Source organism: Muscardinus avellanarius (genome assembly GCF_963383645.1).
Source record: "Muscardinus avellanarius genome assembly, chromosome: 21".
Classification (NCBI taxonomy): domain Eukaryota; kingdom Metazoa; phylum Chordata; class Mammalia; order Rodentia; family Gliridae; genus Muscardinus; species Muscardinus avellanarius.
The window spans coordinates 10,999,744-11,122,587 of NC_137807.1; the positions used below are offsets into that span (position 1 = coordinate 10,999,744).

The following is a 122,844-nucleotide window of genomic DNA, read 5'->3' on the forward strand; positions in this document are numbered from 1 at the left end:
GCCTCCCAAGCGCGGGGATTACAAGTGTGTGCCACCATACCCGGCTTTGCTTATTTTTAATGATTAATTTTGTGGTGCTCAAGATTGAATCCAGGGCGTTCTACCTCTAAGCTGCACCCCAGCCCTATTTTCTATTTATTTATTTATTTATTTATTTATTTATTTATTTATTTTGGTGGTACTGGGGTTCCTGGAAGCCCTTCTACCTCTGGGCTACACTCCCAGACCCATTTTTATACTTTTTTAAATTTGGAAACAGGGTCTCTTTAAGCCAGCGCGGCTGGCATTGAACCTACGCGATCCTCCCGTCTCCGCCTCCCAAATGCGGGGGTTACAAGGGTGCGCCACCACGCCCGGCTATTTTCTATTTTATTTTGAAACAGGGTGTTACTAAGTCGCTGAGAGCCTGGCTAAATTTCTGAGGCTGGTCTTTAACCTGTGATCCTCCCGTCTCGGCCTCCCATGTACTGTGATTACAGGTGTGTACCACCACGCCTGGCTCAAGCCCAAACTGTTGAGTTTCCAATCGCTGCCTTAGACAAGTCATGATTTATTCCTGGAGGTTGGGCATAAAGATGTCTAAACAAAATCAGGGTGTGATTAGCATGAAGAAGAAAAGGAGTGACAGGTTCTGCTGTCTTGGACAAACTCCCCCAGTGGTGTTCCAAGATGTTCACTGCACCTTTGTTTGAAATAACCAAAATTTTGACCAGGTGTGGTGCCGCATGGGGCCACACACCTGCAAATCCCAGTACTTGGGAGGCGGAGACAGGAGGATCGAAAGTTGAAGGTCAGCCTGTGGCAACTTAGTGAGACTCTGTTTCAAAAATTAAAAGTTAAGCCAAGTGTGGTGGTGCACGCTTGTAATCCCAGTGCTTGGGAGGCTGAGACAGGAGGATCGCACAGGTTCAAAGCCAGCCGCAGCTACTTAGTGAGGCTCTCAGCAACTTAGTGAGACCCTGTTTCCAAATAAAATATGAACTAAGTCTGGGAGTGAAGCCCCAGGGGTAGAAAGCCCCTGGGTTCCATCCCAGTACCACACACACACACAAAAAAAATTTTTTTTAATTAAGAGTTAAAATGGGACTGGAGAGCCCGACGTGGTGGTGCATGCTTGTAATGCCAGCATTCGGGAGGCTGAGACAGGAGGACTGCGATTCACGAACAGCCTCAGCTACTTTGTGAGGCCCTTTGCAACTCAGTGAGACCCTGTTTCAAAAATAAAAGGACTAGCCGGGTGTGGTGGTGCATCCGTGTAATCCCCGTGCTTCGGAGGCGGAGACAGGAGGATCGCACAGGTTTGAAGCTAGCCTGGCTAGAGGCTTAAGAGACCTTATTTCCAAATAAAAAAATATATATATATAAAAATAGGCCTGTAACTGTAGCCCAGAGATAGAAGGATTTCCAAGAACCCCAGTACCACTAAAATAAATAAATAAATAAATAAGGACTAAAAAATAGGGCTGGGGGTGTAGCTCAGAGGAAAAATGCTCCTGGGTTCCATCCCCAGTACCAAAAAAAAAAAAAAACAAAAAGGGAGTGGGGGTGTAGCTCACAGGTGGAACACTCCTGGTTTCAATCCCCTAGTACAATAAATAAATAAATAGAAATAAAAAATAACCAAAATTTAGAAACCATAAGAATATCCACCCAGAGGCGAGAAAGGATAAAAAAGAGAGAAAGAGTAAACAAAATGAGACAGATTCATATTGTAAAACATTCTAAGGAATTGCAAACAAGGAGCTAGATTTATAAATAGATGCATAGAAAAAGCATAATGTTTCGTGTAATCAGGCAGTGATCGGCACTGTTTGATACTGTTTATGTAATTTTGAGATATACATGAAATAATATAAGTTTTCCATCAACACATACATCTTTCTTTAAATTGGCAAAGTTGCACATGAAATTCATAATACTGCCGGGCGTGGCGGCGCACGCTTGTCATCCCCGCGCTTGGGAGGCGGAGACAGGAGGATCGCAGGTTCGAAGCCAGCCGCGCTGGCTTAAGGGACCCTGTTTTCTAATAAAAATATAAAATACGTCTGGGAGTATAGCCCTGAGGGATTCCAGGAACCCCAGTACCACCACCAAAAAAAAAAAAAAAAAAAAAAGAAAAAGAAATTCATAATACTGATTTTTGTCTTTGGCTCTGCGTGTTGGAGAGTAGAAATTGTACCAGGGTAGGAGAAAAGTTGAAAAGAAGACTTTGTAGAGATATACCTGCACTCTTAAGTGTGCCAGGTAAGGTGGTGCACACCTGTAATCTCAGTACTTGGAAGGCTGATACAGGAGGATCCCAGGCTCGAGGGTAGCCTCATCAATTTGGCAAAACTCTCAGCAACTTAATGAGACCCATTTCAAAGTGAAAACAAAACAAACAAACAAACAAACAAACAAACAAAGGGTCGGGGTGTAGCTTGGAGATAGAATGGCCCTGGGTTCAGTTCTCAATACACTCCCCACCACCTACACACACACACACACACACAAAATAAAACAATCAGTGATTCTCTGGCAGAGATGCCCAGAAAAGACTAGACTGTACCACTGTCTTGAGTTGTGTCTTCAAACCCCCACTTTTTCTTTCTAAAACTTTCCTGACCAAGATCCAAGGTATAAAATAAAAATACTGTGGGAAAGTTTAAAGTTAGAATTTAAACTTAGAATTTAAACTTAAATTTTAAACTTAGGGGCTTAGAAGACGAACAGTCTGAAGACTCTTTAGTTGAAGTCCTGCTTCATGTATTCGTTTCATAGTTTAGTTTTTCAACAGTCCCGGGGGTGTTAGATTAGCATTTGATTTTATATAAAAAGGATTAAATTTAAGTTACTTTGAAAAAAAAGAAAAGACTAGAATAATTGATTCAATGCAATTGAATCGCTCTGGGGTACAGGGGAATGCACCCCCCCCCAGGGCACCTTCAACGGTGATGGTCAATTCCGAGGCAGGTTAGGATCTCTTGGCGAGCTTTAAAACATCCTGATGCCTCGTACACATCCCCGACTAATGGAATCAGAGTATCTAGGACAGGAGCCACAAAACAGTATTTTTGCAAATTCCCACGTGATTACAACGTACCGCCAGGTTTGGGCAGCACTACCCGACACGAGGAAAGGATGTATGTGTCTAGGTGCTAGGAATGCTGTCCGGAGACTGCCTTCAGCCAGGCGTGGTAGGGCACATCTGTAATCCCAGTACATAGGAGTCTGAAACAGGAGGTTCACAAATTTAGTCTCAGAAATTTAGCAAGCCGGGCGTGGTGGTGCACGCTTGTAATCCCCGCGCTTGGGAGGTGGAGACAGGAGGATGGCGCAGGTTCAAAGCCAGCCTCAGCTGGCTTAAGAGACCCTGTTTCCAAATAAAATATAAAATAGGTCTGGGAGTGTAGCCCGGAGGTAGAAGGCCCCTGGGTTCCATCCCCAGCACCACAAAAACACAAAACAAAACAAAGAAACTTAGCAATTTCAGGAGGCTTTCAGCAACTTAGTGAGACCTGGGTTTCAAATAAAAAATAAATTAGGGCTGGGAGCGTAGCTCAGAGACAGAACATCTCTATGTCTCCCTGCCTGTGTGGAAGCCCCAGTTTGAAAGCCTGGCAGTCACGTGGGCTCCTCTGACTCACTTTTGTTGTCCATGTTATCAGGTCAAAGATCCCAATGACCGCCGGGCGTGGTGGCGCAGGCTTGTAATCGCTGCGCTTGGGAGGCTGAGACAGGAGGATCACACAGGTTCGAAGCCAGCCTCAGCTACTTAGGGAGGCTCTCAGCAACTTAGTGAGATCTTGTTTCCAAATAAAATATAAAATAGGTCTGGGAGTATAACCTGGAGGTAGAAAGCCTCTGGGTTCCACCCCCAGTACCACACATACACACACACACACAAAAAAAAAAATCCTAGTGACCCAATTCAGTGACACATTCTGAGAATCTCTGCTCTGGGAATTTGAATCCCAGAAGATGGGAGACAGGCAGAGAGCTCATCCTACAGAGATGATACTTGAGTTCCTATGATAAAATCCATGAATCTGACCTGGCTCTTGGTATGTTAAAGACTGATTATTTCTCCTCCTCCTCCTCCCCCTTCTCTTCCTCCTTTTTCTTCCTTCTTCTTCCTCCCTCTCCTCTCCTCTCCTCTTTCCTCCTCCTCCTCCTCCTCCTCCTCCTCCTCTTCTTCTTCTTCTTCTTCTTCTTCTTCTTCTTCTTCTTCTTTTCTCTCTCTCTCTCTCTCTCTCTCTCTCTCTCTCTCTCTTTTTCTGGTACTAGGGAATTGAACTCAGGGGCATTCTACCTCTGAGCTACATCCCACCCCCCCAGCATTTTTTAATTTTCATTTTAAAATTTCAAATCAGGGTCTCACTAAATTGCTAAGTATCTCCCTAAATTGTTAAAGCTGGCCTGAAACCTACTATTCTGTCTCAACCTCCCAAATACTGGGATTGCTGGCATGTACTACCATGCCCAGCTCTCAATTTACCTCTCTTCATTTAGGATATTAGAATTGCTGCCAGGTGTGATGGTACAGGCCTGTAATCTCAGTACTTGGAACGCTGAGATGGGAGGATTGCAGGTTTGAGGCCAGCCTCAGCAAATTAGCAATGTATCAGCAACTTACTGAAACCCTATTTCAAAACAAAAAATAAAGTAGAAAGCAAGCCGAGGTGCCTCACACTTGTAATCCCAGTACTTGGGAGGCTGAGACAGGAGCATCAAAGGTATATAGCCAGCCTCAGGTACTTAGTGAGGCCATCCGCATCTTAGTGAGACCCCGTTTCAAAATAAAGAATACAAAAAATAAGGCTGGGGGGTGTAGCTTGAACATTGAATGCCCCTGGGTTCAATTCCCAATATCACAAAAATAAAATAAAATAAAAGGGATTGTTGAAAAGATAGGATGTGAATCAATGAGGGTGCTGGATTTTCCACTTAAATTATTCTCTCTGATCCTGGATTCCCAGTCTGTTAATATTACTTCAGTGAAAAATGTCATGGTGCAGCCAGGAGTGGCGGTGCACGTGTGTAATCCCAGCATTCTGGAGGCTGAGACCGAAGGATCGTGGTTCGCGGCCAGCCTCAGCTACTTAGTGAGGCCCTTTACAACTCAGTGAGACCTTGTTTCAAAATAAAGAATAAAATATAGGGCTGGGATTGTAGCTTGAAGGTAGAATGCCCCTGGGTTCCATCCTCAGTACCACACACACACACACACACTGTCGGAGCCAGCCAGCAAAAGTACGGGTTCTGAAGAGAGGAGTGAGGATGAAAAGAATTTTATTCAATGAATTTTATTCATAGAATACTTAATTCTCTCATGGAAGGATCGCCAGTATACTCCCGGGTCGATATCTCTACTGACCGATCCCGGGTTTATTACTCTCATCCTATTTATACAGCTCCCGGTCAACCAACCCTCGTGACGTCACCACCTGTGCACGTAATGGTCAAACCAATCAATTCCACCTGAGCTTCTCTCAGACATTGAACTTTCCATGACTCCAAACCTTATTGGCTCTGGGCAAAGGACAGTCAGAAGTATTCGTAAAGGGGAAAACCTTAATGGCTCCCCACAACACACACAAATGTCATGGTGCCCATATGCAGCCATTGGACCCTAGCTGGCTTAGGTATATGGACTGAGTAACGTAAGAATGAACAGTTTGGGTCTGGGGCGAAACAAGAAAATTGGGATCTTGAGTCTGCAAGGGACCAGGTATGTGATTTGGGCCAAGTTTCTCAAATTTTTGTCCTTTTTGTTCATCTGTACAGTGACGACCACAGTTCTCAGCTTAGAGGTTGTTATTCATTCAGTAAAAATTTATTGAATGCTTACTAATCCGCAATCTCCAAGCTGGGAGTTGAAGATATAGAAAAGAAGGGGGAATATTAATCATTCAACTATATAGGATGTTGTAGACAACAGGGAGACCTGTTGGTTTTTTTGTTGTTGTTTTTGGTTTTGCAAGATTAAGTGAGGTCAGGATCTAGATATGGATTATTATTAATATTTCAGAAGGGCACTGGGGGTTGAACCCAGAAGCATTCTACCAGCAAGTTACACCCCCAGCCCTATCTTTAAATTTTTTTTCCTACTAAAACCTTTTATTCTGTTTTTGTTGAGGATTAAGGAAAACAACTCCACCCATAATTCATTGCAAACTGAACTTAATGACACCACCTTATGCTTAAGCCAATTTGGAACAAGGCCAAACTGCATTCTTAGGTCTGTTTAGTTGGTAAATAGCACTTAATCAGTGACCTTTTTCATATAACCTTTAACAAGAACTCCTAAGTGGCATTGATTATGCCCCAGGAGATGAGGGACCGGTGGTCATTCAGGTGAGCACCTCTGAAAAGATTTGTCAGTTTCCTGCCCCGTTCTAGCCAGATTGTTTTAAAAGCCTTGGGAAAAGACTGGGATTCCCCACCAATCTGAGACTGTATTCGAGTTTTTACAACATTCATTGGAAAAAACAAGAATCCCAACATGGCACCCAGTAGACTTCCACAGATGAAGTCATTGACCAAGTGAGCACTGTGCGTAGTTGCAGTGAAAAAGAGGCTCCTTGATGGGGCCTCAAAGGCCAAAGAAAAGGACGTTGCTAAATCCATTACGGAGCCAGGCGTGGTGGCGCACACTTGTAATCCCTGCTCTTGGGAGGCGGAGACAGGAGGATGGCGCAGGTTCGAAGCCAGCCGCGCTGGCTTAAGAGACCCTGTTTCCAAACAAAAATATAAAATAGGTCTGGGAGTGTAGCCCGGAGGTAGAAGGGTTTCCAGGAACCCCAGTACCACACACACACACACACACACAAAATCCATTACAGAAGAGAATGGGCACCTGGCCTCGATAATACGCTCCAACTCCGTGGCATTTCAGTGCCCTGAAGGCCTGGTAAGTGTTTGTGAATTTATCATGATGCCTGTGGTCTTGAAGCAAGGTCTGAACTCCACAGGCAGCCTGGCACCGCTTTAGGCCTTGGCTTGGAGGCCGTGGACCAGTCCTGGTTGCCTGAACCCAGGCAGCTGGCAGGAGGGGAGGGGTGGCTATGTTTCCATGGTGATCCTGAGTGTGGATGGCAGTGGAGGGAGGGTAGGTCCAGCCCTGTGGGACCCGCCCTCTTGGCTGAGCTGCCCCGGCCACTTGAGTGCATGCATTGAGCAGCCTCCAGCTGGGGGACTCAGCAGGGCTCACCACACTTGGGGTTCCAATGCCAGGCTTGCCACTCTGAGTCACAAAATGATGCCCTTGTATTTTTCCCACTTAGGTAAAGTTGGTAAGGGGTTGGTACAGTTGGGTCCCAAGCCCTATGGCAGGAGATGGTGGGATACTCTCAGGTCTGAATCCTCTTCACCTTCCTGATACCCCTCTGCCTAGGCTGAGAGAGGAGGTGGGGAGGGGGATTCTCTGAAGCCAGCCGGCCCCCTCCACAGGCTCCTAGGGGCTCCTGCTCTAAAAGCAGCATACTGAGCCGCCAAGAAGAAGGGGCGCTGGAGGCTGGCCCAGGAACCTAGAAGGAGAGGCTAGAGGACTTCGGGAGCCCCTCTCCAAGCCCTCCACAATCTGAGCATGCTACCAGGTCCCAAATAGCCAAGACTAACAAAGGCAGCTGTGTCTGAGCCCAGCCCTTCCAGAGTGACCCCTGGTCCACCCTCCCCTCTAACTGGACATCCTCTTCTGTCCCAAGTCCCCAGAGAGAAAACAGGCCTGCCGGCTGGTGTGGATAAAAGGAGTTCCAGGAGCCTGGACCGCCCTGGCTGGGGAGCCTCCTGGAATGCATGGGGCAGACCCTGCTCATAGGGACATTTTCAAGCTGTTAGTTGCTGTTTAAAAACAGAAATAAAATTGAAGACTAAAGAAAAAAAAAAAAAAGAACTCAGCTACTTAGTGAGGTCCTTTGCAACTCAGTGAGACCCGGTTTCAAAATAAAGAATAAAAATAGGGCAGGGGCTGTAGCTCGGAGGTAGAATGCCCCTGGGTTCCATCCCCAGACCCGCAAAAAAAAAAAAAAAAAAAAAAAAAAAAAGTAGCGCTGGGGGAATAGTTCGGAGGGAGAAGTTGGGTTCAATTCCCAGTACCATAAATAAACGAATAAACCGGGCGTGGTGGCTCATGCCTGTAATCCCAGCATTTGGGAGGCTGAGACAGAAGGATCACGGGTTCGAGGAGAGCTTCGGCTACTTAGTGAGGGAGGTCCTTGGCAACTCAGTGAGACCCTGTTTCAAAATAAAGAATTAAAAAAAATAGGGCTGGGGGTGTAGCTCGGAGGTAGAATGCCCTTGGGTTCCATCCCCAGAACCATTAAAAATATATATTATAAATCTATATTTGTATATTATAAAATATATATTATAAATATATATTATATATTATAAATATATATGCTAAGCCGGGCGTGGTGGCGCACGCTTGTAATCCCTGAGCTTGGGAGGCTGAGACAAAAGGATCGCACGTTTTCGAAGCCAGCCTCAGCTACTTAGTGAGACCCTGTTTCCAAATAAAATATAAAAAAGGTCTGGGAGTATAGCCCGGAGGTAGAAAGCCTCTGGGTTCCACCCCCAGTACCACCACCAAAAAAAAAAAAAAAAATATATATATATATATATATATATATATATATATATATATACACTAAATTCTTAATTCCTGATATATAGTCTTCGTCGTCCTGTGAGTGTTTGCTGATTAAGGGAGGAGGGCTCGAGTCTCGGCAGGCGCAATGAACCCCGAAGCCCGGCGCGGAGTCCGGGGCACCTGGCAGCGCGGGGGGCGTGGCCGCGCGGCCGGAACTCAAGAGCCGCGGTCCCAGCGGTTTCCGGCCGCCGCCGCGGACGTTTCCGGTGGAGGGACCGCTCCGTGGCACCCGGCGGGGCGGAGGCGGGCGCGAAGGCCCTGCAGCCGCAGCATGGAGGACCACAGCCTGGAGGAGTTCCGCCGGCGCTGGCAGGAGGAGCTGGCGCAAGCCCAGGCCCTGAGGAGGCGGCGACGGCCGGAGGCTGCGGAACGGCGCCCGCGGCGGCCCGACGCGGCTCCCGGGCGCGGCGAGCAGGCCTCGGGGTACCTGGCGCTGGCCCAGGGCCTCCTGGAGGGCGCGGGCCGGCCCCCGGCGGCGCGGGCGACCCGGGCCGAGAGGCAGGACGCGGCCAGTCGCTCCCGCTCCCCTCCGGTCCGCGAGGCCGCGGGGGCCGGGGAGCAGCTGGTGGACCAGCTCATCCGCGACCTGGTGAGTCGCCTTTGCCTTCACCCAGGCCCGGGCCGCCCCGCCCCCAGAACCAACCCTTCCTTCCAGGAGTTGGAAAGTAACTTTTTTCTTCTTCTTCTTTTTTTTTTTTTCCTTACTGGGAATTGAACCCAGGGGCATTTTACTTATCACCACACATTCCCAGCCCTCTCTTATTTTTATTTTGAAACTGGGTCTCACTAGGTTGATGAAAGTCTATTTCCTGAGGCTGTCCTGGAACCTGCGATCCTCCTGTCTCCTGGGATTGCAGGTGTGAGCCACCATGCCCAGTGGAAAGTAACTTCCTCAGGCCACCGACCGGAAAAGAGTAGGCATATACACACCTGTGCATGTGTAGGGTGTCCTCGAAAGCAATCGATTCCAAGGGGCTGTTTCAAACCCCTGATTTGGCAATATCTGCAGACATTAATGGGGGTGATCCACTGTGAGTGTGTGTGTGCAGGTGAGCTGCTGGACATACAGCGGATGAAGGCCAGGGGTGCTCTTGAACATCGTACTCGGAAAAAATTATCTATCCAAAATGTCAGTAAGCATGAGTTTGAGAAATCCCACTCAAAAAGGATGCCTACACTGTGTGTGTGTATGTGGGGGGTACTGGGGATGGAACCCGGGGCATTCTGCCTCCAAGCTACACCCCTAACCCTATTTTCATTTGTTATTTTGAAACAGCCTTACTAAGTTGTAGAGGGCCTCATTAAGTATCTGAGGCTGGCTGCAAACTTGACATCTTCCTGTCTCATCCTTCCAAGTGCTGGGATTTCAAGCATGCACCATCATGTTTGGCTTATTTATTTTGAAACAGGGCCTCACTAAGTTGTAGAGGGCCTCACTAAGTAGCTGAGGGTGGCTGTGAATCTGTAATCCTCCTGTCTTCAGCCTCCTAAGTGCTGGGATTACAAGTGTAAACTACCATGCCCAGCTGATACCTACACTTTTCTTTGTTTTTATTCTTTATTTTGAAACAGGGTCTCACTGAGTTGCAAAGGGCATTATTAAATAGCTGAGGCTGGCTTCGAACCTGTGCAATCCTCCTGTCTCGGCCTCCCAAATGCTGGGATTACAAGTGTGTGCCACCATGCCCGGCTTCACTTTTTAAAAAAGTTGTCTTTGGAGAGGAGGTTAGAGGAAATGGATGGGAAAGAATGTATTCTCTGTACTGTTCTTAATCTTTCTAACTGTGCATGCATTACTTAAAATCTGCAAAAAAAAAGAGGAAAAATCCTTTGGGCAGTATAATTAAAGTGAAGGTTCTTATCTTTTGGAGAACCATGGATTCTTTGGAGAATTAGGAAAGCTGGAGGCTGTCTCATAAAAATAGCCCCCTTCACCAAGTTGACAGCGTCCAGATCACCTGACATGTATCCATGGCTCCCAGGTTAAGAATTGGGAGGGAATAGCAGGCTTTGATCATTTGATTTAAACTAGGCTTAAAGAAAACTTTTTAAGGCTTTCCATCTGGCAATTGTTCCGTTAGTGGTAGTTGTTTCAAGAAATAATGATATATTAGGTTTATTCAGATAACATTAATAGCTTCTAGTTGAATTGTTTTTAACAGTGTCTGGTCCTGTGCTTTAGCTTAATTCTAATACAGCAGTCCTGTGAGATAGGTATTACTCAAAATTTCTTTGATTTGCCTAGGATTATCCAGCTGACAAATTCTAAGAATTGAATTAGAATTGAGGTTTTTGACCTGTAAGTTTTACTAGATAAAACCCGAGTCATAAGAATCACCTGAGGCCTTATTGAAAAACAAGTTCTAGGCTGGGCATGGTGGCGCACATGTGTCATCCCAGCATTCGGGAGGCGGAGACCAGAGGATCGCAGTTCGCAGGCAGCCTCAGCTATTTAGGCCCTTCACAACTCAGTGAGACCCTGTTTCAAAAATAAGACTAAAAACTAGGGCTGGGGGGTGTAGCTCGGAGGTAGAATGCCCCTGGGTTCCATCCCCAGTTCTGACCTGGTGAATCAGTCGCCAGGGGAAGAGGGCCTCAAGTCTGATGCTTAGAATGATTAGATTTGTTTGAGACATTGCTTTCCAGTACGTAGCCTTCTTTGGACCTGAAATCTGTGTTCTCAAGGCTTTCCAGTTGTATGATCTTAGGCATTGGTTCCAAAAATAGTGACTTATGTATGATAAAAAGGCAGGGACCCCGGCCAGGCGTGGTGGCCCACACTTGTAATCCCAGCACTTGGGAGGCTGAGTCAGCAGGATCAAGGTTCATGGCCAGCTTCAGCTGCTTAGGCTGTCTGCAACTCAGACCCTGTTTCAAAATAAGGAATAAAAACTAGGGCTGGAGGCATAGCTTGAAGATAGAATGCGCCTGGGTTCAATCACCAGTAAGTCCCCCCACCCCCCGCCAAAAAAGCAAGAGACCTGTAATCCCAGGACTTGGGAGGCTGAGACAGGAGGATCGCAGGTTTGCTGCCAGCATCAGCAGCTTATAGTGAGGTTCTCCACAATTTAGACCCTGTTTCCAAATAAAAAATAAAATAGAAGCTGGGTGTGGTAATGCATGCTTGTAATCCCAGCATTTGGGAGGCTGAGACAAGAGGATCGCGGTTCGCAGGCAGCCTCAGCTACTTAGGCTCTTTGCAACTCAGTGAGACCCTGGTTCAAAATTGAAAAATAGGGCTGGGGGTGTAGTTCGGCGGTAGAATGCCCCTGGGTTCTATCCCTGGTACTGCATTAAAAAAAAAAAAAATAGGGCTGGGGGTATATCTTGGAGGTAGAATGCCCCTGGATTCAATCCCTCTTCCACCAAAACAAAAACAAACTTTGCAGTCATCAGTAACATTGCTGTAAAATAGTAATTTATGTGTTTGCTTATGTCTTTTGGTGCTGTCCTAAGAGTCCAGACACATTATCTCAGCTCTTCCAGCTGCCCTCTCTAGAGCCCGTTTTGAACCCATTCATAGCGGAGCATTAGGAAAGTAGGTCTGTAAGGGACAGTATCTTTGGTCTGAGAATGGTGGTAATATTCATAGGAAAGGCTCGGATCTCCATGTTAGAAGTTCAAGCCCCAGCGCCCACAGCAGTCGACAGGTAGCGGAAGTGGGAGGAGTGGGCCAGGTGCTGCTGCTCAGTCCTCTTCCCCTAGCTCATCAGGGCTTTCACATACAGACAGATTCATCATAGTTTCGTAATGATTTGTTTCATAGTGCTAACTAACATTAAATACCAAACATGTCAGTTGTATAGGAATTGTCCTTCAAAGCCCTCTTGGTCTTGTTTTCCCACTTCTAAAAGTGTTTTTAATCATACCACGTCAGTGTACAAATCATAACTACACCGCTTCATGTATTGAGAATTTCACATACATGTAAGCAGCACTCAGATGAGCACAGCATCACCAGCTGTCAGGACCACCCTCCACGTGTTCTCTTCCATCTGAGCGTGGCCACTCACCTGACTTCTTTTTTGTATGTGTGTGGCGCTGGGGATCTACCTGCGAGCTCTGCCACCAGCCCAATTTTATTTTTATTTGGAAAGAGGGTCTCACTAGGTTGATGAGAGGCTCACTACTGTGAGACTGTTTTTGAACCTGCAGTCCTCCTGTCTTGGCCTTCCAAGTCCTGGGATTACAAGTGTGCACCTCATGTCTGGCCTTGCCTGACTTATAACACTACGTTTGAGCTACCTGCATGTGAAATCGTAGCATTTACTCTTACCATGTGTGAGTTTTTAGGCATAGCATCATATATAAGATTGATTCCTATGCATGTACCACGTTTTATTTATGCATGCAATTGGTGGTGGGTATGAGAACTAGTTGGTTAAAGTCAGCTTGGGGCTGGGCGTGGTGGTGCACACTTGTTATCCCAGCATTCCGGAGGCTGAAACCAGTGGATCGCAGTTCATGGACAGCCTCAGCTATTTAGCAAGTCCCTTCGCAACTCAGACCCTGTTTCAAAAAATAAGACTACAAAATAGGGCTGAGGGTGTAGCTCAGAAGTACAATTCCCCTGGGTTCAGTCCCCAGTATCTAAAAAAAAAAAAGCCAGGCATGGTGGTTCGCGCTTGTTATCCTAGCATTTGGGAGGCTGAGACAGAAGGATCAAGGTTCGCGGACAGCCTCAGGTACCCAGTGAGGCCCTTTGTAACTTAATAAAGAATTAAAAAATAGGGCTGGGGGCGTAGCTCGGAGGTAGAATGCCCCTGGGTTCCATCCCCAGTACTGAGAAAAAAAAAAGCTTGGGGCTCTCAGGAGTAGTGCTGCTGTGAGCATTTTGCACTTCTTTTGGGACACAAGTCCATGCTTTTCTTAAATGTTTACTAAGGAGTGGAATGGTATCAGCCTTGGTAGATATTGATAGTTTCCCAAATTGGTTGTACTGGCTTCTTTCAATGGAAACTTGAGTGTGTGGAATATAGTATTTTACTTTCTTCTTTACCATAAATAACACCTGAGACGACCCCAGCAGGGTGAGATGATAGTGATAACCTGGAGGCACATGCCGTGGCTGGGCTTGAAAATAGTAGCCACGACCACATCAGCTCAGGGTTGCTGTGTACGAGGTGGGCCCGGTGTTGTAAGGTCTTTAGGTTGTTTTTTTTGCAATGAATTATGTATTTTATGTGGACTTCACTTTTTTCTGCATTAAAAAAAATCTACTCCAAAACTTTGGTGTAAGCCACCATTTATTTAGCTGATTGTTTAGCAGGATGGCAGTTCGGGCTAAATGTGGGTAGGCTTGCTCATGTATCTGAGGTTAGGTGCTGGTCACCTGACAGCTTCCTTCTGGGGGTGGCTCGTGGTTGTGCGTGTGTGTGTGTGTGTGTGTGTGTGTGTGTGATGAGTCTCTTATCATCCACCAGCCTAGGCCATCATGAGCTTTCGCAGCTCTGAGAGCAACAAGAAGCCAAGCCCCAGTATCCAAGTGCTTTTGATGTTGCTGCTTAAGTCATGTTTGTTCTTACCACATTGGCCAAAGCAGATTACAGGGCCAAGCCCTGCTCAGGTGTGGGCTTACCCAAGTGCCTGGGCGCATGGGCAGGTGAGGGGCTGTTGCTGCAAGTCTGTATGACGTCTCTTCCCATTTTTCACTGTTGGTAGCTAGTGCACAAACCTGTCCACATTTTGGATGAAAACACTGCAGAATCTGCCGGGGCTGGGCTTGCCTTTGCCATGTGCCTTCCCAGAAGCCCTTGCATGACCTGTGGTTGACTCAGGAGGAGGAAGATTTAGTTCTCTCGGGACTCCCCAGAAACTGACAGAGACTGACAGTTGACACGGAAGAGAAATAACTGTCCCTCCAGCCTTCAGCAGCTGTTTTCCTAGTGCGTCCTGTTGTATTTTTAGCTGTGCTGCCATCAGACTTCAGTAAATTACTAACCAGAAGTCTAGTTGCCTTTTGTTGGGCAGGTGAACAGCGCTCCCTCGAGGTGTCACCTGGCTGAGTCCAGGCTAGAACCTTCGGTGGGCAAGCACAGCTGAACTGTGAACTGAAAACTTAGAAGTATCTCCTAATCATTCCCGAGGCTTTGAGCGCGCGCTCTCTCTCTCGCGCGCGCGCTCTCTCTCTCTCTCTCTCTCTCTCTCTCTCTCTCTCTCTCTCTCTCTCTCGTGTGTGTGTGTGTGTGTGTGTGTGTGTGCGCGCGCGTATGCGTGTGTGTGTGTGTGGTTGTGTGGTGCTGGGGATTAAACCCAGGCATTCTCTACCATTCAGCTACCTCCCAGCCCTTTTTTGTTTGGGGATAGGATCTTGCTAAGTTTTCAAGGCTGGCCTCAAGCTTGTCATCCTCCTGCTTCAGCCTCCTGCCACTCCTACATAGTGGCACGGAGCTATAATCCAGGTGGATTATTATAATCCAGGAGGATTATAGCTCTGTGCCACTATGCCATAGATTATAAACATAGATTCCCAAACTTTTTGTCTTAATGCCCCCTTTTCAGGAAGAACTTAGTTACCCCCAGGTGCTTCTACTGCTCCCTTATTTTTACCCAGTGGCCCTCAATTGCTTCTGCCCCCCCCAAGGGTCAAAGTTGTGACTTAGGAGCTCATGGTAAGTGATGAGTTGGGAGTACTTTTTTGGCACTTGGTAATACATGGCTAATACAGTGAGAGAAATGACATCCTGCTTGAACTTCGCAGGCAGCAGGCACTGTCACATTAGTCTTGGATCCCCCTTTCCCTTACAGCCCAGGCTCCTTGGAGGTAGGGGGCCACCTGAGTATAATTGCAGGAAGGCCTGTTCATCGTGGTGATTGTGATACCCAGTTGCTTGGTCCCATTTTTAGTCAGCTGGTGTATCCGATCTCTGGAGTGTGAGGCGATAGGCACCCAACTCCAGCTGGCATCTCCTGATTCAAGTAACGGAGAACTCCAGGCGGTGGTGCTTGTGCTGGGGACTTGCATAATGCAGCCGGAACGCTTCCTTCTCTTAGCCCTGTCTTCCTTTTAGGTTTATTCACATTAGGCCGTCCCCTCTTGGGAAAAATGGCTACTCACAACTGCAGCCTCGCATCCCATCAGCTTAGCAGTGTGGGGAAAGAGCGTGGCATCTCTTCTGTTTTATACATCAGAAGTCATGAACCTGAGTTCTTAGTGGTCCACATTTGGTCATGTGACCACCTTTGAGCCAATCTCTGATTTAAATTGTCCAGATTGTATCCAGGGCTCCTGAAGACAAAGGCGGGGCTAAGCACTAACTGGAAATATGTTTTCTGCTCATCCAGCATGCATCTATTTATTGATCAGCCGGGAGCTGGGGAGTCAGCACTGAGCAGAATGTAACAGTGCCATCCTTGGAGCCTCATTTTTCTTTGTTTTTTTTTTTTTCTCTTGTGGTACTGGGGATGGAACCTAGGGGCATTCTACCTCTGAGCTTCACCCCATTGAAACACGGTCTCACTAGGTTGATGAAGACTCTCACTATACGCTGGGGTGTTGTCCTCAATCCCGCCATCCTCCCAGGTACCGGGATGAGGTTCCAGGTCTGTATTCAGGTCAGGGGGCCTGAGTTTGGGTTTTGGCACTTCTGCTGACTAGTCCTCTCCACTGGAGTACCCGGGCAGACTTTCCTTCCTCTTTGCTGCCCTTTCCCTTCCTTTTTACAGCTTGACCCAAATTCCATCTCCTGTGTCCTTCCTTCCTGACCCCTCTAGCACAGATTTCTCCCCTAACTCAAGAGTTCTCATAGTTGTCAGTATCGCACTTTCTCATGAATCGGCAGGTCTGTCTTGGTGTATCTGAAGTGGTCTCTGTGTATATGTAATAGGACAACTTGTAACTTGGGTTACATCTTCTGTGGGGGTTTGTTGGCTTGAGGCAGTGTGAGCTCCCTTCCACAGTACTCTCAGGTGGCTCCTTAGTGTCAGGCAGTGCTCCTAGGCACTGGGGATGCAGCAGCAGCCTGTGCGCTTTTAGAGCGTACATCCTAGGGCGGGAGGTGGACAGTGGGCGAGACATTGCTGGGTAAAGGTCTGGACAAAAGCAGGTAGAGGGGATAGAGTATGTCGGGGAGGGCTGTGTCTTGAGTAGTGCTGTCCCACAGGGCCTTCCTGGGAGGGTGCTTTTTCATAGAAGACCCAAAGGAGGTGAGAGAGAAAGTGTGCAGAGGTGCGTGGAGGGGATCCAGGCCGAGAGCAGCGTGTGCAGCGCTTCTGCAGTGACCAGGGCCTGAGGGGCCACACAGTCCCCAGGGAAGACCTTACCTGTGGTTGAATGTTCTGCTGTGCGCTCGCGCTCTTTCTCTTTCTCTCTCTCTCTCTCTCTCTCTCTCTCTCTCTCTCTCTCTCTCTCTCTCTCTCTCTCTCTCCCCCCTTTTTTTATAGGTACTGAGGATGGAATCCAGAGGCTTTATTCTTTATTTTGAAACAGGGTCTCACTGAGTTGCAAAGGGCTTCACTAAGTAACTCAGGCTCCCTGCGAACTGAGATCCTCCTGTCTCAATCTTCCAAATGCTGGAATTACAAGTGTGTGCCACCACGCCTGGCTGGTGTGCTTAACCAGTTTTGACCGAGGGACCGCATGTTTTGGTTTTACACTGGCCCCCACAAGTTATGTAGCTGATCTAATGGTGGGATTGTGATTGGAGTGACTCTTGAACAAACGAATTTGTCCCCACAAGTAGCACTGCTCTGGACCTGAAGTGCTGACAGGGACCCTCCCCTCCCCACCCCCATCTCCTTGCCAGGTCCTAACCCTCTGGTCCCAGTTCCACTAGGAGGATGATTTGAGACTAGAGGTCCGTCCTGTTTTGCCTGACAGTGGCTTTCTTCCCTACCACACCTGGCCTCATGCCCCAGTCTTGTAGATTGGCTTTTTCTGTTTTGCTCCCTTGCCAGTCTCCAGAGATGGTATAGCAGTTGGTGGTGAATGAGAGAGGTAGAAAACCTATTTCTGTTTAAAAAAAAGACGCTGGGCATGGTGGTGCACACTTGTAATATAGTGAGGCCCTCAGCAACTTAGTGAGGCCTGTTTCAACATAAAAATAAAATAGGGCTAGGGGTGTAGCTTGGAGGTAGAATGCCCCTGGGTTCAAACCTCAACACCAAAAAAAAAAAAAAAAAGAGAAAAAAAAAAGATCTCATGGACATTAATTGTGCATCTGCCATGTGCACAGGGCTGAGCTGTTTAGACTCCGAAGTGTTCCAGCTATCATCTGTGCTGAGTACCTTCTGCTCTTCCTCATGGCTAGGCACGGGCATTAGGTTTATTGTTAAGAGACAAATTGGCTTTTTGTGGACTGCTTGGGAGCTTAACCTCTTTATAGGATTGTTTCTTTGGAGAAATGATTTCTAAGTTCTAAATAGCTGGCTTACTAATGAACTGTGGAATACCTTGGGGGACTATCTGTATTGCCTCTTGTAGTCTGTGTGTTCTGTTTTATATGACGGTGATTTATCTCTATGGAGACCTCAGCTCTTTGAATGGAGTTGCCCTTACACATTTGCTAACAGTGCTTCCTCTCCTCTCCCCCGGTTCCAGGTACGGCCCTGAATTTAGTTAGTGTTTGGAACATAATGATCTTGTGTAAAAAATATGCAGCATGCTTACTGTAGACATATTTAAGAAATTTATTTGTTTTTGTTTTATGGTGCTGAGTTTGAATCCCGGGGTCTCCTACCTCTGAGCTACAACCCCAGACCTATTTTATTATTTATTTTGAAACAGGGTCTCGCTAAGTTGTGGAGAGCATTACTAACTAGCTGAGGCGGGCTGCAAACCCGTGATCCTCCTGGCTCAGCTTCCTAAGTACTGGGATTGCAAACGTGTACCACCATGCCTGCCTATATTTAGGAAATTTAGGAGAATCTAATTTAGAAAATCTCCTGTAACGTCATTACTCAAAGGCTGCTGCTGACCAGATTTTGGTGTACTTCTGAAATTCCTTTTTTCTTTTTCTGTATAAGAATATTTTGATAGTGAGAGCCTGTTTCAAAATAAAAAAATAAAATAAGGCTGGGAGTATAGCTCAGAGGTAGAACGCCCCTGGGTTCAGCCCCCAGATCCCCTCACCATACACACAAAAGGAAAATGTCTTTTGAGACAGAATGGGCGCCCATTTATTTTAAGAGTGTCTCAGACCCCTTCCCTTTCAGTCAACCAGTTTTTTCCTTCTCAAAGAAGACACAGGCAGACTCCCCTTCCAGTTCCTTCCGATTGAGACTGCGTGACTCCGCTCCGTCCAGCGTTTGCGTTGTGTGGGGAATTGAGATAAATTCCCTTAGAGAATAGTCTCCTTCCCTCGCAGATTAGAAGAAATTTTATTGCAAATCTCTTATTTGGACCTGAGGTGCTTTTCTCCTTTGAGTCTCACAACACCACCTAGAGAGCTCTCCCACGCTGTCTGCCCTGCAAATGCACATCGGGACAAAACCTTAAGTCACTTTCTTTACTTTGTACTGACTTGGCTCCTAGTAATTATCCCTTCTGCTATTAGACAAGAGCAGACAGATTACGTTTCTAACAGTAAGGCAGAAACCAGTCCACGTACAGAGCTAGCCTCCCGTTAGCACATGGAGCACACATCAGCCTCTCTGGGGATGGGGCTCTTTGCAATTTCTCTCAGCGTTTTTGGCGTAAGTCCAATGGACTTTGGGACATCTAGTATTCACTGACCCTAAATTAACAAGGTACATTACCCCTTTGTGCATGTGTTTTTTTCCTCTTGATTGGGAAAGAGCGGGTAGATTGATTTTTATATCCGCCTGTGATTTAGGGTTGTGGTTCTCAACCTCTAATGTGCACAGGGAACCCCTGGGGGAAGTGATGCCTGAGCCTCTGAAGTCTGGGGGCAGTAGGTCTGGGTGGGGCCCCGGACATTTAGAAAGACGCCACGGCTGGATTTGATGTGTCAGCCAGGCTCAGAGTCACTAAGAATGGGAAGAGAGGCAGCATCTTTGCCGTTGTCATAACATTAAAAGCGGGTGGTATATTGTCAAAGGTATTTTCCCCTAAATTTGAAGAAATGTTAGTACTTTGAATTTAGTTTTCTAGAGCTTAAATTTGGCAAGTCTTACATTGCCAGCCACTATTAACATAAAATAATTAAATGGTGTAGTCACATTGATATTTCTGTAGTGTGACTAAATGTTCCCACTTAATATTTTCACATTTTTTGTGAAATATTTAATGTTTTCACATTTCTTGCAGTGCTGGGTATCTAACCCAGGTCCTTGTGCATGCTAGGCACAAGCTTTACCACCGAGCTGCAATTCCCAGCCCTCCATTTTTTAATTTCTTCCTTCTTAGAATCTCTCTCTGAAATGTGCAGTCCATTTCAAGGTTTCTAGGTCAGTGTAGATACAGGGTTGGGCAGTGAAGCTCGTAACTCTGGATGGCTGTGTGCTTCACCTAGTCCAGGTGGGTCTCTGTAGCACACTAGTAGCAAGTAGTATTTACCTGTGGGAAGAGACAACAACTTAGGGCCGTCCTCAGGCTTGGTGCTTAAGACACTCTGCTGCCACTCAGGAAATGCATAGTTACTGGGCTCCGCTTTTGTCCAGGATGGGGCTTGATACCCCTTTTAAGTCATGCAAACCTGTAAGAGCTGGGTTCTCAACCACAGGGTCCAACGTGCTCTAGCTCAGTCCCTTGTGAGACGTTCCCCAAATGGCATGATACTAATAGTAGTAAGTTTCGAATCACTTCCGTGACCTCAGATTGTCTCTCGTTGATCAGTAGAGTAAGAGCACTCTCGTTTGCCTGTGTTGAGTGGAGGAGAGGGAGTAGGTTTCCTAGACAGCGTCTGTGGAGGTGTCTCTAAGAACTTTGGGGAGCATGTCCAACACGAGACCACCACGGGTCATGTCTGTTGCTTTGGGGAAAGTGGATTTTACACAAAACAGACTCTGAGATGGCGATTTGCGGGTAGGAGGTTTAGGGTTGACCTTTCAGAGAGGTTCGGTATTGAGGCCAGGGGCCCGGCCCTTGTACCCAGGTGCTGACCAGTCATTGGACACAGCTGCCCTCTGGGAGGGACCGTAACTTGGTACGGCAGCTGCTGTGGCCTCTGTGTCTGTGAAGGGACTCGGCTGTCCTGGCAGGCAACATTGTTATGTGGGTGGGGGTCTCACGCCTGAGGGGGCATCTGAGTGACCCATTGCAGTGTCCACTAACAAGAGCTGTTTGCACGGATGTCTTGCTAGGATTATTCCAGGCATGCACATGAAACTTCAGCCTTTGGTCTCCTGAGCTTGTGGGTCTGCATATTTCTTTTCTTTTTTTAAAAGCAGTAATAGGAATTGAAGCCAGCCTTGCTTTTGCTAGCTCTGCCACTGAAGTGTATCCCAGTCCTTTCTACTCTGTTTTGAGGCAAGGTCTCTCTAAGCTGCACAGGTTGGCCTCAGACTTGCCATCCTCCTGCCTCAGCCTCTGGAGCAGCTGGGGTTACAGGTATGCACCACTGGTCTACTACACATTTCTTAAAATGCAGACCTTCCTTTGGTACGTTGGCTTCCTCTTTCCTTCTGCCATCCCTCAACAAGTGCTAGCAACAGGGAAGTCTGGGACTTAACGTGTTTTAGATCGACAGTTGTTTCAGAGTGAAGATGGAATTCCAGGAGAACAGTGATTGAAAAAACAAAGCTTGGCTCTGGAGTCCTGGCACTTACATAACTACAATTTTGTGCTTTAAACAGGGCGCCCTTCAACACGTGTAAATGGGCCATGCTGGCTGTGTGCGTTGACATACTGACAGTGGACCCGTGCAGCGTGTCTCCTGCCGAGTCCGTGTGGCACCCAGGAGACCGCCGCCTGGCCACCTGCAGCCCTTTCCTCCACCGCGCACGGAGCACAGCCCCTCAGCTACCAGAGGAATGCCCTCTGTAGTCGGTGTGTGTGGGGGGGGTACTGAGGATTGAACCCAGGGCATTCTACCTCTGAACTACACTCCCACCCCTTTTTATTTTTATTTTGAAATGGGGGTCTCACTAAGTTGCAGAGGGCCTAAGTTGCTGAGGCTGCTTTTAAGTAGTGAATAATTATTCGCTTAATCAACTGCTATTTCTATGGGTGACTAAGTTTTCCTGTATCACTATTTCCATATTTTTATATATTAATGTTTCCATATTTTTTCTCCAACCTGCAATCTTGTCTCAGCCTCCCAAGCACTAGGATTACAGATGGACACCACCATGCCCAGCTTTAAGTTACTACTTTTTAAAAGTGCTCTTGGGCTGGATGTGGTAATCCGAGTGCTTGGGAGGCTGAGACAGGAGGATCTGGGTTCACGGACAGCCTCATCTACTTAGGTTGTCTGCAACTTAGTGAGACCCTGTTTCAAAATAAAGAATAAAAAGTAGGGCTGGATTTAATCCTCAGCACCACAAAATAAAATTAAAAAGTTTCCGTCTTGGAAAAGTCCGTCGTCTGGATGCTTCCGTTGTTCAGATCCCTGTGTGGCAGCCTCTGCTCCACCAGGCCCTTGCCGCTACTGTGTGCGGCAGGAGTGTGCTTTAGTGTGGCCGCCAAGAGCCAACTGAATAAGTATTTGCTCAGGAAACAGACAGAAGGGGCAGGCCAGCCTGCAGGAGAGGACAGAGCGTTCACAGTCGCTTACTGTACCTGAGCCCGTCCATCATGGTCTCATTGCATTCCTAACGGCATGCGGTGTGTGGGTGCTGTGCCGTGTCTCACAGACGAGGAAGCCCGGTGCTAAGTCAGCTAAGTTGGCCTGCACCCCCAGGCTGTGCTGCAGCCCGGGGCGACGGTGGCTGGGGTGCAGGGGCGGCCGGGCTGTGCTCTGTGCCGTCTCAGGCCCTGCCATCCTCACGTCCAGTCACATCCTGAGTGGGACCTGCGGGAGGCCTGGCGCCTCCCTGGGGGACTGAGCCCCAGTGAGTGCGGGCGTGTGAGTGTGTGAGGAGGAGGGACGTGTTACTCTTATTTCTTTATCAAGTGGGTACAGTGGGCCGTCAGTAGTCCCAGAGAGACAGCAGGAGGGATCCGGGTCGCCGTGGCACCCGTGCGGCGTGCTCCCCCAGTGCGGTGGTGGTGACTCCGGCGCCTCTGTCTTGATGCGTGAAGCGGACCCAGCCTGACCACGGGCTCACCGTTGTTTTTTTAGGCAAAGACCTTCCAATTACCCTTGCAGATTTTTCTCCTGTTTTGTCAGTACGGCCACATTTAGCTCCTGCTTTAACATTCTGCTCCTTCTCTGCCCGCAGAGAGCGATCAGCTCTCACTTTTTCCTCTAGAGAGCCTTTTTGGCCGTTGCTTGCGCTGTTTTGCAGTTGGACACTGCATTTCCTTATATTCCAGATTCTCCTTCAGCCTCGAGGCCCTAGAAGAATAGAAACATGATTCCAGAAAAGTCTTTCCCCGGCCCTTGGTAGGGTCCAAATCAGCGCTCACACTCCATTAACGACGCCGAGGCTGCTTTCTGTTTTGAGACCGCAGCCTTACAATGCACACAACTGTTGTATTTGAGTGGTGAATTAACAATTTGCTTGCAACCAGCAAGTCACTGGTGTCAGCCAAAGCTTATTAAAAATGACTTTTACTAAGCAAGTCCCGTCGGGACGCGGGCGCAGCTCCCTCGCTCTGCGGAGGCTCAGCACAGTGAGGTGGGCAGGGCTCGGGAGGGGGCGGAGGGGCGCACGAGCACGCGGGGCTTTTTGTTGTTGTTTGTATCAAGCTCGTACTGTTTTGCGCCACCAGGATTGTCTTGACAGCTGAAGCTCTTACCTCATTTCTAATTGCTTACCCAAAGGCAGAGAGCCTCGTTTCTCTGCATTAATAATGACACCGAAGACGAGGCTTTGCCTGCCCTGGCGCTCAGGTTAACCAGCGTAAGCCCGAGAGCATTAGGAGACCTCAAGGAGGGCCGGTGTCCACCCTGCTCTGGCAGCGCTCGCCTGTTGGCTTTTTGCTCATGTTCAAGGCCTTGCTCCTTCCCCAATGTGAAAACACTTTGGTGCCCAGGGTCGGCACTTCTCCAGCCGTGGGCCTCCGTGGGCAGGGTGGCCTCCCGCTTCTCAGGCTCTCTTCTTGGCCATCTGCGGCTGCTTGCCTTCCCTCACAGTTGGGATGTTCCCTGAGACCTTGGTGCTGACTCCTCGTGTGCCCACAGCGCTCAGCTTGCGCGCCTGCTTCTGCTTGGAGCATTGTGGGAAACTGCCGTGGCTCTTACAGGGAATGGGAGGAAGATGGGCATGTGCGGGTCAGAGAATGAGAGTGGCTGATGGGTTCTGAGTTGGTTCCCCGACTGCTTTATGAAGTGGGGAGCTGCCTCCTCGCACCACCTAAGCACATCCGTGTGACTCAGAGGGCCCAAGGTGCAACGTGTCTTCCTGTCTCAGAATTGTAAGCTTGTTCTTTTTTTGTTTTTTCTTCCACAGAACGAAATGGATGATGTGCCTTTTTTTGATATCCAACTGCCTTACGAATTGGCAATCAATATATTTCAGTATCTGAACAGGAAAGAACTAGGAAGGTGTGCACAGGTAAGTCGTCTCTAACAGCGGTCCGAGATGTTCCTGAATGTGATTCAGGTGCAGGAAGCTCCTGGGGAGCAGTTCTCTTCATAGACGGACAGACCTCACACAGTAACGAGCGAGCATTCATCTCAGGAAGGCAGCCTTGAGCTTAAAGGCTTGTGTTGTTCTCTCGGACTCCTCAAGAGCTCGCTTCTCCCCGCAGCCTGAGTTGTGGCTGACCTTTGGCACTAGGCTCAAGGCTAACAATTGTGGGTTCCGCCTTTATTGAGTTCCCTGTGCTATGAATGTACTCGTAGCTTGGAATGCGAAGATGTGAGCTCTTGGTTAAATCAGGCCAGTTGTTGGGGTGGTAGCTGAGGGTCAGCCCAGGGACAGAACGGTGAAGTCTAAACATTACTCTTTTTTTTTTTTGTTTGGTGGTACCAGGGTTCCTGGAAGCCCTTCTACCTCCGGGCTACACTCTCAGACCTATTTTTACATTTTTATTTGGAATCAGGGTCTCCTAAGCCAGTGCACGCAGCTGGCTTCGAACTTGCGCGATCCTCCTGTCTCTGCCTCCCAAGCGCGGGGAAGACAAGCGTGCGCCACCATGCCCGGCTAAACATTACTCTTGAAATACCAGAATCCCAACCTGTTCGGTGGAGGCACGGAGACCTGAGACCACTGCGGGGACTGCAGAGCAGGGCTGCCCATCTAGTGCTGACTCTGGGGCGCACGCCATGGAGTGTATGATGGGAGCCAGCCTCGTGTCCAGACTTCACTGTGTGCCCGAATGGGGGCACAAGTATGGATATTTGGATTCAGGAGGTCTGGGTGCAGTCTGGTTGGGTACGTTTCTAACCAGCTGATGTCAGTGTAGCTTTGGCCACATTTCGAGAGGCAAGCATTTATGCCATTAAAACTGTGTTAGAGCTGGCCATGGTGGCACATGTCTGTAATCCTAGTCCTTGGAAGACCGAGGCAGGAGAATTGTAGGTTTGAAGACAGCCTCAGCAACCTAGAAAGAGCATTTCAAAATAAAAATTCAAATACAGCTGGGGTGTAGCTCTGAGGTCGAATTCACTTCCCAGTACCTTGCCTCAAAATTGTCTTGTTCGCAGCTTTTGGGCTAAGTGTATATAACCGATTTTTCATTTTCCTTTTCAGTTTATCTTTTCAGTTGGGAAAGGTTAGTCAAGCTAATTACCATATGTATCATGTCATATACTTAGCATTTTTGTGGTGAGAGAATTAAAAGTTTACCCTTGGCAATTTCATGTATACAATCCATTGCTATTTTGGTAGACTTCTTGAACTTACTCCTCCTCTCTAACCAACATTTTGTGTCCTTTCACTTTTGTCGCCCAGCCCCACATCCATTCTCATCTGCTCTACTGGGAATTCGACTTCCTTAGAATCTACATATAAGTAGAGTCATGCAGTGTCTGTCTGTGCCAGTGTATTTCACTGTGTAATATTCCCAGGTTCGCTCATGCTACAAGTGAGCGGGTCTCTTCTTTTCAGGCGCACTTCATTGTGGGTATGCATCGCTTGTTCTTTCTGCACTCATCTGATTCTTTATCTCGGTTATTGTGAGTAACACCGTCATGGACACGGTGGTACAGAGATCTCCTTGCCACACTGGTTTGCTTTCCTTTAGATATATATTCAGTAGTCGAATTAATGGATCATATAGTAGCTGCATCTTTTTTTTTTTGTGTGTGTGTGTGTGTGTGTGTGTGTGTGTGTGTGGTACTGGGGGTGGAACCCAGAGGCTTTCTACCTCCAGGTTACACTTCCAGACCTATTTATGTTTTATTTGGAAACAGGGTCTCACTCAGCCGCTGAGAGCCTCACTTAGTAGCTGAGGCTGGCTTGGAACCTGCGCAATCCTCCTGTCTCCGCCTCCCAAGCGCGGGGATGACAAGCGCGCGCCACCACGCCCGGCTGCAGCTGCATCTTTAGTATTTGGAGGAATGTCTGTTCTGGTTTCTGCAAGGCTGTACTGATTTCCATCCCACCAGCTGTGTTCGAGGGTTCTCTCTTCTCCAAGTCCTCTTGAAAAGAGCCATTCTAACAGGTGTTGTGGTTTTAATTTGCATTTCTCTCATTAGTGATGTTGAACACTTTTTCCGTATACCTGTCAGCCACTTTTGTCTTTTTTTTTTTTTTTTAAGAACTGTCTATTCAGGTCTTTTGCTTGTTTTGGGGAGTACTGGGGTTTGAACCAGGAGCACTTTACCTCTGAGCTACATCAGAGCTCAGAGGTCAGGCTTTTTTATATTTTATTTATTTATTTATTTATTTATTTAATTTATTTTTGGTGGTACTGGGGTTCCTGGAAACCCTTCTACCTTCGGGTTACACTCCCAGACCTATTTTTTATACTTTTTTTGTTTGGAAACAGGGTCTCTTAAGCCAGCGCGGCTGGCTTCGAACCTGCGCGATCCTCCTGTCTCTGCCTCCCAAGTGCGGGGATTACAGGCGTGCACCACCATGCTCGGCTATTTTTTTTATTTTAAAACAGAGTCTTACTAAGTTGCTGGGGGCCCTTGCTTAGTTATTGAGGGTGGCCGTGAACCTGCAGTCCTCCTGTCTCAGCCTCCCGAGTGCTAGGATTACAGGCAGGTGCTAACACACCCAGCTTCTTTACTTCTTAACCAGGCTATTAGCTCTCTTGCTGTTGAGTTCCGTGTATAGACTGATATTAATTCCTCATCAGGTGTATGGTCTACAGGTGTTTTTCCTGTGGCATAGTTGTCTATTCATTCCGCTGGTTGTTTCCTTTGCTGCGCAGAAGCTTTTAGTTCCATCGAAACTAAACCTTTTCATCTATTTTTGCTTCTGCTGGCTGTTCTTTGGGAGTCATATCCCAAAAAAGTATTACCCAACCAGTGTCATGGAAGTTTTCTTCCATTTTCTTATAGTAGTTTTATCCTTTCAGGTCTTAAGCTTGAGTTGATTTTTTATGCGGGTATGAGATGAGGGGCTGTGTGGCTGTTTTCATTCTTCTGCATGTTAGATACCCAGTTTTTCCAACATGACTCATTAAAAAGACTGTCTCTTCTCTTTTGTGTTCTTGGGACCTTTGTTGAAAATCGGCCGAGTGTAAATGCATGTGTTTATTTCTGGGCTGTTTGATTGGCCTGTGTATCTGTTTTTACTGCCAATGCCATGCTCTTTTGATGACTGCTGCTTTGTAGTTTATTTTGAAGCCAGGTAGTGCGCTGCCTCCAGCACTGGCTCAAGATTGCTTTGTCTACGCAGTCTTTGTGGTTCCATACATATTTTATTATTGTTTTTTTCCCTTTCTGTGAAAAATGCCTCTGGAATTTTGAATCTGTAGAGCACTTTGGGTGGTGTAGACTTTGTAATAACATTAATTCTTTTAATCCCAGGAACCAGGATATTATCTTTCCATTGTTTATGTCCTTTTCGGTTTCTTGCATCAGTGTTTATAGATTTCAGTCTACTGGTCTTTCACCTTCTTGGTTGAATTTATTCCTAAGCATTTTGCTTTTTTTTTTTTTTTGTAGCTATTGTGAATGAGATTGTTTTCTTGATTTCTTTTTTGAATAGTTCATTGTTAACATGTACAAAAGCTACTGATTTTTGTATGTTGATTTTGTATCCTGCAGCTTTACTGAATTTATTTATTCTAACAGTTTTTGTGTGTGTGTTTGGAGTCTTCAGGGTTTTCTAGATATAAAACCATATTGTCTGCATACAGGGACAATGTAACTTCTTCCTTCCATTCTGGATGTCTTTTCTTTCTTTCTCTTGCCTAGTTACTCTGGCCAGGACTGTCAGTATTATGTTGAACGTATGTGTGGGGTGTGGACATTCTTGTTTTGCTCCTGATCTTAGAGGAGAGCCCTCAGGGTTTTACCACTGAGTGACGCTAGCTGTGGGTGCTCAGTGTGGCCCCTCCTTTGCTGAGGTACATTCCTTCTATGCCCAATCAAGAGCTTTTTTTAATCAGAAAAGGATGCTTAATTTTGTCAAATGCTTTTCTGTATTAATTGAAGTGATCATATGAGTTTTGTTCTTCATTTTGTTAATTTGTGTCAGATTTATAGCTTTCCATTACTTTTTGCATGAGCACGTATGATTGCTGATCATTGCCTTTTGATGGACAACCCTCTTCCCTAGAGGATCCCAGAGTATCCATTCTCCGTAGCTGCCAAAAAGTTTGTTTCTTTAGTGGTTTTATTTCCATCCCTGGATTTTATAACGTGTTTTATACAGGTGTCTACATTTTCAAGAGGAAAGGCTCAGTATACTTGAGTAGTAAGAAACTACACACCCAATCCAAAGTGCCCGAGAACTGACTGATGAATACTGAAGCCGGATGCAGACTGGGGAACTTGCTGTCTCGGAGGTTCAGTGAGGTCACGGGTACAGGACAATTTTGGAGAGTTTCTGGCATTATACTGTATTTGCCAATCATTTTGCTTAATCAGTAATTTTTATACTTAAATATGAACTTGAAAGGATTTTCTTATTTGTGATTGCCACAGTATTTCTTTAGTGAACATGTTGGCAAATATTTTGTGATGTGCTCTGTGTCTTTAGAGAATAATAGAAATTATTTAAAAGCCAAAACTCACTTTAAATAGTGTGCTGAAGGGTAAAGTTTGCCCAGAGCCTATCAATTGCATTAAGTAAGAGTACCTATATTGTCTTCTTTCCCCTTGGAAATTTGATTTGTTATACTAACTTTACACATTGGCTCTGCTCCCGAGAGTTGAAAATAAGAGTGTAGCTAAATGAGTCCAAGTCCTGGATTTGAGCCTGATGCTGTTAGCTGTAGTTTTGGAACAGGGTCTAATAGCTAGCTGCTTTACACAAAGTCAGCATTCGATGATAAAATCTTCATTCTCGATAGTGAGCTGCTGTTGAAGGAATCATTTCTTTTAACATTGCTTTTTGCTCTCCTGCTTTGTACAGAGCCATGTGGCCTTCACATCTGCTGTTGGTTTTCTCATCCAAAGAGCTTATCAGTAAAAGATAGGATCTAGTGGAAGAAGAGATCCCCTTTTGGTACAGTAGGGCTGCATTCCAGGGTAGAGTGGCTATGCTGGTGCCATTATTCTGCAGGTGTGAGCAGTTGAATTTGCAACACAGTCGTCCAGTTGTCCCCAGACTTCTTCCCTTTGGCCAGCCCATTTGTTTTGTTGTCGTTAAGCTAGTTTTTAGAGCGCATGTGTAAGAATAGAAAGTGTTCTTAAGCAGAGCCCCATCCATGTACAGTTACCACGTTAGCTCTGCTCTGTAGAGCCAGGATTTTTATAGAGCTTTTACATGAAGATAACAGTGGAGGGCCAGTAGTTTGTAGAATTGGCTTTGTTTCTTCAGTTGTTAAAATAAACCTCAAAGTAATAAATATAAGTGACATTTTCGTTTGTTTCTTGTGGTGTTTTTATTTTTGAAGCAGGGAAAAAGTTGTTCTGTCATATGGAACATCCTGCTGCCTTATTTTATTTTAGAGGGGGGTTTACTCTGACTCCCTCCATCTCTCTCTCTTTTAATCCAGGCCTCTTGGGATTTTAATGCAATTGGGCCAGTTATGTGGAATTGGCACCACGGACCACATGTCTGCCCTTGGAGAAAACCTGTTTGCTTAGATCTTTATGCCAAATTGGTAACTGACTACCAGTGAGAAGCCCTTTCTGGGAGGCCTTTGAGATTTAATTATGCCACGAACACGGCTGGAGAACTGATTTTGCTTTGACTTTGCCTCCTTTCCACATCCTCTCCTTTTTTCTGCTTTGTGAGGCTTTGTGTTTTCAGAATTAAAGTCCTACGACATTACTTGGTGATCCTTGTGTACTTCTGATGTGGATCCCTCTAGATCCTTGTTGTCATTAGCGATCCTCCAGGGACATAGCATGGCAGTGTTTCATCCTGAAATGTCTCACACCGAGGCTTTTAGTAAGCTAAGTTATTCATTAAATTGTTCATTGAACAGCTTTATAATTTTATGCTGTTATACTCAAAGTCTGGGACCCCAGGGTGACAGAGACCACCACCAGACACAATAATGCAAAGGCAGGAAGGGGTTACTAGGGAACTAGCTTGAGCTGGGGTCCAAGTCCCTCCAACGCAGTGGAGTCTTGACAAGGACCCGAGTCTTTGTTCCAAGGCAGTTTTATACATTTCAGTCACTCGGGCTGTGATTTACAAAGGAGTTATCTTTAGACCAAAAGGAATCTTTGCTGCTGTTATCACAAGCAAAGGACAGGATTCTTGGTGCCTCCCCTTTGGTTCGTGCCTCCTGGGGTTAGTTGGGAGTTTTTCATCCTGACCCAGGTACCACAACTGGCACTGAACTGTTAGTTGTATTCCTGGGAAACTGAAGCTTAGGCCTAGCGTGTTTGCTGTATGGATGAAGCCTGTCACGGCCCCGCTTTGGTCCTACAATGTTCATCTTTTCTCATGCACACAGGGCTTCTGGCACTTTACAGGATAATATTTTAAAATGGTTACCAATGACAGAATTGTCGATTTCAGAAATGCAAAATTGTTTGTTTTTTACATGAAAAGTAAGTGTGTTGTTAAAACATGAATAATTCTTTTCTTTTTCTTTTTCTTTTTTGCGTGATACTGAACTCAGGGCTTTCCACATGCTAGGCAATTGCTCTACCACTGAACTACATCCCAAACTCTTTCTTTATTTTTATTTTTGAAACAGTCTTATTAAGTTGACCTGTCTCAGCCTCCCACGCTCTGGGATTACAAGAGCGTGCCACCACGCCCGGCTTCTTTTTTATTTTATTTTGAAACAGGGTCTTGCTAAGTTGCTGGGGCTGGCCTTAAACCTGTGATCCACCTGTCTCAGTCTCTCAAATCCTGGGATTAAAGGCATGTGCCACCACATGTGGCTGTGTGTGTGTGTGTGTGTGTGTGTGTGTGTGTGTGTGTGTGTTACTGAGGGTGGAGCCCAGGGGCTTTTCTACCTCCAGGCTATACTTTTTATGCTTTTTTTTTTTTTTTTTTTTTTGGTGGTACTGGGGTTCCTGGAAGCCCTTCTACTCCGGTATACACTCCCACGGGCTACACTCCCAGACCTATTTTTTAACATTTTTATGTGGAAACAGAGTCTCTTAAGCCAGCAAGGCTGGCTCCAAACCAGCGCGATCCTCCTGTCTCCGCCTCCCAAGCGCGGGGATTACAAGCGTGCGCCACCACGCCTGGCCGTCTTTTTATGCTTTATTTCGAAACAGGGTCTCACTGAGTTGCTGAGAACCTCACTAAGTAGCTGAGGCTGGCTTCGAACCTGTGCGATCCTCCTGTCTCAGCCTCCCAAGTGCTGGGATTACAAGTGTGCGCCACCACGCCCGGCTCATTTTATAAATTTAGTTACATGGACAACAGTCTCTACTTTTTTCAAGTAAAGGGCAGGAAAATGGGCATAGCGAAAGCAATAGAGGAAAAGAAGGAAGCTGCAGAGGGGAAAACCTAATGATGATAAAGTTGGTGAGCGAGAAGTAGTCGATACCAAATAGAGTAGAACTAAAGGCCCTGCACTAGGTGATGGTCACTCAGATGTCAAGGAAAGTGTGGTCTCAGGATCTCACCAGATGCCCACCTAGGAGACACTCAGACCTGAGCGTCGGTAACTGTAGCTCACGCTCTGTGTCCTGATGGCGTTTTTGACAGCCAGGATGCCCTAGCCGAGTGAGGCTGAGTGGATTCAGAGGATGATTCTGCAGACCCAGGCTGCTGCAGGGTTCCCTCAGTTCCTGATTTCAGTGTTTGCCGCCAGACTTGTCTTTCAGGGTCGTACGTGGGAGGGTCCACGTACGTCCAGGTGCCTTAGGAGTTTCTTTAATTACTTGGCTGCAGTGCTACCTTCTAAGCAGGGGTTTAGGGAAAGGCAGAAAGCTCCATAGACAGACCTGGAGCTAGATGGACATGGATGGCAAAGGCGGCGCTGCACTGAGGAGGAGGCGCTGTGGCTTCTCTGTCCTGTTTACTTGACCTGGTGTGTCTGGAATTTTTCCATAATTAAAAAGCTAGAAAGAAAAGCAGCAAAAAGGAGAATGTTTTGAATAAGAATGTAAGACTCTCCCGAGGATCACTGGGCCTCACTAAGTTGCTGAGGCTGGCAATGAAACTGTGATCCTCCCGTCTCAGCCTCCCAAGTACACATTTTATTTTTACTTTGGAAAAGAGTCTAAGTTGCTGAGGGTCTGTCTGTGTTGGTGAGACTGGCCTCAAACCTTCGGTCCTTCTGTCTCAACCTCCCAAATACTCGGATTACAGGAGAGAGTCACCATACCTAGCTCACAACCCATTTCTTTAAAGTTGAGTTTTTAAAAAGTTGGACTTACTCTTCTCATTTACGGAGGGCCTACCGTGTGCCAAGTGCCGCTCCAGCCAGCAGGCGCAGCAGTGAAGTAACTCCACATCCTGCTTTCTGGGCTCACGTCCTGTGCACTAAGTACCTCAGTGAACAGAGGGCGTTGGAGACAGCTAGACGGCAGAGGTGGTGCTAGCCGAGCGGAGGCTCTGGCGTCCTGGGCCAAGGACTGTCAAGGGCTGCCCTTCCTCTCATTTATGCACTTACTTCTGGGTGCTGGGGATTGAACTCGGGGCCTTGCACAGGGAGGGCCAGGGCTCTACACTGAGCGCATGCTCAGCCTCTGACGCCTCCAAGGAGGGCTCACTGGAGAGTTGGTTATCTGGGACGAGGACCGCAGCAGGGAGGTCAGTTGGAAGGCCGCTGAGAGCGTAAAGGCGGATCAGGACGCTGCCAGGAGGGTTGCTGATGGGTGGGCGTGGGAGAGAGACGAGAGCCAGCCGGGCTGTTCTGTGCCTCAGCAGCTGGGAGGCGAGGCAGCCACTGACTGACCGGGATGGAGCTGTGTGAGAAGCAGGGCTGAGGCTGGAGACGAGCTATTGAGTAAGCTTTGGGTTGGAGCTATTAATTTGGGGCCTTCGTCACATCAGCAGTACTGAAGCCAGGAGCACTTGAAGGAATGGTGTGGACAGACGGATGTGGTGTGGTGTTCAGGGAGGACCCCTGGCCCGTGGCAGTGACCGGAGGCTGAGGAGGTGAGAGGCCAGCAGGCCGCCTGAGGGGCAGGAAGAAGACCCCCGACGGCGCAGCGCCTGGAGCCCCAGGAGAAACGTTTTCAAACAGGAGAAAGTGATAGGTGCTGCTAAGCGCTGCTGTTTGTCACGTTGGAGGAGGGCTAAAGAGTGGCCTTTGGATTGGACAGCTGGGAGGTCATTTGCCTGGTCCTCCACCCTTTCTATCTGGCCTCTTCACAAAGATCACCGTGAAGTTTCCACTGGCGTTTTAAAAGCTTAACATCAAGCCAGGCATGGTGGGGCACACCTTTGATCCCAGGACAGAGCCTGAGACAAAATATTGCGAGTTTGAGACCAGCCTCCACAACTTAGTGAGACTCACAGCAACCTAGCAAGACCCTGTCTCAACACAGAAATTTAAAAGGTGTAGGGAGCACTGGGGTGTGTCATGGAGGTAGAATGCCCCTGGGTTCAAGCCCGTGTGGTCTGGCCTTATGGTAACATCACTTGGCTGTCTCCGCCTGGTGGGGCAGAGGCTCCTGGGCTCTAGATCTCAGATGGGAAGAGGGAAGCTGAGAGGCAGAGTATCAGGCTGCCTACGCCTGCGTGTACGGCATGTCCCCAAGTGGACTTGTGTGGACGCGTGACCCAGACAGTGCCGCCTCCCTGTTGTCCCCACCGGTCCCCTAATCCAGGCAGAGCTCTGAAGCTGGTTTTTGAGCCAAGAGCTTTTTCTCCCTTTTTTTTTTTTTTTTTTTTTAATGTGGCAATTCACAGTGGTGCTATAAAGCAACATACTGGAGACACTGTTATTAGCAAATTCTTGCAGCTGAGGCTCACTCAGTGGGGCTTTCACTGAGCAGGGCCCTTCCAAATGCATGTATTAAACCATCAGACATTTGGAAAGTTCAGGCTTGTAAACTTGCTGGATTTAATATAAGTCAAGAAGGCAAAACAATTAGGAAGACTTTCTTCTGTTTGGGTCTTTTAAAATTTGCTTGTGAAAGTTTTACTAGGTTCTTTTTGATTTTTTGTTTCACAATTAAAAGAAATTCTTAAAGGTTGTTATTTTCTTTTAAAAGAAGAAAAACACCATCCCTGTATAGTTTGCTAAAGAAATTATTGGTGCTTTTCTGTTCTTAACACCTATTTAATTGGAGGTACAATTCTGATTCCTTTTTGGAAGTAATTCTCACTTCTCCCTTTTATAAGTCCCTCAGAGAGATGGTTTGTGTATTATCTAAGATTAAACTTGATCTGGAATAATTTTTTCTGCAGAACAAACTGAGACCTGGGGTTGGCGACGTGGAGAATGCACCAAAGCACCAGCGTTCCTAGTCTAACCCGCGTGCAAAGCTCAGGCTGTGTTATCTAAAACAACGTGCACGTCCCTTGTGTAGAGACGGAGACTTCCTCAAAGTCTCACTGAAGAATTCCTCCATTTTAAAGTGGCCAGAACCTGTATGGCTTCTTTCTGCGTACTGTGATGACATGTGCCAGTTTGCCATCACTGAGCACGAGGTTTGGCTGCTCCTAAAATGTCGGTGAGGCAGAGGCTGCATCCCATGGGAGAGGGGACCCCGGTAGCTACTTTTGCACTGTAGACGTTAGAAGGTCTCTTTCTGGGGCCAGTCTTGCCATCTGACCTGATGGTAGCGTCAGGAGCCACACTCCCCCTAGCTTCCCTGTCCACCGGGAGGTAGCGCCCAGTCGGAGCCTCCAGGTACTGCTCTCACGCCGAGATGGCGGCTTGGCAGGCTGAGGTGGCCGCGGCTGAGAACTGCTGCCCTCGTGCCTGCGAGGTGAGCGCCCAATTCAGACCTTACCTGGGGCCTACAGAGAACTGGGCTTTGAGATCCTCCTTGCAGGAAGAGGTCAGGAACCAGAAAAGGTCTGGGAAATACAACTTCTTATAACCCCATCTTACAGAGAAGCAATACTTGTCCATCTTTTAAAAGCTCTGAGACTTCTGCAGCAAAGAATTCTGCTTAGTTTTGTTTAAACTGTGTTCCCTCAGTTCATTTGATCATGGAATCCATTTTCGTTGTGTGTGGTACTGGGGCTTGAGCCCAGGGGTGTTCTGCTTCTGAGCTACATCTCAGCCCTATTTTGCTTTTAATTTTTTTTTTTTTTTTTTTGTGGTGGTACTGGGATTCCTGGAAACCCTTCTACCTCCGGGTTACACTCCCAGACCTATTTTTTTTTTTTTTTTTTTTATGGTCCTGGGGTTCCTGGAAGCCCTTCTACCTCCAGGCTACACTCCCAGACCTATTTTTACATTTTTATTTGGAAACAGGGTCTCCTAAGCCAGCGTGCGCAGCTGGCTTCGAACCTGCGCGATCCTCCTGTCTCTGCCTCCCAAGTGCGGGGATTACAAGCGTGCGCCACCATGCCCGGCTTTACTTTTAATTTTGAAACAGCATCTTTCTAAGTTGCCGAGGCTGGCCTCCTACCTGTGATCCTCTTATCTCAGCTTCCTAAGTACTGGGATTACAGGCGTGAGCCACCACATCCAGCTATGGAGTCCTGTTTTTAAGAAACTTATGAACACAGCCGTTATTCTCAGGAACACAATTTGAGTAGTGCGGTCTTTGTAATAATAACTACATTTATATGATCTTTATTCTGAGTCTTACTTGTAGAATCCAAGAATGTAGACATTCTGGGATTTTTGTAAAACTTTGTCTTGGAATTTTTAACAGGAGAGGCTCAGATATTCTCAGGGTCCCAGGGAGCTCCCTGGCGCTCCATGGCACTGCCGTCTTGGAGAGCCTGTGGGCTTTCTCTGTTACGCCTTCTCTGATGCCTTGTCCAGTCCCGAGCCCCAGGGATCTGCTCTGGAATGCTGTGAGTTGTGGCTCCATCACAGCTGACGCCGGGCCATCCCTCTCTGTGCTCCTTGATTGCCTAGTGCTCAGCTCACTCTGGCACCGACAGATGGACAGACAGCGCCCGGGTGTCATGGGTAGGCTCAGCTGTGGATCATGCCTGCCAGAAATAAAACCACGGTGTTCTGTCTAGTCGAAACCGGGGCTCCAGTGTTACTGGATCATTAGCTCATTCTTTATGGCCTGACCATTTGTGATCCGATGTGGCTTTGCTTCCTGGGCCCTGTGGCTAAGATGGAGGAGCGTGGGGTGAGAATGTGGTTGTGTGGATGCCTAACTGATGTGTGGCTGTGCCCAGGTTGGGCTGCTTAATGGATCCATGTCAGTGTGGGGTGGGCTCCAGTGGCTCGCCACAGTGCTCTGTCCTCAGCCTCGGTCCCATCTTGGTTAGCTTTCTTTTTTTTTTAAATAATTAAGACGTTAATGCTCACAGATCATGTGTTGCAGATGACTTATGGATCGGAGAAGCAGCTGATTAGTAGATGGTAGCTCGGGACTCGGATTATCCGAGGGCTGGAAAACGTTCTGGGAGGCTAGGCCGGCAGTGGGCGGCGTTTAACGTGGATGGAGGCTGGAAAGAAGAATTTAGCTATGAAACTAATACTACATAAGTAGAAAGCTGGGACATTTAAAATACAAACTGTAATTGAATTTTAAGAAGTCCTGAAGAATGGTGAACACGTTTGAGGTGCTGTTGGAGGGTGGGCGCGGACAGGGAGAGACACCCACGAGCTCTAAGCTCATTAGCAGTGTTCTATTTCCCTGGCCATCTGAAATCTTTATACCTTGTCTGCCTTAAGTATGTAATAAATAGACCCCGGAGCGTTGGCAGACTAGTAGTTGAGTAGCCATGATGCCAATCTACAAGTGAAGCTGCAGACTGATTGGTGTCAGGGCCGTGGCCGTGTCTAGTGGTAGAACACCTGCGCGGCACAGGGCAGGCCGCGCCAGATCCCCGGCACCGCGGAAAAGCAAACAGAAGCCTCGGTGTCTGCTGGGGTCGTTCTGTTCCTGCACTTGACAGCCTGGGTATGGTGGGTGTGGAGTTCTGAGTCCCGCATTGAGGGGAGGACACCGTAGAGGCACACATGTTAGGGTGCCTTCAGAGGGTGTAAGTGTGCAAACTAGTCATGACTGATGGTGGAAAGAAATGGGCACTTTAGACCAGTGGAGACACGGCTGGGGGAATGTGCTGGCCGCCCTCAGCTCCTTGAGGGGCCGTGATGTGGAAGGTGGAAGCCAGGGCCGTTGGTGGACATGGTTTCAGTATAGCGGAAGGAAGCGCGTCCTAGTAGTTAGGTCAGACTGGTCTGGGGGGTCAGGCTGCCTGGCCTCCAGCCACCAGGGCCGCTGTGAGGAGCCTCTTGCAGTGAGGAGGTGCCCGGTCAGTTGCCAGAGCCCCTCTTGGTTACCCCTCAGCGTCAGTGTGGCACTAATGTTTAGGAGAATGACCGAACTCACGTTTACCACTTTGTACGTAACGTGCCTGTGCCCACAGGAAAGCGACTGGGCGATGCGCGCCTTGTCACAGGCGGGACTTGAGGTACATCTGAGTGTTACATTGGCCAGTATCACTTTGAGGTGCTTTTGGTGGAGGAAGCTATTGTAATAATGGTTATTTATTTATTTATTGGGCTTTACTGGGGATGGAGCCCAGGGGCATTCTACTTTCGAGCTACATCCTCAGCCCTGTCTTTTATTCTTTATGTTTTGAAGCAGGGTCTCACTGAGTTGTGGAGGGCCTCACTCAGTAGCTGAGGCTGTGCGCGAACCGCGATCCTCCTGTCTCAGCCTCCCGAATGCTGGGATTACAAGCGTGCACCACCACGCCTAGCTGGTTATTTCTGATATAGCTTGCTTGAGATGAAAGTTAGAAATTCTGAGACTGAGACAGGCTGAGTGCTTAGTTTCTGACAAACTTTTACCTTCTAAGTTTTAGCCTCTTTCTGGGTGTCGTAAGCCATTTTTGTTCCTCTCTTTTGCTGTTACCTTCTCATGTTAAATAGGTATTTTCTAACATGCCATTTTATCCTCTTTGTTTTTTCACTGATTTTTTTTCTTTTTTCCTTTTTCTTCTTTTCTTTTTCTTTTTCTTTTTCTTTTCTTTTCTTTCTTTTTTTTTTTTTTTTTTTTTTTTTTTGTGGTACTGGGGATGGAACCCAGGAGCATTCTACCTCCAAGCTACATCCCCAGCTGAGGCTGGCTGTGAACTGCAATCCTCCTGTCTCAGCCTCCTTAATGGCAGGATTACAAACGTGTGCCACCATACTTGTCTCTCACTGAATTTTTAAAAATTGTTTTCTTAAGGATTGTCTGGGGATTACAGTGATTATCTCAATTTAAAACAATCTAGTTTGGATTAATACACACTTAATTTTTTTTTTTTTTTTTTTTTTTTTTTTTTTTTTTTGGTGGTACTGGGGGTGGAACCCAGAGGCTTTCTATCTCTGGGTTATACTCCCGGACCTATTTTATATTTTATTTGGAAACAGGGTCTCGCTAAGTTGCTGAGAGCCTTACTTAGTAGCTGAGGCTGCTTCAAACCTGTGCGAATCCTCCTGTCTAAGCTTCCCAAGCACTGGGATTACAAGCGTGCGCCACCACGCCCGGCTATTTTTATTTTTAAAGAGGGTCTCACTCTGTTGTGGAGGGCCTTACAAGATGGCTGAGCCTGGCTGTGACCTGTGATCCTCCTGTCTCAGCCTTCCAAATACTGAGATTATGTGCATGTACCACTTCATCTGGGCTGTTTGAATGCTGTGTGTGTGTGCACACGCGTGCGCACACATGTACAGGTACTACTTTTCTGTTTCTTTGTATGTCTCACACTTTGTCAAAAATGGGACATTTCAGCCAGGCGTGGTGGCGCACGCTTGTGATTCCCGCGCTTGGGAGGCGGAGACAGGAGGATCGCGCAGGTTCGAAGCCAGCCGTGCGCGCTGGCTTAGGAGACCCTGTCTCCAAATAAAAATGTAAAAATAGGTCTGGGAGTGTAGCCCGGAGGTAGAAGGGCTTCCAGGAACCCAAGTACCATAAAAAAAAAAAAAGGGACATTTCAAGAATAAATAATGTGGCAACTTTGGAAATCAGATTCTCTTACCTCTGAAGAATTGTTGCTTTGGGTTGCTACTAGCTGTTGACTTCCCTTGACTGACCCTGGCCTGTCTTCTTTATCATGAGTGCTTGTGAAGTTGGCGTGGCTGGCTAGTGGTTGGGCAGAGGCTTCCTCACTCCACTGATCCACTGAGCCGCGGCCTTGCTGAGGTGCTCCTTGTATGTTGGGGTGCTCCTACACCATCCCCGCAGTCTACAGCTCTGCCTTAGTCCTCGCTTCCTGCCTAGGCAGCACTTCAAGGCTAGCTAGGACTGAGATCAGAGTCTTGTCAGGATTTTTTTTTCTGGGTACATGCAGATGGCATTCTGATCTCCCAGAAATAGATCAGAAATTTTCAGAGACCCTGTGAGCATCTCATTCCTCAGTTTTTTTCTATCTTCAAATTTGCTTTATATTTAAGCCTTTTGTTCAGCTTCTCATTAGCCCCAACTGGCAGTGCCTCCTCAGGTAGCTGTAGTGTTAAATTGATTTAACATTTTTATTTATTTATTTTTTACAATACTGGGGATGGAACCCAGGGGCATTCTACCTCAGCTACACCCTAAGCCCTATTTTTTATTTTTTATTTTGAAACCGGGTCTCACTAAATTGTGGTGGGCCTCACTAAGTAGCCGAGGCTGGCTGCAAACATGTGATCCTCGTGTCTCAGTCTCCCGGTTACGGGGATTACAAGTATGTGCCACCACACCTGGCCTCACTTAATTATCTTCAGCAATGCCCTGGAGATGGGACAGAGAGAGCCTTAGGCCAGATCAAGTACAAGCTTTGAGAATAGTGCTTCCCAGCCAGCTGTTAGACAGGTTAGCACCTGGGACTTGGGGAAGATCTGCAGCTGTCTGGCTGCCCCAGTGGCTGCTGGGCGGCTGCTGGCTTTTACATCTTCTACAGTTGTGAGGCTGTTGGTTTTCGAGGCTACCAGGGAGCTGAAGGAGGAGAGGGGGTAAGTGTAACTCAAGTGACGTGCAGATCACAGTTCTCACTGAGATCTAGCCATGTTTCTTGAATCCATGCCCCTCAGGCTGTTTCCAGCCTTGTGGTAATTTCCGGAGCCTGGGCGCTCACTTGTGAGTGGTTTTGGCAGTGTTCTTGTTGCTGTTATGGAGGAGCAGATTTTCAGAGGTTTTGCCATGCTGCAAGTTAGCTCCCTTTCGGTCTCCCTGTGCGGAGCACCCGCAAGCAGGGAGGACGGCTGCGCATGTGCTCCGCATGCGCTCCGCATGCTCGCTCTGTCCCATGTTCTCTCTTACCTGTCTCTGGTGTCTCAGGGCAGCCTCAGGAGAGTGCCACGGAGCAGCCCCTGTGAACACTGGCCCCCGCTCCCGGTTGGTCGGCGTGCGTCTTGGTGCTGGGGTGGGCGGCGGGCACGGAGCGCGGTCCTGCTTCGCCAGCACCAGACACTCTGGCAGCTTCTCATCTTGCAGCAGAGCGCATCTTTTGCAGTCTTGCCACCTTCGTACATTATCCTGTGATAAAGTAAATCAGTTGTTCCTCTCCATTAGGTTGGAAAACAAAACATAGCTAAAAGAGCCATTTCCTTTGGGTACTGTTGGAGTTGGAGCTTCAGACCAGAGAGCATTAATTTCCCTTTACCAGCTCTACAGTCTCGGTGAACAGCTTGAACTTAGTCTCAGAGATTTCTGTCCATATATTTAAAAATCTAACTTCTCACATGTAACATAAACTTGAACTTTTATATGACCAAAATTTTTACTTGTAGGTATTTACTTTTTCAGTTTAGAGGCGATCAGTCTTACATTCTATAAGATGGAAATACAAGCGTTGTTGATTAAGAAAAAGCTTCTGTTCTGAAGAGCTGTGTGTGATTAAGTAGCTAACTGCCATGTTAAAGTTTATATTTTTTGCATTTATGTATTTGTGCCTGTTTTTCTCTCTCATTTGTTAGGTAGCAATTTAACCAAGCAGGCTTAAATGTGATATTACATGGTGGTACAACAGTTTTGAAATCTTGAAAGATAAAACTGGAAACATTTGCGTGTATTTTTTTCCACCTCGGAGTGTTTTGTTAATGAGACGATTTATACTGCCATAAACCCAGGGCAGTAATATAGGTGTTGATTGATTTTTGGATGGCAAGGGGCCTCTCTAATTGCAGCGTTTGACATTTGTCACTTGTGCCGTTGTAGGTGAGCAAGACGTGGAAGGTGATTGCAGAAGACGAGGTGCTGTGGTACCGGCTGTGCCAGCAGGAGGGGCACCTTCCGGAGAGCAGCATCTCGGATTATTCTTGCTGGAAGCTCATCTTCCAAGAGTGCCGAGCCAAGGAGCACATGTTACGAACCAACTGGAAGGTAGGCAGTGGCCTTAGCGTCACCTGTGAGGACTCGCGCGCCAGCCCCCTCAGCGGTATGGGCGGAAGCGAAGGGAGGGGTGTGCTGCGGAGCCCTGCCTGAGGTGGCAGGCCACCCGGCACCCGCTTTGTTCTCTAGACCTGCCCCTTTTTTCAGCCACAGAGTCTGAGAGCATCCTCCTGCTGTCCAGGACAGGGAGGCTGGGACTGGGCTGCCTGGCACTCTTGTGTGGTAAGGGCCGCTGGCGGCCTGCTCGGCGCAGCCCCCCTTCACCTTCTCTCCTTCCCTGGAGGGCGCAGGAGAAGCAGCACCCACACACCCTGGGAGCAGCAGCGCCATCGGGGAAGCTGGAAGAGGGAGGGAGGGAGGCCACCACGCGTTCCTTCCCTCATGCGACCCACGGGCCTGCTGCCTGTCACTTAGAGGTCTCCACAGACATGCTGGGTCTCAGCTAGGGACTTGCACAGAGCAGCGTTTCTGCAGGAGCCCACTTGGGAAGCCTGTCACGCGGAGCGGAGCGTGTGAGGCGCTCCAGGTGGGGCATGCGTGGCGCTTCTTTCCCGCCTGGGAAGCAGGACGTGCAGGTGTAGAGGGCAGATCAGAACTCTCCTGGCCCGGAGCGGTCGATCCCAGCAGGCTGAGATGAGCACGCTTCTGCTCATCACTGGTGGTGACGTGCTGCTCGCGGGCGCGCTGTCCCTGGCCACTCGTAACTCGCCTGCCTCTGGTGTGCTTGATGGGCAGCCTCACCAGCCGCGGCAGCTCGGGTATGGGCGCTCCCGGCTCAGGGTCCTTCAGTCCCGGCACCGGTGATGGCCAGCTTGCTCTTCGTTGGGGGCTGTCAGAGCACTGCAGGATGCTGAGCAGCGTCTCTGACCTCTCCCCTCTCGGTGCCCACAGCATCCTCCTCCTTCCCTCAGTTGTGATGACTTGGAATGTTACCAGACATTGCCAGAAGTCTCTGGAAGGCAAAAGAGCCCCTGGCCGAGAATCACCATTCTAAGGAGAATCAGCATAGCCATTTTTCCTTAGAGAGTCACCCTGCTCTGATGTTTGTTTGCATCCGCAGCAGAAAATAGGCCCATTGTCAAGGGATCCATTAGCTCTCTTGCCTGGTTGGGTCTCGTGGTGGACTTGGGTGAGAGAAGGCAAACAGGCTTGGCAAAGACGGGGCCAGGGGAGAGGGCCGGCCTTGGGGGAGGGTGCTACGTAAGGAGAGCTTGAGAGCTGGGTCTGCTGGGCCTTGCTGTCTAGAGAGGAGGGGTACTTCTGAGACCGACGAGCTTGCGGGCTGGGGACACTCAGTGCCCCGACTTGAATTTGGAGGTCAGACTCGGAGAGAAAGTGGCAGCCATGGTCCTTGCTTCCTCTTTGCGGTAGAAAAGCAAGCCAGGAAGGAAGACGGCACCGCCTAGTTTGGCTGGAGGTGGCAGGACTGAAGGTCTCGAAGACCCACCTCATAGCATTTGGCGTCTGCAGACAGTTTACAGGTTCGCTGAATGTCTGCTGGTTTTCTAACGTACAAAACCACAGGTGCTCAATGAATAGGTTGTCCACTGAGGGGGCTTGTTAGAGCTGCGAGCCCCCAGACGAAGACTGGAGCGTCTCCAGCCTGTTTCCTAACACTGTTAACATTAGTACATGGGTGAAATTTTAAGTGATGAGTCCTTCATTAAATATAATGATGGGATTCATTTTATAATTCAAGAATGAAAAAATTGCACATCAAAACATGAAAGGTATTCAGCTGTGGTGGTACACTCTGGTAATACCGGTACTTGGAAGGGCAGAGATGGGATTGCAGGTTCAAGGCCGATTTCGGCAACTTAGTGAGGCCCTCAGTAACTTAACGAGACCCTGTTTCAAAATAAAAAATAAAATGAGGCTGGAGGTGTGGTTCAGTGGTAGAATGCCCTTGGATTCAATCCTTAGTACCACTCCCCCCACACAGAGGGAACATTAGAGCAAATTGCTTAACCTCTGCATGCTACTGTTCCTCATAGTTAGAGTGGGCTGAGAGGATGCTCCCCAGGACTGCGCAGGGAAGACCGTGGCGGTCCACGGAGCTCGCCTCTCAGGCACGGCTGGCTCTCGGAGCTCGTAAAGCTTTGCACACAGATTCTGTGGGTCTGTCCTGTTTGTGGCTGACTTCGAGATTGGCTGGACAGGTGACTTGGCATGGTATCTCTTAAGCCTGAGGAACCTCAGAAGGGACTCAGGAGTTCTCAGGTCCCTGCAGATAGGGGAAGGGCTGTGAGTGCATGAACTGCCCAGGCTTGCAGTTTAGTGCTGTCCTGAGAATGGCTTGGTTAAGGCCTGGTGTGTGCTCTGCTGGTGTCTGCAGAGCAGTCCAGGGTCTACAGCTGGAGCATCCATGGGGCTGGAGCTCCAGAGGCGAGGAGGTGGCTGCAGGACAGGCAGTAAGTGCCAGGCGCACACAGGTTTTCACCTCAGGCTCTCTCCTTCTCTCTCCTTCTCTTTCAGTACCTTTTTCCTCAAAAAAGCCCTTTTGTTTAGGGCTCAGGCCCGTGTTGTCCAGGGCTTTGCCTGGGCCCGGGCCCTTCCCTCCCTGTAGCTCCCCTCGCTGGACAGCTCCTCTTACACATGTCCACTTTTGTCCCTCAGCTGTAGACTTGGCCCTTTGATTAAGTTGTGATCATTTTGCAAATAATCTGCCCAGTTTCTGAAGTACAGCTGCTTAATAAATGTTGATTTTAATGGGATGGGTGCCACCATCTCCTTCCCAGTAATAAAGTGATAACAGCAGCTGCCACTTGCTGAGCCTCATTGTGTCCTGGCATCGGCGCTGGTGCTCAGGTACACAGCCTCTGAGCTGAGCCGGGCCAGCAGGGCTGAGCTCGGGCTCATCCGATTCTGAAGCACCTCTTTATTCATCTTGCTACTTCCCACGTGTAAATACTTTGTATCACTTCAGATTTCTTTTATTTTTATTTTAAAAATAGATATCTATTCTGAGTAACAAATTATCATGATAAAATAATGTAAAGGCCTGGCATGGTGGCGCATGCTTGTAATCCCTGCGCTTGGGAGGCGGAGACAGGAGGATCGCGCAGGTTCGTATGGGAGTGTAGCCTGGAGGTAGAAGGGCTTCCAGGAACCCCAGTACCACCAAAAAAAAAAAAAAAAGTAAAAGTCACAAAAATGCACATAGTGGAAAATATAGTCCTTCCCCCTCCTTTTCACTTATCTCATATCTCTCTGCAGGAGCGACTCAAGTGTAGGTTTTAGGGTTGTCTTAGAAGACTGCTTCTGTGAGACCTGACCTTTCAGTTAGAAAGGTCCACTCCTCCCTTCCCACCTGATTTGTATTTGTATATGGTTTTTAATTTTAATCTTCTTATAAGCATTAACAGACAAAGTGTCATTAAGTACTTTCCCTTTGCTATACTGAACTTTTTAATATATGTTAGTACTCTTTGGGTACCGTGACTACCCGCAGGTTCCTACCAGCCGACTGGATGATATTTATTTACATGCACAGTTTCTGTCCTTGAGAGCTTGAGGGCAGGGCCAGCATCTCACACGTCCACACCTCTGTCTAGTTCGAGGTCTTCCATGCATGTGTACTAGGGACTTACTTAACAGTTCAGCTTACTAGTTGTCACCTTTGTTTTTTGAATGCCCAGGTAACTTGACTGCAGTTCATGCTGTAGAAAACGGCTGTAAAATGTGGGTGAAAGTGGAATGCTTTGTCTTTGGGCTATCCCATGAACAGTATAAACTGCATCCCCCTTTCCTTACACAGAACCGCAAAGGCGCCGTGAGTGAGCTGGAACATGTCCCTGACACGGTATTATGCGACGTGCACTCTCACGATGGCGTTGTCGTTGCTGGGTAAGCAAAACCACTTTCATTGAATGCTCTTCAGCCTACGGTCTTTCCTCGCAGACCGCCTTCTGAGCCCCCGTGGCCTTCCCTTCCCGTGAGAGCGTGACTGTCCTCCATTAGAACCAGGTTCAAGACAGAGCATCTCTGCGACTCTGTTCCCTAGGATTGAGGGACGCGGCGGCGAGTGAGAGGAGTGAAGGGCAGGAGCGTTCTGTGGTCCATCTGTCTCAATATGTCTTTCCTGGCTTTTAAGTCACGCTCGTGGCACGTTATGTTAGATTTTCATTAAGGCAAACAGCTCGTATTTTATGAAGACATAAAAAGTCAGGCAAGAATAACAACTGTTGGCACAAACAGGTCCCATTCTTATTCTCTGTTCTGAAGCTTTTATTATGGGTAAGGGCTGCGGCCACACGTAATCTTCCTTCCCCACCACACAGTATGTATTTGGTATTTAATTTGTCCAGAACTAGGCTCTTTATATGTCTCCATGGTCAGGAAGTTTAATTTTAGCTTCCGTAGATTTCTTGGCTTCTGTTCCAAAGACCATTTCCATGAATTCTTCATGTGTTGCTACAGAGGCATGCTTACGTATTTCTTTAATGTACAACAAGAAGGCCGATGTCCGATGTCCTTTCTGGACTAGGAAGATGTCTTGAGTGCTGTCTCACCATGAACGTGAACTTGCATGCTTTTACGGTCTCCAGTTGTTTGCAGGGTGTGGGACCAGAGCCCTTGAGCTTCTAGGTGTGCGTGGGCTTTGGCAAGAGTTGCTGAAGGGAGGTTCTGCCTGTAGAAAACCAAAATCAAGAACCAAACTTGGACTTAGATAGCTAGTAATCGCTGAGTCTTTTTCTTTTAAAAAATTATTTCCCTGAGTAGTATTCTTTAAAGAACATAATTTTAATTGAAATTCCAAATAGATATTTAATTTTATTATTATTTTGTGTGTGTGTGTGGCATTGGGGATTGAACCCATGGGCATTGTACCTTTCAACTACACCCCAGCCCTTTTTACTGGGGTTCCTGGAAGCCCTTCTACCTCTGGGCTACACTCCCAGACCTATTTTTTACATTTTTATTTGGAAACAGGGTCTCCTAAGCCAGCGCGTGCGGCTGGCTTCGAACCTGCGCAATCCTGCCTCCCAAGCGCGGGGATTACAAGCGTGTGCCACCACGCCCGGCTGCTCTTTTTACTTTTTTTTTTTTTTTTTTTTGCGGGTCTGGGGATGGAACACAGGGGCATTTGACCTCCGAGCTACACCCCCGGGTCTCACTGAGTTGCAAAGGGCCTCACTAAGTAGCTGAGGCTGTCTTCGAACCGCGATTCTAAGGTCTCAGCCTCCCAAATGCTGGGATTACAAGCGTGCGCCACCACGACCGGCTGCTGAGCTCTTAAATGCAGGGCGCTCCCCATTGCTGAGCTCTTGAATGCAGGGCGCTGTCCCCCCATTGCTGAGCTCTTGAATGCAGGGCGCTGCCGCCCCTCCCCCCCCATTGCTGAGCTCTTGAATGCAGGGCGCTGCTCCCCATTGCTGAGCTCTTGAATGCAGGGCGCTGTCCCCCCATTGCTGGGCTCTTGAATGCAGGGCGCTGCCCCCCCATTGCTGACCTCTTGAATGCAGGGTGCTCCACAGACCACATCTGGGAGTCGGTGGTAACTGCATCAGGTATTTATATCATCTGGCTGAAAAGAGTCTGCTCAGGATGTAAGAAGATGCCGAAAGAGTCCTAAAAAAGATGAGAAACGAAGGAGAGACTTTACCCCACATGGCAGCCGGTTGTGGCTTTCTTATCTGGACGTGGAGCTCCTGAAAGGGAAGGCAGGCCTCCAGCCAGGTGCCAGGCTCTCCCTCCCGGCCTCCCGCTCCCTGGGGCTCTGTTCAGCATTGCAGATCAGGCTGCACAAAGCCGGGCAGAGTTTTGTGATCGATAAGATGAAACTTGAGCTCTGTGGGTCAGAGAGGCTCCTCGTAGCTCCTCTTTCTAAGCGAACCTCACATTGATGGCTTAGCATGCGATCCTTCAATCTTGCTTGTATGTAGAGCATCTCGTGTTTATCATTAAAATTTTATCTGGTGGTTACGAGGCTTGTTTTCTGGGTCAGATCTCGAATCCCTTTTCATTTGAGACAGCGGTGTTTGTGGTTACCTCATTCCCAATCAATGTTGTATTCACCAGGCTCTGCTCTCCAAGGGGCCTCTTTAAGAGACAGCGCCGCCTCACCTTGCTTCTCTTGTTTTACTGGCGTTTCTCTTATTTTCCATCATCTCTTTTTCTCTTTCTTTTACATAAGTGGCATATGTTCAGGGGCTTAGTTTTAGGTAACTGTAAGTTATTTTGCATTTAAACCGATTCTCTGTACTTGGTGGAGAGCAAGGCTTGCAGGATCCCACCTCTCCACCTTCTCAGTCCTCTCCAGGTGGGAGGGGAGGAACTGAGCTGGGAACGGAACCCAGGGTGTTCTGCCTCTGAGCTGCGCCCCACCCTATGTTTTATTTTTATTTTATTTATTTATTTTGCGATATTGGGGGTGTAACCCAGCGGCATTCTACCTCCGAGCTATGCCCCAGCCCTATTTTTTATTCTTTATTTTGAAACAGGGTCTCACTGAGTTGCAGAGGGCCTCGCTAAGTAGCTCAGGCTGGCTGTGACTTGCAGTCCTCCTGTCTCAGCCTCCTGAATGCTGGGATGACAAGCGTGCCCACCACGCCTGGTGTATGTTTTATTTTTAAACAGGATCTTGCTAAGTCACTGAGGGTCTTTCTAAGTGCTGAGACTGGCCCCAAACCTGCAATTCTCCTGTCTCAGCCTCCCAAGTCCTGGGACTGCGGATGTGTGGCCCACCTGGCTGTGTGAATGTCCCTGTCTGGGGCCAGGTTAGAAAGGCCTGGGGCACCCTGACCTTGGCTTTTACCCACTCTTCTTCCCACCAAGACCAAGGGGCCCTCGGTCTTGGAGCACGTACCCTGTGGGCCAACAGCCAGCCGTGTCAGGACGAGTCGTAAGCCTGGCTGAGTCTGCGTCCCTGTCTCACGAGCGATTTGATGTAGGATGGAAGAAATCAGTGGGTAGGAAGGAGGCAGGCGGGAAGGAAAAGTAAAATATAACTTTAATAAGAACCTGGAGCTGAAGTGCTTCAGCCTCCAGTCCACAAACCAGTTCTCTTTCCCAGGCCTGACTCTCCCCAAAATTCCTGAGAAACCTGTAGATCCTAGAGTTAACAATATTTCTGAGAAAACCTGTAATTTAGGTTATTACAGCTTACCCATCAATCAGCTAATGAGGACCCCACTCAACCCAAGATCATCCACCCTAATGATGACCAGACCACCAGGAAGCGCCTCGGGACTACTGGACCGAGCTCATCCACCCTCGCGCTGACCAGACCACCTGCCCACCATAAACTGCCTCAGGACGACCGGGCTGAGCTCACCCTCAGATACCTCCTCTAGCCCACCCTGCACGAAAGTCCCCCTTAAGACCAGAACCCTGAGCTCCCCAAAAGGCCTTCCTCATCTCGAGGCGGCCCGCAATGTTTATTTCCTCCTCAGTAATCCTCTGTCCATAGCTCTGACTGGCGCGCGCTGAAGTGCTTTTCCGTCGCATTACCAAGGACCCTGCAGAGCTCCTGAGCCGAGGGCTCAGCCCAACAGTTTCTGGGTGCCTTCCCTCCTGTTCACAGTTCTTCCACATTTGATTCTAACCAACCCTTCTCATCAATCTCAAGTGTGTCTTGAGTTTCTGCCACACTGTTCTATTTAGTCACCCCTGACCGTATCTTTCTTTAAAAAAAATTGAGTTATAGTTGGCATATCCCAGAATTCACCCCTTCAAAGTATAAAATTCAGGGATTTTTTTTTTTAGTAAACACATACGATTATGCAGCTGACACCACTGTCCTAATTCCCGAACATTTTTACCATCTTCAGAAGAAGCCCAGCCTCACTGTTTGCGGCCGGTGGCACTGTGTCCTCCCAGAGGTTCCTACCGGCCGCGCCTCTCGCCCCGTCTGCTCCTGTCGCGCCCCTGGAGGCGTGGCGTTGTGCAGCACGCAGCAGCGGTCCTGCATCTTGCCATCTCTCCCAGCCACTCTTACTGTTATTTTACTTAGAAATAGCTCTTAGTTTTACAGCATGAGTTTTCTTTGCAGTAACTTTAAGTGTCTTTTAAAACTGGAAGAGCTCTCTGATGTTCTATTAAACACCCTCTAGTGCTGTGCATTGTTTGGTATCGAGTAAGCACTAAACTCTAGTACCCGAGGGCCCCTTCTTCTGCCACCCTTTGCTCTTTAACATGGGAATCTGAGGAAATGCCCATTTTCTCTCGTCTCTTCTCTGACTTTTTGGCTGACTCAAATGATTTTAAGCCTGGAAGAGACTTCGGAGCTGTCGTTTTGTGTGAGGTGACGGAGGCTCGGGCAGGGTGGGCGTGCGCCTGTTGCATGGTCCCTTGTGCTTCTGCGATGTCCACACACAGCCTGAGTTGACTAGTCTGAAACCTTGGTAACACAGCATTCTTCATTTACCTTTGTGGCATGTACCTTCTCTTTTTAAAAATAAAAGTGGTAGTAAAACTAAATTGTTTTTGTAAACGTGTTAAAAAGTAGAGAAGAAATCCATCTCAGTCCTGCCATGTGACATAGTTTACTATCCACAAAGCATGTGTGGTTTGGTTTTCAGTCTTTTTTTCATCGTTACATACTTATGTTTACATCTTTATTCTTTTCTCCTCACTAAACTGATGAGAGTTTTTCTTCCTGCTGTGTTATTTTTCATTACTTCCTTTGGTTGCAAAGTCCTTGAATAATTATATCCTAATTTTCTCCTTTATTCTCCTAGAAGTGGACATTAAAATAGTTTTAATTAATTTTTATTTACTTATTTTTTTGGTGGTACTGGGGTACCTGGAAGCCCTTCTACCTCCGGGCTACACTCCCAGACCTATTTTTACATTTTCATTTGGAAACAGGGTCTCCTAAACCAGCACGCGCGGCTGGCTTCGAACCTGCGCGATCCTCCTGTCTCTGCCTCCCAAGCGCGGGGATTACAAGCGTGCGCCACCACGCCCGGCGTAAAATAGTTTTATATGTTTTATTATACAGCCACGCATTATTTAACAGTGAGGAGGACGTGTTCTAGAGATGCTTCGTTGGTAACGTCATAGGATGAGCACACACTAACTAAGATGGGTGTGCCATCACTGGGCCGCACAGTCTCCTAGGACCACTCATACATGTGGTCTTTTTGACAGATTTCTTTATGTGGTGCATGCCTGCATAACGTTATGCATATTCTATGTATAGAAATTTGAAGACTTTTTTTAGTGCTACAAATTTTCTTTATTTAAAAATTCTACCTGAAGCTGGGCGTGGTGGCTCACGCTTGTAATCCCAGCACTTGGGAGGCTGAGACAGGAGGATCGCACAGGTTTGAAGCCAGCCTCAGCTACTTATGAGGCTCTCAGCAACTTAGTGAGACCCTGTTTCCAAATAAAATATAAAAAAAAGGCTGGGAGTGTAGCCCAGAGGTAGAAAGCCCCTGGGTTCTACCCCAGTACCACCAAAAACAAACAAACAAACAAAATAAAAATTCTACCTGAGCCGGGCATGGTGGCGCACACTTGTAATCCCAGCATTTGGGAGGCTGAGACAGGAGGATCGTGGTTCGTGGACAGCCTTAGCTACTTAGTGAGGCCCTTAGCAACTCAATGAGACCCTGTTTCAAAATAACGAATAAATAGCCGGGCGTGGTGGCGCACGCTTGCAATTCCCGCGCTTGGGAGGCAGAGACAGGAGGGTCGCACAGGTTCCAAGCCAGCCGTGCTGGCGTAAGAGACCCTGTTTCAAAAATATAAAATAGGTCTGGGAGTGTAGCCCGGAGGAAGGAGGGCTTCCAGGAACCCCAGTACCACCAAAAAAAAAAAAAAAAAAAAAACGAATAAAAAAATAGGGCTAGGGGTATAGCTCGGAGGTAGAATGCCCCTGGATTCCATCTCTAGTACCTTAAAAAATAAATAAATAAATAAATAAATAAATAAATAAAATTAAAAATTCTACCTGGGTATGGTGGTACACACCTGTAATCCCCATACTTGGGAGACTGAGAACAGGAGACAGGAGGATCATGGGTTGGAGGTCTATGGGTAACTTAGGGAGATCCTATTTCAAAGTAAAAACTAGGGCTGGAGATGTAGCTAGGTTTGTAATACCTCTGGGTTCAGTCCCCAGTAGCAAAATAATACACACACACACACACACACACGCGCGCGCGCTATCATAGAAATGAATTCTATATATAAGATTAAAGAGTTTTTTGTTGTTGTTGTTTTTGCGGTACTGGAGATATGAGACCCCGGGGGGGGGGGGGGCACTCTACCTCAGAGCTACACCCCCGTCCTTATTTTTATTCTTTATTTTGAAACAGTGTCTCAGTGAGTTGCACAGGGCCTCACTAAGTAGCTGAGGCTGTCAGCAAACCGCAATCCTCAGGTCTCTGCCTCCTGAATGCTGGGATGACAAGCGCGCGCCACGATGCCTGCAGGATTAAAGAGTTTTAGCTAGGCACAGTGACGCACACCTGTAAATCCCAGTACTTGGGAGGCTGAGACTGGATTACAGGTTTGAGGCAGCCTCAGCAACCTAGACCCTGTTTTAAAATAATAAAGGGCTAAAGAGTATAGCTTAGAGGTAGAATGCCCCTGGGACCAATCCCCAAAACTGTACATGCAAAACAAAAACAAGGTTTTTTCATTATCCTTACGTTTCTGATTATTTGCCTAGGCTAAAGTCTCATAATGTTTTCATAATTCAGTGAAATTATTGAATTTAGAAAAATGAAATTTTATGGCTTTTCAGATTAGGAATTGTTTTTAAATGGCTTTTATAATCCTCAACTTCTTGACTTTTTTGGTTCTAAGTTCCCAAGCTAACTCTCAAGCCTGCTTCTGAGTAGACTTCCCTCCTTCCTGGCAATGCCAAAAATAACGGTGAGCCTTCAGGGGTCACCCACGGCATTTGGGCAAGAAGCCAGTGGCCTTTCTTTTGAGCCTCTTGCCCTGTCAGTTGTACCCTTTTGAAATAGTGGGAGTCATGTGTTCAACATGTATGTGCCCGTGGAGCCTGACCTCAGGCCCAGCACCCAGGATACTCAGAGTGTCCTCACACGCCTAAGCCCCCTGCATGACCACACCCTTCCGGCATTTCTCATCCCCGTCTGTGCCTTGCCCGGTCACTCCGGAAGCACGTGCAGCATCCCACACCACCTCGAGCCAGAGGAAGTTCCACCTGTGAGCCCGCATCTCAGACAATACTGACTTCTTTTTTGTGGTACTAGGGAATGGACCCAGGGGTGCTTACCTCTGAGTTACACCCCTAGCCCTATGCTATTTTTTGTTTTGAAACAGGATCTCACGAAGTTGCCGAGGCTGGCCTCAAACCTGTGATCCTCCTATCTCCGCCTCCCATATATGAGGATGACAGAGGTGCACACCACACCCGGCTCTGACTTGGCTTTTCTAGCTGGAAATTTCTATTTCCTTGGGGAAATTTTGATTTAGGAGTCATCAGTTGCTGCAGAATAAGCCACCTGACTTTCTCGCAAAGCCCAGTGTCTGTGTACATTTTCGTTGTGGTCTGGTGGCCCCCTGGAATGTTATTGAGCTTTTATGTGTGTTTTCTTGTATTTTAGGAAAAGAGATGTTACCTAGAAAGTTGGGCGATGGTAAGAGATTAGGAAACGTTCTTTTTTTTTTTTTTTTTTTTTTTTTTTTTTGTCGTTCCTTTTAGAAACAATTTTGGTTTTTGGTGGTGACAGTTCCAACAAAATTTAGAGTTTTGGAATGTTTTTAAAATCATATGTTGGAGCCGGGCATGGTGGCGCACGCTTGTAATCCCAGTGCTTGGGAGGCTGAGACAGGAGGATCGCACAGGTTCAAAGCTAGGCTCAGCTACTGAGTGAGATTCTCATTAACTTAGTGTGACCCTGTTTCCAAATAAAGTATAAAATAGGTCTGATAGCCTAGAGGTAGAAAAGCCCCTGGGTTCCACCCCCAGTACCCCCCCCACACACACATCATACATTGGCAAGCTAGCGTGGTGGGGCACGCTTACAATCCCAGCATTTGGAAGGCTAAGACAGGAGGATCACAGTTCGCGGACAGCCTCAGCTGCTTAGGCCCTTTGCAACTCAGACCCTGTTTCAAAATAGGGCTGGGAGTGTAGTGTGGAGGTAGAATACCCCTGGGTTCCATCCCCAGTACCGGAAAAAAACACCTGGTTGTCACTGAGGAAAGTATTAGGAGGAAAGGGGCCGTGGGAGCGTCCTCGTTTTGTTTTGTGGTGTTTGGACTGTCCTCCCCGTCCACTCTGGAAGGTGGGCGTGGCAAACAGGTGACATGAATTCAGAAAGGTCGCAGTGCGAGTCTGGGGGCCTGGGGCCAGGTGGAGCTGCCTGCGTGGTGGTGGAGAGCCGCCTCGGGGAGGAGCGCTTCCCCGTGCATCTGGGGCCAGCTCGGCGCCGTCAAGCTCTTAGCTCACCAGAGGCTTTATCGGATGCCCAGGAGCGCGGCGGTGTTTGCAGTGAACTCCCTGCTCACTGTTACTCCAGGTCTTTAGTCTGGGGCATTCCAGTGTGCACAGGGAAACACATTTCTCTGTTCACATGAGGACCACTTTCCTCGCTCTTGGCTGAAGACCACGCGTGTGCACCTTCGGCACCCCCTCGGTGCCTTGCCCTGGCTTTGCGACACTGTGCCCGCCTTCCCCGCGCCGGCCTGCCTTGCCTGGGAGAGCAGCGCCCGTGCCCAGGCTTCTCCTCTGCCACATGGGCTGGAGGGGAAGCGCAGTTCTCTTTGTAAAGCGCTGGCTCCTTCTCCCCCACGCCCTCCGCGGTCTGTCTTACTCCTTTGAGGCCAGTGAGACGCCCGCACCGCTCTCTCCGGGCAGGCAGTGCCAGGAGCGCAGCGTCGACTTACTTTGATCACCCGGTCGCTGTCCAGTGACCCAGCCGCTCTGTCTCCTTTGGGCCTGGAGCTCGCAGAGCAGACACAGAAGCGCTGCCGCCTGAACCTTGCGCGGGTGCTTCCGTTTGCGTAGCCGCACTTCTGTTACTTAAAACTTCACTATCGTTTCACAGTTAAGAGCTACTAGAAAATCAGTTTAAATAGTCATTGACGGCAACTTGAAAAACCATGTGTTAGGCCGTTTTTTTCCTCCATTTTCCCCAGAAATTGAGAGTGTCCCTTTATGTGGACAGTGCACCTGCCATGATGTTCAGAGTCTTTGATTTGAAGTAGTATACGTGCACCCTGCATTTGAAACATTTTCTCTGCTGGGCGTGGTGGTGCACGCTTGTCATCCCAGCACTTGGGAGGCTGAGACGGGAGGATTGCACAGGTTCGAAGCCAGCCTCAGCTACTTAGTGAGACCCTGTTTCCAAATAAAAGTATAAAATAGGCCTGGAGTATAGCCCAGAGGTAGAAAAGCCCCTGGGTTCCACCCCCAGTGCCACAAAATAATAATAATAAAAATAAAAATAAAATAAAATAAAAAATAAAACTTTTTTTCTTCAGCCGGGCATGGTGGCGCACGCTTGTAATCCCAGCATTCGGGAGGCTGAGACAGGAAGGTCACAGTTCGCGGACAGCCTCAGCTACTTAGGGAGGCCCTTTGCAACTCAGTGAGACCCTGTTTCAAAATAAAGAATAAAAAATAGGGCTGCGGGTATAGCTTGGGTTCCATCCCAGTACCAAAGGAAAAAAAATTTTTCTCTTCAAGTAGTGCCGTTCTCAGGGATAGCAGTCCTAAGACCCTGCTAGTTTCATACGAATATATAACAAGCAGACCGTGCCTTGGCTCTCGAGACGAGCGCTGCTGTGAGTACAGGCTGGGCGAGGGCGTGTCAGGGGACGCCCCGTGGCCCGAGCCTGCCCTGGCCTTGCTTTTCTTCAAGCTGCTTCCCCTGACAGTCTTCCTTTTGGCTTTGCTTTGTATGGATTTTGTGTTGCTGCTTATGATGACAGCGGACCGTTTCCCATAAGGAACTCGATCATTACCCGCTAGGGACCTCTTTTTTTAAAATACTTTTAAGCTTACTTATTTATTTTCTGTTGTGAGGTATATGTGCTCATCTAGTAAATAAGTCTGAGGTAAGATATTGATAAGTGACTCAAGCAGCGCATTACACTCATTACATCCTTAATGAAGGAGCTCCAGAATGTCGTTAATAAATACTGGTGAACTCAGGGCTTTCTTCATCCGTCTCTGCTCCTCCAAGGAATAATGGGAGGGCCGCAGCTACCATAGCTCTGCATAATCATCGTCGACGCTGCCTCTGTTGATTGTGATTGACCGAGACGTATGGAGCAGTGCTGTGTACGCAGTGCACGCACCGCGGCGGGCCCATTAAGATGCTCATCGCTTTTCCGTCGATGCGCCCTGTGCCCGCTCCATGCTTGCTCTCGTGCACCCTACAGGACATCTCTGCACCGTGGGCTTGGCCTCGTTTGGTAATTGTGTAATACAACAGAGGCATGGTTCATATAAAATAGCAAATATTTTTCTTTTATTGGCTTGTAATCTGTTATTACTAAAGAAAGCACAGAGCAAGGGAGGGGTTCTTATTACAGCTTTACATGTTAAGGGCACACATGTTTCTTAGAGTGTGAATATTGTACCTTTAGGGGCCTCTGCTGAATGGTTCAGCAGGCTCTAAGCCACTTCCAGCTCTAGGCTGAAGTCCGTCTGCACGTGGCATGGAGAGATGACGCTGCGCGCATCCCTTGTTCATGAGGAGTGCGAGGCCCATGGCTGGTGGCATACGGAACAGCAGGGGTGCCTATCAATGGGCACCGGGACGCACCAGGAGGGCTCTCAGGCGACTCGCGTCAGGCCGGGTCCCTCCTGGACAGTGCGTTTCATCTGTCGAGATGACTGGCACTTGTACAGGCAGAGCGTGGGACAGGAAGTTCGCTTCCTCCTGGACCAGCACGGTTGATCATCCACTCCAGCATTTACTCTCCTGTTGAGCTGGATGGAGCGCAGCTTCAGACCCTTCTCAACACGGAGACCTGGGGTTAACACACAAAAGGCACCACTTGCTGTCCTGACCCAGGCAGGACTGGGACCTGATCTGAGCATGGCTGCGTGGCCGTGGTCCTGTGGAGGGGCCTGTCACAACACTCCCCACGTCCTCACACAGCCTGGCAGGCAGGGCTGACGGCATACCTGGAGTCTGCCCAGCCACGCTCGGTGGGCCTCTCGTCTTCTGGTTGAAATGTAGTGGCGGAATTGGTGGGGCAGGGCCAAGGCTGCATCCTGCAAGCCTGAGTCACAGTCCTGAGGACAGTACATTCCTTATATTGCCCTTAAGTGGAGCTGTGTCTGTTTAAAGGTACTGTCATCTGAGGAGGTGGAATGGCTTGTTGGCTAAGCAGCAGATTGAGAAAAGCCTGGCACATTTTGATCCCAGCTGTGCCACTAAAGTGTCTTGTGACCTTAGGTGAGTCCCAGCCTTCCTTCTGAGCATTCCAAATCAGCACCACCCACCCTGTTGTTATGAAGAGCTCTGAACAAATTTGTTTCTAGAAAATAAGAACTGACACCTGGAAGCAAAATGGAACCCCTGCTGTATTTACACTGGAAGGAGGGTTAAGGGCTGCTTCTAGTTGTACAGAGTCTCCTCCTATTTTTCCTTCTGGCCTCTTTAGTCCAAATAAGTAGTCTGCTTATCGGAAACTTACTAGTTAATGAAAGCTGTTTGGTGGTAAATCATTTTAAATTGGCAATTGGCTCTGGCGTGCTGAGCCTGGGAGAGGCTCTGTTCCCATTCTTTCAACAAAAAAAATCAACTCTGGTCTCTGACCTACTTGTTCAGAGGTAAACTCAACCTCGCCAAGCATGAAAGTGGCTGGAGAGCCCTCGGCTTCCCGTGCCGCCGTGCCGCAGCCCACGCACGTCCTCACATGTAGGAGGCTGCTTTCTTGAGGCTCCTTTCGTGTCCTGACACCAGTTGGTGTGTTGGGTGCAGTTGTCCTTGTGCAGACACTAATTAGAGAGCCGTCCACGGCACTGGGGTCCAGGGCTCGCTGACAATGAGGCCATCATAGCGGCGTCTTAATTGGTGGAGCGTAATTGTCATTAGGCAGCGATGAAGACATCTGGAGCTCTGGAGGAAAGTCAGCCTTTCCCCCACTCCATTTGCTATCTGGTCCTGCTTCCCCTGGCCAGCATTGTTAAGTGCTTTTAGATCACGTTTAGGGTTTGGTCCAGCTCCCTGTGCCCCAACCAGTGTTCCGTAATGGCGAAAATTAGCATGAGTTCTTGAGCACGAAGCCCAGCTCCTGTTGCTACTGTCTTTTGAGTCATTGACATACTCAGTACCTGCTGAAGTATATTCTGAAATTTAGTCTCTGTTCCCTTAGGGATGGAACCCAAGGGCATTCTATCCCTGAAATACCCCCCCACCCCAGCCCTTTTATTTTGAAACAGGCTCTCACTGAGCTGCTGAGGCTTGCCTCAAGCCTGCAGTCCTTCAGTCTCAGCCTCCTAGGTACTGGGATTCAGGCATGCACCGTCACGCCAGGCTGGAGCCTTTTGTATTTTACCCTTTGAGTTCTTTTGGAGCAAAACACTTAATGGGATTCTTAGGCTCTTTGTCTTTGAAGAACAGAGTTAACTTAAAAGGATATCTGAAAAAAATTTGTTTATCAAAATAATTGAATCTTTTGTCTTGTAGAGCAGGATTTACTCACTTAAATAGTGCAGGAAGGACATGCATTCTGAGTGTTGCCCTGATCGCGAGCGCGGGAAGGCAGCGGGCGCTATAGATGAAGAGAGGGTCTACCCAGCTGCCACACGCCGCCCCAGGCACCTCTGGTCTGCCTGGCGTCGCTCTGCATGGGGCCCTGCGGCGGAGGCTGCAGCACTGAGGGAGGACTTAGCAGTGGAGATCATGAGGACCTGGTCTGCACACCTGGACTGCAGCAGCAAGTGCCATTTCTGCAGGTGAAGGGCACAGCAGCTGAGTCCTTCCTGCCAGAGGGAGGGCCTGGCCTGGACCTTGGTGGGTGGTTTGGGCTGGGTCCTCGCTCAGTCTGGGCTGCTCTAGAAGACACTGATTCAGTTGGGTGTCTGGGGCGTTCTTGGGCGCTGGGTGCGGGAGATGGCAGCCTAGGCAGAGCCCCTGAGCGGGCCGTGCGGAGGAGGCCTCCGGGAAGGGTGGTGGAGGGCCAATGGCGGCAGCGTGTGGAAGCTCATCTGGAGGCGGCTGGTGGAGGGGAGCTGGTTTGTGGAGGGTTTTCAAGAGGTCCCGTAAGTCAAATTTTGTTCAGTGAAGTGTTCAGAAGTGAGACTTTGCAGAGGACGTCCGAGGTGTCGAGCCAGTTCCAGTGTGACTCCTAGTTGTTGGGTACGTGGCTCTGACGGCGGAGGCCTGGGGTGAGCAGGCACACCAGCAGGAAAGTGTGTCTGAGCACGGACACGGCCCGCTCAGAGCATGGGGAGGAGCGCAGTGCTTATAGAAGAGTGGCTCCTGGGCACCAGGTGTGCTGCGGCGGCCACAGGGCAGGGTGGCGGCCGGCAGAAGGGGCGCAGGCAGGCTGCACAGCCCCGTGTTGGGGGCTGACTGGGCGGGGTCTGAGCATGAGAGCGGGAAAGGCTTGGCCGTGGTGTGTGGTGGGGAGGCGATGCACACGGGCCCCCTCTTGTACCAGCACCCAGGGACTGGGAAGACAGGGACAGAGATAAGGAATTTGGGAGCAAGCTGGCGTGGCAGCGCCCTGCCTGGAGCTTTTGGAGGAGGGCGCATGTTTGTTTTAGATTTGCACTGCAAGCAGGGCAGCTTCCTTTAGGGGAGAAAGGGCTCCTCAGGCACCTTTTGGGTGTTAGCAGATCGCTGTTCCTATGGAATCCCAGCCCTCCCTCTCCTCTTCCCCCCACATGTAGAGCTGTCAACAGTTGGTATCTCACCGCTTGCTTCTGTCTGCCTCAGAAGTCGAACCCATTGTCCCCCACTTTGCGACTTTGTTGTTGCTTTCCTGGGCGCTCTGCGCTCAGGGTGCTGACCCGGCTGAGCTCTCCACTGAGATGCTGTCCTCCACACCCCGCTCCTCCCGTGGCGGCCTCCAGGGGACACCACAGAGTAGCTTGAGACCAGGCCGTGGTGTAGCTGGCGCAGTGAATGCGTTTCCTGGTGGTACTTTCCCCCAAAGTTTCTTGATTCTCCCATCTCGTGAATTCTGTTTTCTTTCCTCTGTGTTTCTGCAAGGCAGTACCATCCTTTTCATTTCTCTTTTCTGAATTAACTGCTTCCTTCTACGTAGACTCTTATCTTAAGGCTCCAATCACATATGGCCCAGGAATTCAAACATACTCGTTCAGTCTCTGTAGCTGAGCAAGAGTCTCCTCTGCAGAGGCCTTCCGAGCCGTGCTGGGCTCAGGTGAAGTTGCTGTGTGGGCGGTGGGTGTGGGCAGGGCTCCTGGGCGGGACGGAGAGGGCCCTTTTGTGGGGCGCCCTCTGGCCAGCAGCGTCAGCGCCGCACTTGCCTGCTGTTGCCAGGTGTGGGGCCAGACCTGGGCGAGTGCATCTGCATAAGGGAGGGCCAGCGGGCAGGCAGCGGCCTGGCATGACGGGGTGCACTCACTGACGACACACTGTTGAGTGTGGTAGATGAAGAATTTAGGGCATCCTCACCGCTGCCTGCCTCCTGGGGTGTGGGCCCACCCTAGGCCCGAAGGCCTTTCCATCCCAACCCTCCGCACTGCCGCATACGTGGACTCGCACTCTGCAGCACAGGTGAAGGGCGTCGTCCGCTGTGCGCGTCATCCGGCCGCGTGGCCACCCTAGGCCCTGTTCCCGCAGGTCCTGGCCCTGCCTGGCAGGAGGAGGAGGTCATGGGGGAGTGGCAGCAGAGCTAGGACAGTGGCAGAGCCGGAGAGCTCTGTGTGTGGACAGGAGCTTTCATGACAAGGCAGCGCTGGCTGCTAAAGGCAAGATTGAATGTTTCAGGGAGTCAGCTCGTCTTTATGAAATGTGGCGTGGATGAGGTATTCGAAAGCTCACGCCTGCAAGACCATTCGATCTCAGTTCCCCAGCAGCCCCTGCCCGTATGTGTTTGTGTGTGAAATCTGTTGCTTACGCAGATTTCTGCTAGCGATCCCTTTGGTGGGAGAACCTAAGGGAGCAGGTTGTTGTAATGGTGTACAAGGGAAAGTGAGACGCTCTGGCCGCCCGCTTTCTCGGTAGAGTTTCTAGTTTGGAGTTGTCAGCCTTGTGCTATGAGAATGTGAACTATGTTCGCAGCCTTCTGCCACCCGGCTGACATCCCCCCAGCCACTCTGCAGCAGTGCTGAGGGCACCCAACGAGCAGCTCTCGCCCGCTCTCGGTTTAAGGCCCTCCCATTTTCTCTTCAATCCCCTTTTGGAAACAAGTGTACCCTTCTTTTCCAGATATACATCAGGGGACGTGCGGGTGTGGGACACCCGCACCTGGGACTACGTGGCCCCCTTCCTAGAAACAGAGTACGAGGAGGATGAGCCTGGAATGCAGCCATACGTCTCCTTTGTGAGGATAAACAGCTCGCTGGCGGTGGCAGCTTATGAGGATGGTAAGTAACCGCAACCCTCCTCCCTATTAAGGAGAAAAAAAGCTTTGCAAAAATTAAGCAGCTGTGGCCGGCTCCCCCCTGTAATCCCTCCTTACATACACGTGGACACACACACACACACACACACACACACACACACACACACACACTCCTGCCTTATGTGAAGAAGTTGGCCGGTAACCCTGAGTGCATTAGCAGGCATTGGAACACGGCACCCATTAGAACTGGTGTTCACCTCCTGCTGGAGCCGTCAGGCTGGGGGAGTGCCAGACCACCGCGCTGGCCAGGCCGTCTTAAGCAAATAACTTGTTTGGTGTAAAATATTAAACATACTTGGCCTGCTTTTCCTTTAGCCTTTGCTCAGTCCAAAAGGAATAGTGATAAGGGGATAACATACATAATCTGTTGACAAATAGGAAAACAGAGAAATGAAACTCAGTGTCTACCTTTGTCTGGCAGATACCACCATACAAAGTACCCGGAGGCAGCGTGTTGCACGTTCTGGCGCTGAGAGAACCTTTTGTGTGTGAGAGCGACCGTGGGCTTAGAGAGGTCCGTGGGAATGTGTAAAGTTAGCTCTCCAGAAGGAAATGCTAGTCCGTGTATAGAGAGCAGAAACAGTGCTTTGAGTGGTCAGGGCAGTCTGTGCCCTGTCCCTCAGGTGCTGCCGCCATTATGTCGGAAGGCCTGATCTGCACGAGCTCTGTCCCCCTCGCCCAGCGCTGGACCGCAGTGTTTCGGAACGTTAGCACTCATGTTGGGATGCTTGCGCAAATCCTCAGACAGTGTGACGTTGTCAGGGGACAAAACTAAGGCACAGTGGCTAGTGAGGAATTTTATATCAGTGCACAGTTAAAATAAAAAATTAGAGCCGTGATCTTAAATATTTGAACTTTATTTCTTCAGCAGTATGAAAGCATGAGTGTGTGTGCGTGCGTGCTTGTGCATGCGTGTGTGTGTTTACTGGTATTGAACATGGAGTTATTACCCCCTAGGTTCTGAGCTCTAAGCCCAGCCCTATTTTAGTTTTTATTTTGAGAGAGGGTCTTACTGAATTGCTGAGGGTCTCTTCACATTGAACCTGTGATCCTGCTGTCTCAGCCTCCCAAGTACTGGGATTACAGGACATGTCCTACCATGCCTGGCTGAATTTCGCTCTTTAGATTTGATGCTAGTAGACACCATTGATGGATTGTTCTCAGCCTGTAGAATTTAGCTAAGCTAAATGGTTTACTTCTCTGGTACACTTACTAATATTTCATATACAGTTAGGGTTATAGATACCTAGCAGAAGAGCGACTCAGGTTTCTTTGCTACTTTCCGCAGTGTCGATGAGCTCTTTTCTAAGCACCTGCATGTAAGTTGTATTACTTTAAGTTACCATCAGACAGTTCTCCAGCTGTCTAAGTAGCTTCCTCCTGCCACGCACACGCTCTGCCTGCGGGGAGAGTGAGGGCCAGAGAAGCCCGCTGAGCAGTCTGGTTGGTTGTAGTCAGCCAGCGCCCAGAGCTGAGGTTGTGTGTCCGGCTGTGCTGCGTCTGCAGTGCCAGAGACTTGCAGAAACGTGCACCTGGTTTGTCTGCACTGCATGCCCTGCTGCTCTTGAGTTTGCACTTAGAGCGTGAGGGTACTTGAGTGTGCAGGGTGCTGCTGGGCATGTGTGTGTGTGTCCGGTGCTGAGATAAACCAGGCCTGGTGCCTGTGAGCTCGTGCTGGACCACCGAGCTGCACCCCGCCCTGGTTCTGAGTTCATTACACTGGCCCTGGCCCTCTGGTGCTTGTCACACAGGAACCTTGGAGAACCGTGTAGCTATAGGAATCTATTTTCTTTGACAAACACTTGGCAAGTCATTGTCAAAACATTTCAAATATTTAGTTTAAAATTTCCATAGTTAAGATGCAAACAGTAAAAATGTAAATAAGATGTAGAAGAAAATGGAGTCAGAAGAGCAGCGTAAGTGTGTCCTGCGCCTGCCCCTCAGATGGGCCTGCTCTGGACGCACCCCGGAGAGACCTGCTGTGTCTGCACTCACTCTTTTTAGCACCTGTGTAGTATTGTGTTACGTGGCCATACTGTAATTTATCTATGTGGGCGGCGGCGCACATCTGTAATCCCAGTACTTGGGGGCTGAGACAGGAGGATGGCAGGTCTGAAGCCATCCTTAGCAACTTAGGCGCACTCAGCAAGTTAGTGAGACTCTGTTTCCAAATTAAAAAGTAAAAAAGAAAAAGGATGGGGGCATAGCTTGGAGGTAGAGTGCCTCTGGGTTCAATCCCCAGCACCACAAAAGTCAGTGCCGCAAGCAAATATCATGATGAACTCGTGCGGGTAAGTGTGTGGGGTAAACTGAATCACTGCCGGTCGACGCTGCGGGTGCTTCTCCCTTGGGTAAGTCCCGTGGGCTGACCATGTCTCCCCAGAAGTGTGTGAGGACGCACATGTGTGATAGTTGAGAACGCACTTGCTGGGCCTTACGCGATTGTTTGGTTAAGGTACTAGAAGGTGAACCCAGGGACATCCTACCTCTGAGCTACACCCCAGTCCTAGTTTACTATTTTGAGGCAGGGTCTCACCAAGTTGCTGAGGCCGGTCTCCACCCCGTGGTCCTCCTGTCTCAGCCTCCCGGGTGCTGGGATGACGGAGGTGCACCCCGCACCCAGCTGCTTGCCCTTCGTGCCTGCCTTTCTTAAAGTGTATGTAAACACCTTTTCATTGTGCTCTTAGTTGTTTCTGACTTCCCCGTTTCCTTTCTGGGTTTTCTCTTTTTTCATTGAAAAGAAAAGGATAAGGAAGTCACCCCAGGCACAATGTGTTTTGAATATTTTTTGTTTGTTGTTTCTTTTTAATGGATTTTTATTTTCTGAAAGGTAGCTTTTTGGGTATTAATTTGATAGGAAGTGTTATATGAATATTGTTTAAATTTACATTTCTCAATGTGAGAGAGGCTGATATTTTTTCATATGCATGCTTGATATTTTTAGTTATTTCTCTGTCTTCTGTTTACTGTTATGGCGCGTGTGTGCGTGCGTGCGTGCGTGCGTGTGTGTGTGTGTTTACTGGGATTGAACCCAGGGGTGCTCTACCCCCAGCCCTTTTTGAAATTTTTGTGACAGGGTCGTACTAAATTGCTGAGGCTAGCCTGGAACTTGGAATCCTCCTGCTTCAGCCTCCCAAGTAGCTGGAATTATAGGTATGTGCAACCACACTTGGCTGCCTTTAAACCCTGTTTCATATAGAATCCAGCCTGGATTACTTAGAAATATGGATCCAAATGTTTCTTTTCAGCAACCTTTATCAGCAAGTTCATCTTTGCCTTGGTGGAAAAGGAGCCGCTGCCTTTCTAAGTTTGTTAGCTGTGAAAATATCTTTGCATCATGTCTTTCTTGGACTTGTGCTTCGGTCAGCCTGTCCGACGGTTCGCGCTCACGTCGTTGAGTTTGCTGTTTTGTCCTTTCGGGCTGCTTTTCGCTTGGGGAGGAGGTTGCTCAGGCTCAGATCAGGAAAGCTTCGCAGCGCCTCCAGGGCGCAGTGCTGGCCGCGCAGCCTCGATCTGGTTCGAGGCCACTGGGCGCCAGGGTCCCTCTTCTCTTAGATCAGCTTCTGTGTTTTCCTGACCAGTGTGGTCCCAGTTGTTAAATTTCTGTGATAAACAGCAGCCCGGGTCTCAGGTGGCGTGGTCTTTGGTTTCACTTCAGTTTAACAGATCAACACTGTAATTTTTATGTCAACACGTTCATGAATAGCTAATTCTGGGCAAAGATAGGTTCAAATAATCAAGCACACACTTTCTTTTTTAATTGCTCCTGTCCAGGATCAGTGAACTGGCTGGTCTAAGGCAAAAACATGGCAAAAGGGAAGTGTGCCTGTGGGTCTGGTGCCTCACAGAGGAGGAGTACGATAATACAGTGAGCGAACGCGCTCCAGCTCTGCGTTGTGCGCAGCGAAGCGGAGTCCTGAGACCTCAGTCTGTCCACCGCATGCCCCACGGCAGGAGTCTGGCCCCACGGGCAGGGAAGCAAGCCTCCCTGCCTCCTGTCGCCGCCTGCCCTGCAGGAGCGCTGCGTGCGCACCTGGGTGCTGAGATTTGGCAAGGTGATCCACAGTTGTGAGTCTTGAATTCCAACCCACTGGCCTCATATTTCTTCGGCCTTGTTTCCGATTGTCAGCCCTGGCCGCCCTCCAGTTTGATTTTACCACTAATTGTATTGCACGTTACCGTACCGAAATGAATCAAATCAAAATGCTTTTCCTGGAGCATTAGATAAAGCCGGCGAAGGTTCTGAGTAATGAGCAGATGCTGCTAATGCAGGGACAGCGGGGACCTTGCCAGGACTCCATCTGCTCCATGCCTGCCTGCCCCTGGCCCAGAGCCACCGCGATGGGGAGCGGCAGCATGCTGGAAGCCCCACTCCCTGCTCAGAGTTAGTCTTAAAAACTCTCTGTGGCGATGAATGAGATCACACACTTCCTAGGTGCAAAGAAGTTCCTATTTGTCTACCTGAGAAAGGAGAGGAGAAACACGACATGGTGTGTATTAGCAGGTGGGCCTCAGCTGGACAGCCCAGCCTCCCGCGGTGCACTCCGCAAGGCCCCGAGGCTCCTCCGCTCCTGCCGCTTCCTGGAGTGGGGTGATCGTCCGGGCACACCGGCTCTGTGGGCCAGGGCCCGGCCTGCCCGGGCACTCACTGAGGCAGCAACGGTGCCCCGGGCCGGGTCTCTCCAAGCCACTTTGAACAGTTAGCTCTGGAGACTGGTGCTTCTAAAGTTTTATTTATTATCTTGTTTAATAAAAATATCAATTAATTTTGCTTGAATCTCCTGATTGTTGGTGATGACCCTTCGGTGTGACGTGCAGTTTGCCCCTTCCTTGGCTCAGTGGGAGTGTCAGAGCAGAATGTTAACGTGCTGACGCATGGCTGTGGGGCGCCTGGGACGACTGACCGACTGACCGGGATGGTGGAGGGTTTTGTTTCAAGGCCTTTCTTGTCACTCTAAAAATTTGGGAAATCAGTTCTCACCTGATAGCTTTGCCTCCCCTGAGGCCCAGACACTTAGCAAACAGAATAAAATGAAACATTGTGACAAAAACTAAAAAAATACCAGGAGTAGTAGTCCTTTAAAATGTAGGGTCAGCCAGGCCTTGTGGCACACACCGATAATTCCAGTACTTGGGAGGCTGAGACAGGAGGATTGCAGGTTTGAGGCCTCAGCAACTTAGTGAGGCTCTCAGCAATTTAGTGCGATCCTGTTTCAAAATAAACAAGATGAGGCTGGGGGTGTAGCTCAGAGGTTAGAATGCCCCTCTGCTCAATCCCAGTGCCACAAAGTAAAAAAACAGGATACATCTCACAATTTTTGTAATAGTAGGAGTGCTTCCATAAAATGGGAAAAAGTTATTCTGAGTAAAATGCACAAACTGTTAAAAAGATTGTTCTTTTCTGGATAAAAGATATCCCGAGGAGAACTGAGAATTGTAAATGCAAAGTTCTGAGCTGAGGCGGTTAGGTGTTCAGGAAGCATAAGGAACGGAGCTTTAAGTGACTTTCATCTGGCCTCTTCTGAGGGTGTTAGAGTTGGCTTCACCAAGCCATGTAGAGGCCCTCTCATGTACTAGAGAGTTGCTGAATTAGTGTTCTTTAAAGGTTTTTCTTTTTCTCAGTGAGAAGAGCTTAATATATTTACATATGGTTTGGACTAGACATGCATTAAAATTGAATTATAGGGCAGTGTTTGTCCAGTTAGAGACCACACAGATGGTCTTGAGTGAGAGTTGTAAGAACTGTAGAATTTTTAAAAAATCTATGTCTTTGTTTATGACAATCTAAAAAAAAAAATCCATCTCTTTCGGCCCATGTCTGAGCCACACTGTGGGATCTCCGTGCATGTGAGTTTGTGTTCGCCTGGGCTCATGCCCATTATAACCTTGTAATATGGTTTTTGATGCTGAGGGGCCTACAGATAATTCTGAGGGATATGAAAGCTCTTAGATTTAAAAAAGAAAACATGGTATATTAGGTATAGTATAGCAGAAAATCAACTTCTAAGGTAGCTAAGATTTTTTTCTGTAGAAGAAAGTAGCACATTAAATTTATGATATAAGACAGTATTAATCTTTTGGGGTCTTTGGAAGCAGATTTGCTGAAAATTGTATTTTAATAATATACACTTTTGCTTTTCAGCCTTTTGGCTAAGATCAAGTGTAGGATCTGTTCTTATCAGTTTACTAATAAACAGTATTATACATACATTCAGAGTACCTGTCCTGTCTTACCACAGTTGAAGTTAAAAGTCAAGAGGAGTAATAAATAGCCCAAAGTAGTTTGGGGAAAGTAGTTTAGACTGGAGAAATAAATTGTCAGTTCTTAAGTGTACCTACTGACAGCTGAGAATGAATTCATTCTTTAAGGAAGGCAAGTCAGATTCTAAGTGAGGGAATTTCCCTCGCAACACTTGCATTTTGGTAACAGTGTCTGTTCCACTCAACCCTTGGGCTTGTGGAGTGAGTGCCGTTCTGCCTTGAGAGCATCTGCAGCCAGCCTTCCCATTGGGGCCTGGGCTGGCCCTGTGGCCGGCGTGGTGCAGGGCAGGCGCCTGGAGATGGCTGCTCGGTGCACTGTGGTTAGGGGCAGTTCTCCACGACTGGGAAGGGAGGGAGGACAGAAGGGGAGAACCAGAACGGACTCTGGCGTGAGACTGGAATGGGGGCCTCGGGAGGAGTGGAGACGTGAACAGAGGGTGTGTGCGTGTTACTGGCCCTCGCTGTGTTTGCCGAGGAGGTGTGGCAGCAGCAGCCCAGGGCCTGCGAGGCAGTGAGTGCTCAGCTCCTGAAGACACCACTCTGCACTCAGAGGAGCCAGGGCTGTCTGAGGAGCGCGGACTCCAGCGCTGGGGCAGGAAAGGACAAAGTAAGCCTGCAAAGATTTGTGCTGGGAGGTAGGGGAGTGCTGGAAGACTGGGTGCCATGTGAAGGGCTGAGACAGGAGGATGGCAGGCGCGAAGCCAGCCTCAGATACTTAGCACGGCTCTCAGCAACTTAGTGAGACCCTGTTTCAAAACTAAAAATAAACAGGGCTGGGGGTGTAGATTGGCAGTATAATGCCCCTGGGTTCAGTCCCCGGAGGGCCCCCCAGATGTGTACAGAGCTCGCTGGAGGGTGTTCTCATTGGCCAGATTTAGACATTTTAAAGTATCAAAGTCAGTATTGATAGTGACAGGTTATAGCGTACCATTGAATAAAGTAGGAATTCACATGTATACACTAATAAATAGATGAATAAAAAGGAAGAAAAGAAAAAACTACTAAAAGTAGAACATAAACTAATACAGAAAAAAATTATTAGAAGAAACTAATTGGTAATCATGGTAATAATGGATTCAGACAAAAATCAATTGATGCTAAAACTTGTGGCTGAGAATGAGAGTTGGAATTTCACATAGTCTCAAAGAATATCTTCACGAAACGCTTGATAAAAAGAAGACAAAGCGGTGCTGCAGGCGAGACGTCTGGCAGACCGCATCTCGATGGAGTGGTCAAGTTTGGCCCGCAGTGGCGGCACCGGCTCCCCGCGCCACGTGGCAGGATGCTGTGGGGGCAGCACAGTCAGCTCGTGTGCACAGCCAGTCGTCCTGAGGGAGCCTGGGACAGGCTCGCGTTGAGGGACGAGATGGCTGGCCTGTGCTCTCCAGAACCCGATCTCCAGAGTCGGGGCAGAGGAGCATGCGGTGAAGGTGAGGGGCGAGGCAGCTGAAGGCGCGCGGCCGGGCGCGGGCCTCTTTGTATAAGGCATTGCTGGGGCAGCAGATGGCGGGGTCCCAACTGTGGGTGCGTAGGACTTCTTGCAGCTTTTATGTCATTTTGAAGTTGTTTCAAAATTATAAAAAAAACCTTTGTTATCAAAATGCTATAATAGGAATTGGACTTACCCTTGTGTAGACATATTAAACCATGGTTTTCAGACATTGTGATCCCTTAGTAAAGGAAAACAAACAGGGTTTTACTAGTTTACCAGCTAGAAAAACTCAGGACAAGCCAGGCGTGGTGGCGCACACTTGTAATCCTAGTACTTGGGAGGCTGATGCAGGAGGATTGCAGGTTTGCAGCCAGTCTCAGCTACTTAGTGAGGCCTCTGCAATTTAGTGAGACCCTGTTTCAAAATAAAGACTGAAAATAGGGCTGTACCTTGGAGGTAGAATGCCCCTGGGTTCAATCCCGAGTACTGCAACACACACACACACACACACACACACACACACACACACACACACACCATAAAGAACTGCCAGGCACGGTGGCTCATGCCTGTAATCCCAGTACTAGGGAGGCTGAGATAGTAGGATTACAGATTTAAAGACAGCCTCAACAACATAGTAAGACTCAGCAACAGGGTGAGAGCCTATTCAAAAAACAAACAAACAAACAAACAAACAAACAGGAAGTGATCTTGGAGGTAGAATGCCTCTGGGTTCAACCTCCAGTAGGAATTAAAAAAAAAAAGAATCAATAGAAACAGAGACTCAGAAATGACATTTATTCGACATAATGTTAAAGCAGCTATTATAAATCAGCTGCATAGATATTAAAGTGTACAGTTATAGGTGTACAATGATAAGGAAAGAAATGAAAAGATATTTTAAAAAGCTGGGCATAAGGCTACACACTTGTACCCTCAGACCTCTGGGATGCTGAGATGGAGCACAGGTTCAGGCTAGCACAAGGTAACTTAGCAAGACCCTGTTTCAAAATAAAGCTAAGAGGGCTGTGGCGTAGCTTAAGGTAGAATGCACCTGGGTTCAGTCCCCACCATCACCAAGTGCGGGGCAGGGGAGTCCAAAAGGAATCCAGAGAGGAACGATGAAACAATACACAGATCAGAGAACAGAGGGGGAAAAGTCAGTGTGAAACTGAAGGCGCAGAAATAGATCCTCTCTGAGGGGATTAAGAAACAGCTGGCCTGTCTGGGCAGTGTACAGTCTCCAGACAAACGATAACTGAGGCTTCATTAACAGAAGATCTCCGTGGTAGGGAATGCTAAAGTCAGAAGCCATGAGTAGTGGAGTGTGGGTCTACACAAAGGAATGTGGAAGGACAGGAACGGTGAATAGATATAAACATGCTCCTCCTAAAATCCCTTCAGAAGTTCACTGGGCTGTTTAATGAAAAAGTAATGCCAATGTATTATGGGATTTATAGCTGTATAGAAGTTGATTCTTGCCGGGCGTGGTGGCGCACGCTTGTAATCCCCGCGCTTGGGAGGCAGAGATAGGAGGATTGCGCAGGTTCGAAGCCAGCCGCGCGGGCTGGCTTAGGAGACCCTGTTTCAAAATATAAAATGTAAAAAGAGGTCTGGGAGTGTAGCCCGGAGGTAGAAGGGCTTCCAGGAACCCCAGTACCACCAAAAAAAAAAAAAAAAAGAAGTCGATTCTTACGGTAAAAACGCTTGGCTTACACAAAAAAGGACTTTTCCTACTTGCTTAAGAGCATCTATGAGACCTACAGCTAACTTCATTTCTCATGGTAAAAGGCAGTGCTTTCCTCTTGAAAAACAACAACAAGGTACTTTAAACGCTTTTACTCAACTTTGTGCTGAAGTCTTAGTGCACTAAGGCAAGAGCGAGAAAAAGAAATACAAAACATATAGATAAAAAAGGAAGTAAAAAATGTCCACGAATAAGTTATATATAAAATCCTAAGCAATCAATAAAAATATTACAGGACCTAGTAATTATATTTTACAATGTCACTGGATATAAAATAAATATACAAAAATCAATTGAGCGTCGTCAGGTTATAAACAAACAACTAGAAATTGGTTTTGCATTAAAAAATACGAGACAGTGGAGATGAATTTGGCATGTAATAACTGGATGCTGAAAACTGTAAAGTCATGCTGAGGGAGGCTCACACAAGCCTGCGTGAAGACAGTCGCTGTGGGCACAGGTGGAAGGTTAGGGTGTCAGTGTTCACCTGACTCATCTGGAGACTCTGCCTCATCCCAATAAAAACTTCAGCAGGTGTTTGCTTGTTTGTTGTAAAAATTAAGCCAATTCTAAGTCTTAAGGCCTAAAAAATTTCAAGTCTCAAGGAAAGTGCACAGGGCCAAAAAGAGTTTGGAGGAAGAAAGACAAAATTGAAGGACTTACCCAACCTGATTTCAAGATCTACTCTAAAACTATGGAATCAAGACTGTAAGCCGGGCGTGGGGGCGCACGCTTGTCATCCCCGCACTTGGGAGGTGGAGACAGGAGGATCGCGCAGGTTTGAAGCCACCCGGCGCTGGCTTAAGAGACCCTGTTTCCAAATTAAGAAAAGTATAAAATAGGTCTGGGAGTGTAGCCTGGAGGTAGAAAGGTTTCCAGGAACCCCAGTACCACCAAAACAAACAAACAAACAAACAAACAAACAAACAAACAAACAAACAGACTGTGTTAATAGCATTAGAATGGACCTGTAGATCGATGGAGCAAAAGAGACCCATCCACTGTTTTTTTCCCCCCAAGCAAAAGTGCTAAGGTAATTCAGTGATGAGATCTGTCTTTTCAACAAAGTGTTAAATAAAGAAAATAGAAATCTGTGCGCTCCCCACCTCTAAAGTGACCCTTCATTCCTACTTCATGCCATTTACAAGTTAACTCAAAGTGGATTGCAGTCCTAAGTGTAATACTCCTATAAGGAAACAAAATGGGAGATCATTGTGACCTTGGGTTGTACAAAGTGTTATGATGACTAAAGCACAAAAGATAAAAGATAAAATGACCAGTTAGACTTCATCAAAATTCAAAACCTTTGTGCTTAAAGGCCATTAAGAAAATGAAAAGACATGCCTCTAACAGGCAGAAAATACTTGTAAAATATACGTCTACTCCGTGACGTGCATACAGAACACACAGAGCTTTTACAGCTTAGGAAGACAGCCAGTTAAAACTGGCAAAATATTTAAATAGATACTTCACTAAAGAAGCTATATGAATGGCTGGTAAGTCTATGAAAGGATGCTGAAATCATTAGTCATTAAGCAAATGTAAATTGAAACTGCTCTAGAGCATCATTACATACCCAGTACCAGACCTTAAATTAGGACGAGTGATGACACAAGTGTTGGTGGAACCTGGAGCAACTGGCACTTCCAGAATGCAGACCAGAGACGGCCTTTGGAAAGCGACGGGCAGACTCCCTCCCCAGCGTGCTCGCTCTCACATGTCTGTCCAGGTGAATGAAAATAGAGGTTCACACAAAAACTTGTTCTTGATTGTTCATGGAATTTTATTCATGGTAGTTCTTTTTTTTTTTTTTTTTTTTTTTTTTTTTTTTTTTTTTTTTTTGGTGGTACTGGGGTTCCTGGAAGCCCTTCTACCTCCGGGCTACACTCCCAGACCTATTTTTACATTTTTATATGGAAACAGGGTCTCCTAAGCCAGCGCGCGCGGCTGGCTTCGAACCTGCGCGATCCTCCTGTCTCTGCCTCCCAAGCGCGGGGATTACAAGCGTGCGCCACCTCGCCCGGCCTATTCATGGTAGATCTAAACTGGAAGCAATTGAAATGTGTCTTGGCTGGGGAGTGTGTAAATATGTTGTGGTATATGCACATAACGGAATACTGCAATCAGTCACATTGAGCACACGAGCAATGCGTGCAGCAGCAGCGTCGGTGAATCTCAGCAACATTCTGCTAAGTAAGCGAAGCCAGGTGCAGAGAGTGTAGGGTGTGCCCAGTCCCGTCCATATGAGACCCCAGAGGCGGCAAACTCACGGCGGAATTGCCAGGGGCTGGGAGTAGGGGAAGGGCCTACAGTGGGGTGCGATGTGATGATTGTGGTAGCATAGAGTATATGTGTCTACTCTCAGCAAAGTGTGCACTTGGAGTTGACGGGTTTGTTCGGCGGGTTTTAGATCTCCTTAGGTGTGGAATCAGACCTGCGGCTCACTCCCTCTAGACCAGGGCTCCACCACTGAGCTACCTCAACACCTGAGCTTGTTGATTTTGCATTTAGGCTTTACCTCAGCCAAACTGATTTTTTAAGGTGTGGTTTTAATACTTTTTGTCAGTGTCGTTGGAGTCACTCTTAATTATTTCTGCTTGACCAGAGGAGAAGGCAGTGTCTGTGCTAAACAGTCGACATTTCAGGGAAGGACCTGGGCTTGCTCGTTCCCATTCCTCAGGGCTCTGCGTATAGACTGTGCTGTCCAAGCCGGACAGATCACAGAAACCAGGTTTAGATTTCTAAATATTACTGCTTAAATAAAAAGAGCCAGGCACCATGTGTGGTGGTACATGACTGTAATCTCTATACTAGGGAGGCTGAGACAGGAAGATCACAGGTTTGAGGACAGTCTCAGCTAGTCGTGAGACATTCAGCAACCTAGCAAAATCCTGTTTCAAATTAAAAAAAAAAAAAAGAGGGCTGGGAGTAGAGCTTGGAGGTAGAAAGCCTGTGGGTTCAACCCTCAGGTCCACCAACACCAAAACAAAGCAAAAAGATGTATACACAAGTTATAATAATTTTTTTCTTGTGGTACCAGGGATGGAACCCAGGGGCATTCTACCTCTGAGCTACACCCCCAGCCCTATATTTTATTTTTTTTATTCTTAATATACCAGAACATTTAATTATATCCTTTTCCCTTCAGCCCACCGAAGACATTTCATGTGATTCTGTTGGCCATTTCCACTGTGAGCAGGCGGCTCCTCCACGAAGGGCTCCCATGGTTTCCACTGTAGCATTTTTCTTGCCAGACTCAGTTCACTTTCAGCCTGAGGAACCACCTCTTCTCTTTGGCCAAGAGGAAGTTTGCCTTCTAGTTTTTTTTTTTTAATATCTGTTTTCACTTTAATCATATCCAGCTTCTTGTTCATAACGTGTTCTGTTTTTTCTCTATGCTGCATTTTTAGGAATTTGATCAGATACGTCAAGAATCGTTGCGTACAGCCGGGCGTGGTGGCGCACGCTTGTAATCCCCGCGCTTGGCAGGCGGAGACAGGAGGATTGTGCAGGTTCGAAGCCAGCCATGCTGGCTTAAGAGACCCTGTTTCCAAAAATATAAAAATAGGTCTGGGAGTGTAGCCCAGAGGTAGAAGGACTTCCAGGAACCCCAGTACCACCCAAAAAAAAAAAAAAAAAATCCTTGCATACAATATTCTTAGCCCTTCATGCGGTATCTCACACACAGCCAACCCCACCAGGCCAGTGGTCTTCAGCACGCCCGCCATCACAGCGCCAACAGCCGCCCTCGGGCTGCCCTCTGGTCTTTCTATTTTTGAAACGGGGTCTCACCGAGTTGCAAAGGGCCTCGCTAAGTAGTGAGGCTGTCCACGAACCACGATCCTCTGGTCTCCCGAACGCTGTACAGTAATATTTGACATGTTTATGTAGGAAGGATCCAGATATCACAAGAGTAGGCCCGGTGTCGGCCACGGCTAGGCGGCCGCTTGACCCCGGCATCCGCGGTCTCTGTGGAGCCTGCTTCTTCCCCGCGTCTGGTCCGCTCTCCAGGCCAGCTCTGCCCGCGTCGGTCTCGGCGCTGTGTGGCGGGCGAAGCGGCTGGCCTCGGCTGTGCACAGCGTATCTCCTCCGCGCCGCCCTCTCGGTGCTCTCCCTCGTAGAGGAGCTGGTCCAGATTCTTTGCCTTCCTCTTCAGTGTTTTTCCTTTGACTTCGTGTTCATCTCCTTTCCAGTTTGCTGTATGTTTATTTTTCTTCTTTTTCAGATTTTCTTTTCTTTCTGCTTTGAACTTGAGAGCTACTCAGTACAGACTTCATCCTTCCTCCCTCACTCTTGTCTTGGGTTCTGCTTTGGTGATCCTGGTCTCTGCTTTGGTGATCCTGGTCTCCACTCTGCTTTCATCCTAACCAGTCCCTAAATTAGTTCTCAAGCCCATCCAGGTTCTGATCTAAAGTGCAGCTCCCAGAACATTTCCTATTCGGTTTTTTGTTTTTTTGTTTGTTTGTTTGTTTGTTTGTTTGTTTGTTTGTTTTTGCATCTGGGGATGGAACCCAGGGGCATTCGACCTCCGAGCAACACCCCCTGTAAGTAACTGAGGTTGTCCTCAGGTCTCAGCCTTCCAAATGCTGGGGTTACAAGCATGTGCCACCACGCCTGGCCCTATTTGTTTTTTGTTCAGCAGAAAAGCAAGAGTTCGGCATCAGCACTGTGATCCCCTGGCATATTGAGGGCGCTGTGCAGCACGCAGGGAAAGCAAACTTCCCTCCTCTCCCTCTCCAATCGCCTTCCCTTCCTTTCCTTTCTTTTCCTCGGGAGCATTCTCCCTCTGAGCTACAGCCCAGCCCTATATTATTTTTATTTTGAAACAAGGTCTTGGTAAGTTTCTGAGGCCATCGCTAAGTTGCTGAGACACCTGAAATCTGTGATCTTCCTGCCTCAGCCTCCCGCGTTCTAGGGATTAAGATGTGTGCCACCGCAGCGGCTTGCAATTGAGTCTCTTTTCTAGCTCGTGTTTGTGCTGATAGTAATCTCCCGCTGGCTCCCCTTCCTTGAGAGCGGAACCTCTTTTGTCTTTCAAGCTCATGCTCCCTTTGTCTCTGGCTACAGTTCAAAGTGACGTTATGTGTAGCTAATGAGTGGAGAGGTGCGTGTTTAGTGAGTGCTTTGGGGATGTTTTAAATTTTTGTTAAAGCGCTTTTCCCCTTGTTGCATAATTTCTTTTGACTCCTGCTTACTTTCTGATAGGCAAGTGTTTATTTACATGGTGAACATCGAGATTGCCAGCTGTCTTTATAAATAGTCAGCTTCATTCAGTGTCTCTGAACACAGTTAATTGAGCCTGTCTATTTAACTGTTATGAAGCTGAGCTCGAGCTTCAGGTGTTTATTGCGCAAGCTCTAGAGGATAGGAGCTCATGGCTAAAACACGTTTTCATCAAGAAGACACCAGAGAGCGCGGGTGAACTGCATGGTTCAAGAGGTGACCAGTCCGTGGCTTTCTCAACTGTGAGCTGTTTTCCATTTCATGATGCATGGAAAAGATCAAAGGGAGGGGCAATACCAATTGCCTTTTTTTCTAAAACCAGTTCAGCAGTTATTTACCTTTCAAACAATTAACATAATTACCATTATGCTAAAAAGTAATTTTGGAAAGTTCTGCCCCGCGCTCTTATGACTCCACCGGGACAGTTTTAGTTGGGACTTATCTTTTTGATGGAAGCCTAATTGCAATTTTGGCTTTGTGCACACAAACAGAAGCAGCTAATTGTTTAGGCAAATAGCAGATTAATTTAAATATGCATCCTTAATAAAACAAAAATGGTATCCATTATGGTCCTTGTTCCCGTGACGAGGAATATAAATACCCTGTGCAAGTACCATTAGGCGGAGGTCTTAAGGATTGTCAACATTATTTCACAGTGGTAGCACTTTGCAGATACCGAGTAATCTTTACAAAAGCTAACATAAATCAGCTTAAACTCATTTAGAGCCCATTTCGACTGTGTGCAGTTTCATTAGCACACTCTGGCTGTCCCCTGGGGAGGGTGCTGCACACTGTCATGGGTGCCCGTCACAGCTGCTGAGCTCAGAGGACGGGCCCTCGTTACTCATGGTGTTCCTAATGGCCCGTCCTGTCCAGGGCGTTGGGGTCTCTTCACCTCCCCTGGCCAGGAGGAGGAGGCGGGTGGGGCTGCCAGGCCCTGCCCTTTCTACTTTTTTGGGTTTTAAATTGTGCTTATTGTTTTCTTTCGTATTTTTCAAAAGATTCAGTTTCTTCTTATGTCTACATCCTTTCCATGGTCTTAGGAGTAAAGCAGGACTGTGAACACTATCTGAACACTACATTGGAATTATACATTTTTTATCCAGATACTGAGGTTTCTATCAGGGAGGAAAAAAAGGCCCCTTCCTCTGCTTTCTGTTATTCTGATGTGTGGCAGAATGGGGCCATAAGCTCTGGGTCCTAAGGCCTAATGCCTGGCAGGTATCCTTTCCAGGGAGTGGTGACAGAGACCTGCTTCTGAGTCACTGCTTAGAGCCTCCTTTCCTTTGGTGAGAATTTCTCTTGCTTTATTTTGTCTAAAGCAGGATGGATGTAGAATATGCTTTGGGCTGCCCCAGCCCTTCTACGGCATTTCTGGTCCTCAGGATTTGGAATTGTTTGGCCTCAGATGAAGCCCTTCCTGGCCTAGGACTGAGACTTTGGTGTGTGGTTGGAGAAGACTGTTCTTCTTGTACTCAGGGACAAGAGACAGCTGGATTGTACAGGAGGAAGAATGAAACCGTTACAGAGAGAACCAGAGACCAAGTCTGTACTGTGCTCGCTAAGAGAAAGCCCTGCCTTGGTTTCTGTTGCACTCCTGCCGGTGGTGCTGCGGCACAGGCTTTCCAGCCAGTCTCACTGGGATTACAGCCAGATGTGCCTTTGCTGCAGCCTGAGACTAGCGCTGAGCGCGCCTGCTGCTAGCTAGCTGCCTGCAGCACTCAGAAGTCACTCAGAAGTCACCGCCCGCCACGCCACAGTCCACACGTGCCAGTAGCCGTGTCCGCTACATCGCTAGTCTGTGGTGTGAGGAAACTTGGCCCTTCAAATGCATCTACATCAGATTTTTTTAAATCACACTTATTTGAGAAGTGAGTTTCTTTGGCTCTGACAGCCATTGGCGACTTCTTCCTTGGGAGTTCCACAGAGAACGTGGACACATTTCAACTTGAAATGTTTGCAGAAGTTAGCTGTGCCTTTTTTGGTGTTTGGAAATAGTGTGATAATGTGACAAAAATTTTAAGTTTTAAGCAATGTCGTAGTGTGTGTGTGGTGGGGGGTACTGGGGTGGAACCCAGAGGTTTTCTACCTCTGGGCTATACTCCCAGACCTGTTTCATATTTTATTTGGAAACAGGGTCTCACTAAGTTGCTGAGAGCCTCACTAAAGCCAGCTGAGGCTGGCTTTGAACCTGGGCAATCCTCCTGTCTCAGCCTTCCAAGCGCGGGGATTACGAGCGTGCGCCACCACGCCCGGCCTGCAGTTTTGTGTTGTGTTTTATTTTACATTTTAGCTACTAAAATGTTTGTCCCAGTGTGCATTTTGTCAGTCTTATATATCCCTGGATGAGATGCTTGATAGATGCCCCAGATCATCAGCTCCGTGCAGCCAGGGACCTGAGTTCTGCCTCGCTCACTAGTCCCCAGCGCCCAGCACAGTGCCTTCACTTGGGCGCTCTCCCTGTGGGCTGCTGCGTCTGTTCTCAGACACCCGTGCTTTGGGTGAGATAGCAGCAGCCCCGTGGAGAGTGGGGCTGCAGAAGCTGCAGGGTTTTGTACTGTTGAAAATGACACTGGAAGAAAAGCAAACGAGGTGATGGTGTTTGGTAAATAGAAACAGCTCTTTCCTTATTATTGAAATCACCCTGCTTATGCAACAGTAATGGTGTAAATAAATTTTATAATATATTGTGGAGATAAAAGTGTGACAGGAACAGAAAGTCGGGGGTGGGGGGAGAAATGGAAGCGTGCCCCCGTGGAGTTCGTACTCTGCGGAGGGGTACAATGCCGCTTGAAGGCAGACCATGGGAAGTTCAACTCTTAAGCAACCACCAAAATAACAGCACGTAATTTGGCTCATAAGCCAACAGAGGAATCAAAGTGAAATAAACATATACTTAACCCAAATATTCAATCCAAAGGAAAAAAAGAAAAGATGGGAAAAGCAGGGGAAAGGGAACAAAGAAGAGAGTGCAGAGAAGGCTGTGCAGATGGAGGCTGGCCCGGCCCAGTGCCACGGGGCTGTGGAGGTGTCGAAGCGCCCGTCAGACAGACCAGCCCTGCTCCTGCAGAGCCTTCCTCACACGTGCACACCGACCGCAGGAAGGACGGGGAGCCCAGCTACTGACCGCAGTCCTCAGGACACTGGAGGGGCCATGGCAGTAGCCAACGGAGGGGATTTCAGAGCAAAGGTTACACCCGGGCGCAAGGGCTGTTGCTTTTTTTTTTTTTTTTTTTTTTTTTTTGGTGGTACTGGGAATGGAACCCAGGGGCCTTCTACCTCCAGGCTACACTCCCAGACCTATTTTTATATGTTTTATTTGGAAACAGGGTCTCTTAAGGCAGCAGAGGCTGGCTTCGAACCTGCGTGATCCTCCTTTCTTAGCCTCCCAAGCGCGGGGATTACAAGCGTGCGCCACCACACCCAGCAAGGGCCATTGCATCTGATGAAGGGTGAGTTCTTCGAGAAGAAATAACAGTCCTGAGCGTGCGGGCACTAAAAGTGAGGTCGGAAGACTGCATGGTGACGCCGGCAGTACCACTGGTGGTCGAAGAATTGGTAAAGACACGGCCTGCACGCAGGAGAATTCCAGCCATTAGATCAGTGGAGCTCTGGAATTATTTTTTTCTCCCAAAGACCCTTCTTGGGATCGCTCTGTGAAACTCCACTTTTGGTGAAGTGTGTTTTACTGCATCCAATTCTGTTGGAACAGTGATGCCAACAAAACCAATACTTGATTAATAATGAAAACCGTGTTTATAGATAAACTCCATGTGTGCTGAGTGTGAGCCGTAGTTCAAATGGCTCCCGTGCTTGGCAGAACACTGAGTGAGTTTGTTGATGTGTGGTACTTACTGGTAGGCTGAGTTATTTTATGCACATGTAAATACAGCTATGCATCCTGCACGTTCCCGGCTGAATTCCAGCTTATATTCATCCCAAACCAAGTGGCGCTGGACCAGTCGTCCAGCCACCCAGAGCTCGTTTCTTCTCTTACACAAGGTGCACGAGTGCTGCTCCCCCAGGATGGAAGGGAGCGCTCGACACAAAGAGACGAGTCAGTGTCCCCCCATGTGGAAGCTCAAGGAGAGGAGCAGTTTCACTTCTCCTGACTCTGGTGGCAACAAATGGGACGTGGAGACTTGGAAGCCGCCTGTGCTAGCGTGACACCTCGGGGTGGTGAAGCCGCCTGTGCTAGCGTGACACCTCGGGGTGGTGAAGCCGCCTGTGCTAGCGTGAGGCACCTTGGGATGGCGCGCTTCTGTCCTGTGGAGGGCAGAGCACTGGTGCTTTCTGTAGCACATCTTTCTCTTTGAGTCAGAATTGAAAGAACTTGCCAGATTCTCTGCCAGGGGAATGTGCTATGAAGCCTTCCTGATCTGCTTATCCTCCAGACCTGCCAGGATTCTCAGACAAGAGCACTACATTTACACTTGAGCGTTTAGCGGGAGGAAGTCTCTGCCTGTTTGTGATCACCTCCTAAGCCCACAAACAGTTTGAAAGTCTTGCAAAGAGGCCCCGATGTATTATTTTCTTGTAACTCTGTTCATGTGTAAGAGTTTAAATTCAAGGCCTTTTACAGTTTAGAGACAAAGTGCAAGGCAAGAAAAAAGGAAGAAGATCCAGGTGTCAACGCTTGTAGTCCCCAATACTTCTTGGGAGGCTGAAATGGGATAGTAGCAGGTCGGCGGGCCCTCCGGAATTTAGTGAGACATTGTTTCAAGGTAAAAAATAAAATTGGGCTGAGGTTGTAGCTTAGAGATAGTATGTCTCTGAATTCAATCCTCAGTACCACTAAAAAAGAAAAAAGAAGGAGAAGAAAGAAAGGAAGGAAGGAAGAAAGAAAGAGAAAAAGAAAGAAAGAAAGGGAGATGGATCACAAAAGGAAAAAAGCAATTGAGCGTGGTGGTGCGTGTCTGTGATAGCAGTTCTTGGGAGGCTGAGACAGGAGGGCGGCAGATTTGAGGCAACTTAGCGAGACTGTTTTCAAATAAAAATAAGACAGGGCTGGGGGTGTACCTCAGAGGTAGAACATCTTTGGGTTCAATCCCCAGTACTACCCCCCCAACAAAAAAAAAAAAAAGAAAAAGAAAAGCTTTATTCTAAGCAGTGGAAGTTACAGGAAATAGAACTGGGTTTGTGCATGAGCAGTAGAGAAAATATTGGTATTATTGACGGATGGAATATGCTTTATACCCCATGGGCACTCTGTAGAAATCAGAAGTAAAGAGGAGTGTTCTGTCTTCGCCATTCCTGCGCAGTAGGTTAACACTTACCTGTGATGTTATCTCTAACACTTCACCTGGTGTCACAGGTGAAGAAAGGCGCACATCTGTGGAGTGACTCCTCCAAGTCCCGGAGCAGCGAGCCGCGGGGCCAGGTGCAGATCAGCAGCCATAGACTGGTCACTGCCACACAGTGAACTCTTGGTGGGCTTTGAAAGACAAAATTGTTGCATGACTGTTGATAATTGCATGGTTTCTTTCTGTCTAGGATTCCTTAACATTTGGGATCTGAGGACTGGAAGGTATCCCATTCATCGCTTTGAGCATGACGCCAGGATACAGGCGCTGGCCCTCAGCCGGGAAGACGTCACTGTCGCCACAGCTTCTGCTTTCGATGTCGTGATGTTGTACCCCAATGAGGAGGGCTACTGGCAGATAGCTGCAGAGTTCGAAGTGCAGAAATTGGTAAGCTCTCAGCCTGCTCAGTTTATTTTTTATTCTTAGAATCTCTGGCTCCAGTAGAAGAGAGTTATGATATTGACAGCTCCCACTCACCTGGGGCGTCCTGTGAGTCTTACATCCTTAAATCTCACAACAGTCTTGCAAAATAGGTGATATTTTCCCCATCTACCAAGGAGTCAAGAGAGGCTCAGAGCAGTGGATTGACTTGATCCAGATCTGGGGGCTAAGGCATTGTGATTCAAAGCCAGGGCCGGGCCGGGGCGTGGCTCACAGCCCCATGCTTGGCCCTGAGTTTGATCCTCAACCCCGCCAGCACACACCCCACAAAACACGCACACTTCAGGACAGACTCGAGGCCAGGGCTTCTCGTCATCACTCCTGGTTCTCTTCCAGATTAACGTGGCAAGCTCACCCCTGCGAGCCCGAGATCAGTTCCTGGCTGATTGCATAAGTGAAGCTTAGGTCACTAGTGTCACCCAGGTCCATATGGAAGGAAGTTTTCTATCCTACACTTTCTTCATCAGTGATGGCAGCACCGCCCCCACCCCCCCAGAGCTCTAGAACCCAGGGGTTAGGCCTCTGCAGTTGGGAGGAGCATTCCCCTAGAACTCTCTGATTCTGCCACCCCATCTTGAGGTTTTATTAGAAAAATGTGAAGGTACCATATTTCTTTGTTCTCAAAACTACCATAGCACTTATTGTTTGGTCTTTGGCTAAAGGACACTGTTGACCAGCAGTAATTATATGAACTGGGGCAGTCCAGATGCCAGTCCCTCATAACACGCAAGTCCTGCTTGGCAGTGAGGCGGTGTCTTGGCAGAGGCCGGAGGCTTTTGAAGCAGTGCAGCTCCCGGCAAGTGGCACAACCACTGTCAGTCTGAGCCTCTTGGTCTGTCAAAATCCAACACCAAGGTGACTAAGTGGCCAGACGGGCTGTCATTTTAAGGAAAATAAAGAACAAGCTTTAGGAGAGAGATGAAACAAGCAGCCAGTGTCAGAGGTGTGTTTGGTAACACTCTTTATGTATTATTTTGTACTCTGGGGAGGAGTTGCCACATGCACTGGGTATCCCTGGAAAAGGTGCCCCCAGCCCCATAGACCTGGACCATTTTTGTCTTTCCCAGCCCCCTGAGCAATGGCCGAGTGCCCAGGTTAGCAGTATCAGCCTGGAGCGTCTGTCCTTTGAGGTGGACCTAGGGCTTAGTGTTGGGCTGCTGCTCACACAGTTGGCCCCGAGTCACCCGATGTTTACTCTCTCTGTCACCTCGTGTGTGTGTGTGTGGGGGGGGCTACTGGGGATGGGACCCAGGGGCTTTCTACCTCCGAGCTACGCCCCTAGCCCTATTTTTTTTTTTTTTTTTGAAACAGGGTCTCACTGAGTTGCAAAGGGCCTCACTAAGTAGCTGAGGCTGTCCGCAAACCATGATTGTCCTGTTTCAGCCTCCCAAATGCTGGGATTATGAGCATGCGCCACTAGGCCCGGCTTCTTCTTCACCTCTTGATGGTCTTCAGGGTTCAGGCTTTGGACTCATCTGGCATGCGATCAGGGCAGTGCTGTCTGTAAACTGCACTAGGAAGAAATGTGCCACTCATGCAGAGAGAAAAACAAGTTATTCTTTCTTTTTTTTTTTTTTTTTTTTGCGGGTCTGGGGATGGAACCCAGGGGCATTTGACCTCCGAGCCACACCCCCTGCCCTATTTTTTATTCTTTATTTTGAAACCGGGTCTCATTGAGTTGCAGAGGGCCTCACTAAGTAGCTGAGGCTGTCCACGAACCGCGATCCTCCAGGTCTCAGCCTCCCGAATGCTGGGATTACAAGCGTGCGCCACCACGCCCGGCAAAACAAGTTATTCTTAAAAGGTGCTCCTCACCCTGTGCAAATCGGAGAAAGGCCTAGCAGTAGCGCAGTCAGGAGTACCGTAGAGCTTTTTGTAATGGTCTTCCTACCCCGGATGGCCAACCGGACCCTCTACGATCATTGCCTGACACAGAAACCAGGAGACAGCAAATAACTCATTGTTATTTAGGGAACACATTGTTGGTATTTGTACAGATTTGTTAAATATGTTTTTGCTAATTTGAAACAGTAGAATTTATTTTATCAGTTTCTTGTACAAAAGTAAAACCTTTTTTTAAAAAAATAATAACTATTATACCCTCATGGTTCACAATAAAATCAGATATTGTGGTGCACATCTGTAATTTCAGTTCCTGGGAGGCTGAGACAGAAGGGTTGCAGGTTTGAGGCCCGTGCACAGTAACTCAGCAAGACCCTATTTCAAAATAAAATAGGACTGGGAATGTAACTCAGAGATAGAGCATCCCCGGGCACAGTCCTCCTCATCATGTGTGCATGCATACACACACACACACACACACACACACACACACACACACTAACACCAGCAATGGGGAACCCCCATCCCTTCCTCCTTGAAGACGGGTGTGTTCAAGCCAGGTGCATTGCACCTTCCTCTGCCCGTCTTACACACATGCCAGCACACTGGGAATTCTCTTAGCCTGCTTTCTTACTCCCCCAGCCTTTCCTAGTGCTGTCTCTGGGTGTCAGTCTATAAAGAATGTCTGCATGCTTTCCTCTGTGGCCGCATGCACTGTTAGTTACTCGGTTATCCGCTGGTAATGGATGCGTAGGTTTTTCTAGTTTGGAGCGATGACAGAATAGCACCATAGCAAATAGCCCTGTCCATCATCATTTTCCTATGTGTGGGTTTATTTGCAAGTACATTCCTAGAAGTGGACTTACTGGGACAGAATTCATTTGGCATTGGGTGAGTGTTGCCAGATTTCCCTTGATATGAGCTGGATCAGATTTTACCCCCGAGCAGCAAGTAAGTTCAGTAAACGCGGGGTCCCACACCTTCATTTCCAGCCTGACTGTTCCCAGACTCATTGGTTTATACTGGTGCAGCCAGTGACAGCAGGGTCTCCGTGACGCCACGTCCAGTTTGTACTCCTCTTTCTCTTTTTTTGGTGCTAAAGATGAAGCCCAGGAGCTTCTACCTCTGAGCTCCACCTCCAGCCCTGAGGCTGTCCTTGAACTTGCAGTCCTCCTGTCTCAGCCTCTGCCGGTAACCCACCTGGCTTTGCACTTTTCAGGGATGCTTCTGTTACGATGAGCATCTTCCATTTGATCAGGAGCTCTGTGTTTAGTGTCTGTAAGTGGTCCCTTTGCCCACCTTACTGTTGGGTTGCTGGCTTTCTCACTATGGTTCAGGAGCAAGTGGCTGTTTCTGACCAAGTCAGGACGACGTTGTAGCATTAAGCAGCTCTTACTCCTTAACAGGTGGACTACCTTGAAATAGTTCCAGACACTGAGCGGTATCCTGTGGCGATAGCCACTGCTGGAGACCTGGTGTACCTTCTGAAAGCTGGAGACTCGGCCCGGACCCTCCATCACGTCTACGGCCAGCCAGCCACGTGTCTGGATGTCTCCTCCACCCAGGTGGCCTTTGGAGTGAAGAGCCTGGGGTGGGTGTATGAAGGAAACAAGGTAAAAGCACACAAGCAAGCAAAGGACACACACTGTTAACAAAAAGAGCACAGATTTTGTTTTTTACAAGGCAGTTGAGACATTAAGGGGCACTTTAAAAAGATAAAATGAAAAGTGCGTATTTCCTTTCTCCTCCCTCCTCCAGCTCTACTACAAGAAACTATTAATAACTTTTATTTACTTATGTGGAAAAATTTAAAATAAGTCAGGTATATTTGTATACTAAAAGTGTGTTTTCTGGGAATGGGATCCTAGCATTGATTTTATTCTGGATGCAGTGTTTTCACTCAGTACCGTGCCTCGGAGAGTGCTCCGCGTCAGCATACCAAGCCCCTGCCCGTCCCAGCAGATGCTGCCAGCCGCGGGCTGTGGCGAACACCCAAGTCGCTCTGCTGTGCGACAGTCTCACGCAGTGCTGCCCTGCACGCGTGACTGCAGAAGCCCCGTGCAGCACATCTGCGGTGTACATTGAGATGATGATACACACACACTTCCAAATTGAGCTGTAAGAAGGTTGCATCAAAATTTACGTTCTCAGCCGGGCGTGGTGGCGCACGCTTGTCATCCCAGCATCCTGGAGACCAGAGGATCGCGGTTCACGGACAGCCTCAGCTACTTAGCAGGGCTCTTCGCAACTCAGTGAGACCCTGTTTCAAAATAAAGAATAAAAGAACTAGGGCTGGGGTGTAGCTTGGTGGTAGAATGCTCCTGAGTTCATCCTCAGCACTGCAAAAAAAAAAAAAAAAATTACATTCTCACCAATACTGCCTAAAAGTGCCTCTGATACTCCAAGTGAGAAGCAGGGAGATGAGGTTTTAATTGAAATTCTTTGAATGATGACTAAATTTTACCACTTTGTAGGTTTGTACTGTCCTGTGTAGATGAGCGCTCAGTCTTATAGAACTCCTTGTCAAGGGGGACCAGGGAAGAGGGAATGGAATCTTCCTTTGGTTTTTGTTTCTCTCAGTTTGCCTGCTCCCGACACTGCGAGCAGTTGGCGGGACCCTGGGAAGGAATGTCTCTGAGCTCTGGGGATGTCCTTCTCCTAAAGAAGGAGGTCACTTCTCCACACTGTGGCGTGTGGGCTAGAGAAGACCAGGCTCTGGCCGCGCACTGCCCACGCCGTCACCAGTACCTTCTGTGGCCCGAGCACTTGCTTAACCCTCACGCCTGCTTGCTCATGTGTGAGACATGAGATGGAGTGCCTCATGGTTGCAGGTTGAAGGGAGGGGTGTCAAAGCTCCAGACTGGCCTGGCTCCCGAGGGAACTTCTGCAGCCTCCTGGTGTCTCTGCCACTCGTGGCTGGACTCTGCACATTTGGCCCTGTGCATTTGGCCCGCAAGGTCAGATCTCACTTGGGCTCGCAGCATGGCTTGTACAGCTGAGCCAGTCCCGGGGGCTCTGGTGCCAGGCTTCACAGGAAGGCGGGTAAGCCGGTGGGTGGTGCGTGGTGCGCTGTGAACTCTGCGCGTGCAGCCCTGTGCTGGAGAGATCTGGTAGATCTGAGCCGGAAAGTCTGTGCTGATGGCACTCCTGAGTTTCATCTTCACGCGAAGGGGGAAGGAGCAGGACGTGTCTTCCTAAGGCAGTTCCTTCCTCAAGCTCTGAAAAGACTTTGTGATCCCTAGCAAGCCCATTTGCTGAGAGAGAAGAAATGATTTACATTTAAAATTTTTCATATTCTTTGAAAAGTCCTTTTTTTTTTAAATTGCAGTACTGGGGATCAAACCTAGGGCCTTATACATGCTAGGCAAGTGCTTTGCCACTGGGCTTTACCCCAGCTCCAGTTTTCCTCTTTTTTTCCTTCCTTCCTTCCTTCCTTCCTTCCTTCCTTCCTTCCTTCCTTTCTTTCTTTTTTTTTTTTTTTTTTTTTTTTTGGTGGTACTGGGGTTCCTGGAAACCCTTCTACCTCCAGGCGACACTTCCAGACCTATTTTATATTTTATTTGGAAACAGGGTCTCTTAACCCAGCGCGGCTGGCTTTGAACCTGCGCGATCCTCCTGTCTCCACCTCCCAAGCACAGGGATTACAAGCGTGCGCCCCCACGCCCAGCCTCACATTTTTGATGTTTTATTTTTTGTGATGCTGGGGGTTGAACTTAGGATGAACAGGTGCTAAGCATGCAGTCTATCACTGCTGTACCCCTAGCACCTTTTAAACTTTTTTTTGTGTGTGTTTGGTACTGGGGATTAAATCCAAGGGCATTCTGCCCCTGAGCTACCCCAGCCCTTCTATATTTTTATTTATTTTTTTGTTTTTAAACAGGTTCTGTGCATATGTGTGTGTGTGTGTGTGTGTGTGTGTGTGTGTGTGTGTGTGTGTATGATACTGGGGATTGAATTCAGGGGCATTCTATCTTTGAGCTACATCCCAGCCCTAATTTATTATTTTATTTTATAACAAGGTTGCTTAGGATGGACGCGAACCTGTGATCCTCCCGTCTCAGCCTCCTGAGTACTGGGATTGCAAGCGTGCACCACCGTGCCCAGCGTTCAGGGTCTTGCTTAGGTCACTGAGAGTCTTGCTACTTGTTGAGACCGTCCAAGGACCTGTGATCCTCCCGTCTTAGCCTCCTGAGTACTGGGATTATTGGCATGCACCACCATGCCTTTTCATATTTTTAATAAGTTTTTAATCTGGCAGGTCCTGTTTCTCTTTGATTTATCCAAATAAATCCATTCCTGTAGTGATATCATCATCATAGATAAATTTGAGGAACTACCTAGCAAAAGGATAGTATAGTACACAATTAGACTGGAAGTGCCCCCCCTGCTCTGCTGGTTTCTGGGTGCTGGGGATTGAACACGCCTCCTGTGTGTGTGCGAGGCACACACTTCACAAGAGAGCTGCAGCCACAGCTCTGGAAGGATCCTGTAGCTACAGATGTAAGTAGGCGTTTTTGGATGCCTCTCAAGATTTTCCAACCCAATTAGAAGCATTAATTATGAAATAAGCTGATGAATATATTAATTTTATTAAAATTTATTCTTAAAATATATTGTTCCTTAAATTATTCACTGGTGCTTTAAAATTGGGAAAGGAAGAAAGTTTGATGAAAGAATGCTTCGAAGTACTCGCTTGAAGGCTGGGAGTAGCAGGTCCACGTCCAGAGGTTTTGTGAGTGCAGCGCCACGACTCCAGACACTCGTGTGTGGTGACTGGTAATAACTGCCCTGAGATATTTCTCCAGCATGAACGCCACTCATGGAAGAGTAAGATGAATGCCCAGTGGCTTTCCATCACATTGTCTTCAGTGGATTTTCTGCTCCCTCGGAAAAACCTTTATTTTTAAGGAACGTAACAACGGTGAGCCATTTCCATGTGTTAAGCTGTGACATTTCAGTATCATCCCTCTATGGATAGTGTGCTGTTACACTTCCCAAGTGGCCTCACGCGCAGTGCTCGTGCCCCTTTGCCTGTGAACACCACATTTGGGCCATATCTGCACGTCAGCTTGACAGCAGGAGGCCCAGCCCATCCTATTAGGTTGGCGTGAGGTGATTCCAGCAGAGGTTGCTGGAGCTGTCGACACAGAGGGGCTTATGCTGTGCCTCTGGCTCGCTCGTAGGGCGAGGACTGAGATGAAGGCCCTGTGAGGCCCACCCGGCTTATCTTCGTTTGCTCCTGGTGCAGAACTAGGGCTTCGCTAGTCCATTATTGATTAGCTGTGATAAAAGTAGACAGTGAAATCAAATGCTGAAATGGCATTCTAGTCAGGAACTTATCTCCCTGCCTAGTATGAGTGCTCCAGAGATGTCCTTGTCCTTAGCTGGAGGATGTCCTTGCGCCGTGTGGACCGCATCGGCCTTTTACAGCATCACAGCTGTGTGCGCAGTGAGCACTGGCAGCTCATACCGTCCGTTCACGAGTCTAGCCAGCAGCGAGCCGTGCCGCCCTCATGGTACCCACCGAGCACGGCGTAAAGCAGCATTACGCAGGCCTCGATACACTGGTGCTTAGCAAGTAACCGAGCTCTGTCAATAAACACCGTTTTCTAAGGAAATGAATCCATTTAAACGAGCAGAAGCTCCTCTGCTTCGTCTTTACGGAAGGCAGGTGAGTGCAGCTGGCTCCCGTCCTCCAGCTCAGGTAGAGGGCTCAGAGGGCTATGCTCTGGACAATGGGTCTACTTTGGGGCAGGCAGGTCAGAACTAGGGACCACACCTGGCTTTGCCAGCATTTTCTTTGGCCACATACGGAATTAGAAAAATGGCTGTAATATATTTTTCCTTTCTTAAAAAACAGATTTTTTTTTTTTTTTTTTTTTTTTTTGGTGGTACTGGGGATAGATGGAACCCTTCACCAGGCCACACCCCTAGACCTATTTTTTATATATACTTTTTAATTTGGAAACAGGGTCTCTTAAGCCAGACAAGCTGGCTTCAAACCTGCATGATCCTCCTGTCTCCACCTCCCAAGTGCGGGGATTACAAGCATGCGCCACCATGCCTGGCAAAAAAACAGATTTTTAAAATCTTTTTTAAAAGTATCTGTTTAGCCGAGCATGGTGGCGCACACTTGTAATCCCCGCGCTTGGGAGGCGGAGACAGGAGGATTGCGTAGATTTGAAGCCAGCCTCGCTGGCCTAAGAGACCCTGTTTCCAAATAAAAACATAAAATGGGTCTGGGAGTGCCGCCCGGAGAAGGATTTCCAGGAACCCCAGTACCACCAGAACAAAAAAAAAGTATGTGTTGAATAGGTAAAGCATCTTCCTGATTCAGAAGTCAAAAAGACAGGAGGAAGGGTGTGCAGTGGGGAGACTTCCTCCCACGCTGCTCAACCTGCCACCCATTTTCTCTTCCTGGAGCCAAATCACTGTTGCTGGTTTCTTACGAGTCCTTCCAGAGATAGTTCATGTACTTAGTTTGCCAACTACTATACATTCTCTCAACTCTCCCTTTTAAAAAATTTTAAGCAGTAAAATATTTTTTGCACCTTTTCCTGCATTTCTATTTCTTTGATATAACTTACTATGATACAGAAAAGATCTTCCTGGTGTTATTTTGCTTTTCAGAATTTTATAATTTGGCATGGATGGCTCTGTTTTGATTAGTTCAGCAAGCTCCCTCTTGAAGAATGTTAGCGTGCTTCCAGTCTTTTTCTGCTGCAGACAACACTTGGTCCACATGAATGTATTTGTAGAATTAATTCCTCAAATATACTTGCCAGGTCAAGGGGTATGTGTCTTCATAACCGTGACAGATTCTGCCCTTTGTCGGAGTTCAACTTTGGCCATGATGGGCTTGGGCAATAGCCATACATCCCATGCCCTATCTTTTGCCTCACTGAAAGCACAGCAGAATGAGGCAGAGGATGTACTGAGATCAGATTGTTTTTACCCTTCGCTTTATTTATTTTGCAGCTCTCTTGTGAGGATGAATGACTAGGCCACATGGTTTCTTCTAGAATCAGTGCAGCAGGTCTTAGAGCTGTAACAGACCAGCGTCCTGGAGGAAGGACTGTGGCATGGGCTGAAGGGTCTCTCTCCTTGTCATACTCGGTGTCTTTTGAGGGTGTCTGATTCTTTTGCGCTGATAATCCGCCTTGTCTGTTTCTTCTGTAAAATGAGAATGTTTGGATGTCTGACCTGGCCCTGGGCAGCACCAGCATTCCTGGATTCTTTGGTGAGGCGACTAGGTAGTTTACACTTTTTCTATTACCTGTGACCGCTGAGGATCTGAGTAGCCGAGGGATTCTGAAACTGGGCGAGGACTCCGGTGCTTCGGATCCGTCTCTACGGCCATGCTGGTTGCTGACGAGCAGACGCTCCTCTGCCTTGCTGAGTTAGTGTCGTGTGGTAAGAAGGAGTGCCTCGAGATCTCTTCCTTTGAGTTTTGGATTCTCACACTTCAGGGACACACGTGACACTAAAGGAAGCACCTTCCGAGTGACAGGTGACCGTGGAAGGCGTCCAGGTGGAAACGTGATTGTCCCGGCCTCCCACTGAGCTCCGGTGCAGTCCATGCACTGCTGACGTGGCCCTCGGCACCCAGACCTCCCTGCACATTTGGTTTGTGTCTCATAATTCCCGAGTCTGTCAAAACTTTCGTGTATGAGACGTATTTATGGTACCAGATCATTCTTATTAATTCTTTTGCTGCCTGAATTAGATTCCGCGCCCAGAGGTGGAGGGCTAGAAGACAGAATTGCCTGTGAAGAGTGCTGCGTTGAGGAGCCTCGTGCTTCTTCCACTTAGGGCTCTTAGCATCACTCCGTGTATTTGGACATCTTTTCTACTTTAGTTCTGAAGTGCTTGGCATTTGGTGGCAGATTGTATTAGCAGCACGCAGCACGCGTCCTGAATCAGGAGATGTGGGTGAGGTAACCCAGAGGCTGGAACGCGCCCGGCAAGGCGCTTGCCTGGCGCTGCTGCCTCAGCTTACGTCACACTGGAAATAATTGCTGACGTCTCATGACAGTCACTCCCTCTGCGCGGACGTGAAGAGACGCTGGATTGGTTGCCTGTACGCGTCACAAGTTGTAATGTCTGAGAGAGCCTTTGGAGTCAGAACCACAGTGGCCCTGAGTCTTGGCCGTGCTCCCCCATGCCTGCACCACAGCAGGTAATACAGCTTTTCTTTTCATCAAGATTGCATTTCAGGGGAGAATAAAGACTTGGCATTTTACAAGAAGGACAAATAATAATTAAAGGTTCACGAAATACCTAATTTCATCTTCATTTTCACCTTAAACCTTTAAATTTTTTTATTTTCTTCTTGAAAAATTTTAGAAAAACAGCTCTATGAGACCAGCTTTCTGGGATATTGAGTGATGCCGACTCTGCAAGGATGCATTGTTGTTAAGACCGTGTTGTCGATACTGATTGAACACATACCGCACACTGGGTGGCTGATTGTCACCGGAATAGAGACGAGCCAAGCGCGGCCTCTCAAGAAGCCCAGCCTTGTGGTCCTTGCGTGGAATTTAGCAATATAAAGGTGTTTTTTTCCATATTGAGATGGACACTTGGCCATAGGAAGACCTTTGTGTGAACTTAGTAAATTCCAGAGTATGAAAAATTGTATAACAAATAGATGAGAAGCCGGGCGTGGTGGCGCACGCCTGTAATCCCCGCGCTTGGGAGGCCAAGACAGGAGGATCACACAGGTTCGAAGCCAGCCTAAGCTACTTAGTGAGGCTTTCAGCAAATTAGTGAGACCCTGTTTCCAAATAAAATATAAAAAAATAGGTCTGGGAGTATAGCCCGGAGGTAGAAAGCCCCTGGGTTCCATCCCCAGTACCACCAAAAAAAAAAAAAAAAATAGATGAGAAATGAAGATTCAAATGCATTTGAATATGCTTTAGTGTTAAGTGGAATTGACACTTGATATCACTGCTAGCACATTGTTAATAAGAAATAATAAGAAAAATAAAACGCTCTTCACTTGTAGAGAAAACTTTGAAACACCTTCTCCGTGCCCTAGGCTTTCTCAAGACAGAGCAGAACTGACTTGGAGGATTGGAGCCCCAGATGTTCTGTGCAGTGATGAAGGGTTGTGTATGAAGGATTGTTCTTGGAACATTGCTTCTCGTAGAAGCTAGGAGTGACCTAAGATCTCTGGTGGACCTGAAGGGGAGTGGCGAAGCTCTAGGAAGGAAATACAGGGAAAAGCTAACCTTCACTACAGTTAGGGTCGTGGTCCTGCCAGCATGGGGCGAGCGTGGGTTTACCGTCAGATAAACCCCAGGCAAGCTGCTCGCCTCAGCTTCCCCATTTGAAACTGGGATGATGCCTGGCACGGTGGAAATGTGCTGTGGGTCCTACAGCAGGTCCTATAGCAGGGTCCATAGCAGGCTGGGTCCTGTCCTTGTTGGGCTCCTCTGCACCTCCCTTGCCCACGAGCACTGGAGTCCATCAGGCAGAGCCCGTGGCTGGTGTGAGTGTAAAGCCAGTGCGGCCCGGGTCGTGGTCCGGGAGGCCTCGTGGGAGTGGACGGGGCTCCCTGTAGGATGGGCAGCTGAGGCTGATGGTGTTGACAGGGGAAAGAGACACAGCAATGGCCGGTGTGAGTTTGAATCGCAGAATACTTACAACAGTCACTGTTTTCAAATACACATAGCAGCTTAAACTAGACTAACAATATTACAAAGTAGAAAGCTTTTGCTTTTATTCAGTTTCTAGATGAATATGATTTATTAATTTACCCAACACTTCAGTCTTTTTAAGGCACTGTGTTAGAGAGTGGGTTTATAAGTAACTTATCAATTATTGAGTTGCAGATGAGTCCTCCTAATGGACGCCAAGTTACTCTTCAAAGCATTCCCTTGGTGTCGTCTTAATTTACAGGGCGAGCCCCCTGTAGACAGGCGAAGGAAAACCCAGCTCCATCTACATTCACGGAGCCACAAGGTTACTGTGTGTTCCCGGAGGCCCAAGGGGTAGGAAGCATGCCCCCTCAGAGACAGCTCTGCTGTGGCCTGGCTTCTAGCCACCGCTCGCCTGTCCTGCTCGAGACTGGACCCACCTGTGTGCAGGTCCCTGCAGGTGGCACCACTGGCTCCTGGGCGGCCTTTGGTCTCTACTCACAGCAGGCGCGGTGATGGCACTTCCCAAGCTGCAGTCCCTCCCTTGCTCGCCTCCCTCCTTCCCCTTCTTTACACTCTCCTGTCCCTGTGTCCATCTTGTAGCCCATTGTAGTTTTTTTCAGAGTGGTGACCACGTGCCCAGGGCTGTGGACAGCGCCCTGGTGCCTTCCCTCAGCCAGGCTTTCAAGGCGTGGAGAGTCGGCCCCCTTGGCTCGCAGCTCCAGTCCCAAGGTGAGTCCCTTGACCCAGCCAGGACAGCACAGGACTGAGTGTGCTGTGCTCCTTCCTGACCAGTAGGACCCCCCCCCCTTCCCCGAGGCCCGTCAGAGGCCTGCGTCCTGGAGGAGCTGTCCTGAGCCTCCCTTTCTGAGCACTTGCGCTTGGACACAGTTCCTGCCCTCCCTAGCCAGAGGGCAGCAGTCGGGGGTGGATGCGCACAGTTGCCACTAGTACCGCCTGGCTCTCCGCAGCTGCAGCCCTTTTTGCAGCCGGAGCGACAATGCAGAGTAGGCAGATGTGCCACAGGGTTTCACGATGGGGCCTCGGGCTCCGTGGGCAACATGGTGAATAGAATGGACAGCCCCATGCAAAGGTCATGCCTGGGAATTGGCATGCGATGAGTGCCCAGAGCTGCCGCTGCTGCTGGTCCTGGGCCCACTCTGAGCTCTTTGGGGTGGAGGTTTCAGGTGCATGGGCTGTGAAGGCCACCCACCCAAGTTTGAATTCTGGTTCCAACACCTACAGCTGGGCAAAATGCCTGTTCTTCTCCAGCTGATACCTCCAGGTGGATTGAGTGAAAGGGTGGCACCCGCCTTATGGAGTTGTGGGGATCAGGCGAGACTGCCTCGTGGCGGGCTTTGTACCTAAGAACACACCGTACACAGGACTTGTTATCAGTAAACACGTGATGGAGTTGGGGAGATGCTGTGCTCTGGTAATAAGCTGCGGGCTGAGGGCATCTGGGCTCTGCTCACGTTGCCACAGCGCCTTGCTACTTGTGTGCTCTGGGGCGAGTTGAGCCTTGGTTCTCAATGCATACAGTGGAGACAGTGGTGTGTGCCTACGTATACCACGTATACCACATATACTACATATACCACTACATCGTATGTCTGTCTTCCTCCTGGTGGTTAGGATCCCCAAATGGAAGTGTTCAGAAAAGAATGTGTGTGGCAGGCACACCCCGGCTATTCTGAACAGTGGGCATCAAGCCCTGAAAGCAGGTCTGGGTGCCCGTGGTCTGCTGTGTGGCCACGCCTCGGGGAGGGACTGCGGTGGACCCCGCCCAGCCTCCGCGGCTCGGGTTGTGTCCACAGCGCCTGTCCACTTTCACTCGCTTCAGTGATCTGACCTCAGTAACGTGCAGATAGTTTCATATTAAACAACTCACATGTAATCTGAGTGTCCAAGTTCCTTTAAAGAATTCATGTCATGGCTTGCAGCCTCAATTTTCTCCCTGTAAAGCTAATTTAATGACAGTCCTTTTCTCCCGGGGCTATGAGCACATACACATGGTTAACATTTGTGAAGTGTCTTGAAACTGTCACGGCTCCTTGTTAGAATGGGGCCCACATGGGAGGACAGCAGGGTGTTCAGCTCCCGGTCACACGTTTGCCTGTGACTCCAGTCTCTTCTTGGAGGCACTGCTTGGAGAGTGAATGCCTCCCCCTCACTGCGGCACCTGTTCACCAGGGGCACCTCCTGTCCTGGCCACCCCTCTTGTTTTCTAGCACAGGGACAGAGATTAGAGAGCAAAGCAGAGAGAGACCCATATTCTGCTCACTCCACCAAGCGGACCTGACTTCCTTTATCATTCCTAGCACCCAGGCACGTTGAGAGAGAGAGGACTGGGGAGAGTGCCGGGTGATTTTTGCTGGGTTTCCCCTGTACACACGCTTGCGTCCGGGTTTCTTTCAGGCTTAGGTCACAATAGGTGTTGGTTCAGCCTCGCTCTGGTCCTTTGCAGACATCTGCCTGCAGGACAAAGCCCCTGTCTGGCACAGCCTGTGTGGTTGGCACTGCTTCCCCGGGAAGAGTCCAGTCCTGGAACCGCGGGGGCTGCAGGTGCGTTGGCACGTACGTGGTGGGAGCTCGTACGGACCTGGCCTGCCCAGCGCCTGGCGGTGCTCAGCAACAGAGTCCCATCCCTGAAATATCTTGGCCTTGTGGGCTTGTCACTCCAATTAAAACTTAAACATGAAAGCAGCCAGGCTGCTCTCCCTTTGTGCTGGATGTGCCTAGTGCCAGAGCATGTCGTGGGCGCTGCTGGGGCGGCGCCGGGCGCTTGTGTGGGGCCGTCCCTTCAGCCTGGCATCTTGCTGGTGCTGCGAAGCACACCTGAGAGGCAAGGCTCTGTTTGCCAACAGAAAGTCACCTTTGGGACAGTGGTGAAAGTCATTTTCCACATGTTCACAGATACGGCTGCTTACCAAGCCTCACGCTATGACTTATCTCTGGCAGGGACTCGCAAAATAGTCTCTCTGGCTGATTGTCAAAAATTACATCATATTGGAGTAAACTGCTTTTAAATCAGACATCCATTATTCATGTATATTAACTGCTTTTTTATTTTTTTTATTGGCTGTTTTGTGTATGATTTACTCTTTTCTCACTAGCTCCCTCTTGCTCCCAATTGTCCATCTTTCTCATCCCCTTTTTTAAAAATCTTAGCTCATCCATGAATTGACAGAAGTGGTTGACTTATCTTTGTGTCAACATTGATGTGTAGATCCTGCAGTGTTTTGTAGTTAGGTTTCATATTTTTCTGGGTCATAGTTATATTGGGTTACAATAGCACCATCATTTGTTTACAAGAGTAAATTCTACCCCAAAGGTTTATAGGCCTTTTTCTTTCTTATTTTTTGTGTTTTAAAAAATGGGTTGTTTCTAGTCTTGTACTTTAAAATCTATACTGAATGAAACTACTTGCCAGTCAGGGAAACAGTGACATGTGCTGCTGTTAGAGGTGACAGCAGACTGCCTTGATGAGTCCATTGGACTCTGCGAAGCTGTCTTCTACAGACCACGCGGTGTCGCCTGTGAGTGGACGGGCACACGTGCGTGGTGCTCCTGCCTTTTTGTTCTCTCATCTGACGTTCACTAAGCCCTCCCGTGTGCCAGGCGCCAGGCAGGTACCCACGGGAGTGTGCCCTGAGCATCGGGCACCTCTGTGAGCGCGTTTATGGTATTTGACTGCAGAATAAGAAGGGCGAGGACTAGATCGTGTTAATTGTATTGATTAATCCTCCAGATCAGCACTGTTTTTGTTGTACACAGTCAGTGTTTGCACAGTCTGTGTCCATTTACTTGAATCTTTGTTCTCGCCTCCTTACAGCATCTCCAAGGCCCTTTGTTTGTTTGTTTTTTGGTTGGTTGGTTGGTTGGTTGGTGCTGGGAATGGAGCCCAGGGGCATTCTACCTCTGAGCTGGACCATCAGCCCTGTATTTGTAGTTCTTATTTTTGAGATAGGGTCTCACTAAGTTGCAGAGGGCCTTACTAAGGTAGCTGAGGCTGGCCACGAACCAGCGACCCTCCTGTCTCAGCCCCCCAAGTACTGGGATTACAGGTGTGCACCACCACGCCTGGCTTCCTCCTCATTTTCCCAGGGTAGTTTTGCTGGTCTTTTATAATTCTAGATTGGCAGATGTTTCCCCAGCCTTGTGAAGACATTGTTGGTTTTGACGTCTGTTGATGCTACCTCAGTAGCAACTTCTCAAAGTTGGCTGTCCTTGAAGTCGTCTTTTAGGACTTTTGCTGCTTTTAAGATCATCTCTTTGCTTTTATTTTTCCGTGCTTTCATACCAGTGTTTGGGCTTATTGGTATTTATCCTGTTGGAATTTGTGTTCCTTTTTTTCGGTTGTAGAGATTCTCCGCCATTATCTTGTCGCAGTTTCTCCTGCTCTCTCAGGGCCGTGTGGGCGCGCGGCCGTGCGCGCGCTTGTCCTCTGCTCCGTAGTCTTCTCCACTTCTTTGTTCATTTTTCTCACTTCCCTTCCCCTCTCCCGTCGGGATCTGAGCACTTCCTCAAATCCGTCTCCAGTTCACAGATTCTCTCTTGAACTCTTATTTCATGTTTTGTTTTTCAAATCTGTGTGCTCAGCTTTGCTACCTTTTCTATTATCTATAAACTTTTTTCAACATGTTTGCTTTATATTCTTTATGTGATAAGTATTTCATATACTTGGAATCTCATCTGGCTGTGGTTCTATCTCTCACTTGTGATAAGTTGTTTCTTCCTGTATTTGGGATTTTCTGTGGTGAGCTCATACATGGCTGGTGTCCTAAGGGTGTGGATCGAGGCCCTCTCCGGAGGAGCCTGGGCCAGGTACTGGGCACACGTTACCAGCCTGAAGATGCGCTCCTCGCTCAGCTTGGGTTCTTCTGGCTGTGGGTAGTGTGAATTCCACCCCTGGCCTCGCTGGGGGCAGACGTTGAGTGCAGGTTGTGTGTTCTACCCCGAGCTGAGCTGCGGCAGGCCAAGCCCAGTGGGTGGGTGTTTGAGCTTCATGCAGCAACCTCAGTTTATTTTGCTCTGCGAACCTGTGACCCTCCTGCCTCAGCCTTCCAAGTACCGAGATTACAAGCATGTGCCACTGCACCTGCTAAACTGCTGGGATGTCCCTGTGCTCGCTGGATGGGCCTCACATTGGCAGGGGTCCCGGCTAGCCCGCCCTGGCTCTCTTTCGCCTTGCTGACTCCCCAGCTCCGCAGGAGCCATGCAGGAGCAGCGTCTTTCGTGCTGTTTCCCTGAGCACGCTAGTCTGCCGTGTCATCAGCAGTAGACATGCAGGGCTGGACGCATTGCCCCGCGAGTGCTCAGCACGACACGGGGGTGGTGGGCGCAGCTGACACGGCCCTGGCACCCGACGGCCCTCCTTGCACGCTGCAGGGCCGAGGACAGGGCTTCTGTCCGAGGACTGGCCAGCTGAGTCGAAGACACGGTTCTCCAGTGCTTAGAAAGAGCCGCGCCGAACCTGCTCCCACCAGAGACTCCACTGGGGTCTAGAGCCACGGGCCTGGGAGGGAGTGGGGGCCCCGGGATACAGATGAAGTGTCCACAGCGCCCACCCTGACGAGAGGGGAGGGCGTCTTTGAGAGTAACTCCAAGAGTGAGGAAGGAAGAGCTGCCCGTAAGCGCAGGGCTGCGGAGCGGGTGTGGGTTGGCCGCGTTGCCAGCGCGCCCTGGCCTGGCTCCTGGCGCCGTCCAGTCTGGCCTCTCCCAGCCTTTTGCTCCTTGTCACTTCCCTTTAGAAAAATGGTGGCAGACAGATGGTCTTTAATTCCCAAAGTTTTTCAAATGCTGCAGGCAGGTGAGGAACCCTCTGCCAGCTCCTGCCCCCCACGGGGCCTGCAGGTTCTGAGGATTAGGCGGCGGTGCTGCTCGGTTGTTGACCTAGTGCCTGTCACTGTCCTGGTCGGCTTGCAGGACCAGTGCCCGTGGAGTTCACCACCAGAGCTGGGGGCCGCGGCGCCGTAGTCCTTTCACGGTGAGTGCCCTGTCTGAGGGGAGCAGTGCACTTCCAGACGGAGAAGCGGCCTGCCTGGAGCTTACCCGAGGAAGGCAGCGCCCTCTGCCTCACGGCTGGGCACCCCCACTGGTCCAGGCCTGCCTGCCCCGGGAGCTGCTCCTGCCTCCCAGATGTTAGGCCTGTGGTCCTCACCTCCCTCCCGACTGCGCTGCCCTGCTGCTCGAGATGCCGGCTGCCAGGACACAGCTGCACTCGGTCAGCGGGTCCCGGGCGTGAGGCGCAGGACGCTGGGCGGCAGCAGCTGGTGACGAGGCGGCTTCTGCATGTCACCTGCCGTCCCTGTGCATTCCAGTGCCTACTGCATTAATAAATGATTAATATTTGTTGACTGACTGTTGAATGAATTAAAACATTGTTTTATCTTTAAAAATTAGAAACCCAAATATTCACCAATATGGAATTATGTATGCACCGGGAAATTCTATGCAGCCAGAGGAACAAGAGCTATCTATAGATACTAACAGATGAAAAAACAAGTGGTAAAACAGTAACCCCATGCATAAGAGAAGAAAGCTTAGACACATAGATAAAAGGGAAACGGGCATTTGCATCAGAAAGTCTAAAAACTTTATAGCCAAACTGTTGAAAGTAGTTAGTCCTAAGAAACAAATATACAGAAGGTTACTGCTTTCTGTGGTTGTTTAATCCTATTATGTTATAATTTGTTACAAGATGTATTTATTATGCTTGAATTCAGACACAGATATTTAGAAATAGATTTCAGAAAGGTCAGAATAACTGATAAAATTGAAAGGTAAGATTTTAAGGCTGAACGTGCGTGGTGGCGCACGCTTGTAATCTCAGCATGTGGGAGGCTGAGACAGGAGGATTGTGGTTCGCTGCCAGCCTCAGCTACTTAGGCCCTTTCCAACTCTGTGAGACCCTGTTTCAAAATAAAAAAATTTAAAAAGGCTGGGGATGTAGCTCAGAGAATGTCCCTGGGTTCCATCCCCAGTACTGAAAAAAAGGTTCTAAGGCTGACGAGGCACATTAGCACCCAGCTGTAACCTTGCGAGGCTGAGACAGGACTGCAGGTTCAAGGCCAGCCTCAGCAATTTAATAAGGCCCTCGGCAACTTAGTGAGATCATGTTTCAAAGTAAAATAGGGCTGGCAGTATATCTCAGGTAAAATTACCCTAGGTTCAACCCAAAAAAATCTAAGGCTGGGATGTGTTGGAGGTAATTTAAGATTTCTGAGAACTTCCTGCCAGAGTTCCTGTTTTAAGGACAATGTACGTTGGGCATGGTTGGGCACACCTGTAATCACAGTACTCGGGAGGCTGAGACAGGAGGGTCAAAGCTTCGTAGCCAGCCCAGCTACCCAGCGAGGCCCTCTGCAACTTAGTGAAATCCTGTTTCAAAATAAAGAATGAAAAGTAGGGGCCGGGCGTGGTGGCGCACGCTTGTAATCCCCGCGCTTGGGAGGCGGAGACAGGAGGATCGCGCAGGTTCGAAGCCAGCCGCGCTGGCGTAAGAGACCCTGTTTCAAAAATATAAAATAGGTCTGGGAGTGTAGCCCGGAGGTAGAAGGGCTTCCAGGAACCCCAGTACCACTAAAAAAGAAAAAAAAAAAGAAAAGTAGGGCTGAAAATGTAGCTTGGAGGTAAAATACCCCTGGGTTCTAGCCCCAGCGCCACACACACACAACAAAAACCAAATAAGTAAAAATAAAGACAATGCGCCCATCTGCACATTGCCTTCTAGATGGACCACAAAGCCAAAGAGAAGGAAGAGCGCCCAGTGCCCTAGGACCGCATCTGCATCTCTTATGGGCATCTTTGCGGAACATCAGTCTAAACCTGGTTTCGCTCTTTGAGATTTTTTTCTTCTTCTGTGTATAGCGTTGGGAATTGAACCAGGGACATTCTACCTCCAAGCTACAACTCCAGCTCTATTTTTTTTTATTTTGAAACAGCATCTTGCTAAGTTAATGAGCATTTCACTACTTGCTGAGGCTGTCCTTGCCTGCCAAGTACTGGGATTTCAAGCATGCCTGGCTGGGTGATTCTTCAAGATGCATCTAATGTCAATGAAAACGTGCTCTGTAATACCTGCCTCGTACTTAAAAAGTCCGTAAGAACACCTGCTGACCTTGGTCACGTCAGCCCACGGCGTTTTCTCCAAGGTGCCGCTGTGGGTCGTCTTTCCTTCTTTCAGCATATCTGGGCACCTCTGAGAACGAGTGGAGTGACCACGGGTTGAAACTTGCCCAACTAGGGCAGTAAAGAGCAACGTGAGTCTAATGCATGGTCCCAACGAGAGGGGATTGTGAGCGTGAACAATTAATCCCACTCGTCTGCGGCAGTCAGAGAGAATGAAGTCCCATTTGTTAAAATGGCCTATTTTACTTTGAAACATGATCTCACTAAGTTGCTGAGGGCCTTATTAAAAGAGGGAGTGCGGGAGGGAGGGAGCCATGGTAAAGGCCGTTAAGGGACCTGGATCGTGGAAGACCCGCCTTCGAGACGGTGATGCGCTTTCTAATCTCGGTGGTGTTTAACTAAACGCCATGGTAAGGTACTCTTCAGATCGTCCTGCTTCGTTGAATTATTGAACATTTGAGAAAATACTTGACTCTTGACTGCTGACTTAGATGTCTTTATGATGAATTTGCAGAGAGTGTTTTTAGCAAGGGATTAAATCTCCCTGCATCACTCAGAGATGACTCATCCACTTGTCAGAAAACAAACAAACAGACTTGCAGAAAAGGTACAGACATGGGCCCTCAGCATCCGCTTCAGTGCGTGCAGTGACCACGGACGTTGTACTGGCGGGAGGCCTGCCTTCCTGCTCCAGAAACCGAAGTATTCCCAAACCAAGAAAATACTGAGTCCAGAATATCGAAGTCTCTATAATGATAGCAGGTGCAGAACATTGCTTTTTAAAAATTAGCACATTTTTCATTGACACATAGTAGTTATGCATATTTATGGGATAGAGTCGTGGCATCGGTACATGTATACAATGTGTGGTGATTAAATCAGGGTAATTGGCATATCCCTCACCTCAGACATTTCTTTGTGCTGGAAACGTTCAGAATCTCTCTGAGGAGCCAGATGCATTCCTGTAGCCCTAGCTACTGGGGAGGCTGAGGCAGGAGGATCGCAAGTTCCAGGCTAGCCGAGCAACTTAGACCCTGACTCCAGCGAAAATCTTAAACGGGCTGGGGATGTAGGTCAGTGCGGGAGTGCCCCCGGGTTCAGTTCCCAGTACCGGGGAAAGTCTTTGCAAGCCATTTTGAAACATTCACAGAATGTTCTGTTTATAATAAACCATCAGGTTGCTGTTTTTTTTTTTTTTTTTTTTTGTCCCTCTAGGAGTGATTTTATGTGATTTTTAGGTCTTTGCTGGAGACAGGAAATTTGTATCTGTATTCTTACTTGGAATAATAATCTGATTTTGGTTATTTTAGAATTGTTAAATTTTGTTGGTTTAAGCTGTATTTTTGTTTGTTCTCTAGTCCTTACGGATTAAGGGAGCATTTTGAATTCTGAAATTGTCATCTTCCCTTCCAGATGCTGTTAGCAATAGTTAATTAGTATTATGGTAGTGTTTTGACTATCAGGAAGTTACAAAGATTCATTTGTTAGAAATGTGTGCTGACAATGAGATTAATGGTTTTCAAAGTGGAGACAATTTATTATTAACTTCACAGTCCCAAGGTAAGAATCTGTATACTGGCAAGTGTCTAGGTTAGTAGAAAAAGAAAGCATGTCATACTCCATGTGTGTGCTCAGAGGAGATCTCTCGACAGAATATGAATATTAAAATTATAAAAATTCAGTGATTAAAACATTTGCCACATAATCAGCAGACTGGGTGGTATGCTTGGAACTTGGTGCCTATTTGTGCTAGAGGGGGGCTTTGGACTGTGAATTGGGGGCCAGGACTTTGTCCTCAGTGCCCACCATAGTGATCTGTAACTAGCACTTAATGTTAATTAAACTGAATTGAATTGCTAAAATGTTTTCAGCAAAAGACTTACATAATCTCCAGAAAGATTTCTTAGGAATTATCCTTTACTGGCGACTCTTGTTGGAGAGAGCGCACAGAAGCATCCCAGCACAGCTGCCTCACCTGGAGACCAGAGGCGCGCCTTCTCCTGTGCTCCCACACATTCAGAACAGCCCCTGTAAACAAGGAGGGCGGGGCCAGGGCTTGCAGGGTCTTCTAGGGTAACGCTCCCATGAGTGAAGCCTGCTGTTCATTCTTTCACACACAGGAAGAGCTCTCTGCAAGCTTCCCCTTCCAACATGGCTCTCTGCAAGCTTCCTCTTCCTGGTTTGAGTTCCCATTAATTCCACATCAGAAGCAGCCAGTGGCCCTTACTTATTTAATCCCTGATTTCCTGTTAAAATACTTGGAATCATCCGCTCATAGTGCTGCACGCTTGTAATCCCAGCATTCGGGAGGCTGAGACAGGAGGATTGTGGTTCGCAGCCAGCCTCAGCTACTTAAGCCCTTTGCAACTCAGTGAGACCCTGTTTCAAAATAAAGAATAAAAAAATAGGGCTGGGGGTGTAACTCAGAGGTAGAATGCCCCTGGGTTCCATCCCCAGTACTGCAAAAAAAAAAAATGAAAAACTCTCTGAATCAAGCCGTGAGTGGTAGTGCTTGCTTGTAATCCCAGCACTTGGGAGGCTGAGACAGGAGGATCACAGGCTCATGGTCAGCTCAGCTACTTACTGAGGCCCCCTGCAATTTAGTGAGACCCTGTTTCAGAATTTTTTTAAAAAATGGGCTGGGGTGAAGCTCAGAGATAGAATGCCCCTGGGTTCAATCCCCAGTACCAGGAAAGAGGAAAAAAAAATTGGAATCCTTGATCGGAGGGGTAGCCCAGCAGTAGAGTTGTGCCTAGCTTGCTCAAGGGCGTCTAAAGTCAGGCTAGCTAAGGTTCCTGCTTGGCCCTTTTTTGGTGTGCCCGGAGTTTGTCTGCATCTTGGCTGAGGAACGCTCTGGGTTTTCCTCTTACTTCCTTGAGCATTTCCTTTTGTTCTAATAGCCACATCCCTATTCCATCAGTAACCCAGAATGGTCAGGAGATGAGCAGTGGCCTCTTCTGTACCAGGAGCCGAGGGGAGACTGCCCTGGACAGTGGAGAGATGGGATGTGTCGCTGTCAGCCTGGTGTGTGGGGTCGATCACCCACATGTTTTCTTCCTGTCAGATCCTGGTGTACAGCCTGGAAGCAGAGCGCTGCCTCTCGAAGCTGGGAAATGCGCTGGGAGACTTCACATGTGTCAACCTCAGGGACAGCCCTCCCAACCTCATGGTCAGCGGCAACATGGACAGGAGGTAGGTCTGCGTTGGAAAGAGCTGCTGCAGCCCGGCCCCACTGGCGTGCCGGCCAGTCCCTGCCGCTCGAGGCCCCGCCTGGGTTCAGAGCCACCACACTCCGGACTTGGAGCCCAGAGTCTCGCATTAGGTAATAGTTGGACCTTGCTCTGTCTCCGCTTCATTTCTGAAGCACCACGGGACAGTTTTCTTTTCAGCCAGTTGGTGGATACAGTTGGTGGAAGGTCCGGCGAGACCACTTGGAATATCTTTTGTCCCCTGCTGCAAAATTTCTTTGGCATTTAAAAGCTCACTTTCTAATATTAAAAACAATAACCTAAGGGATGAATCATGTTCAACAAAATCGGGTTGCCTGCCAAATGATGTCAAGAGTGTGTTTGGGAACACTATGGTGTCCCTCTGGTGCTAGGGAAAAAAGAGACTCGGCGTGAACAGATTCCAGTTTCCATTTAGCTGATTAGCAGCCTTCTCTCCAGCGCGCTGGCTCGCGGAGGCGGACGTTCCGGTGCTGGGTCCGGTGCCAGCCCGGACGCTCCAGGAGCCATCAGCACGAAAGGATGGAAGTGCTTGAAAGACACCGAGTCCAGGTTTTAGGATTTCCTGCCCCTCCCATGCCCCCCTCGTCTTTTCTTTTGCTTTTCTTTCTGTCTTTTGTCTCTCTCTCTCTCTCTTTTTTTTTTTTTGGCTGGTTATCTGCTGTGTCTGATCCAGTGCCCTGAAGAGAGACAGCGGGGCTGGAGGCCAGGGGCTGCTGGCGCCCTCCCTGGGCAGCCCCAGGCTGCAGGTGGTGAGCTGCTCAGCGGAGGGTGTCGGCTCAGGAGGTGGGCGCCTCTCCGCGCCAGGTCCCAGACCTCTTTCCCCCAGGGCTACTAGTCGCTTGCAAAGATAATTATTTTATCAAATAATATTTTCAACTCCCAGCCTTCACCCATCTAGCTTCCACCTTCCCCCCTTCAAGCAAAAAATAATACGAGTATGCTTTGTTGGAAAAAAGTACACTATCATTTTTCTCAAGGTCTCCTGAAGTGGCTTATATCCTGGTGTTTGAGCATTGAACTCAGCTCCGTGTGTGTCCAGACAGTTTTCCTCTTTAGAAACGAGGTTTTTTAAGTGCCCACACATGGCACGGCAGATGAAACAAACACGCTTGCTCCCGGCTTGTCCGGTAGGACCTCCACACAGGGACCAGTGACGGCCTGCTCTCAAGGAGAGCAGTGCGAGGGCTTCGGGAGCGTCCACAGTGGAAGGCTTGGGCTGAAGAAGGCCCGAGTTTGTTAGTGTGTGAGCATTTAGGTGATCAACTCCAGCCCGGCGAGGCTCACGAGAGACTGCAGCAGCGCCGCCTGGGAGATTTGCTCTTTGCCAGACGCAGAAGCCGCGGCCGTGTCAGCGGACACCAAGCCGTCTGTTAAGAAGCCCGTGCCTACTAGTAGAGCGCCCGTCAGGCACCCACTGCCAGAGGAGGGGCCGCCTGCCCGGGACAAAAGCCCTCTCAGTTTGAAGTCCAGATTTGACTTGCAAAGTTTATTTTATTAGTACACCAGTACTGCGTGTTGTTTGTGAGCCCTTTTGTCTCTGTGGATTGAAAGAATGAACCAGTGACAGCTGGAGTGCAGCGTGCAGCGCGGCCTTGAGTCAGGGCTTGTCCTGGAGCTCTGACCACGGCGGGCACACCAGGGTTGGCTCTTACACTAAAAGGCTCTTTGCACACACTAGGGCACTCGAAACACAGGGTTAAACATGTTCTCTGTTTTATTCTTTTTTCTCTAATTTTATTTTTACAGAACTGGGGGTTGAACCCAGAGGCATTCTACCTCTGAACTATACCCCCAGCCCTATTTGTTTCATTTCTTATTTTGAAGTAGGTTTTCACTAAGTTGCGGAGGCTGGCTGCCAACCTGCAATCCTTGTGTCTCATCCTCCCAAGTATTACAGGTGTGTTCCCCCACACCTGGCTAAACTGTTTTTAAATAAAAATCATACATCTGGAAAAAGAAGGAAGAATCTACTTTAAATGTGGTAGAGGGAGGACTTGCATTTTTTACCCCAAAAGCTTAATATCGTAAGATCTCAATATGCCCAGGTTTGAACATGTATGTTTTATTTAAACATTGCATAAAATAATGATTCTTTTTATAATCCATGGTATTAAATGAAAGTATGTATTTGTTCATTAAAAGCAAAAATGAGCCAGGCGTGGTGGCACACGCTTGTCATCTCCGCGCTTGGGAGGCGGAGACAGGAGGATCGCGCAGGTTCGAAGCCAGCCGCGCTGGCCTAAGAGACCCTGTTTCCAAGTAAAAAAAGAAAAAAAGTATAAAATAGTTCTGGGGGTGTAGCCCGGAGGTAGAAGGGTTTCCAGGAACCCCAGTATCAACAACAGCAACAACAAAAAAAGCAAAAATGAGTTAATAGTGTAGGAATTAGGACATTTAAAGAAAGGATTTTGTGGTGGTGGTAGTCTTAGTTTAAACTCTGTTTGGGTTTTTTGCTTGATGACGATGGTTTTAGTTTAAGCCCTGTTTGGCGTTCACTGAGATTTGGATTCTGTACATTTTTGCCTCCCACCCACTTGGGAAGTCTGCAGTCGTCGTTTCTTCGTGTGCTTTCCTGCGCGAATCCTTCCTCCTCTCCTTCCGGCTTCAGCGATGAGCGCTCGCTGGGGCTTTGACGACGTCCCTGGTCACCGAAGCTGGGTCAGCCCCAGCAACTTAATGGGAACCTGCTTCAAAATAAGAAATAAGCTCTGTCCATCTTTTTTCCCCGAATTTTCTCTTCCTCGGAGCGCATACTTTCTTCTGTCTGCAGGCTCACTTGGCTGTTTCCCCTTATTTCCATTCTGCTGGTGAGCCCACCAGTTTTTAATTTCAGATTTTGGATTTTCTGATTCAAATTTTTCATTGGGTTCTTTTTTATAGCTTCTGTTTCTCGCTGAGAATGTCACTCTTACCCATTCTACCTCTGCTTCATGGAAAAGAGAGTCGCAGTGGGGGCGTAAGTCATCGGTGTCTCCCTGAATCTGGGTTACCTTGGGGCCAGCGTCTGTTACTTGTTTTGTCCTGTGACAAGGGATCACACTTTCCTGTTTCACTTTGTTTTGGGAGTGTCAGGTAATTCTGCATTGTGTGTGGACATTGTGAATGCAGGGTTGGTACTTTGGAGTTGTTACAGACACTCCGGACAGCGTTGGCTGGTTTGTTTTTTTTTAATAGCTGGTCTCCCTGGTAGGCTCCGGCTGCCTGGTCTTTCTCACTTTCTGTGGGGCGTGAGTCCGTGTCAGCTCAGTGTGGAGCCTTGGCTGCACTGTTTTTGTCTGTCTTGCACACGGGCTGCGTGAGCTTGGTCTGCAGCTCGGCGCTGGTTTGAAGCCTAGCGGAGTTCTTAAAGCCTTCACGACACCCCCTGGATCTGTCCTGCGTGGCCGGGGAGGGGCCTGGGATCCGCTCTGGTTCACACACGGTGCTGTGGGACCCCCTTCTTCAGTTTCTTCATTTCTTAGCCCTTAAACTTGGAGGCCATAGGAAGCTAGTTTCCCTGGTTCTCTGGCCAGAAGACAGGCGTTCTGAGCTTCCCCATCTGCCTCGACACCACCACCGTCACCCAGCTCCATGACGGGACAGTCCTTAGGGCGAAGCCACAAAGAGCCCCCCTCACTCTCTGGGCCGCAGGTCTTTGGTTGGCTCCTCGAGTCACGAAGCTGGAGTGTCCACCGCCAGCGCGACCGTGCCCTTCTGCAGGTGGGACCTTGACTCAGGCCAGGCTGCAAGAGGGCGCAGGGCGAAGCGGGCGCCGCCTGTGGAGCTGTGTCCACGTCGGGCTGTCCACAGTCTGAGCCCGAGCTGCCTCTCCAGAGTCCTCGGTGCCTCACTGCCATCCGTAAGTGTTAGCGATGGTCAGCTTGAGCAGCGAGTTTACTCTGCCTGGGACAGGTCGGACTCCCACGCTCTGGTAATGATCTGAGTAAACACTTAAGCTGTTGGCAGTAAAGGGGCTTTGTTGAGGGCTGTGTTAAATGCGGTAGGTGGAGCCGGGTTTAGGGACGCACACTGGTAATCCCAGCATTGGGGAGGCTGAGACAGGAGGTTTGAGGTTCACAGACAGCCTCAGCTCCTTAGTGAGGCCCTCTGCAACTTAGACCCTGTTTCAAAATAAAGAATAAAAAATAGGTCTGGGTGTGTAACTTGGAGGTAGAATGTCCCTGGGTTCTATCCCCAGTACCACCAAAAAAAATGAGATGCATCCTTTCCTGTCCTGTGGCTCTTGTTCTTGTCTCTGCTGCGCACGTTCTCACCAGAGAAATCAGCGACCAAGGAGGAGGACGCCCCTCAGCACTCTCCAGGGAGAATGGGGGTTGGTGGAGGGCGCGTGTCAGCTAGTATCGGTTGCTAAGGCAGCATTCGCTGAACCGACGCGTCCCATAACTCCCACCCCATTTTTAAGCTTATTTTTAGCAGCTTTATTGAGATAGAATTCGCAAACCGTGTAAGTCAGTGGGGTTTTTAAGTTCCCAAGTTTGGTGAGGTTTTAAGTTCACTCGGTTATGCAAACATGAGCCCAGGCCTCTTGGGGTGCACTCATCGCCCCAGATAGAAAGCCCGTACCCATGAGCAGTTGTTGCCCATTTCCCCAACACCATCGCCTAACCACGGGTCTCTTTTCCTTCTTCCTGGATTTACCTGTTCTGGAAATTTCATACAAACAGGATGATACACAAACAGGATGACACTTGTATCGGGCTGTCTTTGACTGTTGGTTGCTCTGGGCCGCACGGCTTGCGGCATCTCCCCTGTCTTTGTGCTGTCTCCGCACTGTCTTGACAGTGCCCTTTGATTCGTGAGGTTCACCCGTTGTCTCTGCTGCTGCTTGTGCTGTTGAGGTCACGTGTAAGAAGCATTTCCTAACCCAGGTTGTAAACACTTGCTCCTGCATTTTGTCTAAAACTCTTGTGCTGAGGCATGTGACCCTGTGTGTGGCCCTGTATGTGGCGCGCGGAGGAGGGCCATCTTCATCCTTTGCACACGGCCGTCCAGTCGCCCCAGCACCTGGTATTCAGTCGTGTTAGCACCATTCTTAAAATGAGTTGAGCAAAAAACATTTTTTTTACGGTCCTGGGGATGGAACCCAGGGGCATCTACCTCTCAGCTCCCCCCACCCCAATTTTTTATTCTTTATTTTGAGACAGGGTCTCACTGAGTTGCAAGGGGCCTCACTAAGTAGCTGAGGCTGTCCTCGAACCGCGATCCTTCTGTCTCAGCCTCCCAAATGCTGGGATTACAAGCGTGCACCACTACGCCCGGCTTAGCATATTTATTTATTTATTTATTTATTTATTTATTTTTGCAGGTCTGGGAATGGAACTCAGGGGCATTCTACCTCCGAGCTACATCCCCTGCCCTATGCTTTATTCTTTTTATTTTGAGACAGGGTCTTACTAAGTTGTGGAGGGCCTCACTAAGTAGCTGAGGCTGTCCGCCAACCGTGATCCTTCAGTCTCAGCCTCCCGAATGCTGGATTACAAGCGTGCGCCACCACGCTCGGTTTAGCATAATTTTTTTTAGAAAGCTTTTTGCTTTATCAAAACTTTAACTTTGTCTGGTGTGATAGGGCACACTTGTAATCCCAGTACTTGGGAAACTAAGACAGGAGGATTGCAGGTTCAAAGCCAGTCTCAGCACCATAGCGAGGCTCTCAGAAACCTAGTGAGACCCCGATTCCAAAAAAAGAAGAAAATCAGACTGGGGCAAAGCTTGAAGGTATAATGCCTCTAGGTTCAATCACCAGTATCCCCCCAAAAAACCCCACAAAACTAAGTTTGTTGAAGTTTTTCTGAAAAACAGACGGTTCAGTTCCTCATAATTGAGCATAAATGTAAGGGTTTATTCTTTTTTTTTTTTTTTTTTTTTTTTTGGTGGTACTGGGGTTCCTGGAAGCCCTTCTACCTTCGGGCTACACTCCCAGACCTATTTTTGCATTTTTATTTGGAAACAGGGTCTCCTAAGGCAGCGCGCGGGGCTAGCTTCGAACCTGCGCGATCCTCCTGTCCCTGCCTCCCAAGCGCGGGGATTACAAGCATGCGCCACCACGCCCGGCTCTGTAAGGGTTTATTCTAAACTTTCATTTCTGCTCCACTGATCTGTATGTCCGGTTTTGCCAGAACCACGTTGTCTTGATGCTCTATAATTTTTTTATTACGGTAGGTATCATACAGTAAGCTTCTAAGTGTGAGGCATGCGTAACAGTGTGTGTATGAAAGTAAAAAAGGTACGTTGGGATCTTTATGTGCAGTGTGGGTATATGAAGTTTTCATCTGATGAAATTAACTAGAACTAAAGGCGTCGTTATTTACGACTTAGGATCCTGTGCCTTACTGGTCTGGCATTATGCATGATCAAAGCCGTGCACAAGCCACAGGCCAGGCTGGCTTGTCTGGCCGCAGGACGCGGGGCCAGGGGAGCCCTTCACAGCCACGTGGCAGCGGCCGCTGAGGAAGCAGAGGCAGAAGGGCCTGCACAGTGCCAGGCTGCGGCTCTCACCGGCGTGGCTGCGTGTACGAGTGCAGCGAACTCTAAGCCTCAGAGATGCAACTTAAAAGTGCTAGGCACAGTCTGGTTGGATGGAACTGGGGCGGTCTGCCTAAAGTACAGGCTATTCTAGTTGCTGGTTATAAACAAGGTGTTTACCACAGACCATCATCAGAGCTCTGTAGGTAAAGCTATTGATTTTGCCATGTAAGGTTATATTTAAAATTCTCTTTAAGCCAGGCGTGGTGGTGCACACTTGTAATCCCTGCGCTTGGGAGGCAGAGACAGGAGGATCGAGCTGGTTCAAAGCCAGCTGCGTGCGCTGGCTTAAGAGACCCTGTTTCTAAATAAAAAGTATAAAAATAGGTCTGGGAGTGTAGCCCAGAAGGAGAAGTGTTTCCAGGAACCCCAGTACCACCAAAAAAAAAAAAAAAGAAAATTATCTTTAATAGTTTAGGTTCAGTAAGGTCAAACAAACTCATGCATTAATTTCTTTTTAAAAATACTAGCTTTCTTAATTAATTTTGTCATTAAAAAAGCCTGTGTTTTAATACTTATTGCTTGTTCCCTTTATTTTTCCAGATAGAAATAGAGCCAAAGGCCAGGCCCTTCTTAATAAAACAGCCAGGCCAGCGCACAGGCAGGTTTCGGCTCTGCCACGAGTTCAGTTTGCTTTCTTTCCATGCGGCTCTCCACCCTAACCAATGGGAAGCGAGCCCGGCCTCGGCTCCGTCAGAGCCCCGCGCTCCCTTGCTCCTGACAGATAGAAGGCTGTCGTGTGGCGTCCGCTGCCTGCTGCTAGAGAGCTCGGAGTGGGGTGTAAATGTTGCGTTCACTCCATCTGCAAGTGTTATAATAAGTTATTCAGAGCTCTTAACACAGGACAACCAGAGCGTGCCTCCCCCTCGGTTCCAGCACGTTTTCCTGCCCATCAGATGGATGCTCCTCTGCTGGAGTCTTTGGAAGGTTCTGGTGTCTTTTGTTTTAATTGGCGGGCTCGAGCCGGCTCCTATGGTGTGATTTTCATTAGAGAGGGGCTGCAGAGAGGGCGTGCTGGAACCGCGCTCCAGCCCAGCCATGAATATTAAACATAATACAATTACAGCTTTCCAACCAATTATTTTTCTTTTCAATGGGCAAAGTTGATGGGATACTCGCTAGATAGCGCCTACAGCCTCCCTCAGTGGCTTCTTTGTCCCTGGAACTGGCCGTCCTGGCACCTTTGTGCCCATTTGCCATCTCCCTGCTCCCGCGGCAGTGCTGAGCCGGAGCGCTGAGGCCGCTCTGCCAGGGTGTGCTGCAGCGGCGCCCGCACGCGTCCAGTGCTCAGGGTAGTACCTGCTTCTTCATGTGAACGCGATGGCTTGGGTGGACTCAGCCGCGGTGCTGGAGACAAGAAGCCAGAGCGGTGCCTCTCGGAGGGGATGTTAGAAAAACACTGCTGCTTTATTCCTGTGGGGAGAATTTCAAGCGAGCTTTGGCCACTTTTGTTTTCCTGAGTGATATCAAATACACGACCGCTCTAACTTCCGGTGTGTGCTTGCTTTGTTTGGGGCCAGCCATGCTGCTGTCTAAATATAATAGGAAAACAGATGGTAAACTTTGAACTTCTGGGCCAAATTCCTGTTTGCCTTTGTCTCCTTAACAGCCAAACTGTAAACTACAGAGTATAAATATTCAACAGAGGAGCTCTTGATGGAAATCACCACAGCAAAATAGACCCCGTTAACCAAACCTGCACGGAAAAGTACTTGGGCTTAAAAGATCCCCCATCCTTATCAAGCCCCATCGTGGCCCCTAGACCCTCCTACAGTGCCTGCACTCTCCGGAGGCTTTTCCCGGGTTCGCTCACCTACCCCAGCCAAAGATCAGGTCTCCACACTGTGACAGAGAGGGCCCTTTGTTTTCAGAGCGCACTTCATGCTCTCGCTGGCCTTTCTAGTCCCACGTCTCACTGGAGAGCCGGATCGGTGGTGTTCCGTAGCAACGGGCTATCCATCTGCCTCACATTGGCGACAAGGCCCAGCCAAGAGTAGCAGGCCTCTCCTCTGTGTTCTAAGACCATGCTTCTTCAGCACCCGGCTTCATTTAAGGGACCTAAGAACTAAGCACAGAGGGTGTGCATGAGGTCCATCTGCAGGGTCAGGAGCGAGGATCACTGCGTGGCTGGCTCTTAGGAAGCCCTTCCCTGGCTTTCATTACCGTGGCCACGCTCTCCTCCGAGGCAACTGCTCTACCGTTTCAAGTATGCCTTCCAGAAGTCCGTCTTCAGGATTTCCCAGAGTGCACTTTGAGAGATGGATTTGAAGTACAAAGGAGCAGAGAAGAGGCGGGCGCTCCTCTTCCTCGCGGTTGCCAGCATGGTCAGAACACTCGTGGCATGGGGGTGCATCCTCCGCGCACACCTGTCCCGGCTCTGCTCTGGCCCTAGCGATGGTTGTGTGGTCCGCCGTGTGAAGGCGTGGTCATTGCCCCAGATTCCTGGAGGCCTGGTTGATGGTGCCTCCACGTCCAGGCCTGCCAGTCATGGCCGCCTTGCTGCTGTTTCTGCCCCTTCTTGTCAGTCTCATTTCTTAATGCCTGGTGTCTGTCTTTTCCTACTCTTAAAGTATATTCCATCCCGATCAGTGTCCTCGGTATGTGAGACGCTAACCCAGGCGCGGTGTCAGCCACTGACTCCTTGGAGCTGCTCTCCGCAGTGCTCCTTCCTCCTTCTGGAGCGTCCTCTGGACATGGCTGAGCCTCCCCTTCTAGCTGCAGGGCTCTTCCTCCTTCCTTCACAGGTCCTTATCCTACGTGCTCCCTTCGTGGTGACTCACATTTGTCTTCTAATCCACAAATTCTCTAACCTGTTTCTCACCTACTTCATAAATATAATTTCAGGGACTGTGTCTTCATTTAAAGATGTTTCGTAGGCCTTTATAAAAGCTGGATTCTCAGCACTCCCTGCTTCTGTCTGCTGTGGGAGGCCCACGTCCTAGGCCCCTGCAGATCAGCCCTGGGGTGGGTGCGCCCTTGGTGAGCCCAGCGGTACATTTAAAAGGGTGTTCGTTACATTCCACCAGCATTATTAAGTGATACGTTACAGGAGGATCCACAAGGTGAGAGACAGAAGCCCTGTCTTTGGCGATTCAGACAGTGAGCACTGTGGCTAATGGCCTGGTAGCAGAGTCCTAGAAGTGTGAAGGCTAGGTCAGAAGAGAAGACGTCTGTTACTTGGTTGGATACTGCCAGTGTCTCCCTACAGAGCACCTGTGTTCCTGTCAGCACGGCACCTAGCTGTGCCCCATGGCTCCTGCTGGACAGACAGTTGGCAGCCCCTCTTACCACCAGTAATTCATGCTAACCAGCCATTAATATTCTTTCTTTGTGATGCTGTCTTTTCCTTACTGCCCTACTGTGGATGGCTTCTCCAGGTCATCATTGTGATGCTGTCTTTTCTTTTCCTTACTGCCCTACTGTGGATGGCTTCTCCAGGTCATCATGTGCTTGACTTGGATTTCTCCTGCAGGTGGGAAGAAAGTTGTCCCTGCTCCACATACCTTTAGTTTAATCTTTGAGTCGTCTATAATTTATTTTGGTGTAGTAAGTATATGAAGTACAACTCCAAGTTGAGAACTTACATATTTTGTCTTTAACTCTATTTTAAGAGAAGGATCTTTCTTTGTATTTTTAGGTTAGTGGTTGTTGACACATAATTCAGACACTGATTTGGCATATTAATTTTACTCCAAATTATTACTGAATTTCCTTGATTGTCTTCTATTGGTAAATTTGCCAAATTGTTTCTGATTAACCATATCTGTTTTTAGCAGTCTGTAGTGGCAGCACTGACGGCCTCCTGGCCTCTTAGGACTTCTCAGGGAGCGGTGGTGTGGCCTCCACTCCTTTTCAGCACCATGGACATGGCCACGCGGCTTCCTTTCTGTGGCTGAGGCGCACATGCCCAGCGGGGCTCCTCGCGTGGCTGCCTTGGTCCTCTGTCCCTCTGTGTGGTTTCCTGTGGCGCTTGGCTGCCAGGACTGCAGCGGTTGATCAGTGCCGCCTCGCAGACGTCTGGGAGCTCCCCTGCCTTCCTGGGCCGGGCACGTGTGGCCTTGGGATGCTGTCCTTGTGGGGCGGTGCTCCTGGCCTCGCTCCCAGGTCGCTCTTTGTTATTTGACCTCTTTGGGCTTTCTGTGTCCTGGAGGTCAGTTTTGGTCACTATTTTTTCCCAAAAAGTAATTTATTCACCTACATTTTTCGTCTTTGAAGTAGAAAACCTGAGCAGATTATAAGGACTGAATTACAAGCAAATCCTGTCTGTAAAGAGCAGATGCGCTCTGTAAACTTCTCTTGCGGGCGAGCTTTGGCAAGCATTTAGTAAGTTTTGCCCTGAAATCACCTCTCCTGGGACTCACTGGCACCCTCCCCTCTGCCCTTGCTGCCCCTGTGGGGTTCTGTGGGCGGGGCGGGCGTCCCGCCTGTGGGTACTCACAGGCCTGGGGTTTGCTCTGCGCCTCCAGCTGTCAGGGCTCACCTGTGGCTCCTCACATGCCCTTTGCTTTGCTGCTGTATAAACTTGAGAGTAAAGCCTTCAAACTGGTAGGTAAGCTGGAAAGGATTTTGGCTCAAAATACCTCCTCCAATCTGGAAGTGTGTGTGGGGTGTGTGTGTGTGTGTCTCGCATAGAACCTCTTCTCAGTAACGCTGGCCCACCACATATCTTTCCAATCACAGACATCATGACGACAGGTCTCTTCGGGGCAGCAGATGTCTCTGCCTCTCTGACTTGTGGTGCAGAGTCTGTTAAAGTCGCCCTCACCTTTGTTAAATGGGATTAATTTGCTTACATTTTGCCACATTCACTTTGCGCTCTTGTGGCTTCTGTCAGGAACTGAGTCCTGTGGTGCCGTAGTGGGTAGGAGACTTCTGGCTCCTTATCTAGCTCATCCTCAAGTGAAAATTCAGTGCATATTGTATGAAAAGGAGTTTTTGAAAGGTTCTTATATTAAGACACTCTAAATTATGGCAGTGTGCTAACTCAGAAGTAATCATTAGATATTTGCAGCTGAAGGCGCTGTCCGTGGCTCTGCGCAGCTGGGAGGAAGATGCTCTTCCAGCTCCGGGGCTGACCCCTGTCCGTCCCCCGCTCTCCTTCCGCTCCTTCCAGGGTGAGGCTCCATGACCTCCGCACCGACAAGATCGCCCTGTCGCTGTCCGCCCACCAGCTCGGGGTGTCTGCGGTGCAGATGGATGACTGGAAGATCGTCAGCGGAGGCGAGGAGGGCCTGGTCTCGGTGTGGGACTACCGCATGGATCGCAAGCTGTGGGAGGTCCACTCCAGGTGAGGCTCCTCCTGTTTGCCCAGAGCCGCGTGATGGCCAGCCAGCCTCCTCCATCAGGCCCGCGTCCTCTAAGAGCCGCTCTGGTCACTTTAGAATTCCTCCATCTTGTCAAACAGCCAAAGTAGCTAAACGTAGGCAGCTAGCTCAGCCAGCCCAGCCTCGGCTGCCACGTGGGGAGCAGCGGCTCTGCCTGGTGTGCGGCTGCTCACGCGGGTGGAGGGCACCGAGGACTGAGCGTGTCAGGCTTCAGCTAGGAGGAATCATCACTCAGCCTTCAACCCCGAGGCCAGGCTGATGGCTCCACCCACGTAGACACATTATACCAGCAGTTTTCCTGTGCCTCTGCTCTCGCCCTCAGAGCAGAGGTGGCCACTCCTCCGCCTCCCCAGAGGAGGCAAGGAGAGCGAGGCCCCACCCAGCTGCCCTTAGCATCTCTGTAAAGAGGCGTGAGCTGTGAGGACGGTGAGGAGGAGCCCGCACACAGACCCCCAGTCAACAGCGCGGCAGCATCCCCAGGCCTCGGGCCGCCCTCTAGACTTTGCACTCCTGTAGTGCAAGGAGAAATGGAAACTGGGTCTCTTTCTTAGAGGGCAGTGCTGGTGAGTGCAGTGGACAGCAGCTGGCATCAGACTTGGGCCCAGGACAGTGTGACACCACTGCCCACTCCGTCTGTCCATCCCTTCCTCGCTAGATACGATTTCCTGGTGATACACCATGTTACCACCAGGTGGCATCAAAAGGCAACTAAAGGCCTGGGCTGGCATTCCAGAAGCCCTCAAGCAGCAAAGGAAGCCCAGTGCTTGTTTTTTTGGTTTTGTCTGTTTGGTTGGTTGGTTGGTTGGTTGTTGGTTGGTTGGTTTTTTTGAGGTACTGGAGATGGAACCCAGGGCCATTCTACCTCTGAGCCACACCCCTGCCCTATTTTCTTATTCTTTATTTTGAAACAGGGTCTCACTGAGTTGCAAAAGACCTAAGTAGCTGAGGCTGGTTTCAAACCTGTGCAAACCTCCTGTCTCCGCCTCCCAAGTGCACTACCAGGCCCGGCTCCAGTGCTAGTTTTTAAGAGCCCAACGCCCGTGCCTGGGGCAGCTCCTCCGGCTGCTCCCCAGGGGCATGGCCTGCGAGCAAGGAGCTTCTCTGAGGGTCGGTGTCCGGGCTGGGGGCCGTTCTTGTTACCTGGCTGACCACAGCAGCTGTGCAGGGCAGTTTCTAGAATGAGCGAGAGTCTCCATCAGATCTGCAGCCATCACCCTGCAGATGTTTAGATGTGGCTACACAGCTGACACCTTACCGGCCGCCTCTAAAGGCCCCATGCCCTGCACGGGGCACCTGGCTGGAGGGCCCGTGGCTTCCCAGCCCCCAGCTCCGCACAGTTCACGTGCCCCGAGTTCATCCTGTGTCCAAAACACGGCCAGCCGTCGGGAGCAGGGCGAAGAGCCCTGGCGCCCTTGCCACCCACAGGCTGCTCCATGCTCTGCTCCCTCTCCCCAGACACCCCGTGCGGCACCTCTCCTTCAGCAGCCACAGCCTCATCACAGCCAACGTGCCCTACGAGAAGGTGGTGCGCAACTCGGACATGGACAGCTTCGCCACCCACCGGAGGTCAGTGGGGTCTAGGTTGGGCCCGATTCTCCGAGGCCAGAAAAGCCATCTTGGTTTGAATGCGTTAAGAGGACCCAGCCCAGGCAGCTGCAGGGGCCTGCACCATCCACTCCTCAGGGAGCCGCAGTGCCAGGCTGAGCCTCGGAGGACCGGCTCGGCTGAGGACCCGGCAGCCAGGCCCTGTGCTCGCGTTGGGTCTGCTGCTGGACGGGTGCCTGTTCTGTCCCCCTGGCCTCTCCCGTCCCCCAGGGAGGCCTTGCCTCCACACCCACCCTGCACGTGGGCCCGGACGACACGCCTGTTAAACCCATCACTGCCGTCACAAGCAGAGGCGGGGCATCGCAAGGCTGGTGTGCGCCCTGACCTGCTCTCTCTCTGGCTCCTCTAGGCACCGCGGGCTAGTCCGGGCCTACGCCTTCGCCGTGGACCGGCTGGCCTTCCAGAGCCCTCTTCCCATCTGCCGCTCGTCCTGCGACACCGTGGCGGGCTACAACTACGACCTGGCGCTGGCTTTTCCCTATGACGATATTTAGGGATCGCCTCATTTGGAGCAGGGAGAAGAACAGGAAGGATCGATTTTCCACATTCTGAAGCCACAGAATTCCACACAGGGCAGCAACCGCAGGGGGAAAGCCCTGCGAAAGCAGGGATGGGCACGCCCCTTCGCCCCCGCGGCACCGTGACACAGGCCTCCGGCCCCCTTCGTGGACACTGCCAGCCCACGCCTTCCCAGGCCTGGGGCCTGTGTCTGAGCCCATGTGTCCCGTGGCCCGGCTCACAGAGTGTGTGCGCTCAGGGCCGTCTTCTGACCCGTGGCCCCCATGACCCTGGGACAGCACTGCTTTCCCTGCAGAGTTTTTAGCATAGTCCACAACTATATATTTATATGCTATTTCATTAAGGACTATTTTGCTTACTATTACATCCATGATATAAGCTACAAAGCGTTTTCTAAATGTTCAGGACAGCTGCACAGGGAGCCAGGAGGAGGCAGGGCCTTGGGTGGGATAGGACTGTGGGTCGCTGCGGAGCTTCCAGTTCTATGAGTCGAGAAAGCAAACCATCACATTCATCTTGCCTTGCAGTTTTTCTGAACAGCAACAGTGCCGGCCTGCTCTGTCTTCAGTGTGGGATTTGACACTTTTTCAAACTCTCATAGACCATGCACCAAAAACGCATGGCTTCCACAAAGCATCTCAGGTGTACTGATACCACACCGGCCAAACTCCCTGCCCTCACAGCAACGCACTTAGAAATGGACACAAAATAAAGACATGCCTGGAAGTTCCAAACACTTCTGAATTGCAGTAGAAGAGGGTAGCAAAAGAAACATGGGCCCTGGAGGCCAGCGCAGTGGCCAGAGCGCTCAGCCCACAAACCAGAGCGAGGCCCACAGACCACGCTGTGGCCTCCGCGTCCCGGAGGAGGCACAGCCATCCTCAGAGGAGAAGGGAGGATAGAAGCAGACATGAACAGAAAACAGGCGGTACAAAACCCAAAGAAACACTACGCTGCTCTTGTAAGGAAGGGGCCATTGTGAGAGCCGCTGCCGTGGAGGGGTCCCGGCACCCCAGGGCGCAGGGCTGAGTCACACACTGTCATCGGGAAGGGCTTGCGGTGCCCCAAGGCCCCCAAGTTGGGGTTTTGACAGTTCTGGGGTGGAAGCCAGGGCCTCCTGTCTGCCAGACAGATCTCTCCCGTAAGGCCGTCTCCTTAGCCATTCCCCTCCAGCCAGCGAGGAGAGGGCGGGCCAGAACAACCAGAGCGCACCGCCCTTCCTTGTCAGCCAGGGCTGCCCCTGTTCACCTCGGGGGTGTGGCTTGCGTCATGGCGGCTGACTCCCAGCCTCGCTGTGTTAGGGTTCGCTCAGTCTCCTGCAGCGGGACTCCTGGAGGAAACGCCTTCATGTCTGGCAGAGGCCCGCTTCCGGCGGACACTCAGTCTGTAGGCGGAGTCTCCCTTCCTGGGCTTGCAGCCATTAAAGATAATCAGTATAAAAAAATTCACCCCCAAATCCCAAGAGCAGTTTTAAATGGCCCTAATTCACGGCCAGCAGCTCCTCCAGTGTACAGATGCTCATAACACGTCGCATTCAGGAAAGTTGCCTGGGGCTTTGCAGGAGAGTTTCTCAGACCCACACAGATCTCCAGGTGTGCCAGCCTGCACCAGGGTCCTCCTGGTGTGACCCGCCTGGCGGGCAGTGGGCCCGGAGCGCGGGAAGCAGCTCGGGCGGGCCGTGTCCCCGGTGGAGGGTGGAGGGTGGAGGGCTGGGTGGGTTTTCATCTGCATATGTCACTGTACCTCCTCACACTCCTCCCAGGCTGTCCCTAAAGTCAGAAGGGACTCGAGCAGCCTCCGGGGAGGCAGCGGGCAGGCGCTAGCGAACCTCATCCCTCCTGTGTGACTTACCTCCTACCCTGTATGTACCTGTTCAGGTAATGTATTCTCTGAACTTTCTTACTGTTTGAACACGCTGGCGTGGTAGACAGCGGCATTCTCTGGGCACAGCACGGCTCCCTTGCCCCGGCCAGGACCCAGGACACCCGAAAGGCCGTGTTTGCCGCCTCGCACACCGGCGTTACCTGGGACACGGCTTATGGTCATCTTCCATTTCCTCAGAGGACCTCGACCCCCGAAGCTTTCATCACTGCCCCTGGCTTGTTCAGGCAGTATTGGTTCAGGCAGTATTCACATTTAAAAGCTATTCTAGAGCCGTGCATGGTGGAGCACACTTGTAATCCCAGCATTTGGGAGGCTGAGACAGGAGGATCGTAGTTCATGGACAGCCTCCGCTACTTAGGTCCTCTCAGAAGTAGAATGCCCCCAGGTTCCATCCCCAGTACCAGGAAAAAAAAAAAAAAAAAAAAGCTACTCTAAACTGAGCGTGGTGGCACACACCTGTAATCCCAGGACTTGGGAGGCTGAGACAGGAGGATCGCAGGTTCAAAGCCAGCCTCCACATCTTTTCGAGGCTCTCAGCAAATTAGTAAGACCCTGTTTCCAAATAAATGAAGTCAGGCTGAGAGTGTAGCTTGGGTAGAATGCCTCTTGGTTCCATCCCCAATATAACAAAAAATAAAATGGGGCTGGGGCTCTAGCTCAGTGTAGAATGTCCCTGAATTCAATCTTAAGCACCACAGAGAAAAAGTAAAAGCTATTCTAGAGATGGTATCAGCGTACCCTACCATTACGAACCTTGCTGGCCGGCTCTGGTTTCAGCTGATCAAAGGAAAAGCTGAACTTCCTGACAGTGGAGTGGTGGTGTTCTTGAAAGGGAGAACCAGCACCCAGGGTGAAGTCCTTGTCCTCCAGAACTAGTGGCTGCAAATCTGACCCTTTAAGTCCCACATTTTCAACTTGGACATTTCAATGAAATTGACACAGGTGCCTTAAGATAGGGTGGAAATCATAATCTAGAATTTGTGTCCTTTATAGATATGTTTTCATATATACATATTCTTTCAAGTGTTCCATAAGCATTCACCTGCCACTTTTTTCAAAAGAATAGTACTCTTTTTTTTTTTTTTTTTTTTTTTATACTGGAGATGGAACCCTGAGGCATTTTACCTCCAGGCTACACTCCCAGGCCTATTTTATACTTTATTTGGAAACAGGGTCTCAGTTGCTGAGAGCCTCACTCAGTAGCCGAGGCTGGCTTCCAACCTGCGTGATCCTCCTGTCTCAGCCTCCCAAGCGCGGGGATTACAAGTGTGTGCCATCATGCCCGGCAGAATAGTACTCTTAAAAACACTAAGCTGGGCATGGTTGTGCGCACCTGTAATCTCAGTACTTGGGAGGCTGAGGCAGAAGGGAAACAGGTTTGTGGACAGCCTCAGCCACAGGCCCTGAGCAACCGAGCAGACCCTGTGGCAAAATAAAAAGGGCTGAAAGTAGCTCAGACAGAACAGCCTTGGGGTCCTGGTACCACAAAAAGGGGGAGCTTTTGTTGTTTGGGTTGTTCTGTGGGTGCCCTGCATTGCATCTGGGCGGTAGCAGTGAGCTGGGTGAGGAGGCAGCGCCCGCTCGCCCGGCTGGCTTTGCTGGGGTTGTGGAGAAGCAGCGTCCCCTGGGACAGCTGCCGCGAGTCTGTTCTCAGCCTCTCAGCCGTGCGGTGACAGTAGCTTGGACCAGGCTGCCTCCTTCCTGACCCAGGCACTGCTTTGAACAGCAGCTGCGGCTACAGCGAGCCGAGATGCAGGCCTGCCCGGGCACCGCGCAGCCAGGCCAGATGGCCACCTGGCTCCTGCAGCAGGGCCTGCGGCGGCTTGGACAAGCACTGCCTCCAGCATACGTGGCAGAGTCCCACTCTCTGGGCTCTGGTGGGCGCTGTGCAGGCTCCAGCCTGCTCTCAGCCTCTGATGCTGAACACGGGCTTCCAGAAACAGTTTGCTCTGCTCTGGGGCCTTTCCTAAGCACAGGAAGGGAAGGGCGGGCAGACCCCCCCCGCCCCCCCCCCGCAGGCCCTGGCCGAGCCCGCCTCACCGAGCACCAGGAGCTTGCTGCCTGCCATTCCTCCTTGGCCCCGTGGACTGGCCCTGGGTGCCAGCTCTACAGGCAAGCGCCTTGGCCTCTGCTGACGGGGCCCATGCTCAGAAGGCTGGGCACGGTGGTGCACCCCTATAACCCAGGACTGGAGGGGCTGAGACCGGAGGAGTACAAGTTCCAGGCCAGCCTCAGTGACCCCCCTCAGCAACTTAGAGGCTGTTTTGTAATAAACACAGTAGGGGCAGGGATATGGCTCGGAGGTAGAATGCCCGAGTTCAGTGCCTAGTACCTCCAGGAAATAGTAGAAGGCTGAGCAGCCCGTGCTGCCGTCAGCCTTGCGTCCTGGAGCCACATTCGACCACAAGCTCACCAGGTGCTTGGGACTCGGCGCCAGGCAGTCCCAAGGTTGTGGCCCTAGCTCCTCTGATCTCCACCCCCAGCCCTATTTTATTTTTATGTTGAAATAGTCTCACTAGGTTGATGAGTCTCACTACTTGTTGAGGCTGTCCTCAAACCTGTAATCTTCCTGTCTCAGCCTCCCAAGTTCTCAGCCTGCTTACAGGGTGGCCTCTCCAGGCAGCATCCAGCCGCATCACCTGCCCGTAGCGGAGGAGGGGTGGGAGGTGCGGGGGCTCCTCTCCTCCTGGCGTAACACAAAGGAACTTCCCTGTCCTTGACCAGAGAACAGAATTGCTTTGTTAAAGTCTAGCGAAGGTGCGTTCCAAGGGCCTGAACCAGGGCTGCGGCAG

At 49.0% G+C, this 122,844-nt stretch overlaps 1 protein-coding gene and 2 pseudogenes across 4 annotated transcripts; 1 reads left to right on the top strand and 2 right to left on the bottom strand.

Annotated features, from left to right (window-relative positions):
- Nucleotides 1-6,261: 6,261 nt before the first annotated feature.
- On the bottom strand, nt 6,262-7,151 carry LOC308278142 (mitochondrial nicotinamide adenine dinucleotide transporter SLC25A51-like; annotated as a pseudogene). The gene is made up of 3 exons: nt 7,116-7,151; nt 6,811-6,940; nt 6,262-6,599 (listed from the first exon to the last, which is right to left on the bottom strand). The product of its transcript is annotated as a mitochondrial nicotinamide adenine dinucleotide transporter SLC25A51-like (transcript).
- A 1,752-nt stretch (nt 7,152-8,903) lies between these two features.
- On the top strand, nt 8,904-118,143 carry FBXW8 (F-box and WD repeat domain containing 8; the record flags this gene model as incomplete). Of its 2 annotated transcripts, none has more annotated exons than XM_080717439.1 (11): nt 8,904-9,221; nt 24,026-24,130; nt 41,290-41,454; nt 45,221-45,309; nt 60,750-60,907; nt 81,102-81,298; nt 84,601-84,807; nt 104,033-104,160; nt 115,834-116,007; nt 117,500-117,610; nt 117,999-118,143. In XM_080717439.1, 11 exons carry the CDS (start codon nt 8,904-8,906, stop codon nt 118,141-118,143), a joined length of 1,797 nt encoding a protein of 598 aa, XP_080573565.1. The 2 variants fall into 2 exon arrangements, with proteins under 2 accessions (XP_080573565.1, XP_080573566.1); XM_080717440.1 differs by having other exon boundaries at nt 8,904-9,023.
- On the bottom strand, nt 70,807-74,218 carry LOC308277995 (NADH dehydrogenase [ubiquinone] 1 alpha subcomplex subunit 5-like; annotated as a pseudogene). Its single transcript has 3 exons — nt 74,050-74,218; nt 73,539-73,722; nt 70,807-70,833 (listed from the first exon to the last, which is right to left on the bottom strand). The product of its transcript is annotated as an NADH dehydrogenase [ubiquinone] 1 alpha subcomplex subunit 5-like (transcript).
- Nucleotides 118,144-122,844: the final 4,701 nt, after the last annotated feature.